The 115,483-nt window shown below is 41.5% G+C and overlaps 2 protein-coding genes and 1 long non-coding RNA gene across 4 annotated transcripts; all 3 read left to right on the forward strand.

Annotated features, from left to right (window-relative positions):
• Nucleotides 1–1,858: 1,858 nt before the first annotated feature.
• On the forward strand, nucleotides 1,859–7,162 carry LOC139370702 (uncharacterized). The gene is made up of 4 exons (XR_011627163.1): nucleotides 1,859–2,062; nucleotides 3,073–3,223; nucleotides 3,421–3,510; nucleotides 4,902–7,162. It is a non-coding gene; the product is annotated as an uncharacterized lncRNA (long non-coding RNA).
• A 2,942-nt stretch (nucleotides 7,163–10,104) lies between these two features.
• LOC139370703 (RNA binding motif protein 12) lies at nucleotides 10,105–24,962 on the forward strand. Its single transcript, XM_071110340.1, has 2 exons — nucleotides 10,105–10,180; nucleotides 21,457–24,962. Exon 2 carries the CDS (start codon nucleotides 21,482–21,484, stop codon nucleotides 24,089–24,091), a length of 2,610 nt encoding a protein of 869 aa, XP_070966441.1. The 5' UTR covers nucleotides 10,105–10,180; nucleotides 21,457–21,481; the 3' UTR covers nucleotides 24,092–24,962.
• A 6,781-nt stretch (nucleotides 24,963–31,743) lies between these two features.
• On the forward strand, nucleotides 31,744–72,803 carry LOC139370704 (copine-3-like). Of its 2 annotated transcripts, none has more exons than XM_071110343.1 (16): nucleotides 31,744–32,093; nucleotides 35,241–35,372; nucleotides 51,097–51,276; nucleotides 51,431–51,505; nucleotides 51,622–51,693; nucleotides 51,826–51,909; nucleotides 56,185–56,274; nucleotides 56,485–56,580; nucleotides 57,111–57,197; nucleotides 58,021–58,080; nucleotides 58,577–58,710; nucleotides 59,181–59,235; nucleotides 59,331–59,382; nucleotides 62,538–62,671; nucleotides 68,378–68,614; nucleotides 68,871–72,803. In XM_071110343.1, exons 2-16 carry the CDS (start codon nucleotides 35,241–35,243, stop codon nucleotides 68,982–68,984), a joined length of 1,602 nt encoding a protein of 533 aa, XP_070966444.1. In that variant the 5' UTR covers nucleotides 31,744–32,093; the 3' UTR covers nucleotides 68,985–72,803. The 2 variants fall into 2 exon arrangements, with proteins under 2 accessions (XP_070966444.1, XP_070966443.1); XM_071110342.1 differs by lacking the exon at nucleotides 56,485–56,580 and adding an exon at nucleotides 56,647–56,745 and having other exon boundaries at nucleotides 31,802–32,093.
• The last annotated feature ends 42,680 nt before the right edge of the window (nucleotides 72,804–115,483 follow it).

A 115,483-nucleotide genomic window follows, 5' to 3' on the forward strand; every position in this document is an offset into this window, starting at 1 on the left:
CTGAGTGTTTGAATGTGCTTCTGGCTATCTGTAAATTCAAAAAACAAGAATCTTTCCTTCTGGTTTGCTTAATCTAAGGAATTTCAATTGATTTACCCTTAAACGTTTATGTTTGTTACTTAAGTATATTTTGACCAATTACATTTGCTTTTGCTACTTAAGTATATTTAAAACCAAACACTTTTAGACATTTACTCAAGTAGTATTTTACTGGGTCACTATCACTTTTACTTCAGTAATTTTCTATTAACGCATCTTTACTTGTAGTCAAGGAAAACAATTGGGTACTTTTCCCACCACTGGGTATATCTATTGTATGGTCTGGCAAAAAGATTCTTCAACCATTTCTCCAATGTCCGGCATACTATTCATAATGTTAAGTTGACCTGTCAATGTTGACACTATTGTTAATTTTATAGTCCAGTTGCATATTCATGACTAAATTCGCCTATGTGTTCATGTTATAAATGTTGTAGGCTATGAAGAGATAATTATGAAGCATTATTGATTTCCGTTCAAGCATGCCGTCTCAATCGTGACTTGCTAAAAGGTACCTAAAGGACTCTCAGACCATGAGAAACAAGATTCTCTCGGCTGATAAAACCAAGACTGAACTCTTTGGCCTGAATGCCAAGCGTCACGTCTGGAGGAAACCTGGCACCAGTGAATCATGGTGATGGCAGCATCATGCTGTTGGGATATTTTTCAGCGGCAGGGATTGGGAGACTAATATCCTTGAGTGGCCTAGCCAGAGCCCGGACTTGAACCCCCTCAAACATCTCGAACGACCTGAAAATAGCTGTGCAGCAACGCTCCCATCCAACCTGACAGAGCTTGACAGGATTTTCAGAGAAGAATGGGAGAAACTCAACAAATACAGGTGTGCCAAACTTGTAGCGTCATACCCAAGAAGACTCGAGGCTGCCAAAGGCGCTGCCGCCAAAGGCGCTTCAACAAAGTACTGAGTAAAGGGTCTGAGTCATTATGTAAGTAGATTTTTATTATACATTTGCAAACATTTCTAAAATATTTTTCTTTGTCAATATGGGGTATTGTGTGTACATTGATGGGGGGGGGGGGGGGGGGGGGAGACATGTAATCAATTTGAGTACGGCTGTAATGTAACACAATGTGGGAAAAGTCAAGGGATCTGAAATACTTTCCGAATGCACTGTATGTACAGAAGCAGCTGCAGTGTTACAACTAAAAAGTTTGGACACGTGGCAATTGTTTGTCAAATGAATAAATACGTAGTAGTTGAAGAGTCTGATGAAGCATGTTGTAATTGTGTGATGGGAATGTAATGTAAGGAGGTTGCGGTAGCTAGGATCAGGGCTATTCAGCACATGCAATGTGCCGGCAGTGAAAATAGCTGGAGTGAGTAGAGATTATATGGTTGTGGATGTCCCACAGTCTGCAGTGAATGCCAGGCAGGAGAAGGACCCCAACACACTAACTGTGAAGGTGGACTTTGTTGCATTTATAGCGCAAGTGATAAATTGCACTGTGAAGGCGACAAATAGATTTCTGGATCTCCAGGACTTTACAGCCTAAATGTTACAGGGAGTACTGAATGAAGACGTTTCCCCCTCACAGGTTCCTGAGCCTGTCTGTTTAAATCTGTCTGATGTACAGATTTTTTTGTTTGAAATTCAGGGTAGTAGTGTATGTCCCACCCTGCATTGGCCTGATATTTTCAGCGGCATTATTAACCCGCATCCAACGTTGTTTTAGAGAATTTGGCAGAACGTTAGCGTTTTTGGTAATTAGTATGAGTTTGTTCATCCACAACAGATTTTGTTTTGGGGGTATTTTTCACTACCCTGTACAGTAGATGGCGGTAAAACACCGTATGAGTGTAGTCTGCCAATAAACCTCAAAGAGGAAGGCGCTTGAATTTCCTGTCTGCGAATCCTGTTTGTCACTGGTTGAGGTTAGTTAGCTAGGTTATATAAACGTTACGTGAAGATGATGAGCAAGGCTGTTACGACGAAGTTTCTGAAATCCGTGCGAGGGTTCCCAAGCCACCGAATGAACTACGCTCAAAGTACTATCGAGAGAGGTAGCTGCGACGTTACACACAATGTTTCATTAGCTACTTATCTTGTAGCGAGCGAATGATTGTCATTCGATGACGCAGCAAGCTTAGCCAGTTCCCTAGTTATTCAAATATCACCTAGTCAGACCTGTTCCAGCTGGCTGATATGAGTTATTAGATAGCTAGTTAGGTACTGTTAAAGCGTCTGTTACGCCCGTACATACCCTGTAATGGCTAATGATCTGCTAACGTTAGCACCTGTTCCCCAACTTTTCTGCTCTGAATACTTGCTGGACCCTAATAACTAATGTCAATATTATGGTGTTTTTACATAATGTATGGAACAGGAGAAAGATGAGATGCGACTTCTACATGGATTTTCAAGCAACACCAATGGTATTCTATCCACCAGCCTCTCCTACGATAGTTATAGAAAACTGGCGCCATGAAATCTGTAAATCATTGGGTGTTATTAATTTGATTAAATAAATGTTTGAGTATTGCAATTACCACAGAACCTTCAACTCAATAGATTTTATTTCATGACTCTAGGAAACAAGAGTGAATTATTACGGTAACCCTTACTCCAGAACACATGCATATGGCTGGGAAAGTGCAATGGAAAAAGCTAGAAAGTTATTTGAATGACAATTCATCGACCAGCTTTTGCATCATATCATCAAATGATGACAGAGGCTAACATATCTTCATTTGATGGATCCTTACAGCAAGTGGCACACTTGATTGCTACAGATCCTCATGAAATCGTTTTCACAAGTGGTGCCACTGAATCCAATATGTCAGTCACTCTTGTACTGCTTTAGTCAGATTAAGAGCAAGGTTGGCCTCTGGCAGGATTTGGGAGAGTGAATAATATATGCCAATAACTGCCTTCTGATGAAAAGATTAATACATAAGGAGTTAAGGTCGATCAACTGTTCTGTTGTGTAACTCATTTGTAAATGAAGATACCGTGACTTAAGGAAAAGGAACAGTGTCTGTTTTTGTTTCTTCCCACAATGCTTTCCATCTAGGGTGTGGTTGGTTTTACAAGGCCAAGAAGAAGCACGTTATCACCACTCAGACGGAGCATAAGTGTGCTTGGACTCCTGTCGAGTCTTGGAGGCAGAGGGCTTTGACATAACCCATCTTCCTGTGAAGACTAATGGCCAGGTTGACCTACAGGCAAGCTTAATTGTTTGGTTGTGTAATATAAACATTTGTTTGATGTGCAATGTTTTATAGAGCCTCATTGTATAAATCCACTACTGCTTGTACCAATAATAAGCTCAATTGTTCAAGTAACTTTTTAATATGTTCAATATGTTTGCATGTCCTAAATACCCCACATGCTGATCTTAACGTTGACATTTGTTTTATAGCTACTGGAGGAAACAATTCATCCAGACACAAGTTGTGTCTGATGACGGTGAACAATGAGATTGCTGTAAGGCAGCCTGTCGAAGACATAGGTAACCTTTTAACCTAAATATAGTGAACAAAAATATAAACGCAACATGTAAAGTGTTGGTCCCATGTTTCATGAGCTGAAATAAAAGATACACGAAAAGCTTATTTCTCTAAAATGTTCACAAATGAGTTTATCTCTGTTAGTGAGCATTTCTCCTTTGCCACGATAATCGTTCCACCTGACAGGTGTGGCATATCAAAAAGCAGATTAAACAGCGCGATCATTACATAGGTGCACTTTGTGCTGGGGACAAAAAAGGACCACTACAAAATGTGCAGTTTTGTCACACAACACAAAGCCAAAGCTGTCTCAGGTTTTGAGGGAGTGTGTAATTGGCATTCTGACTTCAGGAATATCCACCGGAGCTGTTGCCAGAGAATTGAATGTTCATTTCTCTACCGTAACCCGCATCCAATGTTGTTTTTGAGAATTTGGCAGTATGTCAAATACACAACGCAGATCAGGTGTAACCACGCCAGCCTAGGACCTCCACATCCGGCTTCTTCACCTGCGGGATTGTCTGAGGCCAGCCACCCGGACAGCTGATGAAACTCTGGGTCTGCACAACCAAAGAATTTCTGCACGAACTGTCAGAAACCGTCTCGGGAATCTGCATGCTCGTCATCACCAGGGTCTTGACCTGACTTCAGTTTGACATCGTAACCGACTAAAGAGGGCAAATGCTCACCTTTGCTGTCCATTTGCACGCTGGAGAAGTGTGCTCTTCACGCAGGCAGATGGCAGACAGCGTGTATGGTGTTGTGTGGGCGAGTAGTTTAGTTTGCTGTTATAAGCTACAGACAACGAACACAATTGCATTTTATCGATTGCAATTTGAATGCACAGAAATACTATGATGAGATCCTGCGGCCCATTGTCATGCCATTCATCTGCAGCCATCGCATGTTTCAACATGATAATGTACATGTCACAAGGATCTGTAAACAATTCCTGGAAGCTGAAAATGTCCCAGTTCTTCCATGGCCTGAATACTCACCAGACATGTCACCCATTGAGCATGTTTGGGATACACTGTCGTACGTCGATTCAGAGTGTTCCAGTTCTCACCAATATCCAGCAACTTCGCACAGCCATTGAAGAGTGGGACAACATTCCACTGGCTACAATCAACAGCCTGATCAACTCTGCAAAGGAGAGGCAAATGGTGTTCACACCAGATACTGTCTGGTTTTCTGATCCAGGCCCCTACTTTTGTGCGGGGGTCTGGATGTGGGAGTTCCGTGGGTGGCTTTTGACCTTCTCTTTGGATTCCTCATTCCCATCCCAGAGCTAATGGAATATAATATATTATCCTTTTATTTTGCAACATTATCAATGCACTCTAACAGTTCTCAATGTCTTCATTGTTCTCCAACTTCTTTTTCTCTTCAGCCCCTTGTGGGAGATGATGCAAGAAGGGATCGATATAAAGAGCATTAAGTGGACTCAGCACTAGAGAGAGCCTTCAGGAAACATACCTAAGAGCATTGTGAATACTGAACTTGCTCAGTTTCGCGCCTAAAATGCCACTCTTGGGATGACTGGAAATAATTTATACTGTTTAGAAACGCAGAACTTCCTGACTTATGTTAGTGTAGGCCTACAAGTATATTTTGTATTGGCAGACCTGAATAATTTTGTTCCTTTTGTATTTGACAAAGTATTATTATTGACAGAAATGATGTGCTCTTGAAGCAGGAATCCGCTACCCTGCTTGTGTTGTACACACGGTTTTTAGTATTACTGTTCGCCCCAGCAATTGTATTGTTTTTGTTTCACCATAGTGCTGGGTCGGACAGTAATACTAATAACCGAGCACACAACACAAGCAGTGGGGCTGTAGCAGATTCCTGACTTTAAGTAGTTCAACAGCATTGACCATTGGATTCCATGACTGTGAGCAAGTTACAAAATGGTTAGTTTATGTAGTGCAGTTGAAGTCAGAAGTTTACTTACACTTAGGTTGGAGTCATTTAAAACTCGTTTTTCAACAACTCCACAATTTACTTGTTAACAAACTATAGTTTTGGCAATTCGGTGAGGATATCTACTATGTGCATAACACAAGTAATTTTTCCAACAATTGTTTACAGACAGATTATTTCACTTATGTATCACAATTCCAGTGGGTCAAAAGTTTACATACACTAAGTTGACTGGGCCTTTAAACAGCTTGGAAAATTCCAGAAAATTATGTCATGGCTTTGGAAGCTTCTGAAAGGCTAATTGACATAATTTGAGTCAATTGGGAGTGTACCTGTGGATGTATTTCAAGGCCTACCTTCAAACTCAGTGCCTCTTTGCTTGACATCGGAAAATCAAAAGAAATCAGCCAAGACCTCAGAAAAAAATTGTAGACCTCCACAAGTCTGGATCATCGTTGGGAGCAATTTCCAAACGCCTGAAGGTACCACGTTCATCTGTACAAACAATAGTACGCAAGTATAAACACCATGGGACCACGCAGCCATCATACCACTTAGGAATGACGCGTTCTGTCTCCTAGAGATGAAGTACTTTGCTGCTGTTCTGGGATTGATTGACACTTTTTGCAAGAAGATGCTGAAGATGCTGGCGGAAATGGGTACAAAAGTATCTATATCCACAGTAAAACGAGTCCTATATCGACATAACCTGAAACGCCGCTCAGCAAGGAAGAAGCCACTGCTCCAAAACCGCCATAAAAAGAGCCAGACTACGGTGTGCAACTGCACACGGGGACAAAGATTGTACTTTTTGGAGAAATGTCCTCTGGTCTGATGAAACAAAAATAGAACTGTTTGGCCATAATGACCATCGGTATGTTTGGAGGCAATGTGGGGGGCTTGCAAGTCGAAGAACACCATCCCAACCGTGAAGCACAGGGGTGGCAGGATCATGTTGTGGGGTTGCTTTGCTGCAGGAGGGACTGGTGCACTTCACAAAATAGATGGCATCATGAGAATGGAAAATTATGTGTATATATTGAAGCAACATCTCAAGACATCAGTTAAAGCTCGGTCGCAAATGGGTCTTCCAAATGGACAATGACCCCAAGCATACTTCCAAAGTTGTGGCAAAATGGCTTAAGGACAACAAAGTCAAGGTATTGGAGTGGCCATCACAAAGCCCTGACCTCAATCCTATAGAAAATGTGTGCGCAGAACTGAAAAAGCGTGTGCGAGCAAGGAGGCCTACAAACCTGACTCAGTTACACCAGCTCTGTCAAGAGGAATTGGCCAAAATTCACCCAACCTATTGTGGGAAGCTTGTGGAAGGCTAGCCAAAACGTTTGACCCAAGTTAAACAATTTACAGGCAATGCTACCAAATTGAGTGTATGTAAACTTCTGACCCACTGGGAATGTGATTAAATAAAAGCTGATTTTATTTCATTCTCTCTACTATTATTCTGACATTTCACATTCTTAAAATAAAGTGGTGCTCCTAACTGACCTAAAAAAGGGAATTTTTACTAGGATTAAATGTCAGGAATTGTGAATGGAGTTTACATTGATTTGGCTAAGGTGTATGTAAACTTCTGACTGCAACTGTATGTGTTACATTCCATTTAGTTAATGGATCATTATTCACTATATGTTGACAACATGCAGCATGCTAATGAGGTTGACAGTAACACTGGTTTCATGTCACATTAAAGGAGAAAATGGAGAATTTGTGTTTGCCTCATCTCAATGTGTGAATTTGAATCCCAACCTTGTGGAGCAATATTTGTATATCATTTGTTTTTTATTAGGGAGAGAAATACTGACATTTTACTAGCTAGACACACAAGCAGAAGTTGTTATTTTCTTTCTATATTTCTACATGGCATTTGATACCATTGAACATCAATTCCTTTTTCTTACTTGAAAACTGTCAATAAGGACATTTAAGTTCAGTAATTTTACAATCAAACACTATATCAAACGTGGGGTTCGCCAGTTATGCGGAATTTCACCTTTTCTGGTTTTAAATTTGGAATTATTATCTCCAAGTATCCTTAATGACGTCTATCAATATTTGGGAGAGGTTATGATCTCACAGTTTGCTGACAATATTCCTGGAAAGCAAATATCAAATTGCCAAAGCACTTGACACCTATTGATTTGTTTTCTGTTATAGGATGGAACGTCTCAGTGTGATCTGTGTTTATATGATAATGTAGAAACTACAATATGTAATATTCATGTTAGACAGTGTTGGTGTCTGGGTATTCATATTACCAAAAACCACATTGTCAGACAGCTGATGAATTTCTCATCCAGACTTTTAAGATGGCGATTCTCCTTTTCAATAATTGGTTACAAAGAGACCTGTCTATACTAGACGAGAGTTATTTTGGTGAAAGCAGAAGGATTGTCTTGTTTCATATACCCTGCTTGTTTCATTATTTGTCCATGGAACTACTTGCAAACACATTAACAAAGCCTTTTGTGGATTTCTTCTGGAAGAATAAGCATAAAAATCTTAAGGATGCAGTTAAAGCTGGGGAGAAAGCAGGAGGGTTTGATATGTTAGACTTTTTGGATGGAAATGATAACTTTAAAAAGGTAACTGGATGAAGAGGTGTATCGTTGCACCTGACTCCATTTGGTACTTCGTTCCACAATATCTTTGAGAAGATTGTTGGTTAGAATTTGTTAACATGTGACTACATCTAAATTGCCCATAATACTATCAAAACGTTATGAACAACATCTGTTAGTGTGGAAGTTGAGCTTCGTACACAACTTTTCCCTTTATCAAACCAATATCTTGAATAATGAGTTACTTCATTATAATTTGGTGCTGTGATCAATGCGATCCCAAATGGCCTTATTCACCTAATGAGGTCATATAGGATCTGAGACTTAACCATAAATGCTTAGTTGGAGGAATGGATATTTATAATAAATAATGATCCAAGATGTGGTAACAAACGAGGTGTTTCATTGTCAAAAGAGAGTCACCCCAAGATAAAGTTTTATTGGAACTCAGTATTCAAGACCCAGATTGGAAAAAAGCATGGTTAATGCCTTGCATGTTTTGTATACCAAACAAGGCTAGAGAGGTCCATTAGAAGGTGCTACATTATTTACACTGCACAAAACATTAGGAACACCTACTCTTTCCATGACATAGACTGACCATGTGAAAGCTATGATCCCTTATTGATGTCACCTGTTAAATCCACAGTGTAGATGAAGGGGGAGGACACAGGTTAAATAAGGGTTTTTAAGTCTTAATAGATTGATATATAGATCCGTTGTATTTGTTTTTAAGGGTAGCACATGCTAAATTAAGCGCACAAACGTTGTGGTACATTAAGGAAATACACAGATGGTTCAAAGGATGCAGTCAGTGATATGGTAGGGTGGGGGCAGGGGTGTATATCCCAGATTTCAATGTAAGAGTGTGTAAGTGGTTAACTGATTGTGTCGGTGTGTCGACAAATCTGTCGTTCTGCCCCTGAACAGTTAACCCACTGTTCCTAGGCCGTCATTGAAAATAAGAATTTGTTCTTAACTGACTTGCCTAGTTAAATAAAGGTAAAATAAAAGTTAAAGGAGAGGTGGGGAGTATGGGATGTAGGAGAGGAAGCTGTGTAGAGTAGACTACGGTTTGGGCACACAGGTTTGAATGCCACATTGGGAGACATGAAACAGGTCTGTGTGAGTGTTTAGTGGAGGAATGGAGAGATTGCGTGAAAGGGTTAGAGAGGCTGGATGGGGTTTGGGTGGTGTAGTGGGGGCAGGAAAGTGTTGTCCAGGGCTCTATTTTACTTTCTTAGAGGAACCGGACTAATGAAGGTAGGCCGTGACTGGCCTCACAATCCAGTACAGTAGTTGGCAGTGTATGCACTTTAAAAGTTGGATGCTGTCCTCCAACCCAATCTAGCAGAAGACCTAGATTGTGTATGTGTGCAATTCAGAGGGTGAATGGGCAAGACAAAATATTTAAGTGTCTTTGAATGGGGTATGGTGGTAGGTGCCAGGCACAACGGTTTGTGTGTCAAGAACTGCTAGATTTTTCACGCTGGACAGTTTACTGTGTGTATCAAGAATGGTCCACCACCCAAAGGACGTCCAGCCAACTTCACACAACTGTGGGAAGCATTGGAGTCAACATGGAATGCTTTCGACACCTTGTTTTAGTCCATGCCCAACGAATTGAGGCGTTTGAGGGCAAAAGGGGTGTAACTCAATATTAGGAAATTGTTCTTAATGTTTTGTACACTCCGTGTATATCCAACAAACGCCTCTATTTAGAAGTTGTTTTTTTATCAATATAATATCCAAATTCTGGGATATTATATATTTCTCAAATAAGTCTGTTTAAATCTTACCTTGAGCAACACATTTTTTATTTTTAAACATTGATAAGAAGCTAGATTTTATTGTTAATTTCAATACTAAGTAAATTCAAGATATGTACATTTCCCAAGAACCCAGATTTCAAGCCTTCCCCTATGAATTTATAGCTTTTAAATTACTTCTGTTACTATGTAATTTGTAGAATATTATAATGCAATATTTTATGTATGATGTGATGTCTTATTTTATTTAAAATTGTGTACGGTGATTTTTGATGTCTTTTTGCCTGAATTGAGTATTGTCTATTGTTACAAAAAAGAAAAACTACACAAGCAGAGAGAGAAGAGCAAGAGAGGAGGACGCACCATAAAATAAAGATCTGTTAACAGATATTTCGGTAAGGACCAAATAAAAACACAGCGGACAAATGCAATTACAGAGATAGTAATAATGAAATGGTTGTTACAGATTCGTGAAAATATACGCCTGCAGTTAGACATTGGGTGAATATAGCGTTAGCTAGAAGGGCTAGCTAGCTACTAGATATTTGGCGGGGGCATGTGAGATGTTCGGCCTGCCCAAATGGGGTAACGTTAACTAGCTATGTGTTTAGCGAACAACAAGCTATATCACTCATGTATTACGTTATGCTTTTCGTGAGCTTTAGAAATGTGGGAACTAGCTAGCTAAACGTTTGATGTTCTCGTGTTTCGCTAGGTAGCTACTAGTATGAATAAGTACGTTGAAGGGCAATTGTTCTGTCTTTAGCCAATGATGCTAGCTAGCTACCCATCTTGCTAATTAACTAGCTAGCTTCTAGGTCGGAGAAGGGGTTTTCATTGCAGGACCTGCTCTTAATATCAATCCAACTAACGTTAGCTAGCTTGCACGGCGCCCTTTCTCGAGTAATGTGGTACACATTCAAATGTTGAAATGGCTAGATATAATTGGTCTGTGGTCTCTTCCTGTAGCCTTGCAGAATTTGCTGTCTTTTTGCAGCCCTTCACATTTGGAAACCGCTTTAGTACTGTGACAGACTGAGCTTTTAGCTACGTTATTGGCAAATGTGTTTTACAATGAAGTCTCGTTCATGTTGACAGCGTTTTCGTGCCCATGCAATTCATTTGCTATTTCATCAACTTCCCCCAGTATGTGCTATTTGTCGTGACCAGAGATTGGGCAGTCCAGGGGTGTATTCATTACGCCTTGCAGCGGAAACCGTTCACCGTTTAAGAACCAAACGAAATGGGGAGGGACCTACCTGAATTTGTCCAATAGAAACTCGTTTTCGTTGGAAACGGTTTCTGTTTGGAGGGAACGATTTCTGTTGCAAAAGTTTTACAACGGTATACCCAGCAGGGGTGTAACCATTCGTCCAAACATGGTTGAAATGCACAAATTGAATCATTGAATTTATATTTCATGATTTGAAACTGAATTGAAAATTGCGTTCAGTTTTAAAATGTGATTTCAAATTGAATATTTATATATTCAGTTTGAATATGGTAGATTGCATTCATTGTCTGTATCAAGTTTACAAACTATAATTTAAAGTTGATCAAAGTTTCATAATTTCAGATAAGGAGCATGTATCGAATCAAACGGTCTATGGTAAACAAAAGCTTCTGGTGGTTTCTGAAGCCAATCTGGCATGATGACCACAGGCCTCGCCAGGATATATTATAGAAGGGAGTGGCACAAAAAAAAACATGGATAAACTTTTCACTCCATATTTAATCTTGTGACTGACTGGGTTCAAACCAGGTCTCCTGCATGTTACAAGACTGTGTTGACCCACTTGGCTAAAGCCTATAGGGATAACTTCAGGAAGTTAATGTTCTTATTGAGTACCATTTCCCCCCGATTCAGCTCATATCGAGACTCGGAACTCAGGACCTCTGCCTCGCAAACACATGTGACTGCCCTCTTGAGTTCCAACCCCCCGCGCTGTTGAAAAAGTCCTTCAATTGCGCAAGGGGCGACACTTCAGACTGATGAGTGAGTTGTAGATCTGAGTCCAGTGGCACCATTGTATATGAAGATGGCGCCGACAGACATGGCAGCTCTGCTTCTAGCTCCTAAGCAACTTTCCAGTATTTTGTTTTTGTTGTTGTGATTTCTTACATTATTAGCCCAGAACGGTTTTTGTGTTATTACGTACAGCCAGAAATAACTTTTGGATATCAGAGCGGCGGTAACTCACCAACATTACAACCAGAAATATGACTTTCCCAAATTGGATCCTTTGTTCGTACCCTCCAGGGCAACTGAACTTATACCAGAGGCTGCTCCAAGACGCTGCTGGTGGAGAAGAGGTATTCTGAGTGGACTTGTAGTCCGACTCAGGAGGCGTGCACACCATCCGCCACTTCCGGGTATATATTCGCTAATGTGCAGTTCAGCTAATTTTCAAGTAGACGAGCTCAGGGCGAGGATCTCCTTCCAGAGAGACATCAGGATTGCAACATACTGTTTCATAAAATCATGGCGCTCTCCAGATATACTGTCCCCGTTCATACAGCCAGCTGGGTTCTCAATACATCGCTCAGACCGGAATAAAGAATTCTCCGGGAAGAAGAAAGTTGGTGTTTGTTTCATGATTAACAACTCATAATGTGATTGTGATAGCGTACAGGAACTCAAGTCCTTTTGTTCCCTCAACCTAGAATGCCTCACGATCAAATGCCGACCATATTACCTCCCAAGAGAATTCTCTTTGGTTATAGTCACAGCCGTGTTTATTCCCCCTCAAGCCGATACCACGATGGCCCTCAAGGAATTACACTGGACTTTGTGCTAACTGGAAACCACCTATCCTGAGGCTACAGTTATGTAGCTGGGTATTTTAACTAAGCAAATTTGACACATCAAAACATTGCCTTTAGTACTCGCACATCAGACTGGGATATGTTCCGGGTAGCCTATGAGAATAACATTGGCGTATACAGTGACTGAGTTCATCAGGAAGTGTATAGGGGATGTGGTTCCCACTGTGACTATTAAAATCGACCCAAACCAAAAACGGTGGACAGATGACAGCATTCGCACAAAACTTAAAGCGCAAACCACCGCATTTAACCACAGCAAGGTGACTGGGAATATGGTTGAATACAAACTGTAGTTGTGCCCTACGTAAGGCAAGCAAACAGGCAAAATGTCAGTACAGAGACAGTGGAGTAGCAATTCAATGGCTCAGACACGATACGTATATGGCAGATTACTAATGGAAAACCAGCCAAGACACTGACACCGGCATCTTGCTCCCGGAAAAGCTAAACACCTTCGCCCGCTTTGAGGACAACACAGTGCCACCAACACGGCCCACTCCCAAGGACTGTGGGCTCTCGTTCTCCGTGGCCAATGTGAGTAAGACATTTAAGCGTGTTAACCCCCGCAAGGCTACCGGCCCAGACGGCATCCCTAGCCGAGTCCTCAGAGCATGCGCAGACCAGCTGGCAGGAGTGTTTACGGACATTTTCAATCTCTCCCTATCCCAGTCTGCTGTTCCAACTTGCTTAAAGATGTCCACCATTGTTCCTGTACCCAAGAAAGCAAAGGTAACTGAACTAAATGACTATAGCTAAGCCTTCAACACAGTAGTACCCTCCAAGCTCATCTTTAAGCTCGGGGCCCTGGGTCTGAACCCTGCCCTGTGCAACTGGGTCCTGGATTTCCTGATGGGCTGACCCCAGGTGGTGAAGGTAGGAAACAACACCTCCACTGCTAATCCTAAACACAGGGGTCCTACAAGGGTGAGTGCTCAGCCCACTCATGTACCTCCCTGTGTACTCCCACTTAATGATGGGGGCCTACCACGTGTTTAAAGCGCAACTGAAGGCAATAAACAACTTATATCGATGCCACTTATCTGATCGAAAAGTCAAACATTTATTCAGTCTCATCCAAAACAGTTTATTTTTAAAGTGAGTTTGTCATGACTTGAGGGTTTGGTTTTGATTTCAACAAGGCTAACTTGCCCACTAACACGGGATACACACTGCTGCGCACTATCCAATCATACCGCAGAACACATATACAGTGAGACAGACCTGCCCAGCAGTGCAACAGATCAGAGTTTGTTTACATAAGACATGTCACACCTTGGATAGAAGTAAAATTGCGCGACTAAAACTTCCTCTGCAAAAACGTCAACTCAAGAAATCTGAAATTTTTTAAATCTTAGATTGACTATTTTGAGTAAATGATACTGGCATTGTATGGCCTCAAGTTATGCTGAAAACTATGATTTTGATATCTTGGTTGGCCAGTCATTGCATCAATAGCCATCTATGAATTTGAAAGTGGTTACATTTCTCCAGGCCTTTTCCTCAGTTTTTACCCAAAATAGAGGCGAGGTGCCGCTTTGTTATTGTTTCAACTGCGGATTGCCACTTTAAGATGGCTAGGTGGGACAACCACAGTTGATGACCTCACTTATTGTCCATTGTTGCAGATGTGGACCATGTTAGGTGCTTTCACAGGAGTGACCGTTGTCCCCTGTATGTTTTGTGGAAAGATTCCCACACAATTGAGATATTGTAGTGTGCTGAAGCTTTGAGTTCACACACATGCAGGTGGTTGTTTTTTCTCTAGCATTTTCCATACAAAATAAGGAATATGCGAGGCTACATTTTAGTGTAGGCCCAGGCTTAAATCTTTCATGGGGCAGGGTCTGAATACAATCCTCAGTGTGAGACTGATGACGCAGCAGACCTGATTTTAGGTTTGTCCGTAGTATGTTCAGGTATTGGGCTTCAGAGTCTCTTGATAACCATGATCAGATTATGTGTTTGGTGGGAGATGAGAAGCAGTCTTCCAACTGACCGGTCCATTACCATATTATTATACCTTATTTGCATATGTAGGCCATATAGTTGACATCATTTTACATAGAACACTTTAAGGATAAGCTATCGAGGGAAACTTGAGCAATGAAATACAAGTTTTCAATGACATGGATGTTTATTTCACTCTTATGGATTTCTGTGATGAATTTAATTTATTTTCATGCTTGATGTCAACATGAGAAATTACGAGATGCATAATCTTTGTGAAATATATTAGTGTATGGCTTTTTGGCGCGGCAGCCATTTGAAGGAGTTTGTGCTCTAATTGTTGAAGCCAATTTACTGCATTTCTCCTGATGCAAAACAAAAGCTGATATGGGGTTGAATCAAGAGTGTTTTGTACATGCTGTTCACTAAGGATGCCTACATTTGCCTGCCTTTTGCTCATGTTTTTGCTTCCATTTCCTATTGTTTTGTTAATCAAGAATTGATTTAAATAGCTTGCTGTCAGGATTGGCTTGGATATCCTGTGCCACAGTTTTAACGAAGCACCATTATTACAGGTAAGCTTGTGAATATGTCCTGAACAGGCTTGGACTTCCAGTCCAACCCCCACAACCTTCTGTCTGCTCGTCATGGTTTTTACCAGTAATTATTAGCTTTGTTAGGCTATATTCATTGACCTTATTGATTCCCTTTTTGACTAGTGTCCCTTTTGGGATAGTGTACTCTATTGTGGAAACCTCTGAAGTTGAGCAGAGCTAAGCATGACCTACCAAGGTATGAGTGGTATAGAGGAAGAGCATGGTATGTTGGTGGCTTTCTTTGACAAGATACCACATTATCCACAAGCCCCAAGTAAATGTCTCCACTTCATGAACTGATCTCCTTCTGTTGACCACATTTTCTACTTGCTTTTTACTAGGTTGTTTTTTGCCAACACCTGCTCTGAACAATGCTTGAGACTTGAGCCTACACATAGGCTAATTGTCTTGCACCTTTAGTGTTTTAATGTTGTTATGCATTTATGCGATAACACATGGCCTAATTTGTCTGATCCTCCGAATTTGAAACAATTAATCAAATAAATTTTTATTTGTCATGTGCCGAATACAACAAGTGTAGGTAGACCTGAGTGAAATGTTCACTTACAAGTCCTTAACCAACAATGCAGTTAAGAAAAATAAGTGTAAAGTAAAGAATAAAAATAACATGGTTAAAGAGCAGCAGTAAAATAATAGTAGCGAGGCTATATCCAGGGGTTACCGGTACAGAGTCAATGTGCGGGGGCATAGGTTAATTGAGGTAATATGTACATGTAGGTAGAGTTAGTGACTATGCATAGATAATAACCAGAGTACCAGCAGTGTAAAAGAGGGGGTGGGGGAACAATACAAATAGTCTGGGTAGACAATTGAAATAGCTGTTCAGGAGTCTTATGGTTTGGGGGTAGAAGCTGTTAAGAAGTCTCTTGGACCTAGACTTGGCGCTCCGGTACCACTTGCCGTGCAGTAGCAGAGAGGACAGTCTATGACTAGGGTGGCTAGAGTCTGACAATTTAGGGCCCTATGAAATCCATTTAGTTTTTTCCCAAATTCCATTTTTTTCTATTTTTATTTGTCTGAATTCTGTGTTTTACAATTTATGCTAATTTTATCATCAGAAAGAGTGTCTAATAATGTGAATGAATAAAATGTCAACAATTTAATTAGATAACAGTACATTTGTGATGATGCAATACAACATTGCACTATTTTTTTTATCTAGTCAAGTGCTTCAATACAGTTCTAAGTGTTTCATTATAAATGAAAATAAGTAATGCAGGAATCTAGGCAACAATGCAGCAAGCAATAGTCAAAACCTAGAGTTATACTTATGTAAAAAAAAACAACAACATTGCATTCATTGTTTTTTGTCAAATAAAGTGCTTCGAAGTGTTTCATTGTAAATGAAAAAAAAAAGGATTCAGGCAATAATGCAGCAATAGGCAAAACCTATGGAACTACCTTATGAGCTCCTATGTCTGTCTGTCCATTGTAAGTTTTCCATCTATCACAGACATCTCCATTGAAGTACATGATTGTCAGCCTATTTGTGTTGAGCTCAGTGAGTGCCTCGCTTGTCTTTGAGTAGAGTCTTGTATTTGAACACCCTAGCCAGCCGGTAGACCTCTGTGTCAAATCCAGCCACAATCTTTTGTGAAGGGGCCTTTTTCGAACATTTGCTAAAAACCTGTATGCTACCCAGCCAGCATAGATGTACATGTCCTCGGAGTACACGTCCTCGGAGTACACGTCCTGGTAATCCGTCTGGCCCCGCGGCCTGAATGTTGACCTGTTTAAATGTCTTTGGCTAAGGAGAGCATGGTCACACAGTCGTCCGGAACAGCTGATGCTCTCATGCATTCTTCAGTGTTGCTTTCCTTGAAGCGAGCATAGAAGTAATTTAGCTTGTCTGGTAAGCTTGTTTCACTGGGCAGCTCGCGGCTGTGCTTCCCTTTTGTAGTCTGTAATAGTTTGCCAGCCTTGCCACATCCGACGAGCGTCTGAGCTGGTGTAGTATGATTCAATAATAGTCCTGTATTGACACTCTACCCTTTAGCTCAATGCGGATGTTGCCTGTAATCCATGGCTTCTGGTTTTGGTATGTACTGTACTGTACTGGTTTTGGTAGGTCACTGTGGGGGCGACGTCATCGATGCACTTATTGTGCACTTATTGGCTTATTGGTGAAGCCAGTGTGGTGTACTCCTCAATGTCATCGGAAGAATCCCGGAACATATTCCAGTGTGCTAGCAAAACAGTCCTGCAGCTTAGCATCTGCTTCATCCGACCACTTTTTTATTGACCGAGTCACTGGTGCTTCCTGCTTTAGATTTAGCTTGTAAGCAGGAATCAGGAGGATATAATTATGGTCAAATTTGCTAAATGGAGGGTGAGAGAGCTTTGTACGCATCTCTGTGTGTGGAGTAATGGTGGTCTAGAGTTTTTTTTCCCCCTCTGGTTGCACATTTAACATGCTGGTAGAAATTAGGTCAAACGGATATAAGTTTCCTTGCATTCAAGTCCCCGGCCACTAGGAGCGCCACCTGTTTGCTTATGGCCTTATACATTTCATAGATGGTTTGTGGTGGTAAATAGACAGCTATGAAAAATAGATGAAAACTCTCTTGGTAAATAGTGTGGTCTACAGCTTATCATGAGAAATGCATTTGATTGTGTTTACCAGTTGCTACTGAAATGAGTGTTAGGGATACTGCATTGCAATTATATCAAATTGGCACGTTTATATTTTAAAGGTTGAGTAAGTAAGATTTTCATCAAATGTACCCACATTTATATTGTCAATTGTTTATAATTAGTGAATGCCAGAATGTAGTTATTTTGTTAGATACTTCTCCTTATTAGCTGAGATCAGATTTTCTCAGCCATTTTAGCTGTCATGCTAAATGTTTGGGAACAAACAATCTAGCATAGAACCATGCGAAATTGTAACACTATGCAGATTTTGCCTCCCAAACCTCCGTGACTTATCTTGGCAGCCCCTCCCCCTAACCCTTAATAAACCCCTAACCCTTAATAAACCACAACTTAATTGCTGGTGGTCTAGATGGTCTAGTCAGATAAATCATTGAAAGTCGACATCAAAATGTGGTTTAGTTTTAGGAATTGCATCTGTTGTTGGTAAGTAATGCACCCTGTAAGTTTCTAAAACGACTTACTCAACCTTTTAAATTCATGCCCCTTCTTCCACCTGAAATGTATTGGACATGGGCCTAATTATGCATCAGATTGATCAATTGGAAGTTGAGCTATACAGTGCATTCGGAAAGTATTTAGAATCCTTGACTTTTTCCCCAAAAAATTGTTACGGCCTTATTCTAAAATGTATTAAATTGTATTTTTTCCTCCTCAGTCTGCACACAATACCTCATAACGAAGCAAAAACAGTTTTTTAGCGAAAGTATAATACATAAAATACTTATCACAGACCCTTAACTCTGTACTTTGTTGAAGCACCTTTGGTAGTGATTACAGCCTCGAGTCTTCTTGGGGTATGACGCTACAAGCTTGGCACACCTGAATTTGGGGGGTTTCTCCCATTCTTCTTCTCTGCAGGTCCTCTCAAGCTCTGTCAGGTTGGATGGGGAGCGTCGCTGCACAGCTATTTCCAGGTCTTACCAGAGATGTTACATCGGGTTAAAGTCCGTGCTCTGGCTGGGCCACTCAAGAACATTCAGAGCCTTGTCCCAAAGCCACTCCTACTTTGTCTTGGCTGTGTGCTTAGGGTCATTGTCCTGTTGGAAGGTGAACCTTCAACCCAGTCTGAGGTCCTGAGCGCTCTGGAGCAGGTTTTCATCAAGGCTCTCTCTGTACTTTGCTCCGTTCATCTTTCCCTCAATCCTGACTAGTCTCCCAGTCCCTGTCACTGAAAAACATCCCCACAGTATGATGCTGCCGCCACGCTTTACCATAAGGATGGTGCCAGGTTTCCTCCAGACTTGACGCTTGGCATTTAGGCCAAAGAGTTCAATCTTGGTTTCATCAGACCAGAGAATCTTGTTTCGCATGGGCTGAGTCCTTTAGGTGCCTTTTGGAAAACTCCAAGCGGGGGGCGGGGAGGGCATTTACTAAGGAGTGGTTTCCGTCTGGCCATTCTACCACAAAGGTCTGATTGGTGGAGTGCTGCAGAGATGGTTGTTTTTCTGGAAGGTTCTCCCATCTCCACAGAGGAACTCTGGAGATCTGTCAGTGACCATCGGGTTCTTGGTCACCTCCCTGACCAAGGACTTCTCCCCCGATTGCGCAGTTTGGCCGGTCGGCCAGCTCTAGGAAGAGTCTTGGTTGCTCTAAACTTCTTCCATTTAAGCATGATGGAGGCCACTGCTCTGACATGCATTGTCAACCTTGGGACCTTACAGTTGAAGTCGGAAGTTTACATAAACCTCAGCCAAATACATTTAAACTCAGTTTCACAATTCCTTACATTTAATCCTAGTAAAAATTATCTGTCTTAGGTCAGTGAGGATCACCACTTTATTTTAAGAATGTGAAATGTCAGAATAATAGTGATTTAAATGGTTTAACTTGGGTCAAACGTTTCCGGTAGCCTTCCACAAGCTTCGCACAATAAGTTGGTGGCCATCACAAAGCCCTGACCTCAATCCCATAGAACATTTGTGGGCAGAACTGAAAAAGCGTGTGCGAGCAAGGAGGCCTACAAACCTGATTCTATTACACCAGCTCTGTCAGGAGGAATGGGCCAGAATTCACCCAATTTATTGTGGGAAGCTTGTGGAAGCCTACCCAAAACGTTTGACCCAAGTTAAACAATTTAAAGGCAATGCTATCAAATACTAATTGAGAATGTAAACTTCTGACCCACTGGGAATGTGACAAAATAAATAAAAGCTGAAATAAATAAATTATTCGGACGATCCTAACTGACCTAAGACAGGGAATTTTTACTAGGAATAAATGTCAGGAGTTGTGAAAAACTGAGTTTAAATTCATTTGGCTATGGTGTATGTAAACTTCTGACTTCAACTGTATCTAGAAAGGTGTGTGCCTTTCCAAATCATGTCCAATCAATTGAAACAGGATGCACCCGAGCTCATCATTTGAGTCTCATCACAAAGGGTCTGCAGATTGATGAGGGGAAACATTTATTTAATCCACAAAATGTGTAAAAAGGGAAGGAGTCTGAATACTTTCTGATTGCACTGTAGGTTTATACAATTAATTAATTGCATTAGGCTTGGGCTGTATCCAGATTGTCATACCTTTTTATACCGACCTTGTACCACACAAGGGGCGCTATTTTCAAACCCCACTGAGCAATGCTAACAAGTAAATGTAAAATCCCATCTAAATGCTAACATTTTATAAAGTCTCTGACCTAAAGTATTTGCAAGACAGACATCCCAACTCAAAGTTATACAAGGAACAAAAAAATGCTATAGTTTGCTGCATGCACTAAACAAATATTAGACATCAAGGCTTTTGATCCAGTAGGGAATTGTCTGCTGTTTCCAAGCAAGCAAAGCTTAATTTTGGGAGAAGCTAACCACTTAGTGAGATGGCTAACTAGCTACTAAATTAGCAAAACAAATGCACAACTGCAGAGCATTTACAACATTTTAGACCGTTAACTTAGTATTTATACAATATCTAGCTTGCAAACATTTAGATGTGAATTCCATACAGTAAGTAGATCACCCGGTGCGTGCTTAGCAACAGTGAGTGACTCAAGGCTCTGGTCTCTCATCGTTGTGCTTGTAAACAAACACCACGTGACTTGGGACTACCAACAAGCTTCATAATGAAAAATTATGTGACGGGTGAAATGAGGGTTCGCAATCTTCATCTCCTAACGTATTACACAAGTTGACTGCAGGTAAACTAGCTACAAATATTCTAATTCATTAAAAAAGTCAAATAAATTGTTTTGACGGTAATGAAAAACCATCCTGTGGTTATTTCCAAATACCCCGCTGTTCGGTATACCGCCCAAGCCTAAATTTAATTGAAATGTGTGGTACTATAATTATGAGCAAGATTTAGGCCTACGAGTAACATTTCTACATTCAAGATTTGCTTTTTAGACCTAGGGTCTACATAATGTCCTTGAGCCAAGGCTGATGTATGTGGTGAATGAAGCAATGTGTGGATGGCTGTCTAAGAGTGGTGATGAGTGGACAAACCGCCTAATACTTGTACATATACTTGTACATACATTTTGAATTTCTCTGATGCATTGGGCTCTCATCGAATATATACAAACGTAAGCCATCTTGTAAATCATGGTTTCTCTCCTGCTCTTTGTTTCTTGTGTGTTCATTGCTCTTTCCTCTAGTCTTACGGTGGTTGCCTTTTTTCACCTGCAGGTGTGTGTTGTTTCGCCTCAGCAGCATGGCTGTGGTCATCCGCATGCAGGGTCTCCCGATAGTGGCGGGGACCATGGACATACGCCATTTCTTCTCTGGATTGACCATCCCAGATGGTGGGGTGCATATTGTAGGGGGTGAACATGGTGAGGCTTTTATTGTTTTCGCCACAGATGAAGATGCCAGGCTTGGCATGATGCGTAACGGGGGAGCAATCAAAGGTTCAAAAGTGTCACTTTTGCTGAGCAGCAAGACCGAGATGCAGAATATGATTGAGCTTAGCCGCAGGCGTTTTAAAACGGGCAATGTAGAGGGAGCAGCAGGAAATGGTAGAAGGCCAGGTCCCCCCGTCAACACATGTGGGAGGGGCAGTCTACCCAACACTTTACAAGGGTTCAGCAACACCACACCAGCCACCGTCACCACAGCTGCCTCTGCACATGAAACCATAAGCAACAAAAATGTGTCCACGTTTGCCACCACTGGCATGGGAAACATGCCCCCCAGTTTCAGCAACAACTTCAGCAGCCCAAATCTCACCATGGGATCCAGTATGAGAACAGCCATGTCCTCCCGCAACTCTGTACCACCACCTATTCACCCTTTGACAACCATGCCATCTTTGCCACCCATGCCTTCCATACCCCCCATGCCACTTCCACCACCAGTGTCCTCTGTGCCTCCTGTTCCCACTGTGTCACCTTTAACCCAAGGCCCCCCTGTCCTTCCCATGAGTCTGTCCCACATGGGCTCAATGCCACCATTCAACCCAGGTGTCCCACCCCCTAGTGGACTGGCCCCAAATCACATGTTTGTTGGCCATATGAACCCTCTGTTAAATCTCCAGGCACACATGAAGGCAGCAATAGGTAATTCAGACGAGTTATATGTTCACCTTCAAGGCCTGCCCTTCTCAGCTACTGAAATGGATATTGGGGAGTTTTTCTGTGGGTTAGGGGTGGACTCCATCCGACTGGTCAGGGACAACATTGGCCGGAGTAGCGGCAGGGCCCTGGCCAAGTTCTTTTCCCCTCAGGACACTTTTGAGGCGCTCAAAAGAAGCAGCAGAATGTTAAGGCAGAGGTACGTGGACATCTCTCCGGCCACAGAGAGCCAGTGGATGAGTGTCAGCAGTGGTGGCAACGGGGTTGGAGGGCAAGCCCATTCAAAATCCAGTAATGTGCCCCAAGACCAGCACCACCGCAGCAACATGAATTCAGCATCTCCTTCAACCAGAGATCATGCAAGGTCTCGCTCCCCTCACAACAAGGAGTTCTGTGTCTACCTAAAAGGCCTGCCCTACGAAGCAGTAAATAAACAGATCTGTGAGTTCTTCAAAAAGCTGGACATTATGGAAGACCGCATTTACATTGCTTATGGACCCACTGGCCGAGCTACAGGTGAGGGCTTTGTCCAGTTGAAAAATGAAATGGATTACAAGGTTGCCCTCAGCTGTCACATGCAGTATATGGGAAGCCGATTCATACAAGTTCACCCCATCAGTAAGAAAGCTATGTTTGAAAAGATTGATTCCATTCGTCAAAGGATGCAGGGTGTTGATAAGAAAAACAACTCTGAGTCCGGCAAGAGCCCTAGAAACTGTGCACACATCTCAAATATTCCATATAATGTGTCAAAGAAAGATGTCCGTCTGTTTCTGGAAGGCATTGCAGTATTTGAAGAAAGTCTTAAAGTTCTGGTTGACAGCAGTGGTAACGGTCTAGGTCAGGCTGTGGTGCAGTTCAGGGTAGAGGAGGATGCGCTAAATGCTGAGAGACTACACAGGCAGAAGTTAAATGGCAGAGATGCCTTTGTGCATTTGGTCACCTTTGAGCAGATGAAGGAAATCGAGAGAAACCCACCACCACAGGTTAAGAGAGGCCAGAAATTTGAAGGGAACTCTCAAGGCCAGGCACACGGCCATGCTCAGGCACAGAATCCTATTCAAGCCCAAGCTCACCCCTTTGCCAGTATAACAGGAGAAGAGTTCAACTTCCTCAGAAACACTGTTGGCAATTTAGGCAATGGTCCTTTTGCTCAATTTACTGTCCCAGGTAATGGAATAGTGGGCCCTCCTCCTCTACCCCCATTTTCAGCAAGTCTAGAGAATGTAGCCCTTAGCATTCCCCCACCCATGGTTGCTGGTCACTTGCCTGGAGCAGTTCTGGCACCCCCAAGCTTCCGACCAGGTAGCAACAATGGCCCACCTGGCTTTGGACCAGAGGGCATGAGGGACAGGCCACCTTTTGACAACGGCTCTAGAAAGAGCGGAGGCCATAACAACCGAGGAAGTGGCCAAGGGCGTTTAGAAGTGCGCCCTCAGTCTGCCTTGGGCCGTGGCCCTGGCTCTGACCCTCTGAGAGAGCAGTCACTCGGAGGCCCTGGTAACCCTTGTGGACCAACCATTGTAAAGATCCAAAACATGCCTTTCACCGTAACAGTCGATGAGATCCTAGATTTCTTTTATGGGTATCAAGTGCTGCCTGGTTCAGTCTGTCAACAGTTCAGTGAAAAGGGCCTGCCCACTGGTGAGGCAATGGTTGCCTTTGAGTCACACGAGGAGGCATCATCTGCTGTCATGGATTTAAATGATAGGCCTATTGGGGCTAGGAAAGTGAAGATAACTCTAGGATAAGACTCCAATGTTCCTCTCTACCAATAATGATTAAGTGAAACATCCGGTTTCATTAATGCAAAGGTAAGAACTTGCATTTAGGATTTAAGCTCCCAACTATCTTTAGCTCCTTTACAAAAGTTATCAAGTTGCTAGTAGCGTAAGAATCAAATGGAACGCTGCTATATTGATTTGATGTATAATATAGCTAAAGTGGGATGTTTGGATTTTCCAAATGGCAAAAAGCCAACTGTTGATGTAGCTTGAGTCCAATCATATTTAGAGTAAGAGCCTTGGATTATATGGTTGGATTAAGAGGATAGTCTTATTTCTGTGCTGAGATGTCACTTTCACTTGGAAGCATGTGTTATTTTCAAATGCCCTGACACATTTTGTGTTCTTGTATTTCTTCCATAGATTTAACATTCTCTTTGTGATGATTTTCTAAAGGGGGTACTTGCCAAATGCTGCCATGCATGGTGTTAGTACAGAGAACACTCATTGTGTCATGGTTAAAGCGTTTGCTTATTTGCTCTATGCTGTTTTTCACTGTTAATAAATGCAAATGTCAATGTTGCTAGCTATGTTGTATGATAAATTGTACTGCTTGTTTCTGAGAAAAAGATGTTGAACATTGCATTTGGTTTAATGGTCTGCAGAGCTCTTCAGAACTTTTTGTATCTGCCAACCCTCCCACTGCGATATACTCTTTTGAAAATGAGCTGTTTTGCAAAGATGTAAATACTATTTGGAATGTTTTAGTTTTGTAGTGTTGTCTAACAAGAGACACTTAAGTTTTATATTTTTGGGGACGTTCCAGCTTATTTCACAAGTGTGTATATACTGTTTAGCTTACACTTTTGTCAATAAAATGACATTCCTGACAGATTTACAAGCCATTCTATTTTTCTCATTTTTCACTTGCTTGATGATTTTCTATATGAACAATAAAATGGTTTTGGGAAGGCACCCAGATTTTACCAAACGGTCCAGGTAATTAATTAATTTTTATTAAGGCCCAATGTAGCAGTTTTCAAATCATTTCTGGGTAACAATTAAGTACCTTACAGTGATTGTTTTAAATTAAAATGGTCAAAAATAAACAAAATATCTTCAAAGAGCAGGCCAAAACCCCATCCCACCAAAACAGGTTGAATTGTCTGGCAGCCTTTTGAAACTGCTCTTACGGGGGAAAGGGGCATTATCATTTTCAGTGTTATTCCAACCTCATTTTAGAGAGCTTGACTGCACTGGGCCTTTTAAGTTAGGCCTACATTTAGCTGTTTAAACTACTTAAAAAGGGTAATATAGGCTCTATCGAGGTTTTGCAAGTGACCATATAGGGTTGAATGGGACATTTGATAGGGTTTGCCAAGAAACCCATACAGTAGGCTGGTTTTCCAGACCCAGATTAAGCCTAGTCCTGGACTAAAATGCCCTTTCAATGGCAATTCTCTGTTAAGAATTATTTTTAGAACAGGACCAGGCTTAATCTGTGTCTGGGAAACCTGCCTTTAACAACCTCTTAGAGCTACCCCCTACTTTTTAAAATTTCCATCTGAAGACATACCCAAATCTAACAGTCTGTAGCTCAGGCACAGAACCAAGGATATGCATATTATTGGTACCATTTGAAAGAAAACACTGAAGTTTGTGTAAATGTGAATTGAATATTGGAGAATATAACACAATAGATCTGGTTTAGATAATACAATGAAAAAAAAACATGTTTTTTTTCTTTTTATTGTTGTATTATTTTTTAAATTAACAAGATAAAACAAACATTCAGATAGGATGATGGGGACAATTTCAGTGAAAAACATAAGAGGGCAACAGTACTTGTGCAAAGTTTCAGAATGATAACTTCCAAAATGAGTGTGCTACATGACATTTATCATAAAGTGACCCAGGTGTCCCACACAAGTAGCCCAAATGTACCCAAGTGGACAAATTGGTGAAGTTATACATTTTGAATGGAATAACTATATACAAAATACCAAAATGGTATTCTAACACACCCCCCACCCCCCCAAAAAAATGGAGAAAAAACATGAAAAAAATATATACATTTACAAAATAACACTTTCAATATTTGGAAGACCCTCAGTCCTCTACACAATATTATGCTGCTGATGCCAGGTGCCATAGCACATCCATGCCTGCAGAAATACATTTGGGCAGATGAACACCACTTGTGGCAGCAGCAGCTTCAGTGGGGGATGGACACCTTGGCACTGGGGGCTCCCATTCGGAGTCAGTCACTGTGAAAGAAAATGTTCAGTTAGAATAGTTTCACATATGAACCCTGTATCAACAGGTATAATAAACAGATATATATATATATAGAGTACAGGGAACACAATATATTCAACCTTATTATAGACCTGCTAGATCTACTGTCTCATTTATATTATGACATTTCAGCTAGATCTACTGTCTCTATTATATTATGACAGACCAGCTAGATCTACTGTCTTTATTATATTACAACAGACCAGCTGTAACTACTGTCTCCATTTCACTTTGGCCATTGTTGTGGGCCTGCACTCCCCTCAACAGCCTCAAATAGGCTATTTAATTTCACAAATAATATTTTATATTATTAATTTCAAACAATGGCATTAGCATGAGAAGAACTTACCAGTCCAATACGATGTCCTCTCCGTTAAAAAAATATTCCTCCATTTGGGAATCGCTAAATGAATCGCCCTCGATCAATTTCTTCTAAAATTGTGTGCACATCTGTATATCTAGACTTAGATTTAGCTTTCCCTGACTTAGTCGCCATACTGATTGATATATAAACAGCTGAATATGCGCTTTACCAAAACAACGCTGTGTGCAACATGCGTTGCTCCTTCCGGTATGAAACTTCAATGGCAAATGACCCTCTTTACGTCGGAGTTTACTACATGGGTTGGTCTTCCAACACATAAACATTACATATTGCCGTTTACCTCAGCTCATTGGCTATCTACCCAGCTAGATTTCAAGACGATCAGTGGTCATTGGGTTAAAATACAGTCAATCAACGAAACAGCGGGCAAATCATTGGTGCACAATGATGACTTGTTGTCTTCAAATCGGTTTCTTTCAGTCAATATGTCCCGCGAAATGACCCATCAGGTTTGGTTTCATTGCAATCAACTGGTTGTGTTACAAACAAACCAGTTGATTGCAATGAAACCAAACATGACTGGAAAAGTCACGTTCTGTGTGTGTATTTACCTCGAGTGTGTCGTCGAAAATGGAATGAGACGGAATTCACGACACAAGCGGTTCACAAAATGTTGTGTTAGGCTATAAAAATGGATTTTATCAAACAATAGACCATTCATTGTGTAACAATGAGCATTGGGATTACAAACAGAGGAAGATCGTCAAAGGTAAACTATTTATTTTATTGCAGTTTGTGATTTTGTTACGCCTGTGCTGGTTGAAATAGTTGGTTTTTATGGGGCTCTATCCTCATAATCGCATCGTATTCTTTCGCAGTAAATCCTTTTTTAAATCTGACAACGCAGTTGGATTAGCAAGATTCTAGGCTTTCGAAACATGTGAGACACTTGTATTTTCATGAATGTTTAATATGACTATTTATGTAGCGATCACTGTATGTTGTCGAATTTCATCCCGCTACCGGGTTCTGTGCGCAGAGAGGTTAAAGCACCTCAAACGCCAGTCCTTGAGGGCCAAGTTCTGCGGGTTTTCACTTGTACTTGATTGATGAATTAAGGTAATTGATTAGCTAAAACTCCCCCTTACCTGGTTGTCTAGATCTTAATTGCAAACAAATTGAAAGGAAAGAACAAAACTCAGCAGACACATGGCCCTCCAGGAACTGAGTTGTCCACCCCTGCCTTTTAAAAGGGAAATTTTTAAACATTTTTTTCAACTTCATATTCATCATCTCCAGCACCTCCCCAACATATGTGAAAATGGCACATTTCTATGTTTTGTAGTAAAAAAGAGAGGATAAGTGTTTCAAATTACATTATTGGAGTGCATTGTGTGATTTTAACCAATTATGTGTAGGCCTTGCCTACTAATTCCCTACTAATTGGTTAATGTCATTGCAAAACGCTTATCTTTTTTACTACAAAACATACATTTGCCATTTCCACATGTTGATACTGGGGTGGTGCTGGAGATGAATATGAAGTTGCCATTTTTTTTTCTTCCCCTTTAAGGATCACTTTACTCAATGTTTTTGTATTTTGTTCAGTAGTCTACTGTTGATATGGTCTCACATTTTTATTTCAGCACAAACAGTTTACAGATGGAGCACTGTATATAATTATGTTCATAAATTGTGTGTGTTTTAAGAGAGTTATTCCACTGTCACAAGGCCCACTTTCAATTCCACTGTAGATGCTAGTGGCAAACATGCCTAGTAGAAGGCTAAGATAACATCTGTTTCTTGTCTTACAAGCTAGCCTAGCGCTAAACCTAAATGTACCTTGCTTTTATCATGCGGTTTAATGGAACATTTTTGACTGATTCATATAAGTTCTCTGAACATTCACTTTTATTTGAAGTGTTGTAAAACATATACATACTTTTTTTTATATAGGCTACTCATCAATTAAGTTGTTTATTTCATAATGTTTTAAAGAGTGAAATGCTGGGTGTTCTTTGATATTTGGGATATCTGCATGTCTCACTTTGTCCTAATGAGCCCACAGATTGAGAAAGGCCTAGTATACGGCACTGGGGTGAAATGGTAGGCTGTTTTGTGGACATACATGACAACCTAGGGCTTGCTTTGAACATGCTGATGAACGTAAAGCATATTTAGAAACTAATATGGCCTGGAAGATGCCTTTTTCACTTTTAGAGAGAGCCCATGGAAAGAGCTGCTGAGTTGCAATGCAAAGCAAGTTTGGACTTAACTGTCATTCAGTATTCATACATGCCTATTTTGGTTTGCTTCCTTCAAATGTCACAGTGTGCTTCTGGATTTTACTTGTTAAATATTATGCATTACACTACTTTTTGGGTACCAAACTGTCAGGTATAAGGCAATGAGAGCCACTTGCAGAGCCAATTGGTTTACTGTTGGATTTGCATGCAAAGGTAAGTACTAGTTATATTTATGAATTGTGCGAGGTGACATGGTGTATAATAGATTAAGTATTTGTGGAATTATGCTTCCAATATCTAGGCAAAGTTTTGCTGGACATGATATATTATGGTTAGACTTCACAATATTCCTTATTTTCCCCATCTGATCTCACACTTTTGAAATCAAGCCGTTAACCGGATTGTAATCTAAAGCAGTAGGCTATATCAGAAATTGCCATATAGCTGGTCTTTGATATAATAGAGGACCACACAATCCCAAATCCGTAGTGAATCTGACATGGGATGCAAGCACAGCCTTGTGCAGAATAAGCCACAGTTTCATCACTTCCAATTGACACTGGATTTCATTGTGATGCATATTTTTGTTCAGTAAAAAGTGTATCCGATTGATTTGCCTAATTTGTGTCGTTCCCAATTAGTCAATCAACTTTACAAATGGCTATTTATTGAGTGCAGTTGATAGGCCTACAAAACTAGAAGATCGAATGTATTGGGTTGTAAATGGCTACATTATCATACAGAAAAAAACATTTCAGTGATGCAGTGAACAGCTAAGACTAGTGTTGCTGGCTATTAACTAACTTAATTGCTTTACTTATTTTTTACTAATTGATGCCTACATAGGAAATAGAGCCTTGGTATTTGCTGTATACAGAAAGGGTTGTGTGACCTTTGTGTGTGGTAGCCTAATTAATATACAAATAACTTCAGTTAGTGGTGTTAATGTTACTTAATTGTTTACATTTAAACCAGTACAAAGCATAAGTGGATTATAACAAAACTGATTTGAATGAGAACATGTATATTTTGATGTTGAATTTTACTGCAGACGTCCATATTTTAAATTAGGTGCTTGGCAAAAAATGCACCAGTTTCAAGCTCTGCTCTCTGTCATATGTAAGAATATTTTTGATCAGGACATGGTTACCTATTAATTTGCAAATTCGCAAGGCACGAGAGATCTGGGCTGCGTTTCAAACTGATAAAAAACACACCTTCGTCAATTTACCATCGCCTTATGCCCTTAGGGAAATTGCCGCGCCCAATCTTGTCGTTGGTCCAGATGAAGACGACTGCCAAGCAATGGCAGTTAGCAATGTTAGCCACTCAGCCCTCGTTTTTAATAGCGTTTGCGGATGTACTATTATGTTCACGTCGGGCCTGAAACGCCCCATAATTCAATTCGCGATGATTGTACATCTGCTAAGAAAAGTCTGCCAAAACTTAAAACCTCAACATCAATATGGATATGTCATCATACAAGTGTAGGTATAAACAAATGTAAATAAGTTATAAATTGTGCTACTAATTCACAAACACGTCTAGTAAAAGTGATGTTTTTGGAAATTGTAGAAATAAAACATTTTCCTTCTTCAGAAGTTCCAGGGCAGGCTAACGTTAGTTAGCTAATTAATTAGCTAGCTATTATACAGTAGGCGTATATTAATAATGATATATTTAATGTAAGTAGACAATCAATCATATTTGACTGTAGCGCATATAAAGCACCAACAAGCTACCGGTGGATGAAAACATGTGACGAATTTCCGGGCAAGGGCGGTCGGTTTAAAAATAATTCCTTCCTTCCTCACCCCGCAAGTGTATACTCGTCAGACGTCATGAAACGTTATCAGAAGTGTCCACTTAATTTGAGGGCTGGGGGGAAAGGATGTGTCTGTTAAGTGTTTGGAATACAGCGCTAGTGACACTAGAATAGATATTGTACAAGCAAATTCTAATAATATAAAATGATTAACAAATGTACGTGTATCGCTTGGTTTAGTTAGCTCCGTTTCCAACGGTGGTTAATGGCTGGCTTTTTATTGAACGGAGTTTATACGTTAACATTGCACATCGGATGGATAGGCTAATTATAAATGGCTACATCTTTTATATCTGTAGGGTTATTTTTTTCTGTCTCAGTGGGTGCAGCTTCAACCAGGGATATGCGTTCGTCACTAATTACCACAGCCACAAATGTATTTTTATTTTTATTTTACCTTTATTTAACTAGGCAAGTCAGTTAAGAACAAATTCTTATTTTCAATGACGGCCTAGGAACAGTGGGTTAACTGCCTTGTTCAGGGGCAGAACGACAGATTTGTACCTTGTCAGCTCGGGGGTTTGAACTTGCAACACTAACCACTAGGCTACCCTGCCGCCCCAATGCGCCCCAAATGGCTAAGCCCCGCCTATTTCTACCATTTCTAAACCTAACCATAAAGTTAACCCTAAGCACACTGCTGACATTATGACTAACCTTAATCTTAAATTATGACCGAAAAGCACTTTTTTTTTTTTTACTATACAGGCAATTTGTGGCTGTGGTAACTAGTAACCACTAGGCTACCCTGCCGCCCCAATGCGCCCCAAATGGCTAAACCCCGCCTATTTCTACCATTTCTAAACCTAACCATAAAGTTAACCCTAAGCACACTGCTGACATTATGACTAACCTTAATCTTAAATTAAGACCAAAAAGCACTTTTTTTTTTTACTATACAGGCAATTTGTGGCTATGGTAACTAGTGACAACCGGGATATGTGTGTAGTCACTTCCTGCACGGTCAGTACTATCTGGGATTCTTAGGACGTCCCCTACCTAACCATAACCTCAAATATACAAATATTTGCCTTAACCATGTTAAACTTCAACGGCTTGCATGGGGTAGGGACGTCCCAAGGAATTCGGCTAGCACGGACGGACCCTTCCCCCTGCACTGCGGGCACCACAAGTGACGTTGTCTCTTGTCCAATAAGAACGTTTTTATGGTGGCTGATCATCCAATGTTGAGCTCACTTGACCATCTGCCACACCTTTTTTAGGAAATATTTCCTCGACTCCACATTCATTTCGTGTTACGGCAGTGTGCTGTTCAGTTGCAAGACAATTACAACTGTTTCAAAAGAGACCTGATATTCCGTTTCGTGCGACAAGGTAATATTTGTAGCTTACCTATTTTTTATAAAGTAGCCTCTGCTAGTTTAGAGATCGAGGTGAGCAGGCAAATCCGTGTATTGTTATTTTATGGGCGTAATAGGCCCTGGCCTTGGGGTTCTTGTCAGGCTTCTTTTTTTAATGGTTGAGTTAACTTTATAGGAAGTTCTCTCTCCATGTCGAGTCTCTACTATAGAATAAGCGTCTGGTAGTTTTCAGGGTGTCTGATTTACATCTGAACTTTTGCTGTTAACTAGGAAGTATGTAGTTTATTGTAAATAAACAGTACCAGTGTGTTGTGAGCCAGGGTTTCTAGCATGACGACTACTCAAAACCCGCCCAAAAGGCCTGAAAACTAGCCCAACATTTTTTTCACAGCAAAAGAGTTGACATTTATACAAACCTTTTAACGTAATAACGTTGAGGCAATTAAGAAATATCGTAGTAATTTTTACAACGTTAGATGCAATATCCGGTTTAACTCTAAATAATAATTATTGCGAGCTATGACTTAAAGGAATTTGAATATGTCTCAAGAGAAGATAATTAGCTCGTATTAAACTCCCAAGATAAATCCACATCCATTGATGGAAAATTAACTCGTTTGACTGTTATGATTACTCAATAAGGCACAAGGGGGTGTGGTATGTGGCCAATACACCAGGGCTAACGCTTCGAGTACACCGATAGTATGGTTGCGCAATCTAGTGTGCAGCATCATCTGGGTATGTATGCAACAAAAGTAAAACATTCACCTTCTGCTACCGTTTCTGTCAAGCCGAACGCATACAGTTTGACGCATACGTTCGATAAATATGCAACACACCGAACGCCCTCCAACTGCCTCTGCAACGCAATGCTGCAAAGCAAACGCAGCGTTTCATTGGAAATGAATGTCATTCTGGTGTATCAAAATGCAATGAAGCTGTCGGTGTGATCGAAACGTAAGGGCTGTTCTTATGCTTGACTCAACACGGAGTGCCTGGATACAGCAACATATACCACAAACCCCGCAGGGTGCCTTATTGATATTATAAACTGGTTAAGTGAAGTGCCTTTCTTGTAAACTCAAAACCCAGCAATCAATAATAATAATAGGAAATATGAAATGCACATTAAAGCAAGCATACTATATACAGGAAATATTTAAAGTCAGATCCAATACCATATTTACATGTGCAGGGAATTCTTATTTTCAATTACTGCCTAGGAACAGTGGTTTAACTGCCTTGTTCAGGAGCAGAACGACAGAATTTACCTTGTCAGCTCGGGGTTCGATTTTGCAACCTTTTGGTTACTAGTCCAATGCTCTAACCACTAGGCTACCTAGCGCCCCATACTGGAGTGATGGCGTTAGATATGTATAGGGGGAAGGGGACTAAGCAACAGGATATGACAAACAGTAGCAGCAGCTCATATGTGAGCAGGTGTGTAGAGTCTAGGGCTGAGCGGTAATACTGTATTTTACTATATACCGGTATTGATGCACGGACTGGTTTGCGTTTTTACTTTACCTTCTATAACAGTATTTGAATGTTTGGTTTGTTAAATGTGATACGACGCGTGTAACGTCAATTCTTATAGTTTACACCGCTACTTGAGTCATCCCACCACTCTTTCTCCATGCTGCTTTCCACACAGACCTAGTCCCACCCCCTGTCACTCAAGGAGCGCATTTGTTGTTGCTTTGACCACGAGACACTTTCGTTCGTCTGCATGGTCTATTTTTTTATTTCACCTTTATTTAACCAGGTAGGCAAGTTGAGAACAAGTTCTCATTTTCAATTGCGACCTGGCCAAGATAAAGCAAAGCAGTTCGACAGGTACAACAACACAGTTACACACGGAGTAAAACAAACATACAGTCAATAATACAGTCTAAAAATAAGTATATATACAATTATGAGCAAATGAGGTGAGATAAGGGAGGTAAAGGCAAAAAAGGCCATAAAAGGCCATGGTCGCCAAGTAAATACACAGTCAATTTAGTGTATGTAAACTTCTGACCCATTGGAATTGTGATACTGTGAAATAATCTGTCTGTAAACAATTGTTGGAAAAATTACTCTTGTCATGCACAAATTAGATGTCATAACCAAATTGCCAAAAATATTGTTTGTTAGTGGTTGGATAAATTAGTTTTAATGACTCCAACCTAAATGTATGCAACCTTCTGACTTTGTGTGTGTGTGTGTGTGTGTGTGTGTGTGTGTGTGTGTACACACACACACACACACTGGGCCCTTTTTAATTATGTCACTTTCTTGAGCTGACCTAGGCATTGAACTGGGCACCTTGCTCACGCCCGGAAGGCAGTCTGCATTAGAACCAATCAACTTTCTCCTGGTGCACAACACACCTACCGAGTGCCTTGGCCAGATTAACCGAATCCCCTCAATGAGAGAAAAGATTTGAAATTGACAAGATGGCGGTGTGCCTGTTGTTGAATTACTTCCTGGAGCAAAACAAGTATTTAATAACATCACATTTTCTGAATTCAAACAAAACCCCCTGCAACTGGACATGGATGTTTAGAATACATTTGATTGCCTTCCAAATCGGAAATTGAGGAAAAATCGCCGTTCTCTGCTACACCAAACAGTATCTAACGTGACTGCTAATGGAGCTTCGCATCCCAGCCCATTACAATCTGCTAGCTAAGAACCTGTCTCATTTTTTTTATTTCCTCTATGCCGACCTGGTTGACTCACTCATTCTCAAAATTGCCATTTTTACTGAGCAGTGTACATTAAAGCAAAGCCTGGGATATGGGAAGCGGTTAATGGTCATTTAAATTCTTTATATTATTTATTACTGAAGAATATAATTTATAAATGCCTCATGGGCTGTTTTTCTTTATCATAACCCAACATATAAGGGATCGTTACTTGATTGTTTATAAACAACAAGAATGTAAACGGCTTCAAATATTTAAAAAATAAAATAAATGTAATGGACTGTCGGTCCCTGCATCTGGAGCGTTATCTATGAATTTGAGAGGATTTTAATTTCCCTGGCACATTTCCTTAGCGTCATACCAACGCAAGTGGCAGGGACCCCGTTGTTATTGTTTTTAACTGGAGACTTTAGCTTTTAATATAGTCACATTTGATCTGAAATCTTGTTTTTTCTTCCTGTCTTTTTCAGATGGCTTCGCAATGTGTGTCAAAAGTAGAACTCTCCATCTCGTGCAGTAATCTCCTCGACAAAGACGTTGGATCTAAGTCTGACCCACTCTGCGTGCTGCTGCAGAGCATTGGGGATGACAAGTGGACCGAGGTAGGGAGAAAGTCTAACTAATCGACACATTTTAAAAATTGGCAACGTTCAGTGAGGTCCAAAGGTATATTGACACTGATACATTGTGTGTTATGCCCCGGTATTCCAGCACTTTGGATTTGAAATGATACAATGACTGAGGTTAATGTGCAGACTGTCAGCTTTTGTTTCAGGCTATTTTCATCCATTATCGGGTGATTCGTTCAGAAATGACTGCACTTTTTGTCCACATTTTAGGGAACCAAAAAATATTTGGACAAATCCACCTATTAGTCAGAAGTTTTGTATTTGGTCCCATATTCCTAGCACGCAATGTCTACAACAGAGGTGAGACTAAGTCAATATTATTTGAGTCACAATGTTCGAGTCTCAAGTCTTTTCAAGTAAAAAAAAAAATATATATATATATATATATATATATATATATATATATATAATATATATATATATATATATAATATACTGCTCAAAAAAATAAAGGGAACACTAAAATAACACATCCTAGATCTGAATGAACAAAATATTCTTATTAAATACTTATTTATTTACATAGTTGAATGTGCTGACAACAAAATCACACAAATTATCAATGGAAATCAAATTTATCAACCCATGGAGGTCTGGATTTGGAGTCACAATCAAAATTAAAGTGGAAAACCACACTACAGGCTCAAATCAAATTTTATTTGTCACATACACATGGTTAGCAGATGTTAATGCGAGTGTAGCGAAATGCTTGTGCTTCTAGTTCCGACAATGCAGTAATAACCAACAAGTAATCTAACTAACAATTCCAAAACTACTGTCTTATACACAGTGTAAGGGGATAAAGAATATGTACATAAAGATATATGAATGAGTGATGGTACAGAGCAGCATAGGCAAGATACAGTAGATGGTATCGGGTACAGTATATACATATGAGATGAGTATGCAAACAAAGTGGCATAGTTAAAGTGGCTAGTGATACATGTATTACATAAGGATGCAGTAGATGATATAGAGTACAGTATATACGTATACATATGAGATGAATAATGTAGGGTATGTAAACATTATATTAGGTAGCATTGTTTAAAGTGGCTAGTGATATATTTTACATAATTTCCCATCAATTCCCATTATTAAAGTGGCTGGAGTTGAGTCAGTGTGTTGGCAGCAGCCACTCAATGTTAGTGGTGGCTGTTTAACAGTCTGATGGCCTTGAGAGAGAAGCTGTTTTTCAGTCTCTCGGTCCCAGCTTTGATGCACCTGTACTGACCTCGCCTTCTGGATGATAGCGGGGTGAACAGGCAGTGGCTCGGGTGGTTGTTGTCCTTGATGATCTTTATGGCCTTCCTGTAACATCGGGTGGTGTAGGTGTCCTGGAGGGCAGGTAGTTTGCCCCCGGTGATGCGTTGTGCAGACCTCACTACCCTCTGGAGAGCCTTACGGTTGTGGGCGGAGCAGTTGCCGTACCAGGCGGTGATACAGCCCGCCAGGATGCTCTCGATTGTGCATCTGTAGAAGTTTGTGAGTGCTTTTGGTGACAAGCCGAATTTCTTCAGCCTCCTGAGGTTGAAGAGGCGCTGCTGCGCCTTCTTCACGATGCTGTCTGTGTGGGTGGACCAATTCAGTTTGTCTGTGATGTGTATGCCGAGGAACTTAACTTACTACCCTCTCCACTACTGTTCCATCGATGTGGATAGGGGGGTGTTCCCTCTGCTGTTTCCTGAAGTCCACAATCATCTCCTTAGTTTTGTTGACGTTGCGTGTGAGGTTATTTTTCTGACACCACACTCCGAGGGCCCTCACCTCCTCCCTGTAGGCCGTCTCGTCGTTGTTGGTAATCAAGCCTACCACTGTTGTGTCGTCCGCAAACTTGATGATCGAGTTGGAGGCGTGCGTGGCCACGCAGTCGTGGGTGAACAGGGAGTACAGGAGAGGGCTCAGAACGCACCCTTGTGGGGCCCCAGTGTTGAGGATCAGCGGGGTGGAGATGTTGTTGCCTACCCTCACCACCTGGGGGCGGCCCGTCAGGAAGTCCAGTACCCAGTTGCACAGGGCGGGGTCGAGACCCAGGGTCTCGAGCTTGATGACGAGCTTGGAGGGTACTATGGTGTTGAATGCCGAGCTGTAGTCAATGAACAGCATTCTCACGTAGGTATTCCTCTTGTCCAGATGGGTTAGGCCAGTGTGCAGTGTGGTTGAGATTGCATCGCCTGTGGACCTATTTGGGCGGTAAGCAAATTGGAGTGGGTCTAGGGTGTCAGGTAGGGTGGAGGTGGTATGGTCCTTGACTAGTCTCTCAAAGCACTTCATGATGACGGAAGTGAGTGCTACGGGGCGGTAGTCGTTTAGCTCAGTTACCTTAGCTTTCTTGGGAACAGGAACAATGGTGGCCCTCTTGAAGCATGTGGGAACAGCAGACTGGTATAGGGATTGATTGAATATGTCCATAAACACTCCGGCCAGCTGGTCTGCGCATGCTCTGAGGGCGCGGCTGGGGATGCCGTCTGGGCCTGCAGCCTTGTGAGGGTTAACACGTTTAAATGTTTTACTCGCCTCGGCTGCAGTGGAGGAGAGTCCGCATGTTTTCGTTGCAGGCCGTGTCAGTGGCACTGTATTGTCCTCAAAGCGGGCAAAAAGGTTATTTAGTCTGCCTGGGAGCAAGACATCCTTAAAATCCCCAGCTACAATGAATGCAGCCTCAGGATGTATGGATTCCAGTTTGCAAAGAGTCAAATAAAGTTCGTTCAGAGCCATCTGCTTGGGGGGGAATATATACAGCTGTGATTATAATCGAAGAGAATTCTCTTGGTAGATAATGCGGTCGACATTTGATTGTGAGGAATTCTAAATCAGGTGAACAGAAGGATTTGAGTTCCTGTATGTTTCTGTGATCACACCACGTCTCGTTAGCCATAAGGCATACGCCCCCGCCCCTCTTCTTACCATAAAGATATTTGTTTCTGTCGGCACGATGCGTGGAGAAACCCGCTGGCTGCACCGCCTCCGATAGCGTCTCTCCAGTGAGCCATGTTTCCGTGAAGCAAAGAGTGTTAGTCTCTGATGTTTTTTGGGTCGCCGGCTGGGATCCATTCCGTTGTCCTGGTTGAAAGGCAGAACACAGGATCTGCTTCGCGAAAATCATATTCTTGGTTGTACTGATGGTGAGTTGACGCTGATCTTATATTCAGTAGTTCTTCTCGACTGTATGTAATGAAACCTAAGATGACCTGGGGTACTAATGTAAGAAATAACACGTAAAAAAAACAAAAAACTGCATAGTTTCCTAGGAACGCGAAGCGAGCCGGCCATCGCTGTCGGCGCCGGAAGTACAAACAGGAGATCGGCTGATCCAACTTTGATGTAATGTCCTTAAAACAAGTCAAAATGAGGCTCAGTCGTGTGTGTGTGTGTGTGTGTGTGTGTGTGTGTGTGTGTGTGTGTGTGTGGCCTCCACGTGCCTGTATGACCTCCCTACAACGCCTGGGCATGCTCCTGATGAGGTGGCGGATGGTCTCCTGAGGGATCTCCTCCCAGACCTGGACTAAAGCATCCGCCAACTCCTGGACAGTGTGGTGTTGGTGGATGGAGCGAGACATGATGTCCCAGATGTGCTCAATTGGATTCAGGTCTGGGGAACGGGCGGGCCAGTCCATATCATCAATGCCTTCCTCTTGCAGGAACTGCTGACACTCCAGCCACATGAGGTCTAGCATTGTCTTGCATTAGGAGGAACCCAGGGTCAACCGCACCAGCATATGGTCTCACAAGGGGTCTGAGGATCTCATCTCGGTACCTAATGGCAGTCAGGCTACCTCTGGCGAGCACATGGAGGGCTGTGCGGCCCCCAAAGAAATGCCACCCCACACCATGACTGACTCACTGCCAAACGGGTCATGCTGGAGGATGTTGCAGGCAGCAGAACATTCTCCACGGTGTCTCCAGACTCTGTCACGTGTTCAGTGTGAACCTGCTTTCATCTGTGAAGAGCACAGGGCGCCAGTGGCGAATTTGCCAATCTTGGTGTTCTCTGGCAAATGCCAAACGTCCTGCACGGTGTTGGGCTGTAATCACAACCTCCACCTGTGGACGTCGGGCCTTCATACCACCCTCATGGAGTCTGTTTCTGACCGTTTGAGCAGACACATGCACATTTGTGGCCTGCTGGAGGTCATTTTGCAGAGCTCTGGCAGTGCTCCTCCTGCTCCTCCTTGCACAAAGGCGGAGTTAGCGGTCCTGCTGCTGGGTTGTTGCCCTCCTACGCCCTCCTCCATGTCTCCTGATGTACTGGCCTGTCTCCTGGTAGCGCCTCCATGCTCTGAACACTACGCTGACAGACACAGCAAACCTTCTTGCCACAGCTCGCATTGATGTGCCATCCTGGATGAGCTGCACTACCTGAGCCACTTGTGTGGGTTGTAGACTCCGTCTCATGCTACCACTAGAGTGAAAGCACCGCCAGCATTCAAAAGTGACCAAAACATCAGCCAGGAAGCATAGGAACTGAGAAGTGGTCTGTGGTCACCACCTGCAGAACCACTCCTTTATTCGGGGAGTCTTGCTAATTGCCTATAATTTCCACCTGTTGTCAATTCCATTTGCACAACAGAATGTGAAATGTATTGTCAATCAGTGTTGCTTCCTAAGTGGACAGTTTGATTTCACAGAAGTGTGATTGACTTGGAGTTACATTGTGTTGTTTAAGTGTTCCCTTTTTTTTTTTTTTTTTTGCTGTGTGTGTGTGTGTGTGTGTGTGTGTGTGTGTGTGTGTATATATATATACACACACACACACAGTGGGGAAAAATCCAGAAAATCACATTGTAGGATTTGTAATTAATTTATTTGCAAATTATGGTGAAAAATAAGTATTTGGTCACCTACAAACAAGCAAGATTTCTGGCTCTCACAGACCTGTAACTGTTCTTTAAGAGGCTCCTCTGTCCTCCACTTGTTACCTGTATTAATGGCACCTGTTTGAACTTGTTATTAGTATAAAAGACACCTGTCCACAACCTCAAACAGTCACACTCCAAACTCCACTATGGCCAAGACCAAAGAGCTGTCAAAGGACACCAGAAACAAAATTGTAAACCTGCACCAGGCTGGGAAGACTGAATCTGCAATAGGTAAGCAGCTTGGTTTGAAGAAATCAGAGAGGGAGCAGCAATTATTAGGAAATGGAAGACATACAAGACCACTGATAATCTCCCTCGATCTGGGGCTCCATGCAAGATCTCACCCTGTCGGGTCAAAATGATCACAAGAACGGTGAGCAAAAATCCCAGAGGGACCTAGTGAATGACCTGCAGAGAGCTGGGACTGAAGTAACAAAGCCTACCATCAGTAACACACTACGCCTCCAGGGACTCAAATCCTGCAGTGCCAGACGTGTCCCCCTGCTTAAGCCAGTACATGTCCAGGCCCGTCTGAAGTTTGCTAGAGAGCATTTGGATGATCCAGAAGAAGATTGGGAGAATGTCATATGATGAAACCAAAATATTACTTTTTGGTAAAAACTCAACTTGTTGTGTTTGGAGGACAAAGAATGCTGAGTTGCAGCCAAAGAACACCAGACCTACTGTGAAGCATGGGGGTGTTTTTCTGCAAAGGGACCAGGACTACTGATCTGTGTAAAGGAAAGAATGAATGGGGCCATGTATCGTGAGATTTTGAGGGCATTGAAGATGAAACGTGGCTGGGTCTTTCAGCATGACAATGATCCCAAACACACCGCCCGGGCAACGAAGGAGTGGCTTCGTAAGAAGCATTTCAAGGTCCTGGAGTGGCCTAGCCGGTCTCCAGATCTCAACCCCATAGAAAATCTTTGGAGGGAGTTGAAAGTCCGTGTTGCATAGCAACAGCCCCAAAACATCACTGCTCTAGAGGAGATCTGCATGGAGGAATGGGCCAAAATACCAGCAACAGTGTGTGAAAACCTTGTGAAGACTTACAGAAAACGTTTAACCTCTGTCATTGCCAACAAAGGGTATATAAAAGTATTGAGAGAAAGTTTTGTTATTGACCAAATACTTATTTTCCACCATAATTTGCAAATAAATTAATAAAAAATCCTACAATGTGATTTTCTCATTTTGTCTGTCATAGTTGAAGTGTACCTAAGATGAAAATTACAGGCCTCTCTTCTCTTTAAGTGGGAGAACTTGCACAATTGGTGGCTGACTAAATACTTTTTTGCCCGTGTGTGTGTGTGTGTCAGTATGTGTGTGTGTGTATGTATGTATGTGTGTATATATATATATATATATATATATATATATATATATATATATATATATATATATACTGCTAAAAAAATGCATGCATGCAATGACTTGTTCAACTACCAATCTTTGTCTATTTATTGAGCTGTTCTCATTATTTTGTCTTAAAAATATTGATTATGTAAAAATTAATTTGAACATATTCCAAATGCAATTTTGACATGCTAAAAGACCATATGCCTGTGCTAGTAAATGTTGCTTTATGCCTCAATACTGGTGTGCTTGCAAAGTAAACGGTTAATATTTTTGCTCACCCATTTATTAAAACATTGTGAACTGCATATTTCCTTATTACAATATTCCTCACTCCCAAAAACAGTGTTTTAAAACCTCTTAAGGATCTGCTTAAAATGACATATCTAACTGCCTGTAGCTCAGACCCTGAAGCAAGGATATGCATATTTTTGGTACCATATGAAAGGAAACACTTTGAAGTTTGTGGAAATGTGAAAGGAATGTGGGAGAATATAACACAATAGATCTGGTAAAAGATAATACCATTTTTTATTTTGTCTCATCTTTGAAATGCAAGAGAAAGGCCATAATGTATTATTACAGCCCAGGTGCAATGATATTTTGGACACTAGACGGCAGCAGTATATGTGCAAAGTTTTAGACTGATCCAATGAATCATTGTATTTTTGTTTTAAAATTGTGTATCAAGACTGCAAATGTGCCTAATTTGTTATTAATAACTTTTCATTTTCAAAAATGTGCACTCTCCTCAAACAATAGCATTGTATTCTTTCACTGTAATAGCTACTGTAAATTGGAATAGAGCAGTTAGATTTAACAAGAATTTAAGCTTTCTGCCAATATCAGATATGTCTATGTCCCGGTAAATTTTCTTTTTACTTACAACCTCATGCTAATCGCATTAGCCTACGTTAGCTTAACCGTCCCATGGACGGGACACCAATCCCGAATAATTTTAAAGCTTAAGCTGAAAGTCATTCATGTTAGTAGTATACAGTGCCCCTTGACTTTTTCCACATTTTGTTACATTAGTCTTATTCTAAAATGGATTAAATAACAGTAAATTACATTTTTGCAAATATAATACAAACATAAGTACTTACGTATTCAGACCATTTGCTATGAGACTCGAAATTGAGCTCCGGTGCATCCTGTTTCCATTGATCATTCTTGACATGTTTCTACAACTTGATTGGCGTCCACCCTTGGTTGACAAAGTACAGAGATATTCTTGATGAAAACCTGCAGAGCACTCAACCTCAGACTGGGGTGATGGTTCACCTTCCAACAGGACAACGACACTAAGCACACAGCCAAGGCAACGCAGGAGTGGCTTCTGGACAACTCTCAATGTCCTTGAGTGGCCCGGACTTGAGCCCGATTGAACATCTCTGAAGAGACTTGAAAATAGCTGTGCAGTGACACTCCCCATCCAACCTGACAGAGCTTGAGGATCTGCGGAGTGAATTGGAGAAACTCCCCAAATACAGGTGTGCCAAGCTTGTAGCGTCAAGACTCAAGGCTGTAATCGCTGCCAAAGGTGCTTCAACAAAGTACTGAGTAAAGAGTCTGAATAATTATGTAAAAGTATTATTTTTTTTAAATTTACAAAAATTACTAAATGTGTTTTTGCGTTGTCATTATGTGGTATTTGTGTAGATTGGGGGGGGGGGGGGGAATAAACATTTAATCATTTTTAGAATAACGTAGCAAAGTCGGAAATACTTTTGTGTGTATATAAAGTGCATTCGGAAAGTATGTGGACACCCCTTCAAATTAGTGGATTCAGCAATTTCAGCCACAGCTGTTGCTGACCGGTGTATAAAATCAAGCACACAGCCATGCAATCTCTATAGACAAACATTGGCAGTAGAATGGTCTTACCGAAGAGCTCAGTGACTTTCAACGTGGCACTGTCATAGGATGCCACCTTTCCATCAAGTCAGTTCGTCAAATGTCTGTGCTGCTAGAGCTGCCCACGGTCAACTGTAAGCCTTACAAGCTCACAGAACAGAGGACTGCTGAAGTGCGTAGCGTGTAAATATCGTCAGAACTCACTACTGAGCTCCAAACTGCCTCTGGAAGCAACGTCAGCACAATAACTGTTCTTTGGGAGCTTCATGAAATGGGTTTCCATGGTTGAGCAGGCCCACACAAGCCCAAGATCAACATGCGCGATGCCAAGCGTCTGCTGGAGTGGCGTAAAGCTAGTTCCAGTGAAGGGGAAATCTTCACTCTAAAGCTAACTGATGTTCTAGATGATTCTGTCCATCCAACTTTGTGGCAACTGTTTGGGGAAGTCCCCCGTGCACAAAGCGATGTCCATACAGAAATGGTTTGTCGACATTGGTGTGGAAGTACTTGCCTGGCCTGCATAGAGCCCTGACCTCAACCCCCATTGAACACCTTTGGGATGAATTGGAACGCAGACTGCAAGCCAAGCTTAATTGCCCAGCGTCAGTGCACCACCTCACTAATGCTCTTGTGGCTGAATAGAAGCAAGTCCCTGCAGCAATGTTCCAACTAGAGGTCGACTGATTATGATTTTTCAACCCCGATACCGATTATTGGAGGAACAAAAGCCAATAAGCGGCCGTTTATTAAAAAAATAATAATAAAAAAAAAAAAAACATTTATTGTTATTTGTAATAATGACAATTACAACAATACTGAACACTTATTTTAACTTAATATAATACATCAATAAAAATCAATTTAGCCTCAAATAAATAATGAAACATGTTCAATTTGGTTTAAATAATGCAAAAACAAAGTGTTGGAGAAGTAAAAGTGCAATATGTGCCATGTAAAAAAAGCTAACGTTTGAGATCCTTGCTCAGAACATGAGAACATATGAAAGTTGGTGGTTCCTTTTAACATGAGACTTCAATATTCCAAGGTAAGAGGTTTTAGGTTGTAGCTAATATAGTATTTATAGGACTATTTCTCTATCATTTGTATTTCATATACCTTTGACTATTGGATGTTCTTATAGGCACTATAGTATTGCCAGTGTAACAGTATAGCTTCTGTCCCTCTCCTCGCCCCTACCTGGGCTCAAACCAGGAACAACACATCGACAACAGCCACACCCGAAGCAGCGTTACCCATCGCTCAACAAAAGCCGCGGAATAACTACGCCCAAGTCTCAGAGCGAGTGAGGTTTGAAACGCTATTAGTGCATACCCAGCTAACTAGCTAGCCATTTCACATCGGTTACACCAGCGCCATTAGGCTGATAGGCTTGAAGCCATAAACAGCGCTGTGCTTGCGAAGAGCTGCTGGCAAACCGCACAAAAGTGCAGTTTGAATGAATGCTTACGAGCCTGCTGCTGCCTACCATCACTCAGTCAGACTGCTCTATCAAATCATATAATTAAGTCTAACATAACAAACAAAAATACGAGCCTTAGGTCATTAATATGGTCGAATCCGGAAACTATCATTTCGAAAACAAAACGTCTATTTCAGTGAAATACGGAACCGTTCGGTATTTTATCTAACGGGTGGCATCCCTAAGTCTAAATATTCTTGTCACATTGCACAACCTTCAATGTTATGTCATAATTATGTACAATTCTGGCAAATTATTGGGCCGCAATGAGCCAGGCGGCCCAAACTGTTTCATATACCCTGACTTCGTGAAATGACACAATTTCACCTGGTTAATATTGCCTGCTTACCTGTATTTCTTTTAGCTAAATATGCAGGTTTACAAATATATACTTCTGTGTATTGATTTTAAGAAAGGCATTGGTGTTTATGGTAAGGTACAGTCGTCCAACGATTGTGCTTTGTTCGCAAATGCGCTTTTGTTAAATCATCCCCCAGCGTTGCATCGATTATATGTAACACAGGACACGCTAGTTAAACGAGTAATATCATCAACCATGTGTAGTTATAACTAGTGATTATGATTGATTGTTTTTTCTAAGATAAGTTTAATGCTGGCTATCAACTTACCTTGGCTTCTACTGCATTTGCGTAACAGGCAGGCTCCTCGTGGAGTGCAATGAGAGGCAGGTGGTTAGAGCGTTGGACTAGTTAGCCTCTCTGGGATATGTGGGATGCTAGCGTCCCACCTGGCCAACATCCAGTGAGATTGCAGAGCGCCAAATTGAAATACAGAAATTCTCATACAAATTCAGAAAAGATACAACTATTTTACATAGGTTTAAAGATTCACTTCTTGTGAATCCAACCACTGTGTCAGATTTCAAAAATGCTTTACGGTGAAAGCATACCTTACGATTATTTGAGAACATAGCCCAGTTGACAAATCATTACAAACAGTAACCAGCCAAGTAGAAGAGTTACACAAGTCAGAAATAGAGCGAATTAATCACTTACCTTTGATCTTCATATGATTGCACTCAGAAGACATTCATTCAATAAATGTTCCTTTTGTTCGATAAAGTCTCTATCCGAAAACCTCAGTTTTGTTCGCGTTTTCTTCAGTAATCCACAGGCTCAAACGCAGTCACAACAGGCAGATGACAAATCCAAATTGTATCCGTAAAGTTCATAGAAACATGTCAAATGATGTTTATATTCAATCCTCGGGTTGTTTTTAGCCTAAATTATCTATAATGTTTCAACCGAACAATAACGTCTTCAATATAAAAGGTAAACAAGAAAGGCACTCTCTCGGTCGCGCGAATGAAAAAGCTCTGACACGGCAAGATCCACTCATTCAGACTGCTCTTACTCCTTCATTTTTCAGAGTACAAGCCTGAAACAATTTCTAAAGACTTGACATCTAGTGGAAGGCATAGAAACTGCAATTTGAGTCCTAAGTAAATGGATACTGTAATGGCATTGAATAGAAAACTACACACACAAAGATCCTACTTCCTGAAAGGATTTTTCTCAGGTTTTCACCTGCCAAATCATTTCTGTTATACTCAGACATTATTTTACATTTTTTTAGAAACTTTAGAGTTTTCTATCCAAATCTACTAATTATATGCATATCCTATCTTCTGTGCCTGAGTAGAAAGCAGTTTAATTTGGGCATGCTTTTCATCCAAAATTCCAAATGCTGACCCCCCCCCCCCCCCCCCCCCTACCCTAGAGAAGTTAATCGGCCATTCCGCCTTCTCAGAAGAGTGGAGGCTGTTATAGCAGCAAAGGGGGGACCAAATCCATATTAATGCCCATGATTTTAGAATGAGATGTTCATTGGGCAGGTGTCCACGTTCGTTTGGTCATGAATGTATGTGGTAAGGGGTAAAGTGACTAGGCAACAGGATCGACAGTAGCAGCAGTGTATGTGATAATTGTGTGTGTGTGTGGCGAATGTGTGCCGTGCTCGTCCGGCCTTTTCTGTAGTCTACGTTGAGGGAGAAGTTGTTGTCCTGGTACTCTGCCATGTCTAACCTTCCTATAGGCGGTATCATCGTCGTTGGTGATCAGGCCCACCAAGCGCTGTGGCGGTCATGAAAATTTTATCCGACGGTTATTGTCATGCATAAGACTGACGGTATCACGGTAATTGATTTTAATTAACAAACATATATTTAGCATCTCCAGGCCACTGACTTGTGCTTTTGGAACATTCAAATTTCCATTCACCAGGTTCAATGTAACAGCGATAGGTTTAGGCTAATACTTGATACTCAAATTTTCCATATACCCATCATGAGATTGCTGCAAGCTAGCCTATGAAAAATGTTCAACGTAGATGCACAAAGGTTGAGGAGAGAAATGAGGTGACACTATCTGGTTCGAATCCAGGCTGCATCACATCCATCCATGATTAGGAGTCCCATAGAGCGGCGCAAAATTGGCCCTGCGTCGTCCGGGTTTGGCCGGGGTAGGCGGTCATTGTAAATAAGAATTTGTTCCTAACTGACTTGCCTAGATAAATAAATAAGAAATCACTGCACAACACATCAGCTGTATGTGACCAGGTAACAATTACTTTCCAGGCCAAACCATATCGTAACTGCTAAGCACCGCCTCCAGCGACGTCACCATATTAGCTAAAGTAACGTCATAGTCAGCATAGCTAATAGAACTAACGCCTTAGTAAACCCGATACAACGGGTTGTTAAACTTTTTCACCCTCGGACCCAAATTAGATATTCAGTTATTCCTGGGACCCAAGCTTATGAAAACATGCAACTATTCGTAAACATCAGTACATTTCATTGCCCTTATGCCAGCCTAAAACAAATGCAATGTAGACAAATAAATGAAATGTAATAATATAAATAGCTATTCATGTTTTATTTTTCCCCATTTTAAAAACACTTACATCAGTTAGGTTAGGTTGGAACTGTTGCTGATACAATACATTTGTATACTGAATTGGAATAAACTGACCGATCACATCTCACAGAAAAACCCCACACAGTCCTAATGAGAGGTGTGTGTGTGTGTGGCTGGTTGAAGTTTTCAACAAGCGTGTCTATTCTGGGCTCAGTTTTTAACACTGCACCGCTGAGGTTGTGCTCACCATTGAGTCTGTTTCCGTACTTGTACTTAAAAAAACACCCGAGTTGAGAGCCCTGACTCACACAGGTATGTATGTGGTGCCATCAGAACATTACTGCTTTCTCAGTCAGGCAGGAGACCGCTTCTTGCTGTAAATGCGGAACCCAGAACTGTGTGCGTGGTTTGCCTCAAAAAGCATCTTGCTTCAATAGATAGAGCTGTAAGAAGACTGATGGTAAAACAAGTAGAACTACCAGAGACGAAAGAGGATGAACAGAAGGAAAAAGAAGCCTGGCTAGCCCTTCTCCGAGCGGAACCCTTTCATGGGGCCCCCTGGTATCCACCACTGCCGAATCCTCCACCAGCAGACGAAGTTGGTGGAGTCCCAGCCCTTCACAACCAATTTGGGGGTGGCCAGGTGTCTGGTGGAGGAGTGGGAGATTTAGGAGCTGGAATGGAAGATAGACTACCAGCAAAACAAATGGAGCAGAAGAGGGAGGGTGAAGAAGAAGCACTAGAGGACCTCAAGAGAACTGGAGAAATGTTACAAAAGAGAAGAGAAAGTAGAAATACAAGAAGCACATTTAGGAGCGCAAGCAGCAGGAAGGATGTCTGTGAAGAAGAAAGTAGCCAAGATGAAATGAGCAGCAGGGAGGCTGTCCGTGAAGAAGAAAGTAGCCAAGATGAAACGAGCAGCAGGGAGGATGTCCGTGAAGAAGAAAGTACGAAACGTTCTTGCGGCTTCAAGTTCGGTAGCAATACCCGCGCGATCAGGTTGCGCGTATGGTTTCAAATTGAGTAGGCTATACATGAGCCTCCATTGTAAAATAAGAATTTGTTCTTAACTGACTTGCCTAGTTAAATAAAGGTGGGAAAAAGTTCAATAATTGGAGGAGAAGTACGGGGCAGTTATTTTTCCAAGGAAATGTATTTCCTAAATAGGCCTATGATTAGGCTACAGTTTACAATATTGCCTAGAAAGGCCTAAATATTGATCACCCATATTTCTCCGTCTGTAATTCTTCCCACTCCTAAAAGGTAGGCTATAAAAATAGCTCAAGAGAAAGTGCAATTGCAACTCTGCTCTCTTCAAACTACATTTAGCATATTGGCTGATCTAGCCGAGTGAAGGATGTAAGTGCTATGCAATAACGAGGCTGGTCAACTAAATACTCTTGACTGTTGGGTTGAGCCCCGACACAAAGAATACCAAGATATTTTATATGGCATAGATGCACCCCCTTAGTCTACATGACAAACAGATGTGCGGAATGGATCACTTGATATGACAAAGGAGTATTCCCCCAGCCAGATAGCATTTGCTATGAAATAAATGAATAATTCACAGCGGACAGTATCTGTTGTGAAGACTTCTCATTGTAAGGAATCCAGGGTTTGGCCCCGAAAACGAAGTTCCTCTCAACCCGAGCCATCTCTCCCTGTTACCTTCCAGTCAGGCCGGAGCAATCTCCCTCGCATGGATGGAATGTGGCTTGTTAGGTTTATCACCTAAGTCATCTTAAATGTACTGTCAGTGTTAACACAGACACATGAGAGTTCTAAGAACCCTATTCTATTACATAAAACAACCATTTGATGCAATAACAGTATTATAACAATCTTGATTTTGGTAGCAGCAAACCTATTTACATCTCTTATGACTAAAAAGAGCTTCTGGATATCAGAACAGCGATTACTCACCTCGAACTGGATGAATATTTTTTTCCTTTAATGAGTCTGACGCAAAGTATATACTGCTTCTCCGAGACCAAATCCCCATCATTCGCATGAAGAAAAGACAAATACAGGGGGCGGAGATCAGGCTGCCTTGTGAGAATTCTTCGGCGAGTGGGTAACCCACCTCTACCACCCGTTCTATTTTCACTGGAAAATAAAATGGATGATCTCCGTTCAAGGTTATCCTACCAACATTAAGAGTTATAATATCTTATTTTTGGCAGAACGACAACACGGATCATATAGAGATGGCTGGGTTTTCCGTGCGTCAGCAGGACAGAACAGCTACGTCTGGTAAGACGAGGGGTGGGGGTGTGTCTTTGTCAATAACAGCTGGTGCGCAATGTCTAATATGAAAGAAGTCTCAAGGTATTGCTTGCCTGAGGTAGAGTACCTCGTGATAAGCTGTATACCACACTATTTGCATTATTTGTACTTTAGACCACCTATAATCCACACAGAGACAAATACAAAGCTCTCCCTCCATTTGGAAAATCTGACCATAATTCTTGCTTTTAAAAGCAAAAATTAAAGCAGGAAGTACCAGTGACTCACTCAATACGGAAGTGGTCCGATGACACGGATGCTACGCTACAGGACTGTTTTGCTAGTATAGACTAGACAATTTTCCGGGATTCATTCAATGGCATGGAGGAGTATACCACCTCAGTCACCGGGCTTCATCAATAAGTGGATTGGCGACATCGTCCCCACAATGACTGTGCGTACATATCCCAACCAGAAGCCATGGATTACAGGCAACATCCACACCGAGCTAAAGGCTAGAGCTGCCGCTTTCAAGGAGCTGGACACTAAACCCGGATGCTTATAAGAAATCACGCTATGCCCTCAGACGAACCATCACACAGGCAATGCATAAACACAGGACTAATATTCAATCCTACTACACCGGCTCTGACGCTCGTCAGATGTGGCAGGGGTTGCAAACTATTACTTACTACAAAGGGAAAGCCAGCCGCGTGCTGCCCAGTGGCGTGATCCTACCAGACGAGCTAAATGCCTTTTTATGCTCGCTTCGAGGCAAGCAACACTGAATAGCCACTTTACCCCTACGTACAACTTACCTCTACTAACCTGTATCCCCGCACATTGACTCTGTACCGGTAACCCCTGTATATAGCCTCGTTATTGTTACTTTTTATTTGAATTTTTACTTTAGTTTTAGTAAATATTTTCTTATCTCTATTTCTTGAATTGCATTGTTGGTTAAGGGCTTTTTCCGTATTTTCTCAAATGGCCTATTGTTTGTTCATGAAGATGTTTTCTGTTTCACTATACAGTTGGACCGCACAGAGCAGGTGAAAAACTGCCAGGACCCCGAGTTCTCCAAGAAGCTGCTCCTGGACTACCACTTTGAGAAGGTGCAGAAGTTGAAGCTGGGTGTCTATGACATAGACAACAAGTCTGTCGATCTGAAGGATGATGACTTCCTGGGGGGGTTTGAGTGCACGCTGGGACAGGTGAGGATCTAAGAATGTGTGGACCAATTAGTCCGCATCCTTATTATACATTGTGTAATTTTTTTTTTCTTAAGTGTAAACTTAACCCAATGTTGTTATAGAATTTCTAACACGAATGATGGTGTCTCCAACAACCAACCATTTTGCCTTTCAGATTGTGTCCAGCAAGAAGATTACCAGACCTCTACAACTGAAGAAGGGGAAGCCTGCAGGCAAAGGCACCATTACTGTAAGTATTTAACTGGCTGTGTAAATGTTGTGATAACAAACATAAGGCTAATGCAAACATTGTCTTGAGATATTCAAATGAATTCTCTCATTTGTGTTAAATTGTGTGTTTTATAGATTACTGCTGAGGAGATAAAGGATAACAGGGCCATAGTGCTGGAGGTGGAGGCTAAAGGCCTGGATAAGAAGGTACAATCGAGGCACTTCAGTGCAGTCTTTTCAAATGGAAAGTGGCCTACTTTATTAAGATGTAATAAACAGTTCTGAATTCTCTCCCGCCCATTATTTATTCCCCAGTGCTCATGGTTGTCTCTATTGCAGGACTTGTTTGGGAAATCTGATCCATTCCTAGAATTCTTTAAGCAAGGAGATGATGGCAAGTGGCAGCTGGTTCACAGAACAGAGGTACTTATCACCATATTTCTTTGGGGTAGCTGCAACCCAATATGTGGAACAGAGACTGGGTATGTCAAAAAGAAAGTAGGCTTATTGAAAGCGCACATGTAATTGGTTTCTGTCAGTTCTTGCCAGCGAGTGCAGAGATTCGGGCAGACAAGGCTGTAGAGAGGAAGGATCATCAAAGTTGGTGAAACTCAGAATGAACGTCGTAAAATCACTCATACATTGGAAAAACATTGCATGTATCTTAACATCTTAATGTGTTGTGAACATTTGACATCTATCGTGTTTAATTGCGGTTGTGTGGGCTACCGAGGGCAAGGTGAAATATTAAACTTGTCGATGTCCAGTTTCTAAACCCCAATAGCAAGCGTGCTCAAGGGCCGACTTAAGCGTTTGCCTGCCCGGCTACACGTTTGTTAACGAGCTGGTGACAACCAATTTACGAAGTGAGCAGGCAGAAATGGCCTACAGCAGGATTTTTCAATTCCGCTACTGGAGGGCCGAAACACTTTTTTTTGTTTCTACCTGATCGTTAATTGCACTTAACTGGTGTCCCAGGTCTGAGTCAGTCCCTTATTAGGAGTGTATGAAAACCCAGTACGTGTTTTGGCCCCCCCGGACTGTCATAGAACACCCCTGGCCTTCCTTCATACCAGTCTTATACCAACACATATCAGCAAAGTCAAATGAGGATACACACTGGTTGCAGATCTTCATGTTGTCACAAATGCTTTTTTTTTGTTGCTCTGTGTATGGGAACTCAACTGCTTTAATAGTCATGCATTTCCTCAAGGAAAATGACTACGAGACTGAATACTCATTGGGTGTTTATGATGCAGAATACTGGTAATAAATTGTCATGTTTTGCTTTCATAAAAAGGTTTAGTTGTGTATGTGATTAAATACTGATTTAGTAGTTATCCTCCATGAATTTCCTCAAGGACACAGAACAAAATAGGCTACTTCACGCGCATTTCGCCACCCATGTTTCTTTAAAAAGGTTCCGCTTCTTTGCACAAGCCCACCACTACTCTGAGACCAGTCCAGAATACAGCTACCTCATTTTTTATAATTCATTCTGTCTGTTGAAGTTGTTTTCACCAGAACAGCATGTTTGAAACTTTCTCTAATAAAGTAGTATTTGTTTAATGGAGAGCGTATCGTGCCTGACCTTATTTGTCTGTATTGTTATTTTGGCATGGTTGCAATTGTAATTTTTATTTGTTGTGACTTGTTGCTCTCAGCCATTTGTGACCCATTTCAGGAAACTAGGTGTATGTCACTACTTCACAAAGCTGTTTGAACATAAACATTTTTCTTTTTTATTATCACAATTTGTTTTTGGCAGAAAAACGTGAACTTTCATGTATCTTAATAACAAACTTGTATTCCATCTGTAAATACGAATACAATTGTTCAATTACGAGTCTAGTTGGTTTAGCCAAAGAAAAAGTCAGCAACCTTCCCACTAGCCATGAGTGAGCTGGACATGCCGAGAGATGATTTTGGATTGGTTTGCCATATAGCGCGCCTCTGAGCTAGTCAGAATGTCTAGGTAATCCTGTCTAAACGCATCTTTTTTTATTCAGTTACCAATTGAATTTTAATTAAATGAGTTGACTCTTCACATGGGATGATTTCACTGAACAACGAAAGAAAGGGAATATTGAGTGATCCCCCAATTATCCATCGCATCTCCCAAAAACATTTTCAATATACATCTGTAAAATGATAGAGGAAGACAACCAAAGCTTCAGTTTCTAGACTCAGGCTTCAATGTCTTCTCCCTGGAGATCCTCAATGTCCACCTCTTGAACATCAGACTGAGGCCTCATCTTCACTGTCACTTTCCAACCTTTTTGAGCCTGACAGCGAGACATCCTCAACAAGCCTAAAATTTGCCCGGGTGGAAACCAATTTTTCAACCCTTGTATTGGTCAGCCTGTTGCGTGCTTTGGTGTATGTGTGTTCCCAAACAAGGACCAGTTGCGCTCTGAGGTTGCTGATGTTGGTGGGATTTGAAGGATGATTGAGGCAACAGGGGAAATAATCTCAGATCCACTAAGTTCCTTCCACCAGGTAGCAGATGAGATATGTTGGCACGACTGCCATATTGCATCTCCATCCCAAAGCCCTTGCTTGGACGTGTACTTCGCCAGACTGCCAAGAACCTTGCCCTTATCCAGGCCATGGTGGCGAGACACGGTAGTGATAACACCATAGGCCTTGTTAATCTCTGCACCAGACAGGATGCTCTTGCCTGCATACTTGGGGTCCAACATGTACGCTGAGGCGTGTATGAGCTTCAGGCAGAAGTCTTCCCGCTTTTTGATATATTTCAGAACTGCAGTTTACTCTGCTTGGAGCAACAGTGAAGTGGGCAGGGCAGTAGGATTTCTTCTCTTACATCTGCTAGCAGAGTCTGAACATCAGACCGGATGGCATTGTCTCCCTCAAGCCGTGTAATGGCTACTGCTATAGGTTTCAGGCTGCTTACCACTCTCCCAAAATACATCATCCAGAAGGATCCTCTTGATGGGGCTGTCCAAATCGTCAGACTGTGATATGGCCATTTCTTGCAGAGACTCCTTCCCCTCCAGGAGACTGTCAAAGATGATGACAACACCACCACAACGGGTGTTGCTGGGCAGCTTCAATGTGGTGGTCGTCTTCTCACTTTGCTTGGGGAGGTAGTTTGCTGCTAACTTGATGACCCTTCACATACCTAACCATTTCCATGGTTCTCTTGTAGAGTGCATCCATTGTTTTCAGTGCCATGATGTACTTGAGGAGCATATTCAATGCATGAGCAGCACAATCAATGGGTGTGATGTGATGGTAGGACTCCTCCACTTTAGACCAAGCAGCCTTCATGTTTGCAGCATTGTCTGTCACCAGTGCAAATACCTTCTGTGGTCCAAGGTCATTGACTGCCTTCAGCTCATCTGCAATGTAGAGACCGGTGTGTCTGTCCCGTGTCTGTGCTCTTGTAGAATACTGGTTGAGGGGTGGAGTTGATGTAGTTCATTATTCCTTGCCCACGAACATTCAACCACCCATCAGAGATGATTGCAATACAGTCTGCTTTCTCTATGATTTGCTTGACCTTCACTTGAACTCTGCATCCAGCAAATGAGCATACACCCCTCTGGTTGGAGGGGTGTATGCTGGGCGAAGAACATTCAGAAATCTCTTCCAATACACATTGCCTGTGAGCATCAAAGGTGAACCAGTTGCATACACAGTTTGAGCAAGACATTCATCAGCCTTTCTCTGACTACGTCCCTCCGTTGAGTCAAAACAACTTCGAATTCCAGGAGTACCATGAGCTGTTGCTATCTAAGGTGTATTCATCATTTTTCCCTCGACTAGAAGTAGAGGGACTTTTGTCAGAGGTTGCTTGTGAGCACCGAGGGAATTTATGGCACTTGGCCAGATGATTCTGCATCTTTGTTGCATTCTTCACATGCTTTGGCACATTCTCAAATGTACACAGCTTTTCATTCTACATTCGCTGCAGTGAAATGTCTCCACATCAGATTGTGCCCGTGGCATTTTCCTGTAAAGATTAGAAAACAATGAGTTAAAAAAAAAAACAAATACAATTCCATGTACAGATAAATAGTTAAGCAGTTAGATTTAAACAGCTCTTTTGTAAGGTAAATGTTTTAAAATGAAACTTGTATGGAAACAGGTGAATTTAACACTCCTCAGTTAGCAGGCTCAAGCAAGCTAAAACCCACATGGTAGCAAAAACTAACTAGCAGAAAGTGTTAAGTTAGAAACGATTTAAACACTTTTCTGTAGGCTACTCTTTACTAGTTAACAAAAATATATGTATGTCATGAAATATATACATCCCACCCATTATTGTAATCAAAACTTACCAGAAAGCATGTAGTCCTTGGCTCAGACAGGGTAGTGTGGGCTTAAAGCATCTCATTAGTGTGCAAGATCTTGAGAATCAGCTGTACATGTGATGGAAGAGTGCACTGCACATGTGATGGAAGAATGCACTGTGCATGCAGAGGGTTGCAATTCCATTGAATTGGGGATGGTTTAACTAAAATATGCCACAAGACCTAGAATAGCCTTATGTGTGTCCCACAAAAAAGGTTCACTGTTTAAGCTAACTTTTGACGAATTTAAACAAAATTTCCGGAAAGTTTTCCCACTCATTGCAACCCAAGTCTCTTATATCCAATGTAAAAATAAATATAACTAAACATTCGGTCACATTTGAATTTTTTTACATTCTCTTTGTATTTATTTTTTTAGGTTGTCAAGAATAATCTGAGTCCGTCATGGAAGAAATTCACTGTGGCTCTGCAAACATTCTGCAACTGTGACATGAGCAAACCAATCAAGGTATGAATAGCTGAAAGACCATGGCATTTGACAGACCTGCACTAGCATGTAGAGAACTTTCAGAGCTTATGGTGTCCTATAGAACCTGTTGAATTAGATATTGTGACTACAAAAAAGTTGTTTTGTCTTGATATAACCTACAGCTCTATTGTTATGGTATCTCTGACCTACTGTAGCCCCAGGGCTTACCTATGTGTCTGTTACTGGCAGGTCACTTGTTACGATAAGGACGAAGACACCAGTTCAGATATGATAGGCGAGTTTACTTGCACTACCCGCCAGCTTTTGGATGCTAAAGACCGTGCGGTGAGCCAAAGAGAACACCTCTGTCCTTTTGTCTCAAACTCCCTCTCTCCTGTCCCCCTTCCCCAGGTCCACTGCTCTGATTATGATAGTGATGGCTCGCATGACCTTATCGGTGTTTTCCAAACTAATGTGTCTGAGCTGCAGAAAGCTGCCCATGGTTCACCGGTGAGACCATGTATTTTTCTTCTAGCACTTTTACTTTTTGCTTACCTTACCATTAAGCTTCTGTCTCTCTATTGGTCCCACTTGACATTAAATTGTAAAGATACCATGTTGCATGAATTTAAAGTTTTGTGTAATTAATTGTATCCCACTACACAGTAACTTCACTAATTACTCATGTTTTTTTTGCTAGTTTCTGATTACAATTGAATCATTGTTCTGTGCCTTTACAGTATAGATACACATGTAGTTAATATATAATGTATATGGTAAGAGTTGAGCAGCTTAATGTAAATTGTTTCTGCCTATCTAATCATGGTGATAGTTTTGTATTTGAGGAAGTTGTGTATATTGTCCATTGTGATCAGGTGGAGTTTGACTGTATCCATCCAGAGAAGAAGAAGAAGAAGAAGAGTTACAAAAACTCTGGAGTAATCAGTGTCAAGAGCTGCCAGGTAGGTTATAATTAATTATACAGAACAAAAATATAAAATGCAACAATTTCAACGATTTTACTGAGTTACAGTTCATAAATGGAAATCAGTCCATTTTAAATAAATTAATTAGACCTTAATCTATAGATTTCACATGGGTGGTCCTTCTCCCAAGTGGGTGGGTCTATGCCCACCCATGTGAAAACCATAGATTACGGACTAATTAATTTATTTCAATTGACTGGTTTCCACCCACTGGGGTGCCAGCCTCAGCCAATTAGACCATCCCGCAAGTGAGGCCAGATGTGGAGGTTGTGGGCTGGCGTGGTTGCACGTGGTCTGCGGTTGGACATACTGCCAAATTTTCTAAAACAACAGATATGGCTTATGATAAAAAAAATGAACATTCAATTCTCTGACAACAGCTCTGGTGGACATTCCTGTAATCAGCATGCCCAACTGTGCGCTCCCTCAACTTGAGACATCTGCAGCATTGTCTTGTGACACAACTGCACATTTTAGTGTCCTTTTATTATCCCCAGCACAAGGTGCACCTGTGTAATGATCATGCTGTTTAACCAGCATCTTGATTGGCAAAGGAGAATCTCACTAAAGGGGATATAAACACATTTGTGCACAAAATTTAAGAGAAATATGCTTCTTTTTTTGCATATGGAACATTTCTGGGATCTTATTTCAGCTCATGAAACATGGGACCAACACTTTAAATGTTGAGTTTATATTTTTGTTCAGTACAATTGCACAGTAGCTTATCATTATCCCTTAGATTTTACCCTATTTTTAAAAGTTGATACTTCTAAAGCAAATTGTAATTTCCCCCTAGATACAGGCACAGTACACATTCCTGGACTATGTCATGGGAGGTTGCCAAATAAATTTTACGGTAAGTGCAGGCTCTTCAGATACAATCAGAAGTAAGGGGTTGAAGTTTTGTTTATTAGCGCATGTCTAAAACTCAAGCAATATCTTTGATGGATTGAAAATGTGTGATGTGGTTATCCCACCTAGCTATCTTAAGATGAATGCACTAACTAAATCGCTCTGAAATAAGAGTCTGCTAAATTACTTTAAATGTCAAATTGTAAATGGCTGAGGGATGGGGCTGGAGAAATGTAACCACACTCAAAATAGACAGTACAGATTTTACAGCAATTACAAACAATTGAGTAAAACAAGCTTATATTTGCAGTTCTGATGTGGCACGGCAAATAGACTAAGCTCATGAGGCATTTACAAGTTCTTTTAAGAATCAATGGCTAGATCTATAAAATTCCAACATTTGATGTACCATTCCCGGAATGCTTCTTTTAAATGAGTCTTTTATTCAAGCTTTTTGTACCAATATGGACCATCACTCATGGTTCCTATATTTTTCTAAGGTGGGCATTGACTTCACTGGGTCAAACGGCGACCCTCGCTCTCCACAGTCCCTGCATTACCTGAGTCCTGACGGTCTGAACCAGTACCTGTCGGCCACCTGGTCAGTGGGCCTTGTTGTCCAGGACTATGACACGTAAGAACTTTCTGCTCAGTAGAACGCTGAAGAGGGAGAGACCATGAGTAGATGTCTCCCCCCCCCCCCCCACCTCATTTTTAAAATAAATTATCTGGTTTAACGAATATGGTGGGTACGCTCTCCAGCCCATGCTGACACCAGTTCAATGCTGTTAAATTTATGAGAGGAAGATGGAACTGCACATTTTAGGGGGAGAGGCAAAGGGAATCCGAATACAGCAACTGAGATGAATAAGAGCACATGTCTTGACTTCCTGGTTGGGCAGATTTAGGTCATGGAAATGTTTAGCCTTAATGATCCTTACCAAATTGTTATTTCTATAAAGGCGTGGACCTAAATGGACTAACATGGCAGGTTTGGTCTATTACTCTGTGATTCTCTTGTATTGAGACGTGGACAACATCCCTCCATTGTTTTCATGGTAATTGTGATAGTCTACTCAAATCAAGTTTTATGCGCTTCCTCAGTGACAAACTCTTCCCTGCCTTTGGATTTGGAGCTCAAGTGCCCCCAGACTTCAAGGTTAGATAAAACATTTTTTTTAAAGCATCATGGGTAAATATTTCAGGAAAACACGTTTTATAAGTTAGTAAATTGTTGTGTTATTAACCCTGCAGGTATCCCATGAATTTGCACTGAACTTCAACCCAAGTAATCCTTACTGTCAAGGTAAATATTTCCTTTCTGTGAAGTGTGTATGTTAATATAATCCACGTCCATCAGCATGACTATCACCTCATGTTTATTAATCCAACCTGTTTAGATTAAATGAAACCATACTCTGCCTGTTGTTGGCCTAAATGTACAATGATTTATTCATTCATTTATTTGCCATTTTAAACATATAAACCTACAGCGGCCATACTCAACACGGACCGAATAACACGGACTGTATTTTCAACTCAGTCAACCTAATGTGACGATTTAGTTCTTAGAACCGTGGTTATGTGTGTAACCTCCAATATCAAATTGTATTTGTCACATGCGCCGACTACAACAGGTAGACCTTACTGTGAAATGCTTGCTTACATGCCCTTAACCAACAATGCAGTTTTAAGAAAAATACCTAAAGAAAACAAAGAGCAGCAGTAAAATAACAATAGCAAGGCTATGTACAGGGGTACCGGTACAGAGTCAATGTGCTGGGGCACCGGTTAGTCGAGGTAATATGTACATGTAGGTAGAGTTATTAACGTGACTGCATAGATGATAAACAGAGCGGGCGGGGGCACACAATGCAAATAGTCTAGGTAGCCATAGTCTGGGTAGCCATTTGATTAGATGTTCAGGAGTCTTATGGCTTTGTGGTAGAAGCTGTTTATAGAAGCCTCTTAGACCTAGACTTGGTGCTCCGGTGCCGCTTGCCATGCGTTAGCAGAGAGAACAGCCTATGACTAGGGTGGCTGGAGTCTTTGACAATTTCTAGGGCCTTCATCTGACACTGCCTGTTTCGTGGAAATGTCCTGTATTTACCAAATCATGAGAGCAAACCACATACAAGTCAGAGTTATCACAAAGTCCATTTTTAATTATATGAGCTCCATCACAACCCTGTGACTCTCAGATCAATTCAGTGTCTATAAATGAATTCTCTGAGAGTCCCTTACACATTGCAACTGAGATCCTTTTATAGCAAAGACACACACAGCCAGACAGCATTGGCCATAATTTATCATTCAGCTTTGTCTCCTAAACTATGTTATTTTCTCAAACTCAGAACCTAAACAAATCCTCACATCAACAGGCATATATCAAATCCATCCTATCTTGACAAGATCACAGAGACACATTGACTGGCACACAGACATTGTGGAGCCAAGAGATACACGCTTGACCTCTCCCCTCTCTCCGGCCCAAGTAACTTAGTCTTGACAGAGAACAGATACTGCAGCCCCGCCACAGTATTATTACAAAAATAAACATTCTGATGAGAAGTAACTTACAAACATATGATGAATATAAAACATCTTACCTATGTTACCAACTAATTTGGATTATTCCCCAACACCTGGTATAGAGGTCCTGGATGGCAGGAAGCTTGGCCCCAGTGATGTACTGGGCCGTACGCACTACCCTCTGTGGTGCCTTGCGGTCGGAGGCCGAGCAGTTGACATACTAGGCAGTGATGCAACCCATCAGGATGCTCTCAATTTTGCAGATGTAGAACCTTTTGAGGATCTGAGGACCCATGCCAAATCTTTTCAGTCTCTTGAGGGGGAATGTTTTTTTTGTGCCCTTTTCACGACTGTCTTGGTGTACTTTGACCATGTTAGTTTGTTGGTGATGTTGACACAAGGAACTCTTAACCTGCTCCACCACAGCCCTGTCGATGAGAATGGGGGCGTGCTCGGTCCTCCTTTTCCTGTAGTCCGCAATCATCTCCTTTTGTCTTGATAACGTTGAGGGAGAGGTTGTTTACCTGGCACCACATGGCCAGGTCTCTGACCTCCTCCCTATAGGCTCTCATCGTTATTGGTGATCAAGCCTACCACTGTTGTGTCAGGTTTCTGACCTGGCTGTCTCGTCGTTGTCAGTGATCAGTCCTACCACTTGTCATCTGCAAATGTAATGATGGTGTTGGAGTCGTGCCTGGCCGTCCAGTCATGAGTGAACAGGGAGTACAGGAGGGAACTGAGCACGCACCCCTGAGGGGCCCCCGTGTTGAGGATCAGCCTGGCGGATGTGTTGTTACCTACCCTTACCACCTGGGGGTGGCCCGTCAGGAAGTCCAGGGTCCAGTTGCAGAGGGAGGTGTTTAGTCCCAGGGTCCTTAGATAGTGATGAGCTTTGAGGGCACTATGGTGTTGAACGCTGAGCTGTAGTCAATGAATAGTATTCTCACATAGGTGTTCCTTTTGACCAGGTGTGAAAGGGCAATTTGGCGTGCAATAGAGATTGCATCATCGATAGATCTGTTGGGGCGGTATGCAAATTGGAGTGGGTCTAGGGTTTTGGGGATAATGGTGTTAATGTGAGCCATGTCCAGCCTTTCAAAGCACTTCATGGCTACAGACGTGAGTGCTACGGGTCGGTAGTCATTTAGGCAGGTTCTTGGGCACAGGAACTAGGGTGGCGTTATGACATTGCCCTCTGGGTACAGCGAGCACTACCCTCCCTCTGCACCAGCCCTTTTCTATGCACAATCCCCCTACCCCCTGTCTCCTACACCCAGGCTGCTGTGGTCAGAGAGGTTGTAAATTCTTGGAGGAGATTATCTCCTCATGGCCACAGTATAGAGATTTTGGACTGTTTAACCTCTCTAGGGTATGTGGCCAACATGAGATTGCAGAGCGCCAAATTCAAATACAGAAATACTCATTGTAAAAATTCAGAAAACAAAACATTTGACATCGGTTTAAAGATTAACGATGGTGTAAAATACTTGTATGGTTGAGGAATTTTAATTGAGATTTCTGTTGTTTTGAATTTGGCGCCCTGCTATTTCACTGGCTGTTGGCGAGGTGGGACGCTAGCGTCCCAAACGATCCCAGAGAGGTTAATAATTAATGTTGTACTAAAATCGCAGTAGCCTAATGTACAAATTCCTGCACTGTAAGGCACATTTTCAAAATCAAAATAGTTTTGTTTTTAATTAATTGAAATATTTAATTAGTCTCATTTGATGCATTGACCAGTATTCCTCAACATTTTATGCAAAAACATGTAACCCAAGTCATAAAATGTTCGATAAATTACAATATCCATCCAGACTGTTGCCGCCTAGGAAATGTGTGATTGAACTTTCCCCAATAGTATTTGAGTATCACTGACCTACCTACACCAGTTCAAGCTCAAACTGGCCCTGTGTGTTTAATATGTTGCAGGAGTCCAGGGGATTGTGGAGGCCTACCGCATGGCCCTACCTCAGGTGAAGCTCTACGGTCCCACCAACTTCTCCCCCATAATCAACCATGTGGCAGGCATCGCGTCAGGGGCGGCACAGCAGAACAACGCATCGGTGAGTCTAGACCACATGCATCACCTCTTCCCCTCCATCTCATTAAAGGTTATCTTCACTTTTTCAGCTTACCTTTAAAATAGACCATAACAATATAAAACATGAGACTTGTATAGCGCTTTTCAAGGACCCAAAGTTGCTTTGCAATTGTACAAATTAAACAAGAAAACACCAGACTAAACAAAAACATGAATAAAGATGGGTGGGCTCCAGGAAGGGAATGTGAGGCTGCCTGAGAGTCCGGCCCATTCATCATCCACAAAGGATACGACAGCTGGCTCTGGTTCATTGGGCCCCACCGCCCTTCGATCCTTGAGGGGTTTGCAAAACCAGTCAAGGCGACAGAATGGCCGGACCTCCTCCGCCATTGCACCAGCTGTTGTCATTGGCAGCTCTATTGGCCCACGAGTGTGAAAGATTCAGCAGGCTACTGGCATTACACACTTGGCTAAAAGATTACTGTAGCTCTGTTGAAATCACTCTTTATAGATAACTTTGACACCTGGAAACAGAAGATGCTCTACAGCAGTGGTTCCCAAACTTTTTATAGTACCGTACCCCTTCAAACATTCAACCTCCAGTTGCGTACCCCCTCTATAGCACCAGGGTCCGCACACTCTCTCAAATGTTTTTTTTTGCCATCATTGTAAGTCTGCCACATACACTATATACAATGCATTTATTAAACATAAGAATTAGTTTTGTCACAACCTGGCTCGTGGGAAGTGACAAAGAGCTCTTATAGGACCAGGGCACTAATAATAATCAATAATTTTGCTCTTATTTAACCATCTTAAGTATATAACCTTATTTGTTAATCGAAAATTGTGAATAACTCACCACAGGTTAATGAGAAGGGTGTGCTTGAAAAGATGCACATAACTGCAATGTTGTATTGGAGAGAGTCTGTCTTAAATCATTTTCCACACAGTCTGTGCCTGTATTTAGTTTTCATGCTAGTGATGGCTGAGGTTCCACACTCGCATAGGTACGTGGTTGCAAAGGGCCTTGCCACGGGAGGATACTCTGAGCGCAGCCCAATCAAGAAATCTGGCAGTGGCTTCTGATTTCAATTACATTTTCACAAAACCGCTTGTTGCAATTTCGATGAGGCTCTCTGGTTCAGATATTGGTAAGTGGACTGGAGGCAGGGCATGAAAGGGATAACAAATCCAGTTGTTTGTCATCCGTTTCGGGGAAAGTACCTGCATAATTGCGCACCCAACTCAAGTGCTTCGCTATTTCACATTTGACATTGTCTGTAAGCTTGTTCATTTGGACACAAAAAATCATACAATGATGGAAAGACCTGTGTTTTGTCCTTGTTAACTTCTTGATGCACCCATCCCGTTTAGCGGGATCATATGTCAACATCCGCTGAATTGCAGAGCGCCAAATTAAATTACTAATAATATTTACATTTCATGAAATCACAAGTGCAATGTAGCAAAACACAGCTTAGCTTGATGTTAATCCACCTGGCGTGTCAGATTTCAAAAAAGGTTTTTGGCGAAAGCATACCAAGCATTTATGTAAGGACATCTCTCTCAGCAGACAAAACATTACAAACAGCTAGCAGCAAAGTAGATTGGTCACGAAAAGCAATAAAATGAATCGCTTACCTCTTTGATCTTCGGATGTTTACACTCACGAGACTCCCAGTTACACAATAAATGTTCCTTTTGTATCATAAAGATTATTTTTATATCCAAAATACCTCCATTTGGTTGGCGCGTTTTGTTCAGAAATCCACAGGCTCGAGCGGTCACGACCGGGCAGACAAATTCCAAATAGTATCCATAAAGTTCGTAGAAACATGTCAAATGTTTTTTTATAATTAATCCTCGGGTTGTTTTTACAATATATAATCGATAATATTTCAACCGGACTGTACCTTCTTCAATAGGAGAGAGAGAGAAAATGTCTGCTCCAAGCTGTTGCACATGCAAAACGCTGCTGGCACCCAGCCATACAATGACACGATGTGATCTTTCTCGCTCATTTTTTTAAATAAAGCCTGAAACTATGTCTAAAGACTGTTCACAACATGTGGAAGCCATAGGAAAAGGAATCTGGTTGATATCCCTTTAAATGGAGCAAAGGCAAGCAATGGAACAGAGAGCTTTCAGGAAAAACAGCACTTCCGGGTTGAATTTTCCTCGGGTTTTCACCTGCACTATCAGTTCTGTTATACTCACAGACAATATTTTGATAGATTTGGAAACTTTATTGTTTTCTATCCTAATCTGACAATTATATGGATATTCTGGGCCTGAGAAATAGGCCGTTTTTCATCCAAACATCAAAATACTGCCCCCTTCACTCAACAGGTTAATGAATACATCAAAACTATGAAATAACACAGTAACCAAAAAAGTGTTAAACAAATCAAATACATTTGAGATTCATCAAATTGCCACCCTTTGCCTTGATGACAGCTTGGCATTCTCTCAACCAGAGGTAGTCACCTGGAATGCATTTTAATTAAAAGGTGTGCCTTAACTTAATTTGTGGAATTTCTTTCCTTATTAATGTGTGTGATCCAATCACTTGTATTGTGACATGGTAAGGTTGGTATACAGAAAATAGCACTATTTGGTGAAAGACCAAATCCATATTATGGCAAAAACAGCTCACATTTTTATTTAACCTTTATTTAACTAGGAAATTAATAAAAAAATCCTATTTACAATGAAGGGTTACACAGGGCCAAACCTGGACGACGCTGGGTCAATTGTGCGCTGCCGTATGGGACTCCCAATCACGGCCAGTTGTGGTCGAACCAGGGTGTCTCTAGCGCTGAGATGCAGTGCCTTAGACTGCTGCGCCACTCGGGAGACGACACATAAGAAAAGAGAAATGACAGTCCATTACTTTTAACCTCTCTCTAAGGTACGTGGGACGGTAGCGTCCCACCTTGTCAACAGCCAGTGAAACTGCAGGGCGCCAAATTCAACACAACAGAAATCCCATTATTAAATATCCTCAAACATACATGTATTTTACACCATTTCAAAAAGGCTTGACAACTAAAGCAAACCAAACGATTGTTAGGTGAGTGCCTATTCACAGAATAACACAGCCATTTTTCCAGAGAGATGATTCACAAAAAGCAGAAATATAGATCAAATTAATCACTAACCTTTGATCTTCATCAGATGACACTCATAGGACTTCATGTTACACAATGCATGCATGTTTTGTTCGGTAAAGTTCATATTTATATCCAAAAATCGGAGTTTACATTGGCGCATTGTGGTCAGAAATGCATTGTCTCAAACATCCGGTGAAAGTGCAGAGAGCCACATAAAAGGACAGAAATACTCAAACATTGATAAACTATACAAGTATTTTAATGGAAATATAGATAAACTTCTCCTCAATGCAACCGCCGTGTCAGATTTCAAAAATGCTTTACGGCGAAAGCACACTTTGCGATTTATGTTAGCTAGCCAGAGAAACGCATACAGCCATTTTCCAGCCAAGGAGTCAGAAATAGCATTAAAATTAATCACATACCTTTTGATGATCTTCATCTGGTGGCACTCAGGTCTCAATGTTAGACAATACATTTTTGTTTGTTTGATAATGTCCCTCTTTATGAGCAAAATCCTCCTTTTTGTTCGCGTTTTGTCCAGTAATCCGAATTCAGAAGGCGCGGGCGGGCACTAATTCCAGGACGAAAAGTTTTTTTTTTTAAAGTACAATAAAAGTTAGTAGAAACATGCCAAACGTTGTTTAAAATCCATCCTCCGGTTGTTTTTGTCATAAATAATGAATAATATTTCAACCGGACAAAAGCTTTGTCAATAGGAAAGAAGAAACAAGAAAGGCGCATTCACAATCAGGGCGCATGGCTGATGAATGGAAATTTCCACTGGTCACTGATTGAAAAATGAGGGAGATTCAGGCTTTTACTCTGAAAGTGCTGTAACAATGGTCACATGTAGAGGAAGGCACAGAGCCCGTGAACTGGGTCTTAAGTCTTTGTATGGTGGATAGGCTTTCAATGGAAAAACAGCCTTTCAAAATAATAGTACTTCCTGGTTGGATTTTCCTCGGGTTTTTGCCTGACATATCAGTTCTGTTATACTCAGACATTATTTAACAGTTTTGGAAAGTTTAGAGTCTTTTCTATCCAAATCTACTAATTATATGCATATCCTATATTCTGGGACTGAGTAGCAGACAGTTTAATTTGGGCATGCATTTCATCCAAAATTCCGAATGCTGCCCCCTACCCTAGTGAAGTTAAGACATGAAGGTCAGTCGATCTAAAAAATGAATGTTTCTTCAAGTGCAGTTGCAAAAACCATCAGGCACTGATGAAACTGGCTCTCATGAGGACCGCCACAGGAAAGGAAGACCGAGTTACCTTTGCTGCAAAGGATGTTAATTAGAGTTACCAGCCTCAGAAATGGGCAATTAACTGCACCTCAGGTTGCAGCCCAAATAAATGCTTCAGAGTTCAAGTAACAGACATCTCAACATCAATTGTTCAGAGGAGACTGCATGAATCAGGCCTTCATGGTCAAATTGCTGCAAAGAAACCATTACTATAGGACACAAATGAGAAGACTTGATTGGGCAAAGAAACACAAGCAATGGACATTAGACTGGTGGAAATCTGTCCTTAAGTCTGAGTCCAAATGTGAGATTTTTAGTTCCAACCAACGTGTCTTTGTGAGACGCAGAGTAAGTGAACAGATCTCCTTGTGTGGTTCCCACCGTGAAGCATGGAGGAGGTGTGACGGTGTGGGGGTGCTTTGCTGGTGACACTGTCTGTGATTTTATTTTGAATTCAAGGCACACTTAACCAGCATGGCTAACACAGCATTCTGCACTGATACGCCATCCCATCTGGTTTGTGCTTCGTCCCACTATCATTTGTTTTTCAACAGGGCAATGACCCAAAATACACCTCCAGGCTGTGTAAGGGCTATTTCACCAAGGAGAGTGATGTAGTGCTGCGTCAGATGACCTGGCCTTCACAATCACCCGACCTCAACCCAATTGAGATGGTTTGGGATGAGTTGGACCTCCAAGTGAAGGAAAAGTAACCAAGTGCTCAGCATATGTGGTAACTCCTTCAAGACTGTTGGAAAAGCATTCCTCATGAAGCTGGTTGAGAGAAGGCCCAAAGTGTGCAAAGCTGTCATCAAGGCAAAAGATGGCTACTTTGAAGAATCTCAAATATATGAAATATATTTTCATTTAACACTTTGATTCCATATGTGTTATTTCATAGTTTAGATGTCTTCACTATTATTCTATAATGTAGAAAATAGTTTTAGAAAATAAAGGAAAACCCTTGAATGAATTGGTGTCAGCTTTTGACTAGTACTGTATGTAAATGTGATATTTTTTAAAGTTTGAAAAAATGTCTAAAGCTGTTTTTGCTTTGTCATTATGGGGTATTGTGTGTAGATTGATGAGAAAAAAAAACACAATTTAATCCATTATAGAATAAGGCTGTAACAAAATGTGGAAAAAGTCCAGGGGTCTGAATACTTTCCGAATGCACTGTGTACAAACATGATGCAAATCAGACATTTACAATACAAGCCTACTCAACAGTTATGAAAGTGTCTTTGTCAGAATGAACACAGTGGAAAGCAGGAAGATTTGCCATGTCTAGCGCATGTGTGTTCATTTCAAACTAAATCAAATTTAACAAACTGTTCTGTCCTCTTTAACTTCCCTCAGCAATACTTTGTCCTGCTAATCATCACCGATGGCGAGATCACGGACTTGGACCAGACCCGGGATGCCATCGTCAAGGCCTCACGGCTGCCCATGTCCATCATCATCATCGGGGTGGGCGAAGCAGACTTCAAGGCCATGGAGCTGCTAGATGGAGACGACGGCGTACTCAAGTCCCTGAGTGGCGAGCCCGTGACCAGGGATATTGTGCAGTTTGTGCCCCTCAGACAGTTTGCCAATGTATGTTTATTTTAATCTGCATTTGTCATTGTGAAGTGTATTGTCAGTACCAGTACCACACCAGTTTGGCGAGGAATTGAGAAGATTCACAAGTGTACATCAGTAATAGTATCAGTGGGTAGTGTGGCACCATTCCATAACACTTTGGCGAGATATTGACAGGTTTTACGTACTTTTCTGTCTTGAATTTATTTGTATGTTTTGTTGCACTGCTATTGGAGCACTTTCTTTCTCACTGTCCTTCCGCCCTCTGCAGGCCCCTAAGGAAGCCCTCGCCCAGAGTGTCTTGGCTGAAGTGCCCAATCAACTTGTGTCCTACTTCAAGTTGCTGAAACTGGATCCGGTCAACATTCCTACCCCCAAAGCTTAGTGGAGCAAGTAGAAATGCAGCACTTTGCATTCCTAGCCACATGAGGGAGCCACCACACAGGGTTTTGAGTATGCCCACTATCGGATGTGAAAATACTGAAATTATTTCTGTCAATGCTCATTTTGCCTTTTGATGCCACTTATGACAATTCTGACATATATATATATATTCTTTTTTCTACAGTCATAGATATTTCTCATTCTTTGCTGCTTCAGATATTCTTCTTTCATTCCTCTGGAAGTAACAAGGAGTTCAAGAAGGGTGATGTTGAAAAATAGTGGAAAGGAGAGCTTTAAATAAAGCCAAAATAATCATGCATTTCATGTAATGCAGCTTCAAACATTTGATTAAATAAAGTAGGCTACTCGCGTAACACAAAAGTTTGAACTCCTCGATCAGACCAAGAGCGTAATTGCGTTTTGGTACACAAACTCTGTGTTGCAGAAGCAGTGCGTTCTGTGTGGCGCATACATGGATTTATCCAAAGTATGCATTAAATTGTATTTGTAGACTTGACGGAAATAGTAACAAAAGGTGAATGTTGAACTTTTGTTTCACACATCCAGTAAAACGATTGTATTATGTAATGAAAAAAGTTTGACCACCAGAATTGATTTTGCAGCATTGCTGCAATGATGCTGTAGGTCTGATCAAGGTGTTACATCTTCAATATAATAATAATAATGGCTACAAATGCTTAGCTTGCACCGCACGTTACATGTTTCTAAAGGCTTCTGTGTGCTTTGGTTCGGCTGGCACCTAGCAGAAATTGGCTCGGTGAACCGAACGAGTGTGCTTGCATACTCCCTTAAAAGACCTTCGCTCTAGGGGGAAAAAAAAGCAGTGATAGTACTGTTTGTCCAACTTGAGACTCTGTAGCCAGTATACACTTCCTCAAAATAGTCAGAAATAATCTAAGATAACTGAAGAAATCTGTCATAAATGTTTACTTTGTTGAATGACGGAGCGTAGCCTAGTGGTTAAAGCATTGGACTAGTAACGGAAAGGTTGCAAGATTGAATCCCCGAGCTGACAAGGTACAAATCTATCATTCTGCCCCTGAACAAGTCAGTTAACCCACTGTTCCTAGGCCGTCATTGAAAATAAGAATTTGTTCTTAACTGACTTGCCTGGTTAAATAAAGGAAAAATAAAATAAAAAATATATGAACAAACTATGCCAAACTGTTTCGGATAGGAAGCATGCGGACGCCTTTTGTCTCGTGTGGCCAGCCTTTCAAATCCCGTATTGGAAGTCTGGCCATCTTCAGATTTTGATTTTTGAGTTTGAAGTGGCTGCATTTGTTTTGTATCTTGTACATGTTCATGTGTTGCAAGTCAGAATCTCTTTGGAACTATACCAAACTCCAATTTAGAACCTCAGACTTTAACTCAATGTGTTTCTTAGCAGTATTTGTTGGGCAGTGGCAGTGTGTTTGTAGCCTACTTTTTTTTTTTCTTCGGGGATACTTCACTTTATTTCATCTTTATTTTCATTGCAAAGACGCTTCCTCCGTTATAGAGGTTAGGCAGGGTGATTCTACGTTATCAGTGCAAACATCTTAATTTCCTAATTGTGTTTATTACATCTTGGCCATTATCATTCCACCACTCAAACTTGAATACTTGTGCATGGCCTTTTGCACTGCTTATTAACCTTTATGCAATGTAGTTTTTTTACGATAGTGTATGTCACATTATGAGAGCTGGTATTATACACCACCGTGCACTTAATATGCTTAAAGTGTATGTCACAAATGTCAAAATGTAAACCTAACTGGAGACAAGTCATTTTTGGAGGCATGACGCTACAGTATAGGTAGTAATAGGATTGGTAGCTAGCTAACTCTAAATCAATCTATAAAACTCTAGCGAGCTAACTGAAACAAACTGATGTGGCTCCAGTAATGTTCACATTTTGACGTTTGTAACGTATCCAATTTAGAATGGTATTCTCATGCTGGAGATTAATTAGAAATGTATGCTAAATCATATTAATCTGCTGCAATATAATGTATGCTATGGATTGCTAAAGTTTTGTACCAAAGATAAATAAAATGTGCCTTAATTAGAGTAGTGCTGTAGAACTTCTCACATTGTTTACTACCCCCATTTGAACACCATATTATTATCAGGAAATTGCTATTGATCCAGATGTTAGATGCTTTCGCCTATTCTATTTTCTCCCTAAAACAATGGAAACTAAAATGATAGATTTGAGAATGTAATGTTTATGTATTTACATTTATAGGGTCGTCCCACATGTCCATATCTTGGTCATTGATTCAGACAAAGTGTTGATTTTGATGCAATTTGAAAGCATACAAACAGGGTTGTCATTTTTACACCTTTTTGACGTCAATTAACAAACCATGTTTATCTTGTGTTATGCTGTAGTTTATACCCTATTTCACATCAAATTAGGTGTTTGTTATGCCCACCATACTCTTTAAATACAGTACAATATTAAAATGTAACATTTCAACTCCAAATGGTACCATAAAAATTGTTACAGGTCCACCCATCAGAGAATGTTGACTTGAATGGGAATATCCATTGTTTTAAATAATATTGTCAATCTTCTATAGCAGGGGTATTCAACTCACCCTACGAGGTCCGGAGCCTACTGGTTTTCTGTTATACCTCATAATGAATTCCACACACCTGCTGTCTGTCCCAGGTCTAAATCAATCACTGATTAGAGGAGAACAGTGAAAAAAATACAGTGGAACTGGCTTTGAGATCCAGAGTTGAGTTTGAGGGTTCTATAGGAAACGTGTTGAAATCGTAGAAATATAGATGATCGAATAGACCCCTCAAACGAGACTCCAGGTGTGTGTGAAATAAATTCCGGTAGAACAAAGAACCAGCAGGTGTCGGACCTCGTAGGGTATGAGTTGAGTACCGCTGGAATAGACCGTCCCATTCAACGGTGAGAGGACCGGCAGCCATCTTTGTGGTTAGTAGTTGGACTTTAAAATGTCAATACTATTTAATACCTATGGCGTACCAGCTAAATTGTAGTGGTCTGATTGAAATTACACTCCCTGTTATCAAGTGTGCTGATGGTGGGGACAACGAACACCACAGATTTTGTAAAATAGGGTCTCCGCTACAATATGTGAATATGAAAAACTGAGTTAGTGAGTTTAGATAATTGACTATTATTGATTAACTTTATTTTAAACAACCTTATACAGTGAGACGATGGCTGTTTTTCAAAGGGGTCTCTGTATTTCCGAAATGTGGTGTGCAATTATAATTAAGACAAATGTTCTATTATATTTTTATTTTATTATTTACGAAAATGAGTTCTCTGTGCCATGAATCTGGTTAGCTTTAGGAATGTGCTTTTGAGGCCAAAGTGGATTTGGGTGTAATCTACACATTTGAACAGAATCTTAATTTTTTTGTTCTTGCCCCACATTGTTTGGGTTACACAGGGCCATGGGATTGATTTTGTGTTCGTTATACAGCAAGACTGATGGCAGCATTTGTGCAATTTAGATCAGAAAAAAACACACTTTCTAACTTAATGCCAAACAGTTGTGTTATGAGATTTAATTGAACTAAATTAAGGAGCCAACACAAATTATATAAAAATGAAATATCATTGTAATTGTAACCAAGAGACACCTGGACTAACTGTGACAGATATTTCTGAGCCAGGCCTTTGTTTATTTTCTTTTCCTTATCTAAGCCTAGCCATACTTACATTCAGCCAATTATATATAGAATGCTTTCGTTTTCACCCTTTCTGAAATATAGCTTTTTGCAACATGTCTTTTGCATTCTGAAATAAATACATATTTCAAAATGACTTGCCTGGTTGCGGTTTTATTTATTTTTTACCCCCTTTTTTTCTCTCCAATTGGTAGTTAGTCTTGTCTCATCGCTGCAACTCCCGTACGGACTCGAGAGGCGAAGGCAGAGAGCCGTGCGTCCTCCGAAACACAACCCAGCCGCCCTGCTTCTTGACACAATGCCCACTTAACCTGGAAGCCAGCAGCACCAATGTGTCGGAGGAAATACCGTACATCTGGCGACAGTGTCAGCGTGCACTGCGCCCGACCCGCCACACGAGTCACTAGTGCACGATGGGACAAGGACATCCCTGCCGGCCAAACCCTCCCCTAACCCGGACGATGCTGGGCCAAATGTGTGCCGCCCTGTGGGTCTCTCAGTCACGACCGGCTGCAACAAAGCCTGGACTCGAACCCAGAATCTAGCTAGCACTGTGCCACTCGGGAGGCCACTGCTTCCATTTTTTGTAATTAGTTAATGCTGTAGGTAGGACTACTCTTTCCTATTTATGAACTCAAACTCCATAGTCCCTGAACCTGATTTAGCTTTTTTGTAAATGTCTTTAACACTAGATAACCATGCACCTTTCAAAACATCAGTTGAAAGTAGATTGAATGCCTGGTTCACTCCTGAATTATCTGGTCATTCGTAAGAAATGTTGCCAAGAACATAGGCCTGGATTGGCGATCGTTTAGGCATCTGAGGAATCAATGTATGACTAAATAGAAAGGCTGATTATTATGTAAGCACTCTTTCTGATGGTGTCGTGGAGGATCGTTACAAAATATAACACTTACAAGAACTTGTGAATTCAATATAGGCTTTTAATACAAACATATCAGAAGCCTAGATGGTCTGCGGAACACACACTTCTCCAGAGCTCTGGCTCTGTTTTTATACACATACAATATATGAGTCCATCCCACATGCAAATGAAGTTACTTCCCTCAGTCCATCTGCCACCATTACATCCCAATCTGTGCATCCTGCTTGTTCACGCACGATAACGCCCATATCTGCTTTCTGTTAAGTTATAATGGTGACAGGACCTCTTCATGTCCCAAAAATAATACATGCCCATCTTATCCTATGGGCCCCTTAAGTTCAGCTTGGTGTGTTCTTTGATATGTCTGTCCTTATTAGGACTAGTAGACTGTCTCTTCTCTTCATGTCCTAAAAATATATGCCCTAAGTCTGTAGTCCATCCGTTGGTCATTTGGCTGACCCCCTCCTTTGTGTGTCCCTCTGACCTTGGTATGTCCAGCTGTCCTATGCTCTCATGGCCTTACTTTGGTTTCCTGTCCTATACAATAGACAATGCTTTTTACCCGAATGGCAAATGCACTCTAAGTGTATCTTTCTCTTGTGGTACAGTATTATGTTTCTCCCTATATGTACATCTTGCTCCCACAATGGTAAGGGGAATCCGGCCAAATTCTGGAAAACTGTCAAATCTCTGAAGGATTGTGCTTCTTCCTCTCTGCTCCAACAAATTAATTCAGACTCAGGCCCCAGTACGGACAAAAATGCCATCAATGATGTATTTAATCGTTTTACTTTTCGAAAGAGCCTCTTGCTCTACTCTCTGAGCTGAATGCTGATTTGGAATTTTGCAGATTGATTCAGAAAATGGTATAAGTTTTAGCATTTTGGCAATTCACAAAGTTGCCAAAGAAATCCACAGGGGCTGACCAATTGGAACCGGGTATACTCAAGTGTGCTGGCTCAGTAGGCCATATCTTAACAATGTTATGTTTAACAGGAAATATTCCAAAAGCAGGGAAAACGGCATATGTACTGCCATTCCAAGGGCGGGGATAGTATTGTACTTGATAATTAACATCCCATCTCCAGGCTTCCATGTCTAGCTAAGATTCGAGTCTTTGGTATATAAGCAATAAACTCTGAGCATGGTTTATTGAATATGAATCAATCTGGGTTTAGGCCAGAGCACAGCAACCACATTAGTTAATGCTTTAGAAACTTAAATGAATTGGGCTGCCTTGTTTTTGGACTTGTCAAAAGTGTTTGATACTGTCGGTCATGCTGTTCGATTGGCATGGGCTCTGATGCCTGCTCATGGCTTCATGATTATCTTAGTGACAGAACTCAGGACATTGTGATTGAGGTTAAGTTCGAATTTCTTGAGGTACATAAAAGGTGTTCTGCAGGTGTCACTACTAGGACCTGTTCTTTTCACCATTTATATTAATGCTACTGGTCAATATGTAAAAAATTGTACATTTCATCTATATACGGATGATACTATTATGTACGCAATTGCCCCGACTGCTGACCTGGATATGACAAGACTACAGTCCGATTTTGCAGCTGTACACAAAGCCCTAACTGATTTAAAACTTGTGCTTAATACATGTTTTCATGTTCTGTTAAGAGAACATCTTCACTCATCAGATGGTTCTATAATTGAACAAGACCCTGCATACAAATACTTTGGTATTTGGATTGACAATGATTTAATGTTTAAAAAGCATACTAAGAAGCTAAGATTTAAAGAGGCAGTGGGAGAACCTATTCAAGTAATTAAATCAATTTTTGTGTAAAAAGAAACATTATCTGGCTACAGTAGACCACTTTGTAGGCTAACGTTACACACTGTTTAGCCAAGTGAATGAAATGCCATCAGCTAGCTAACTTTATTAGCTACCTATCCAAATTCATTTGTAGATTTGAAATTGCCGCTCCAGCTGTCAGTAAAGGGAGAATGTAGGCTACTGGATAGGGCAGGTCATTTTGTGGGAAGACATTATGAAAAGATTCTCCAGTTCCAATCCCTAGAGGGGAAAACTTTGAGAGATACTAGCAACATAATATTCAGTGCTGTCTAATGAGTATAATGAAGCCTATTTGTTTTCTATCCTCAGATATGGAAAGCTGTGAAAGCTTGTTTGCAAATGAAAAGGTCTCATTGAATGCCACGAGACTAAGAGTATATCCTATATGCCATATCTATAGGGCTACCTATGTTAGCAAATGATGTATACAAAATACAGTTAAACATCACAAGTGGCAATGTTGATTAATCACATTACAATCCTGCAATAAAGAGGGGAAGGGGGTTCTGTCTGTCTCTGTTTTATTCTTAAATTAACATTTCCTTTTTGTCTCGTAAGATCTCAATCTAATCATAGATAAAATGTGGCCCTGCTGAAAGGTCAATTCCAATCTTTGAGAATTCAGGGATGTATTTGTGACTTGACACAATGACAAAAGAATCATCATTAATTCAATACACCAGTGTGTTGATGTTAGCATTCTATTAGCGTAATCATACTTTGTGAAGTCATTTGAGTATGTAGTATGCTTATTGGTCTTAAGATACAAATGATTTGTTTTGAACTAATTATGACTTTTGTTGGTTGCGCTACCCTTATGAATCGAACTTGCTAGTATATTGACTTCACGTCATGCTTGGCTAAATGGCATAGTCGTTGTGCTTTCTCAATGGAAATTGTTAAATGGGGTGCTTTATAAATTCGCTCTGGCTATTTTGTTCGGATTTCAGAGCACTGGTTTGAATGTACCAGAGCGCAGAATTCGACGGGTTGAATTTATCCTTGTCAGTAAATGTTAGGGAAATAACGTAATTTGAATTATTGCCAGCAGCACAGGGTAGTCACCAACTTTTGAATAACATGAAAAAAGCCTAACCAGCATTGCTAGATGAGTAGAATGGAGAGTGAGGATGTATTCTCTTGTTTGTTTCTAGAAGTAGCATTAAGTTAGCCAACTTTAGCCAGTTAGCTTGGGTGTGAGACAAAAGTATTATATTTTGTGAGGTCAGAGAGCTTGGATCAACCCTGCTTCTTGGCAGACTTTGGGGTTGTATAATCCTTGTGAGAATCAGACAGTGGATATTGGGTAACATTACATTTAGCAGTATATATGGGCAAGAGCACGATTGATGTTACGAATCGTCAAACTTTGTTTTACGCAGCATTTTAACAATCGCTAAAGGGTGTAGATTTGAGGGTTCTGTGTTGATATATGTAGTGACTATTGGCATAACCTGTGAACAGAAGTTGTTTGTTTTGAAAATAACTTAACTATTGCCATGTTTGTTCTTAGATATAGCAGCTAGTGTTTGTTTTAAGATGCAAACTGAACATTTTAACTCCTTGCTTAGTTCAAATACACAGTAAAAAGTGTTAATTTAACTCCTTTTGAGTTGAATTCAACACTGTTTCAGGTAACATTTGGTCCCAGTCTACACTGTCACATTTTCAGAGTTAATTTGACTCAAAATGGTGTTAAAATTCACACGTGTAATAATATTTAACACTGGTTTAGTTACACTCCAGTGTTATTTAATCACTCATTTCAGAGTTAAGTATACTCAAAGTTGTCTTAAAATGTACACTTATGTGTAATCATATTCGACAATGGTTTAGTTGCACTCTACAGTGTTATTTAATCACGCTTTTCAGAGTCAAGTATACTCAAAGTTGTGTTAAAATTGACACTTGTTTTTTTTCTCTAGTGTTATCCAGAAAGCTCCACTGCACAGTAGTATTACCCAATTACTTAACTTGGTGTCAATGTGAATAAACACAATTACACATGATAAAAGTAATCCATTTCAATGTTAATGCACATCAACCCACCCCTCACCTTGCCTTTAATCAATGTAACCATTTACACTGTCAACATCGCAAGTGACATGCTCACCAGAGAAAGCAATATGGGACAACAAATAGAGATCTAATTCCTTCCATACGACATGTGTATATCAAATGTTCAATGATTATGCAGGTTGTCGGACATGAAAGAAAACAAAAACATGTTTTGACTTGGTTACTTTGTACACATTGAAATGTTCTTGAAAAGCTAGAGTAATTAAAGGCACTGTGAGCAGCAACACTTTTCCATTTGATAAAACGGAGGCATTTCAAATTCAATTTTACAACAGATAACATGCTTGGGCGGTAAACAAAGCCATGGTATTTAGCCCAGTCCACTTTCATAACCTGAGTGCTAATGGGCACTTGCATTGCCATAGCAATCATAGAACCAGCTTTTACCATATTCAAAGGCACCATTTCACAGGACCAATGAAATAAAAAGTGTAGAGGATTGGCAATTATACACCATATAGTTTTTATTTTTTTAAGATTGTAGTTTCAAAAAAACATGCTTACCTTCATACTGCATACACCAACTATGAATTACAGGTCCAATTTTCTAGATGCAGCGGGGATAATGGATTAGAAAATGGTGCTTTGGTAAAAGTTCTCTCTGGGAAAACAACTGTTTAAATAAACACAGAGACCCTCTGTTAACATAGGAGAAAATATTGTGTTAACTATTTGAAGTAATGAAATGAGTAGGCCCCAGTGCTGTTCAGTAGAAGTTACCAAATCCCCCAAAATAAGAGGAGCGTTTCTCAGTAGGCACTGTGACTGAATTGCATTAAGCCCCAAATCATTCGATCCTTCTCATAAATTCATAGCCACTGGTTTGTTTCTTTCCATTAATCCATAATCAAAACTTTGTATTCTTAAATCTAATTCTGCTGATGTTACGTGTTTTTTCTTCAGATAAATAACTTCAACTCGTACTGGGCCCCACCCTCTAACACATCATGCATCACATCAACTGAGAATTTCTCAGTTCTGTGATAATACTCAGAGTTTAATAAACACGAATGCGTCACACCAAAAACGTAAGGAAGAGATGGATTCCTATTCATTTCCGCGACAGTGAGCAGTGTGCATTTCTTTAGTTCACAACACTATCTTGGGACAATCTTCAGAGAATTCTGTCTGAGTCATATTTTTCTGCAAGACAGAGCCTACAGCAATACCTTGCGCTGAAAGACTCCACCAGGCCAAACAAACTATGTAGACCCAGATTATCGCCAGTAACCTGAACCACACTGCCATGAACACAACCACTGTATAAAGGAACCACAATGCCATCACTATAACACTTTAATGTCTCGAACAATAGGAGCAAGGACTGCCCTTAATCCATAACATTTAAGATCTTGAGCATGAAATAAGGCACACAGGTATATGTTAGCCCAACAAGAATTCCATTTAGGAGAGAAGTTCCTTAAAGTAAAATATATAGCACCCAATTTATGAAATCCTCGCTTGAAACCCACAGGGTTTGCAACCTTAAAATAATCCTAGAACAATTGAATCTGTATGACGTGTCTTTCTGCTGAGAAAAGAGGGTGACTCCTAATAAAAGATCCATCACACAAGTCTTGTGTCACTAGGATCGCAAAACATCTCTGAAACATGTTTACATTTGAATATTGACTGCAAGGTAGACAATATTGGAACATACATGAATTTGTCTTGAACTACAATCTGGTCATATGTTCCAGTCTTTTTGTTTCGTCTTGTGTCAAATCTTGAGCCAATGAAATGTTCAACTGGTTCTACAGTTTCACTTCTCTGAAAAATGTGGACATCTTGTATTCAGAATTTATCACAGTGAAATGATTCTCTAACCCTTCAAAAGATGCGTCCTTTCTTGGATATTTCAGTTTGTCCTTCATCACATAGAACATGCTTAACGACAGTTTCTTCAGCTCGCTGTTGGATATCATGAACTCTCTCTTCCATGGAATTCACAACAGAATTAACTGTACTTTGACCTACACCTGCTGCCTTTAGATCAGCAATTACAGACGCACAACTATTTACAATGTCTGGGGAAGACGTTGCTGACTCACTCTACATTTTCAGTCAACACTTCTCCAACATCACTACCTTTACAAGTGTTAAAGGTGCTTTGAGAGTTTGAAAAATCCACACCACCGACTGAACCAAATAAACTGCTAATGTGGCAATTACTTAAATGCTTTCTAAAACCAGAAAAGCTACCAAAGGAACGTGAACATCCCACTTGATCACATTTTAGATAAAGTAATTAATGGACTTTGTCCAGGGAGAACTCTTTAAGGTGCTTGACAATTATTATTATTATACAATCATCATTTTCTGATTGACACTTGAAGCTGAATTTGTATGCTCAGTCTTGCATAGAAAACACTTCATAATTTCACCTTAGCAGATCTTCACTAACGCAACATTCTTGCTCTCAACTCAGCAACTTGGGGAGTCTCCTTTGTTTCCCCCATATCAATGTTATAGATGGTTGTTTGCACAAAAGTGAAGAAGTTACTCAGGCAAGAACTGTATGATGTACCAACGACGAAGTGAGTCTTAAAGAGTTCGTCAAAGGTTCCTACTGAGGCCATTGCCTTGCATGCTTGTCGATCACAACAAAGTAGGAGTGAATGCTGCTCTTTGTGGATCCCAAGGCAAGAAGGTAGGGCTGACCGCTTTGGGTGATGCTATCCAGATGCTGCTGCACACTGGTTACAACCTAAAACACAAGAGATATTGGTAGGAGCATTTAGTGACTAACTTCTTTCAAAGGTTATAGGAACATCAGATCACTTCACACTATGCATGGGAGCTTGAGGTAGGGACAGATTATTAAACTTGAGCCATTTCTGGTGTCTGGTGTACACATTTTAGACAACTTTTCAACACACCTTTTGAAATCTGATGAGCTGATCTACCCCTTGACATGCAGACATCTGTCCTGGCTTCTTACGACCTTGCACAGCTGATGGTAGCAGATGTAGCAGCAGCAAGATAGCAGCCATGTCACTGTCCCAGCCTGTTGATCAGTAAATCAATGTCAAATGTACATTTGCATTCAATTCTGGTTGTCACAAACTTACATTGCTACCAAAATGTATATTGTGCACCTGCACAAAAACAATAATGGCAAGATAAAACATTGCTTTGCTCATACCATTCTCATTTTCAACAGCTGACTCAGCATTGCGCATCAATTCCAAGAGTTCTGTGGTGGGTGTAAGTCCATGACTGTCCATCACTTTTCCCTTGAAAGTGGTTGGCCACTTCTCCAAGAACTTGTTGGCTGTGGCCTCACCAAACAGAAGCCTGAAGTCTTCTATCTGCAATGAAACAAACACAAAAATAATAAAAACATAATTTTCTGATTGACACTTGAAGCGGTATTTGGTATTTTGGTGGTGTAGTGATTTAACATGTCATACCAGTCCTGGTATATCCAATACCCTGGGGAAGACATCTGCTGATTTGTCTGCATCATTAACCATTGCTTGGCAATGAGGGAAGGCAGTCTTCATCTTCTCCCGGACAGAGTCTTCATCAGCAGAGTATCTCAAAACAGCAATGGCTGCCTCGATGTCTTCGTTAGTTGGCACTTCGTCACGGGTGAAGGGCTGTCGACCATGGCCTGGCCCACCAACTGGAGACAAAGTCAATTTGAGAGCCTGCCTGATTCACAACTCATTAAATCATTGTTATATTAACCTATAATATGTATGTCAACCTACCTTTGGGAGATGTGCTTTTATTTTGTATGGTCTTCAATCGACATGCCATGTATCCAGACCCACTCTCTTGATCATAGTAATGTTCCTACATAAAACATACATATAAATGCATAACGTATACATTTCAAAGACTGATCATGTACGTAATGTTCCAGAGACACTTTTACTTTACTTACATATACAGTGCCTTGCGAAAGTATTCGGCCCCCTTGAACTTTGCGACCTTTTGCCACATTTCAGGCTTCAAACATAAAGATATAAAACTGTATTTTTTTGTGAAGAATCAACAACAAGTGGGACACAATCATGAAGTGGAACGACATTTATTGGATATTTCAAACTTTTTTAACAAATCAAAAACTGAGAAATTGGGCGTGCAAAATTATTCAGCCCCTTTCCTTTCAGTGCAGCAAACTCTCTCCAGAAGTTCAGTGAGGATCTCTGAATGATCCAATGTTGACCTAAATGACTAATGATGATAAATACAATCCACCTGTGTGTAATCAAGTCTCCGTATAAATGCACCTGCACTGTGATAGTCTCAGAGGTCCGTTAAAAGCGCAGAGAGCATCATGAAGAACAAGGAACACACCAGGCAGGTCCGAGATACTGTTGTGAAGAAGTTTAAAGCCGGATTTGGATACAAAAATATTTCCCAAGCTTTAAACATCCCAAGGAGCACTGTGCAAGCGATAATATTGAAATGGAAGGAGTATCAGACCACTGCAAATCTACCAAGACCTGGCCGTCCCTCTAAACTTTCAGCTCATACAAGGAGAAGACTGATCAGAGATGCAGCCAAGAGGCCCATGATCACTCTGGATGAACTGCAGAGATCTACAGCTGAGGTGGGAGACTCTGTCCATAGGACAACAATCAGTCGTATAAATCTTTTTTTTTTTTTGCACAAATCTGGCCTTTATGGAAGAGTGGCAAGAAGAAAGCCATTTCTTAAAGATATCCATAAAAAGTGTCGTTTAAAGTTTGCCACAAGCCACCTGGGAGACACACCAAACATGTGGAAGAAGGTGCTCTGGTCAGATGAAACCAAAATTGAACTTTTTGGCAACAATGCAAAACGTTATGTTTGGCGTAAAAGCAACACAGCTGAACACACCATCCCCACTGTCAAACATGGTGGTGGCAGCATCATGGTTTGGGCCTGCTTTTCTTCAGCAGGGACAGGGAAGATGGTTAAAATTGATGGGAAGATGGATGGAGCCAAATACAGGACCATTCTGGAAGAAAACTTGATGGAGTCTGCAAAAGACCTGAGACTGGGATGGAGATTTGTCTTCGAACAAGACAATGATCCAAAACATAAAGCAAAATCTACAATGGAATGGTTCAAAAATAAACATATCCAGGTGTTAGAATGGCCAAGTCAAAGTCCAGACCTGAATCCAATCGAGAATCTGTGGAAAGAACTGAAAACTGCTGTTCACAAATGCTCTCCATCCAACCTCACTGAGCTCGAGCTGTTTTGCAAGGAGGAATGGGAAAAAATTTCAGTCTCTCGATGTGCAAAACTGATAGAGACATACCCCAAGCGACTTACAGCTGTAATCACAGCAAGAGGTGGCGCTACAAAGTATTAACTTAAGGGGGCTGAATAATTTTGCACGCCCAATTTTTCAGTTTTTGATTTGTTAAAAAAGTTTGAAATATCCAATATATGTCGTTCCACTTCATGATTGTGTCCCACTTGTTGTTGATTCTTCACAAAAAATATACAGTTTTATATCTTTATGTTTGAAGCCTGAAATGTGGCAAAAGGTCGCAAAGTTCAAGGGGGCCGAATACTTTCGCAAAGCACTGTACATTTTTTGAAAAGGAGTCTTCGAGATAAGGAAACAATGCAACAATTCCCTGTGCATACATCATCCTGACATCTGCCTTCTGGTGGCATCTGTCAGAGTCTTGGTTTTTCCATACTCTTGTATGATGCGTTCACCACCAGGTTTTGATGTTCAGATTCTTTCAATCAACTTTAAACAAAATAAAGAAATTAGGTGCTCTTGGTGAGTAAATTAAACTTTAAGATTTTAAAAATAGTAAAGAATCAGCTCAAGAACACTCCCCAATCCCATAATATGAAACAAACATACAGATTACACTAAACAGTAGTTTCTACCACATACCGTTTTAGCCTCAGTTTATCCGGCACTGTCTTTTGGGTTGGCTCCCTTCACCAGTGGCTGCTTCTTCATGATGGTCATACACAGTGAAATTCAGAATTAGTGTCATCAGATCTTACAGAGGATGACAATGATGATTGAAAAGCTTTAAAATAGGAGAGCAAAAAATGTAAAAGCCATGTGAATATGTGAACATTTAGTATTTTGAATTGTGTCATACTTGCTATAAATCAACCTTTCAGCTTAACATTAAACTGTGAAGAGTCTGAATGAATAAATACTACAAATCATTTCACACAGTGATGACCCACCAAGTCCTTCATCGCCTAGAGTGGTCCAGAAGGTGCCAGGTGACTCCTTTGCAATCTCTACAAACACCTCTGAGTCAATTTCTGTGTGAGACTGGTCATACACTTTGAGGTCAGACTGTCTTTCCTCTGGTATGCTGAATTTGATGAAAACTGAAGAAGACAAAAAACACAGACATTGTGTGTCCAGGTGAAATAGTAGGGGACTAGTGTCAATATGAAGAAAAATACAAGTTAACTAACTAAAGGCACCATCAAACCTAAGGTAACGCACACATGCCTTCTTTCAAGAAAGAATCAAATGTCAGCTCAGACAGTTTCACATATTTTTGCTCTGCCACGTATACCTGGTTTTAAACAGAAATCCCAAATCTTCACATGTGCAATCAAACCAGCTAACTCAAATGTTTCTCAGTCCTTCTCCGACCCAGCACAGTACTGGACAATATAGGCGTCTCTCTGACATAGTTCAGTCTTCATGAGTTGAAACAGATGTGTTAGATGAGCGAGACATTGTTCAGTACTCTGGGGTCCGGCAGCATTAACACACTGACCTAGTCTAGTATAACCCACTGAAAAATGTTTTATTTATCTTAATTTGCTGAGTCTAAGTTAATCATAACATGCTGACCAGACCGGGCACGTCGCGTGCCCAAGCGTTGCAAAATAAATTTAGAAATCCATGTTATTCAATTATTGCACCCACTGCTCGCGAGCGTCTGTGACGCCAAGGGCTACAATAGAAGTCATTCCTATTTCTGACACAGATTGCACTGATGTCCTGCCTCTCCCATCTCCTCATTGGTTTATCAGGTACTCAGGTGTCATCTCCTCATTGGTTATACCCACGTGTGTGACTGAAAGACGAACTGCAAGGTACACACTCCAGTCCAGTTGGTGGCGGAATGCACCTTAAATTGGTTGCTAACCGCCATATCAAGTCTGGAAGTTCCGCCTCTCATCAACTCATTGGTTCTCACAACAAACATACGTCCGTCCCCTACTTTCTGTTAACAAAAGCCAACGTGGGTCCTTGAAAGATGGACGAGGAGAGATTTTTAGTTGAAGTAGAGAAGTACTCACTTTTATATGACCCGTCTTCAAAATTCTACAAGGATCCAACTAAAAAGATGCGTTATGGAGAGAGATTGCAAAGACCATGCACATTTCAGGTAAAGTATAACAACCCAATGTTCATCCTCGGTATAAAACGAACTAGCTAGCGTTAACTGAATGTAAATGCCATGTGTGCTGTATGCTTTTATTAATACAGAAATCCTCTGAAGCCAACAGTCGTGAGATTTTTGTGTTGTTGAAAATTACAAGTATTTCAATTTTTCAAATGTTCATGTAAATGTTTTGTTCGTTGAAATAATGGTAGAATTGTACAATCGTTTTAAAGTGTAGAGTGAATACACAAAACAAATGAAGATGTCAAAGTTGAACTTACTATCCCGAGTTGATAAACTGCACACACACACTCTCACACAGTGCATCTAAGTAGGCCGAGCTACAACCATTCTGTCCTGGAAGTCAATTTTGCCTTCCACAGAGGTGAAATACTTAGTAAACTTTTGTCTGACAGAAACTGCCTCCTGACCTGCTCTGTTGGCCTGGATGGCTATGCCTCTCATGCCTTGCCTCAGCCCTGCCCCACCCTGCTGTAGCCACATCTCCACATCACAAGGCTTTGTGAGGAAGTTGTGGAGGATGTACATTGCAACCACTAGGATATCAACCTCGCTTGGCAGTAGGTTTATTTTTTGGTAGAGGATCCTCCATCTGGCCGCAAGGATCCTGAATGCCTTCTCCACTGTCATTCGACAGAGACGATAGTTGAAGATTTCTTTCTCGTAGCTGATGTTATGCCCGGCATATGGCCTCATCAGGTAGGGCTTTAGTGGGAAGGCAGCGTGCACCACCAATGTGTATGGTATCTTTCCTAAATCTTCACCCCCAGGCAGAAAGGCACCTGCAGTGTTTTTGATGCCATTGCCCTTCCAAGTGGGGAGTTGGCATAGACTCCTCCATCACTGTTTCTCCCAAAATCCCCCACTTGAATAGCTGTGAAGTGGTAATTGGCATCCACAAGGGCGAGTAACACCACAGAGAAGGTTCCTTTCTCCCTGAGTTTGGTGGTTTGGTGATCATAATATGTTTTCCATCAACAGATCCCAAACAATTGGGAAAGTCCCATTTTTCATGAAACTCTTGAAGTTTGTCTCCAGGTTTCCTCAGTGGGTCGTGGCAGATGGATCGCCAGCATCTCCTCTCTATGGCCTCACAGGTCTCCATAATGCACTGCGACACTGTCTCGAATCCAAGACGATAGTTGAAGGCCAGGCTGCAAATAGTCTCCAGATGCCAAATACCTGTAATGACAAAATAAACGTTTTGTTATTGGATAACAATCTAAATTGTATTTACTCTTCACAGAAGTTGAATTGTGCAAAACCAGATGGAAGTCCCTCCGTGACACTTTTGTAAGGAACCTACGGAAGGCCCAGCCCAGTGGTTCTGGGGGAACCAATCAGAAAGAATGGAAATACATGAAAATATTATCATTGATACCTTACGTCCAGCAAAGAAGGTAAGTTATAATATACATTTGAATTTATTGCACAGAATTTTAAATCTCAACAAATTGCAGTATTGCTGCCTTTATTTTCTACCTGCTAAGTCACTACGTGATTGGTTCATGTCAGCTGATATCCCATTTCTGAATGAGTGATTATATAGGCCTATAGATTATGAATCAGTCTCTTATTACAGAGGAATGATGAAAACCAGCAGTATTAGACATTGTGGCCTAGATTTTAGAAATATGATTAATTGAGCCTGAGCTGAGGTTTCTAAAGTTTACTTAAAACACATTTAACTTTTCATTTATGTTGACCTTTTTTCAGCTCAAGAGGCAACCTCAGCTTTGAAAATGCTGATTCGCCTCAGCCACAACCTATGGAACCCGATGACGCTGAAGACGACGTGGTGTCCCTGAGCCATGACCCTGTGCTTCAGATGCCTGAACAACAGTCAAGACCAACCACTACAGCAGTCCTTCTAAAATAGTGGGGAGTGCCCCCCTGGGGGGGCTCAGAGCGATGCCGGGGGGGGGGGGGGGGGGGGGGGGGCGGGGCGCATGTGACCCCAGGGAACATGCTTTTTTTGCCGCAGGGAGTAGGGTTTTTTGCACCGAACAAGAGCAGATAACAAACCCTTAGTTTGTGCAGATAACAACCCCTTAACTACTAGCGACTAGCAATCCCGTATCCGGGAGCGTAATCATAGCCTCAAGCGCATTACCATAACGCAACGTTTCCTATTCATGAAAATCGCAAATGAAATGAAATAAATATATTCAAACACAAGCTTAGCCTTTTGTTAACAACACTGTCATCTCAGATTTTTAAAATATGCGTTACAGCAAGCAACATTTTCACGAAAATAAGAAAAGCAACCAAATTAAATCATTTACCACTTGCGTTGTTTGTTCTGTTTTGTTTGATAAATTCACCAGATTGGGTCTGCTTTGTTTAAAAAAAATATTGTTTCAATAGAATGTGTTGTTACTCTCTTTGACATTTGTTTTAGAAATTTGCATTAAGAATATTGGTAGTAGTAATAATTTGTCATACAGTAGATCATTTGTTTGGATTTCTTGAATGCTTGTCTGGATTTCCTGAATAAGAGATGCACTGAACTGAATTCTTGTTTTGTTCTGTCCTTTCTCGTGATTATGGATTGTGACTACAGATGGTATCTAGATGCCTGGAAGGAAATTTTACCAAGCAGGGTGTGGTCAACCCCCTCTAACCGGCTGAAGAAATGGCGTTCACTACGGCCCTGTGCTGCACCACTTCTATCGAGAGACCTGAGTCCCAACCAGCAACCGGTGTACAGTATCCAGTTGTTATCAACTGCCTTTTCTTTCAGGAGTGCAACAGAAGTCCATGTGGAGTGAGCATGGAGAGAGATCCTTTCCAAAACTTCAGTCATATTGCTGGTATACTGGTTGGCAAACGGATGGGACATAATGAGTTTTGGTGGTGATCAGGTGAGACATTAAAATTGTCATAAGCTATCTGAAGACAATGAAGAAGATTCCAGAAGATTGAGTGCTGGGAAAGGGAGGGGGTTGGTCAACTGTGCCTGTAATTTATTTAGACTTGTCTGAAATTGTTATTTGGGGTATCAGGTTGATGGGGGAGGTCTACACTGTTGAATTTATAGTGATTTCGGGCTAAGAATGCATTGAGATACTGATCTGTAATTATGACCCTGATGAGAGAGTTAATTGGGTTAATTATAAAGGTGAATATATTGTATGTTAATATGGATGTACATTCTGCCAGTGTTGATGTATGTTAAATTGGGGGGGGGGTAATTTTGAGTGATAGAACCTATGTGAATCACTGAGCAATGTCATTCAAAATGTTGGTTGGATAATTAATTGGGTTTTGAATTATGATTTGGAAACTGAATGATTTTTAAAACTGACTGACTATGTTAAAAACTATATGAGTGGAGCAATGAATGTATTTTTTATTTCACCTTTATTTAATCAGGTAGGCATGTTGAGAAGAAGTTCTCACTTACAACAAAAGAGCAAAAAAGTAAATAAAAACAATATGGGGATTTGGTAGGTAGTTGGATGGGCTATTTACAGATGGGCTGCAGCGATCGGTAAGCTGCTCAGATAGCTGATGCTTAAAGTTAACTTCTTGTAGATTTGTCACGAAAAGCAATAAAAGGAATCGCTTACTTTTGATCTTTGGATGTTTGCACTCACGAGACTCCCAGTTACACAATACATACATCCTTTTGTTCCATAAAGATTATTTTTATATCCAAAATACCTCCATTTGGTTGGCGCGTTATGTTCAGAAATCCACAGGCTCGAGCAGTCACAACGGGGCAGAAAAATTCCAAATAGTATCCGTAAAGTTTGTAGAAACATGTCAAACATTTTTAATAATCAATTCTCAGGTTGTTTTTACAATAAATAATAAATAATATTTCAACCGGACCGTAGCTTTTTCAATGTCTGCTTTCGAGCTGCTCGAGCATGCAAAACTCTGCTGGCACCCAGCCATCCACTGACGCAAGTGATCTTTCTCGCTAATTTTTCAGAATAAAAGGCTGAAACTATGTCTAAAGACTGTTCAGATGTGGAAGCCATAGGGAAAGGAATCTGGTTGATATCCCTTTAAATGGAGGGAAGGCATGCAATGGAACAGGGAGCTTTCAAAATAGAAGGCACTTCCTTTCCTCAAGTTTTCGCCTGCAATATCAGTTATGTTATACTCACAGACAATATTTTGACCGTTTTTTTGTGTGTTTTCTATCCTAATCTGACAATTTTATGCATATTCTAGATTCTGGGCTGGAGAAATAGGCAGTTTCATTTGGGTACGTTTTTCATCCAAACAGCAAAATACTGCCCCCTACACTCAAGAGGTTTTAAAGTTAAACTTCTGAGATTTTTGCAATTCGTTCCAGTCATTGGCAGCAGAGAACTGGAAGGAAAGGTGGCCAAAGGAGGTGTTGGCTTTGGGGAGGACCAGTGAGATATACCTGCTGGAGCGCGTGCTACGGGTGGGTGCTGCTATGGTTACCAGTGAGGTGAGATAAGGCGGGGCTTTACCTAGCAAAGACTTATAGATGACCTGGAACCAGTGGGTCTGGCGAGGGCCAGCCGACAAGAACATACAGGTCGCAGTGGTGGGTGGTATATGGGGCTTTGGTGACAAAACGGATGGCACTGTGATGGACTGCATCCAGTTTGCTGAGCAGAGTGTTGGAGGCTATTTCGAAGTCGAACATCGGTAGGATAGTCAGTTTTACGAGGGTATGTTTGGCAGCATGAGTGGAGGCTTTGTTGTGATAAAGGAAGCCAATTCTAGATTTAATTTTGGATTGCAGATGATTGATATGAGTCTGGAAGGAGAGTTTACAGTCAGACACCAAGGTATTTGTAGTTGTCCACATATTCTAAGTCAGAACCTTCCAAAGTAGTGATGCTAGTCGGGCGGGCGGGTGCGGGCAGCAATCGGTTGAAGAGCATGCTAGTTTTACTAGCGTTTAAGAGCAATTGGAGGCCACGGAAGGAGTGTTGCATGGCATTGAAGCTTGTTTGGAGGTTTGTTAACACAGTGTCCAAAGAAGGGCCAGATGTATACAGAATGGTGTCGTCTGCGTAGAGGTGGATCAAGGAATCACCCGCAGCAAGAGCGGCATCGTTGATATATACAAAGAAAAGAGTCGGCCCGAGAATTGAGCCCTGTGTTACCCCCATAGAGACTGCCAGAGGTCCGGACAACAGGCCCTCCGATTTGACACACTGAACTCTGAGAAGTAGTTGGTGAACCAGGAGTCTGCCAATAAGAATACAGTGATTGACAGAGTCGAAAGCCTTGGCCAGGTCGATGAAGACGGCTGCACAGTAATGTCTTTAATCGATGGCGGTTATGATATCGTTTAGTACCTTGAGCGTGGCTGTGGTGCTCCCGTGACCAGCTCGGAAACTGGAATGCACAGCGGAGAAGGTACGGTGGGATTCAAAATGGTCAGTGATCTGTTTGTTAACTTGGAGACTTTAGAAAGGCAGGGCAGAATGGATATAGGTCTGTAACAGTTTAGGTCTAGAGTTTCACCCCCTTTGAAAGAGGGTGATGCCCGCGGCAGCTTTCCAATCTTTCGGAATCTCAGACGATACGAAAAAGATGTTGAACAGACTAGTAATAGGGGGTGCAACAATGGCGGCGAATAATTTTAGAAAGAGAGGGTCCAGATTGTCTAGCCCAGCTGATTTGTGCGGGTCCAGGTTTTGCAGCTCTTTCAGATCATCTACTATCTGGATTTGGGTGAAGGAGAAGCTGGGGAGGCTTGGGCAAGTAGCTGTGGGGGGTGCAGAGCTGTTAGCCAGGGTTGGGGTAGCCAGGAGGAAAGCATGGCCAGTCGCAGAGAAATGCTTATTGAAATTCTTGATTATCGTGGATTATCGGTGGTGACAGTGTTTCCTAGCCTCAGTGCAGTGGGCAGCTGCTCTTATTCTCCATGGACTATACAGTGTCCCAGAACTTTTTGGAGTTAGAGCTACAGGATGCAAATTTCTGTTTAAAAAAGCTAGCCTTTGCTTTTCTAACTGACTGTGTGTATTCGTTCCTGACTTCCCTGAAAAGCTGCATATCACGGGGACTATTCAATACTAGTGCAGTACGCCACAGGATGTTTTTGTGCTGGTCTGGAGTGAACCAAGGGCTATATCTGTTCTTAGTTCTACATTTTTTGAAAGGGGCATGCTTATTTAAGATGGTGAGGAAATTACTTTTAAAGAACAACCAGGCATCTTCTACTGACGGAATGAGGTCAATATCCTTCCAGGTTAGGTCGATTAGAAAGGCCTGCTCGCAAAAGGGTTTTAGGGAGCGTTTCACAGCGATGAGGGGTGGTCGTTTGACCGCGGACCCATAACGTATGCTGGCAATGAGGCAGTGATTTCTTAGATCCTGATTGAAAACAGCAGATCTGTATTTGGAGGGCAAGTTGGTCAGGATAATATCTATGAGAGTGCCCATGTTTATGGATTTAGGTTTGCACCTGGTGTATTCCTTGATTTGTGATGCTAATATATTATTATTAGTATTGGATAGAAAACACTCTGAAGTTTCTAAAACTGTTTGAATGATGTCTGTGAGAATAACAGAACTCATATGGCAGGCGAAAACCTGAGAAAAATCCAACTAGGAAGTGGGACATCTGAGGTTTGTTGTTTTTCAAATCTTGGCCTACCGAATACACTGTGAGATATGGATAAAGTTGCACTTCCTACGGTTTCCACTAGATGTCAACTGTCTTTAGAAACTTGAATGAGGATTCTACTCTAAAGGAGGGGCTCATGAGACCTCTTTGAGTCAGTAGTCTGGCAGAGTGTCTCAGTCTCATGACGCGCGCTCCCGACAGAGTTACCTCTCGTTCCAGTGCTTTTCTTCAGACAAAGGAATTCTCTGGTTGGAACATTATTGATGTTTTATGTTAAAAACTTTTTTTTGATTCCATACATCGTTTGACATGTTTCTAAAGAGAATGTAACGGAACTTTTCGAGTTTTTGTCTGGATGAATTGCCTGTGCCTTATGAAGATGGATTACTGGGCTGAACACGCTAACAGCAAGTGGCTATTTGGATATAAATGATGGAACTTTATGGAACAAATCAGTAATTTATTGTCGAACTGGGATTCCTGGGAGTGCCTTCTGATGAAGATCCTCAAAGGTAAGTGAATATTTATGGTGTTATTTCCAGCTTCTGTTGACTCAAATGGTGGATATTCCTCTGGCTGTTTTGGGTTCTGAGCTGACAATTAAATAACATGCAGTATGACACAACTTTTAAAGGAGGAACCACTGTATAAAGCACCCACAAGTACCGGTGGCTGAAAACACAATCATCGTGGGATGAACGAATGACAAAATTCAGGGCAAGGGCAGTCTATTTAAAATCATTCCTTCCTCCCTCGGCCCTTGCCCTGCAAGTGTGTACTCGCCATGATATGTCATGTTATTGGAAAACATATTATTAGATATACTGAAGGCCTACCATAGGTGAAAAACCATGTCGAGATTTGCGTTTGGTGTGGGGGGGCCAAAATCAATTTGCGCGCGTCCGGTTTGGGCATGGCGTTAGGCTTTTTTCAAACAACTTCCCCCCCTCTCCACCCCAGCGCCATTTCTCAACAAGCCTAGCGTGACTCCCCCTTTCATTCTGAAACGTGTGGATTTGTTTACACCGGCATAGCTAGCTAGCAAGCCATTTCATACAGCTACAGCAGCAGTCTACTAGCAAACCACTGGACACATAATATCGAGTGATGAGATGAAATATAACGTTAAACTCCAAAAAGTATTTGCATTGTAATCCTATATGGCAACGTTGTGCAAGTTTTCGTGATGTGTTCTATCGGTTCCCTTGCTAACTTTTGCTAAACCAAAACTAGTTTGACACAATTGCAACTACAGCTAGCTGCAATTGTTTCAAAGTTGTGAAATTGTTTTGTAATAGCCAATGTATGTAAGAAAGTATTTCACATAGCAGTGTCTTGTTTTTCACACTTTGTACAAAATAATTAAATGCAGTACTACAGGATATTTCTTAACGTAGCTCTTTATTAGCTAACTATAACTGGCATGTTCACGTATTGCCAACCAGGATCAAACTGACCATGACCTTACCATTTGGGTGGTCTTAACAGTATGATATGGCGGTAAAATGCATCCAATTACAATTCAGTATGTTTACACATGAATATTACAAGCAGAACATACAATATCTAACTAACGTCATTCATTGTATGCGCAGGTTGCTTCGGACAATGTTGTGGACGGCAGTCCGACTAGCAGGGCTTGAGGGAGAGTCAGGGGCAGAGAACGGGCAGGCAGCAGGGAGACAGAAATTAGGAAGAGGAGAGGCTTTAAGCCCCCCTGACGTGATAGAATGGCTGCCACAAAGGTATGTATTTTGTTGAAAATGCCTATATATTTAACAAAAATGTGTTCATTTCTGAATAGAATAATTGGTGGCTAAATACATTTTGGTTTTTGGTATTTTTCCACACATGCTACTTCAATACAAACATGATCTAGTTTCATAAATGTGCAATAGAAAGTAGTTTGAATTGGCTTTGAATGAATCGTAGACCTTGACCATACATATGAAAAATACCTTTGGTGTGGAGAGTAATATCACATTATGCCTTACTGATAATAGGCTGTGTGTGCATCTGTTCATTCAGGAATTCTTCATCGGGGAGCTGGATGATGCAGACAACAGGTAGGTGGTGAGGCTGATGTTTCAGTGAGAGCCAGGGTTGGTTATTGATGTCCTAGAGATTTTTACCGGCGGCAGAATGGTGGGCCACCATCTGCACATGTACCACCTTGGTGCACCTGTGGCAACTGCAGGGAGATGCCTACAGACAGAGAGAGGAAGTGTTACGGTCAGGGACCAGACCTCTGCATAAGCCAGCTGCCACATTTTGCCCATTACTGCCTAGACAATGGATATTTACGTTTGCACAGGCGGCATAGGGTTGACGTGTTGGCAATGGCTGATGCAGCAGAGCCTGGAGATGATGCCCGGGAGTACAAGCATGCTGCCTACACACAGTTTGTGCCCTTGGTGCAGGAAACTGAGTTGTCATCCCCAGTTGCTGTGTTTGGAGACTCAGGGACACTTTCCCTGATCCCCATTCACAGTACAATGGGTTCCACCCTGGGCGCTAGGATTCTCAAAGCATTTGGCATGATGACATTAGTATGTATGTCCAAAGAGTGTCTGTTGCCAGACACTTATTGGCATGACATTAGGATGGCATCATGTCACTTGCTGTGAACAGAACACAACCTCTCCCTCAGTTTGCATTCTCCAAAAATCTTCTTACCGGGCACACCATGTCAAATCAAAGATTTTAAAGGTTTTATACATCTGAAAGTGTGCTTGAATAAATAACCATTTGAAATTTGTTTGTTTTGCAAATTTGTTTTTTACTTCATATAAAGTTTCAAACACACAGTTCTACACATTTGAGATGTTTGTCTATATTGAAAATTGGTTACCATTGACATAACTCTACGGTTACGGCTCTACTTGTGCCAGGCCTATGCACTTTAAGCCTTGCTATTCAAGGAGACATGGGATGTCCAGTGAAAAAGACAAGACAGGCGTGAAATTATTAGTTTATGGTACCGATATTCCAGAGGAGTTTTCAACTGGGATATGAAACACATAACTACCCCTGGACAAATGAACTCCATTACATATTTAAAGTGGTAATCAGAGAGTCGTCCATGTCCCCAGGCTTTCCCCCGCTTCTTGTGTTGTTTATATATACACAATCTATGGTTGTGGGAGAGCGCATAGATTAGGTAGATAGGGTAGGCCATCATTGTAAATAAAAATGTGTTCTTAACTGACTTGCCTAGTTGGGCATGAGGGAGCTGAAATGTAAACAGCAGAGTCAGCTGCTAGCTAGTTGTAGATAAACAGTTGTGGTAGCAGGGACATGGTTTTTAAGAAATGTTTGACTGAACAAGCATCCTCATCAACTCGACCCAAAAAGAAAAGTGAGAAAAATAGGTGTATTGGGTTTTGTTACAAATTAAATAACAAAACAAGTGCATTCTGAGGGTCGCAGACAACTCACTGATTCCAGCTTTAAGGAGTTAAGATGCAATGTAAACAAACTGAACAAGTTCCACAGACATGTGACTAAAAGATAGAATAATGTGTCTCTGAACAAAGGGGGGGGCAAAATCAAAAGTAACAGTCAGTACCTGGTGTGGCCACCAGCTGCATTAACTACTGTAGTGCATCTCCTCATGGACTGCACCAGAATTGCCAGTTATTGCTGTGAGATGTTACCCCACTCTTCCACCAATGCACCTGCACGTTCCTGGACATTTCTGGGGGGAATGGCCCTAGCCCTCACCCTCCGATCCAACAGGTCCCAGACGTGCTCAATGGGATTGAGATCCGGGCTCTTCGCTGGCCATGGCAGGACATTGACATTCCTGTTTTGCAGGAAATCACGCACAAAACGACCAGTATGGCTGGTGGCATTGTCATGCTGGAGGGTCATGTCAGGATGAGCCTGCAGGAAGGGTACCACATGAGGGGGGAGGATGTCTTCCCTGTAACGCACAGCGTTGAGATTGTCTACAATGACAACAAGCTCAGTCCGATGATGCTGTGACACACCGCCCCAGACCATGACCCACCCTCCACCTCCAAATTGATCCCACTCCAGAGTACAGGCTTCAGTTTAACACTCATTCCTTCGACGATAAACTCGAATCCGACCATCACCCCTGATGAGACAAAACCGCAACACTTCAGTGATGAGCACTTTTTGCCAGTCCTGTCTGGTCCAGCGACGGTGGGTTTGTGCCCACAGTCCACCCTCTCTCAGCCTATTGCGGACAGTCTGAGCACTGAAGGAGGGATTGTGCGTTCCTGGTGTAATTCAGCTAGTTGTAGCTGCCATCCTGTACCTGTCCCGCACGTGTGATGTTCGGATGTACTGATCCTGTGCAGGTGTTGTTACACTTGGTCTGCCACTGCAAGGACGATCAGCTGTCCGTCCCGTCTCCCTGTAGCGCTGTCTTAGGCGTCTCACAGTACGGACTGGCCCTGGCCTGGCCACATCTGCAGTCTCATGCCTCCTTGCAGCATGCCTAAGGCACGTTCACGCAGATGAGCAGGGACCCTGGGCATCTTTCTTTTGGCATTCTTCAGAGTCAGTAGAAAGGCCTCTTTAGTGTCCTAAGTTTTCATAACCGTGACTTTAATTGCCTACCGTCTGTAAGCTATTAGTGTCTTAATGGCCGTTCCACAGGTGCATGTTCATTAATTGTTTATGGTTCATTGAACAAGCACGGGAAACAGTGTTTAAACTGTTTACAATGAAGATCTGTGAAGTTATTTGGATTTTTATGAATTATCTTTGAAAGACAGGGTCCTGAAAAAAGGGGCGCTTCTTTTTTTGCTGAGTTTATGATCTAGAACCTTGTGTCACTTGTCACCTAACAAGAAATTAAATTTGTGTCAGCCCAGACTATTATATACACCCCTAGAGGCAGGAAGAGCCCCATGAACACAGGGATGGGAGGATTTAGGAGGGTAAAGAGGTCAACAATGTATTTTAATAGAGCTATGGCTGACAAGTGGTTCAGGTAAGACATAGCAGCATAGGTGGATCAATGGATTTAGCTGTGTAAAGACCTGTATAGATTTAATCTGAACTAACTGCTTAAAGGCCCACTGTCATCACATGATCTCCCCATTCAAATCACCTCACATGTACACAACCAAACACATTCTAAATCAAAATAAGGTTCAGGTGTCTGCTCTGTGTTTCAATAGGCAAAAATGACGTTGTCACTCTTATTTTGTCTTCTAAACCAATAAAAAAAAATGCAAGTTGGGATGTGTGATGTCACTTTGCTCGTTGTGTGATTTCTTCTCTCATCTACACACTCTCCTCCTCTCACCTTTTCCCTTCGCTTGTTGTCTTCAGTGCACAACACAACAGCTGTCTGTCACTAGGCGAAAAATACTTTCCAAGCCAAACCTTCAGCTACCCCTACATTGTTGTCACCATATTAGCCAATGTCATAGTCACCATAGCTACTAGAACTAACACGCTAGTAAATCTGCCTTAATCACGTCGTATAGTGTACAGCAAGTAGATGAGCAGTTACACAACCAACGAATTATAAAAACGAATAAAACCGAAAGCTTACCTTGACTTGGAAGAGTTCCAGTGTTGGATAGCCTTAGCCAGCATTCTTCCTTGTTTGAGCCGGATGTATAAGTAGGCTAAATTAGCTAGTTAAGTAAGTCAAAGTGAAAGTGGAAAAAATACAACACTTCTCCTTAATTTTTGAAAAAATATATTTGTTAACTGTTCAACTATTGTCTTTCTCGCTCTGAGTCAACTACACACCACATTTTATGCACTGCAGTGTTAGCTTTGCTTTCAGTACTAGATTCATTATCTGATCCTCTGATTCGGTGGACAACATGTCTTTTCATGCTGCAAAAGATCTGATAGGTTGGAGGACGTCCTCCAGAAGTTGTCATAATTACGATAAGTCGATGGAAAGGGGTGAGATGGTGCTACACCAGAGAGTTCTGTTGAGGCTACTGTAGACCTTCATTGCAAAACAGTGTGTTTTACTCAGTTATTTGGTCACCTGAATATATTTACTATAGTTTTATCTATTGTTATATAAATATTCATACACATAGCTCATATAAACAAAGACATTCCGTCGTAAGAACACATACACCCAGCCATAAGACTGACCCCCTCTTCCTTATATAAACACACATCTCATCTCCCTCTAACTGGCCGGTCCCAAGAGCAAAGAACTTTTGCTGTGCACCAATGGGGCCCGCTCTGGCTAGAGCAAGGCCCGCCTCCAACCCTCCGACCAGTCAAGAAGACCGAAACGACAAGACTCCACCTACTTTATTCTATGTATAAAAATGTATGTAACCATTGTATAGGCCTCTTTTTCACCTGGCTCCTTGCCGAGTTATGTGAACTAGGTCCGTGCACGTAAAACGGCGGGACAAGATATCTCTGACTCATTAAAACTGTCTTTCGTTACAACTGAAATACACTCTGTCCAGCGTCCGTGATTTGGTCTCAACTCTCCAGTATTTGAACACTAACAGAATTGGTAGCAGAGTTTGGTTGTTCTTGAATTCGATCTATTATAAGTTAGTGTGAGAGGACGAGACTGATCACGGCTAAAAAATCAGACGGAAGAGTGACTTCCCCAGCCATTCATCTTGCCTCAGGAAATCTGATCGGAGCGCTCTATATAAAGGTGAGCAGAGCCCGTTATATCGAAATCTGCATATTGTATTATAGCCTAAACCAAATTTTGATCAGAAAGTACTGGGCGTGAGTATGAATCGGTGCCCAAATTTTTTACATAAGAACCTAAGACATTGATCGGGGAGATCTTGTTTTGCTCGTTTTTATTTTTTATTTGTATTTTTATTTTTTATCAATTGGCCTATTATTAGAAGTGTAGTATGTAAAAGCATGTAAAAGTTCCTATTAAATAAGTGCTTACTGTTTAATTGGTTTTGTTTAGAAGTGTAGTATGCACGTAAAAGTTCCTATTGAATAAGTTCTAAACTGTTTAATTGGTTGTGTTTAGAGATTTAGTTAATTAATAGATCGACTGAATCTGCATGTAAAAGATCCTATTGAATGAGTTGTAAACTGTTTAATTGGTTATGTTAGAGGTGTAGTCGAATAGATATAGGATATGTAAGTTTGGCCTTCCACTAGACAGAGATCGGGAATGATGTGGCTATTGCACATCAAACAATAAACATAAGATGAACCAGAGTTGACATTCCATGATTTGGAGATGGGGGAAATTAAATTGAAAGAAACGTTTGTCGCGGAGTAGGTTGGGATACGTAACTGGGCTATTATGCACACGTGCTGGTAGACAAAGCCACCTTAGTATCGAATGGAATACTGATTTTCGTTTTTTTCATTCCTGTTGATATTGCCTAAAGTTTAAAATTATTCTGACAATTGCTATAGAATCGCTGGAATTTACTGATATAAGTTCATAAAGGAACTTACTGAATTGTTTCTAGAAAGTATTTAAATAAGCCGCCGAGCTTAGTACAGACTTTGTTTGACAGACGCTAAAAGCTACACACTGATTTTTGGGTTTTTCTATTCTATCCATATTTCCTAAAGATATGTAATTATTCTGACAATTGCTATAGAATCGCTCGAATTTACTGATATAAGTTCATAAAGGAATTTACTGAATTGTTTACAGAAAGTATTTAAATAATTCACTGAACAACTCTTGGTTGTCTAGACATTCTATCTATATTTCCTAAAGAGCTAGAATTACTCTGAAAATTGTTATAGAACCGCATATATTCACTGATATATTGTTCCAAAAGGAAATCGCATAATCATTTATAGAAAATACCTAAACGAATCGCTGAACAAATTCAAATAAAATACCGGTGAAATACACACGTGGCGGGCGTCACATACTGATAACCCCCTTTGTCTCGACCAGGGACAGGCTACGCATACAACGATAGAAATAAACACCACATAGTAAGGATTGAATATACCTAAATAACGCAGTATACACATTATCAGACGAACTAGATAAAATGTCTGCAGCTACCACGCCCAAACTAAAATTCAATGAATATTTAGATCAGAGTATGATTGATAGAGCGGGAGGTAAAAAACAGTATGGGAAAGTGGAGAAAGTGTGGAAAGGATTACGGATAAGATGGACACAAGCAGGTTATTTTAGCGGAGGACCACCTACAGGGGGGAAACTCCAAGATATGCAGACAGAATTAGAGGACGCAGTAGAGCATGCAAAAGCGAGTGAGGCGGAGAGAAACAACATACACAGGTTCAAAAAAGTAGGTACAAGAGAGAGAGAGAGAGCAGAGGGGGAGCTCAAGATAGGTACATGGGCCATACAGGAGAGTAGGAGGGTGCTGCCCAAAAACACACCAGACATGATGGGCGTGGCTATTGTGGCGTCGGGGGATGTTAAAGCTCCGCCTGAGAACTTGCCCACGGCTCCCCCTGTGGCCGTTTCTCCCTCACTATATCCACAATTGACAATGGAGGCAGTTCAGCCCCAGCCATACTCAAAGGGACAAAATCACCGGAGCCCGTCACACAACCCATTCCTACCCAGGGCACCTCCCACAATACAGGCTCCAGTTCTGAGAATAGACCAAGGGGAGTTAAAAGGGGAAATTACCCTGGGGATAACGGCTGGCCATATGGTATGTGAACAGTTCGAAACTGGGATTCCAGGAGCAGGAGACCTCCCCCAGGAACGGAGGCCGCAATGCTCCTCTGTGAACTCTCTCACCTCTGAAACCAGAGGACACTTACAAACAAGATTAGATTCAAACCACTTCTATCAGACGGATAGGGAGGACTGTCATCAGAACATGGATATCGAAAACGAAGAAGAAATTGACATGGTGCTCACCCCAGCTCCGATGGGAGCTCCAAACGTGACTAAGATGCAGGAGCTGCTGAAATCATCAATAGCTCGAGCTAAGGAACTCAGGGAGCTAATAGCTAACCAAGATAACAACAGAGAGGGAGCCTACCGTGTGGAAGGCATAATGAGAGGAACAGTAACCAAAGTTACCGAATCAATGGGGTCCGAAACACTCCGTCGGTCCTCCAGAATTGCTGATAAAAGAGAGCGAGAGCAGGAGATGGCAGGACAGTACCCCCTGCGACCGACACCAAGTGATGCACACACTGTGGAGTACCAGCCCTGGAAAATGACTGATTTAACAACACTGATGGGACAGATGCCTAGCCTACATGGAGGAGCTTCAGCGTGGCTACTTCAACTGCAGACACTTACGTCAGGCCTGCAACTCTGCCTAGGAGACATGAAAGCACTTCTAGCAAGAGCCACCGACCACGGAACCATGGAGGCCCTCATGACAGCAGCTGACCTTGGATGGCGGGCCCCAACACTGCCCATAGACCACTTCCGTACCAGATTATGGGAAGTTCTACGGAGAGCATACCCTACAGAAAGAAACCATGCCACCTTATCCTCCTTTACAATCAACCCAGGTGAGCAACCTGCAGCATACCTGGACAGGGCTAAGACCACATGGAGATCGGTCCACGAAGAACCATTCGATCACACTGATACCACACTCAGCATGTGGAAGGAAATGGTGGTCAACGGGTGTCCCGGAGATGTTAAAACCAAACTCAGAGGAACGGTAGGGTTGTTTGCACTTCCTCTGACCCAATTCAACACTCATGTGCACCACCATGTGACCCAGCACAACAAGGAAAGAGGGGGTGCTGAGAGCCAGGTGCAGTCCCTCCAGGTACAACTCCTGAAACTCCAATTGAAGGAAGCACAACAAGGAGAAAAACCTAAGAAACAGATGGTGGCGGAAGAAACGAAGGAGACGGGCACCAAAACAGACATCTCTCAAATAGTGGCCCAGACTATCTCCCAGATGATTCAACAGCAGGCCGGTCCTCAACCAGCCAACCCGGGGCCTTGGTATCCCCCGCAACCACAATTTGCATACCAGCCGCAATGGATACCAGGCCATCCAAAAAGAGGGGTTTGTTTCAACTGTAGAACTCCAGGGCACTACTCACGAGAGTGTCCATACCCACTCACACCACAACAACGCCAGTGGAACTCTACGAGAGGTCCATATGGGAAGGAAAGGGGTGGAAATAGACCTCAACAGTACGAACATCAGCAACCAGGACCCACACCCATGCATCAGCAACCCGCATACAACCAACCGCAGTTCCAGGGAATGACTGGGAGCACCATCCCCTGGTCATAGAAATGCCAACCACCCACGGCAGAAGAAGGAAACAGCAACTCCCAGACGGTTCACATGTCACCCTTCAATCAGCCATCAACCCTCAACCAGCATCGGCCAAATTAGCTGAAATCATCGGATTGACGCAGGTCCTCATCAGAGGAAAAGGAGAGACTGAATATCTATACAGACTCAGCCCATGCCCATGAAGCAGGCCACACTGATGGACCCAGAACTTTTATGAGAAACACATGGCCCCACACACGAAGGCAAACTAAAGACCCTCCAAAAAGGCCTCGCACATCTGGTGGCACCCTCACATAAAAAATATGACTGACTTATTTTATGACGATGATTTATTTTGTGACGAATGCAATGGTTGTGACAGACACAACCCAAAGAAACCATATCAAACACCAATGGGCTCATACGTAATTCCTAATGCATGTTTTCAGGATATTAGGATAGACTACACCGACATGGGCCCCGAAAATTTATCTAAAGGCAAACTCTATCTCCTAGTCATAGTAGATAGGTTCTCCAAATGGGTAGAGGCAATACTAACAAAAGGGGAGGATGCTAGGTCAGTCTTTAAGTGGCTACAAACCAAACTAATACCCAGGTATGGCATCTCAAGACAAATCAAATTTGACAAATGGCTCACATTTAACAAACACCTGAGACAGGTGGAAGAAAGATTTGGCATAACCCACAGATTTGGATCTGTGTACAGGCCCCAATCCCAAAATCTGGTGGAACGTCAAACCAAAAGCTAAGATAGCTTTGGGATAATGACTGGTAGAGTCATGCATGGTCCACCAAGGGAGGGAGGTCATATGCCCGCCCTTGATGTACAACAAATTGTAATGTCTAATTATGTGAAAAAACTGACGGTTCTCTCTGCAGCACTCTCTACCCAGGTTCACAAGGTCCAGGAGGGGGAGCTGCCGGGGGACACGACACTACTGAAGGTAAAGGTTGGTGACGGGGTGAGGGTTACAGTCCACAAGAGAAAGTGGCTGGAACCCAGGTGGACTGGACCGTACGAAGTGAAGGAGGTTACTTCACACTCAGTCCAGGTCAAAGGTAAATCAGGCACACCTTGACACCGCCTTACACATTGCACCCCAGCCCCAATTCCTTCTAGAACACTGACTGAAGTCAGAGCTGATTTGAGCGGCCTAAATTCGATTCCAAATGAAGACACTCCTTCCTCAGGTGATGCGGCATCAAACTCCGCCTCCCCTGAGAAGGGAACCTCGCCCAGTTAGAGGGAAATTTCTCCCTCTCTGGGTGAGGCTGGGGATATCTGGTCCCTTATTTGTGATATTCCTACTGATATTTGGAGTAACCCTAGGACTTTCACATGGTTAATTGAACAACTATTTCACCCTGCCACATCACATACACCAACCCCTACACATGTCCCTAACTCCTTTCCTGATATCACTCCCTCCAATCACTCCCGTCCCAAACGTAGCACTACACCTACAGACCCACCATGCAAACCAGACAAGGTTAGGAGCACCACCTTATGTATACCCACGATTGCAACCGCCACCTTTCTGCTATAGTTTTCACGTCTAATAGACGTGAAGAGGGGGATTTGTTATATAAATATTCATACACATAGCTCATATAAACAAAGACATTCCGTCGTAAGAACACATACACCCAGCCATAAGACTGACCCCCTCTTCCTTATATAAACACACATCTCATCTCCCTCTAACTGGCCGGTCCCAAGAGCAAAGAACTTTTGCTGTGCACCAATGGGGCCCGCTCTGGCTAGAGCAAGGCCCGCCTCCAACCCTCCGACCAGTCAAGAAGACCGAAACGACAAGACTCCACCTACTTTATTCTATGTATAAAAATGTATGTAACCATTGTATAGGCCTCTTTTTCACCTGGCTCCTTGCCGAGTTATGTGAACTAGGTCCGTGCACGTAAAACGGCGGGACAAGATATCTCTGACTCATTAAAACTGTCTTTCGTTACAACTGAAATACACTCTGTCCAGCGTCCGTGATTTGGTCTCAACTCTCCAGTATTTGAACACTAACACTATAAAGGATCACATTTTTAATGTTTCACTATTTTTATTTTTATGAAATTCACTGAGTAGGATCGTCCTCCCCTTCCCCCTCTGAGGAACCTCCACTGGCTCACACAAACTCACACATAGACACACTTCACATATGCTGCTGCTACACTGTTTATTATATATCCTGATTGCCTAGTCAGTTTCACCCCTACCCACATGTACATACTGTATTACCTAAACTACCTCGTACCCCTGCACATTTATTCGGACTGGTACACCTTGTATATAGGCTTGGTTTTGTTTTTGTGTTATTATTTCCTTTTTTATTTAGCAAATATTTGTCTTACTTTTTCACACTGCATTGTTGGGAATGGGCTCCAAATTGATCCCACTCCAGAGTACAGGCTTCAGTTTAATACAATTTGATTATTTAAACAGAAACAAAAGAGCAGACCCAATCCTGTAGCTATGCATGACTGACCAGCCTGTACAACACAGAATGTATGAGTGAATGCAAGTAAGAAGTCCCTTCATAAACACTGATCACTAATAGTCTACCCCTCCAATGGTTAAAGTCAGTGCCAATTGCAAGCAGCTGAGTTAATTGTAGCGCCTTTTGTTCACTATTATATCAATTTAGCTGTTGCCCAAAGACTTTGAAATGAACACAGTGAAGAAGGCACACCACCGAAACGGATTTGTGGAGGGTAATCTGATGCTAGATCTGTGTCTGAGAACTTCTACCTGTAACACAGATTCCTTAACACCAATCAGCATCGTCTTCCTCCAGCACAACCAATATCTTGCCCTTGTTGAAGGTGAGCTCATCATTGGTGGTCATCTCACAGTCGTAGATGGCTTGGACGCGCCTCATTTTTAGCTTGGGCTGGAGAGAGAAACACCACATCACTATTGAATGAAAAACACCAGTAAGGAAAGAAAAACATTACATCATCCCTAAAGGTGACTAAGCCAAACCTGTGCTTAACCAAAATAACATATTTGCTCTGAGGAGGAAAACCCCCATATCATTGAAGAAAAATAGGTGTATGCCCAACAGTAATGAGTCAGGGAAAATGTCAAAAGACATATTTTGCTATCATCAGATTAACTAAAGATCTCTGAGGTTAGGTGAACCAATCCTGCTGTGGTGACTAAGAGTTTCCAACTGTTTGCCTCCTATAGATGGCTCTATTGTCAACTTGGAGTATCCAAGGGTAGCTTGTCCAAAAAAACACAGATAAAAATGCCCGGCCTTTGGATGTAGAAACAACTACACTATATATGCAAACGTATGTGGACACCCCTTCAAATGAGTGGATTTGACTATTTCAGCCACACCCGTTGCTAACAGGTGTATAAAATTGAGCACACACCATGCAATCTTCATAGACAAACATTGGCAGTAGAATGGCCTTACTGAAGTGCTCAGTGACTTTCAACGTGGCACTGATGAAGGATTTTGAGGCTGATTCCCTGACCTGTCAATGTTTTTAATTTGCTGTTTTATACTCTTGTGAATTCAATGGTTTTTACTAGATTACTTGTAGTTTTTCATGTTGTCTGTCTGTAATTTTTTTGTAATGACTTGGTGCTGCCTATCTGGGCCAGGGCGCTCTTGAAAAAGAGATTTTAATCTCAATGAGCCCTTCCTGGTTAAATAAAGGTTAAATAAAATAAAAACTGTCAATAGGATGCCACCTTTCCAATAAGTTAATTTGTCACATTTCTACCCTGCTAGAGCTGCCCCGGTCAACTGTAAGTGCTGTTATTGTGAAGTGGAAACACTCTAGGAGCAACAATGGCTCAGCCAAGAAGTGGTAGGCCACACAAGCTCAGAGAACGGGACCGCCAAGTGCTGAAGAGCATAGTGCGTAAACATCGTCTGTCCTCGGTTGCAACATTCACTACCGAGTTCCAAACTGCCTGTGGAAGCAACGTCAGCAGAAGAACTGTTCGTCGGGAGCTTCATGAAATGGGTTTCCATGGCCGAGCAGCCGCACACAAGCCTAAAATCACCATATTTAACGCCAAGCGTCGGCTGGAGTAGTGTAAAGCTCGCCGCCATTGGACTCTGGAGCAGTGGAAATGCGTTCTCTGGAGTGATGAATCACGCTCCACCGTCTGGCAGTCTGACGGACAAATCTGGGTTTGGTGGATGCCAGGAGAACGCTACCTTCCTCAGTGCCAACTGTAAAGTTTGGTGGAGGAATAATGGTCTGGGTCTGTTTTTCATGGTTCGGGCTAGGCCCCTTAGTTTCAGTGAAGGGAAATCTTAATGCTACAGCATACAATGACATTCTAGACGATTCTGTGCTTGCAACTTTGTGGCAACAATTTGGGGAAGGCCCTTTCCTGTTTCAGCATGACAATCCCCCGTGCACAAAGCGAGGTCCATACAGGATGGTTTGTCAAGATTGGTGTGGAAAAACTTGACTGGAACACAGCCCTGACCTCAACCCCATCGAACACCTTTGGGATGAATTGGAACGCTGACTGTGAGCCAGGCCTAATCTCCCACCATCAGTGCCTGACCTCACTAATGTTATTGTGGCTGAATGGAAGCAAGTCCCAGTAGCAATATTCCAACATCAAGTGGAAAAGCCTTCACAGAAGAGTGGAGGCTATATAGCAGCACTATGCCCATGATTTTGGAATGAGATGTTCGACGAGCATGTTGTCCACATACTTTTGGTCATGTAGTGTATATACAGTAATTCTAAAACTGAATTATAGCCTGCTAGCCTTGGCCTCTACTAAATTGAACTACCAAACATATCAAACTATAGATTATGAAAATACACTACTTTGAGGTGGAAAATTACTGTGAACAAAAAATAACATTTTCTGAGGAAATGTGCCAATCTGCCAACTCTCACCAGTGCTCTCCTGGGCAGAGGGTGCAGGGCGTTGCCATAGTGGGAGAAGGCCCCATTGGACTCCAGGATGAAGGTGTGAGGAGATGTGGGGAGGGTTTCTGCTGATGGGTTGAGACATCTGATAGAGAAAGTGGGACGAGTTGCTCGCTCCATCTGCGCAGAATCCTGGGTGACACAACAGGGAGAGAGAGCAATAAAGACATTATGCCTGTGAAGTAAATGTAGTTGAATTCTATAGCATCTAGAGAGCATACTATATGTGGTTTTTCCACTTCAAGAAAGAGGTGTGCTTTCACGTGTGATACAACAGAGTAAAATCGATTACATTTGTAAAATATAGATAGAATAGTTTACCTCTCTCTGGCAGTTCAGATAGGGAGTTGAGGGCAGTGACATAGTATTTTGGAGACCCTGTGCTGAAATAGATGGGGCAAGACAATGGGCTAGATTCAATCTGGACTGCGGAAGATCCGCGTTATAACGCGATTTAAATTTAAAGGTAATTTCTGACTGAGCTGATATATGCAGTGTTTAACGTGAATGCAGTCTCCACGAACGTGGGAACATTGCCTTTAAACATCAATTACACTATAGCGCAGAACTTCCGCGATCTGGATTGATTCTAGGCCAATATAGAGTTGGCCCAGTGTTATGACAGAATAAAAGGATTTATCTGGTGATAGTACTACATATCAGATCTGGTGATTGAAACATCACTGCTGGGTCATGTATTGCAATACCCATAATTAATGTACTATTCATTGAAAACTCCCTTCAAAACCAATTTCAGGTAGTTAATCCTCTAAGCAAACGAGGTCAGTATTACCACAGTATGCCAAAATAAATTTGTCATAGAAGTAACACACAGTTCTGAAAGGATGACCCTGGACCACCATAGCCTCTATTATGGTACACCATAATCTACACAGACGATTAACAGATCACAGTCAACACTAAGTCAGAGACTACCGTTCAGTCCCCACAGGTCCCTGCCCCAGAGATACAAAACAAACTGAGGTCAATGGACATGTTGCTGCCTAAAATTAACAAAGTATTTCAAGACTAGTGCAGTTAAAAAAAAAAAAATATTATCATGTACAGATAAACTGTTTCTATCATTCAGAAGTGGGCATACTGTTTCTACATAATGGAAGCTGCTGCTGTGATGTGACATACCTCCGTGGCTCTGTCGGGAGAAATGGTGGCTGTAGGGCATCTATGGGTGGGCTCTAATTAGGTGCGCTTGTGGTGGATAACCAGAGGCGGAGGGGGGGTCCTCTTCTTGCTGCTGCTACTGGTGGTGGGGATGATGGCATCACATCAGCCCTCAGGTGGGCTGACTGGGTAGGAGGGGGAGGGACGTTTGGACCTGGAAAACACAAGTTACATCTTTATAATATATAACATGGTTTAACATTGGCCATCCGTAAAAGACAGAGACCATCTGGATATAAGTTAAGAAAACTGCACAAGACAGTGTCCCATTTGTCTATGCCCTTGTGACTGTCCAATAATATTGCTGTCAAGGAGTGTCTGTCAACTAAGCACATTGGTGTACTGTCTAGATCACGGGTGGGCAAGTAAGGCCCGTGAGCCGAATAAATGTGGTCTGTGGTGGCTTGATATATTTATATTTTCTGGGCTACAATTGAACTTCTAAAACCAGATAAAAGTATGAAGACATGCTAATGGACCAATAATAACAACCCTTTTTCCGGCTGGCGAACTAATCGGTCCAAAAAATGTATTTGTGCGGACCTCCGTCCGATTTATTTAATTATTGCCCATCCCAGGTCTAGATCTATTTTCTTTTTATGCATCTCAATGGTATAGACAGTCAGTTCCTAAATCCTAGAAAACTGCAGTCTGGGTTGAAGGAGAGAAGACTGATTGTGACTCACCTTTGACTCTGGGAGGGAAAGGGGGAGCAGGTGAGGGTGAAGGTGACAGGGAGCTGTCCATGCTGCATGTGTGAGCGATGGGAATGGTGTAAACCTCACGCTTCTGATCACGGACCAGGGCCAGCCTGGTCCGTGAACTGAAGAGTCCATCTCCTCCTCCTGCTAGTCCTCGGTCCAGGCTGGAGGAGCTGGTGTGGGTCTGGTACAGACTGAAGGGCCGGATCCGTCCTTCTTCACCGGACCCGTCTAAGAGAGTCACAAACAAACACACTCTAAACAGCAGACATAACAAACAATATATTTCTGATCAACTAACACCTCCCAATCAGGATCTCACCAGATACCATAGAGTTGTGAACGACTGGGTTGCGTTGATTATTAGAGCATGCAACAGAAAACATTGTTAAATGTTTTGTAACAAGAAAAAAAGTGTTTCTTATTGGACAAGTTCAAATAGTTCCTCCCTGTTTAATCGGTGTTCTTCCATTTGGTGCCTAATGAACAAGATCAAGATGTAACATAATGTTGCTGACCTTGTCGTCCAGGTCGTCATCACTCTCGTACAGATCATCCTGATGCAGCTGTACTCCACGTGCATGTTGAACTGGGACTGGTTGATCTGGTACACAACACACAACAGGAGAATTGTAGTGTGTCAATCATCATATATCATACAATACAGGGAAAGGAGGATACCTAGTCAGTTGCACAACTGAATGCATTCAACTGAAATGTGTCTTCCGCATTTAACCCAACCCCTCTGAATCAGAGAGGTGCGGGGGGCTGCCATAATCGACATCCACGTCTTCGGCGCCCGGGGAACAGTGGGTTAACTGCCTTTTTCCAGGGGCAGAACAACAGATTTTTACCTTGTCAGCTCGGGGATTCGATCCAGCAACCTTTCGGTTATTGGCCCAATGCTCTTAACACTAGGTTACCTACCGCCCTAAACACAGAAACGTATAGAAACACAGACAGTGCATACTATATATCATAGTTGATAGCATGAACTGGGACTGGAACCTTCACTGCTTCTGAACTGAGCACTTTTCATTTTTTGTCTACGCTATGGAAATCTATTTATCATTACAAAATAAATCTGCTTAGTTCGGTGTCCACAGACGAGGGAGCAAAAAATATATACTGACAAGGAGGTGCTGCTGGCTATGAATGACAAGTGAATTGGTTTAGTTGATTACTTTAATTGTCCAGTCCTAGAACAGTGTAGCTGTGAGAGAATGACATCCAGCTGTAGGCGGGTGTGTTGTCAGGTGAGTGTTATTTAATCTCCAAGCTATATTCAGCCCTGTCTTGCCCACCTCGTCTCTGAGAGAGAAACAAAAACAAAACAGCAGGCACTAATGTCTGGAAAACAAACTTCACACATGCGGAGCCACAATATGAAGCTCTCACGATCACACTGTGGCACAATACATTACAACACTTGCTTAATTGGTCCATTTGCACAGATATTCTTAATTATTTGCTAGATTTACGTTTATTGGGATGAGTCTTGTCCTTGAGGCAGAACTGAGGGATTTCTGCAAGATGAGCCAGCTGCAAAAAATCATGACATTTTTTAAAATTTAAGTTTAGAGTTAAAGGCGCCTGCAGACTAGGTTCTTGGGGCCCGATTCAGATTTAAGAAATGTATGCCTTTGCTACGCACGCCTTTCCAACGCACATCTCAGCAGTTGGTATTCAGACTTACCTTATTCAGGTGCGCACCAGGCTTTGCAAGCGTGGTTCTCTTGCACGCGTTGAATAAATTGAATTAAAGCGCTGAAATACTATGATCTTGTAAATTATTTAGGCACATTTCTGGGTTAGGAAATCTGTGAATCATTTAAAAAAAAAACTAGTTTGGAGAGTTTTACGCACAAAATATATTGATTAATAATAAAAATACGTTTGAGGTTTGATTCATCCTAAAAGTTGTCATATTCAAGTACAATTCATGAAATATTGGAAGGCGGAAAAAACATAGTCCTATAAATCTACCCTAATCCTCACTAATCATGGAACTGACAATGGTCCAGTCGTTGCGAACCGTGCGCCAGGCTCAAGGTTTAGCCTAGTATGTGAGTTCCATAATGAAGGCTACATGTCCTAAATTATTGCACAACGTTAGCCTAATATGATCCATTAATGCTAACAACCTTCAGGAACAAGTATACGGACATGACAGTTTAAAGAAAGGTAAAAGGAATGGAATAATGCAAATTGAAAGAAACAAACACTAAAGTGACAGTTCTATATGGGTATTACTGATGGCGGCTCCCGACATATCTAGACATAACTGATATGGGCGGAAAGCTTACATTCTTGTTAGTCTAACTGCACTGTCCCATTTACAGTAGCTATTACAGTGAATATCATGCTATTGTTTGAGGAGTGCACAGTTATGAACTTGAAAATGTATCAATAATCCAACTAGGCACATTTGGGCAGACTTGATACAACATTTTGAACAGAAATACAATGGTTCAATGGATCAGTCTAAAACTTTGCACATAACCTGCTTCCATCTAGTGGCCCAAATCGAAATTGCACCTAACCTGGAATAATACATTCAAATCAAATTGGACTTTTCGCACATGTGAATACAACAAGTGTAGACCTTACAGTGAAACGCTTACTTAAGAGACCCTAACAAACAATGCAGTTTAAAAAAATACGGATAAGAATAACAAATAAAAGTAACAAGTAATTAAAAAGCAGCAGTAAAATAACAATAGCGTGACGATAGATAGGGGGATACTGGTACAGAGTCAATGTGCTGGGGCACCGGTTGGTTGAGGTTATATGTACATGTAGGTAGAGTTATTAAAGTAACTATGCATAGATAACAACCGAGAGTAGCAGCGGTGTAAAAGAGGAGGGGGGGGGGGGGGTTGGGACAATGCAAATAGTCTGGGTAACCATTTGATTAGATGTTCAGGAGTCTTATGGCTTGGGGGTAGAAGCTGTTAGAAGCCTCTTGGACCTAGACTTGGCGCTCCGGTACCACTTGCCGTGCAGTAGCAGAGAAAACAGTTGTGTCCTCTTCACGACTGTCTTGGTGTGCTTAGACCATGTTAGTTTGTTGGTGATGTGGACACCAAGGAACTTGAAGCTCTCAACCTGCTCCATTACAGCCCTGTTGATGAGAATGGGTGTGTGCTCTGTCCTCCTTTTCCTGTAGTCCACAATCATCACCTTTGTCTTGATCACCTTGAGTTGTCCTGGCACCACATGGCCAGGTCTCTGACTTCCACCCTATAGGCTGTCTCATTGTTGTCGGTGATCAGACCTATCACTTTTGTGTCATCTGCAAACTTAATGATGGTGTTGGAGTCATGCCTGGCCGTGCAGTCATGAGTAAACAGGGAGCACAGGAGGGGACTGAGCACGCACCCCTGAGGGGCCCATGTGTTGAGGATCAGCATGGCGGATGTGTTGTTACCTACCCTTACTACCTGTAGGCGGCCCGTCAGGAAGTCCAGAATTCAGTTGCAGATGGAGGTGTTTAATCCCAGGGTCCTTAGCTTATTGATGAGCTTTGAGGGCACTATGGTGTTGAACGCTGAGCTGTAGTCAATGAATAACATTCTCACATTGGTGTTCCTTTTGTCCAGGCGGGAAACGGCAGTGTGGAGTGTAATAGAGATTGCATCATCTGTGGATATGTTGGGGCGGTATGCAGATTGGACTGGGTCTAGGGTTTCTGGGATAATGGTGTTGATGTGAGCCATGTCCATCCTTTCAAAGCACTTCATGGCTACAGACGTGAGTACTAAGGGTTGGTAGTCATTTAGGCATGTTATCTTATTGTTCTTAAGCACAGGGACTATGGTGGTCTGCTTAAAACATGTTGGTATTACAGACTCGGACAGGGAGAAGTTGAAGATGTCAGTGAAGACACTTGGCAGTTGGTCAGCGCATGCTCGCAGTACACGTCCTGGTAATTCATCTGGCCCTGCAGTCTTGTGAATGTTGACCTGTTTAAAAGGTCTTACTCACATCAGCTGCGGAGAGTATGATCACATAGTCTTCCGGAACAACTGGTGCTCTCATGCATGTTTCAGTATTATTTGCCTCGAAGCAAGCATAGAAGTAGTTTAGCTCATCTGGTAGGCTCGTGTCACTGGGCAGCTCTCGACTCTGCTTCCCTTTATAATCTGTAATGGTTTGCAAGCTGTGCCACATCCGACGAGCATCAGAGCTGGTGTAGTACAATTCGATCTTAGTCCTGTATTGACACTTTGCCTGTTTGATGGTCCTTCGGGGGGCATAGCAGGATTTGAAAGTGGCAGCTCTAGCCTGTAGTGCAGTGCGGATGTTGCCTGTAATCCATAGCTTCTGGTTGGGGTATGTACGTGCGGTCACTGTGGGGGCGACGTCATCGATGCACTTACGTATTGATGAAGCCAATGTGGTGTACTCCTCAATGCCATCGGAGGAAGCCAGGAACATATTCCAGTCTGTGCTAGCAAAACAGTCCTGTAGCTTAGCATCTGCTTTAACTGACCACTTTTTTATTGATCTAGTTGCTGGTGCTTCCTGCTTTAATTTTTGCTTGTAAGCAGGAATCAGGAGGATATAATTATGGTCAGATTTGCCTAATGGAGGGCGAGGGAGAGCTTTGTATGCGTCTCTGTGTGTGGAGTAAAGGTGGTCCAGAGTTTTTTTTCTTCTGGTTGCACAATAGCCCACCCAATTTACCTACCTCATCCCCATACTGTTTTTATTTATTTACTTTTCTGCTCTTTTGCACACCAGTATCTCTACCTGCACATGACCATCTGATCATTTATCACTCGTGTTAATCTGCAAAATTGTAATTATTCACCTACCTACCTATCATACCTTTTGCACACAATGTATAGAGTCTTTTTTTCTTTTTTTCTACTGTGTTATTGACTTGTTTATTGTTTACTCCATGTGTAACTCTGTGTTGTTGTCTGTTCACACTGCCATGCTTTATCTTGGCCAGGTCGCAGTTGTAAATGAGAACTTGTTCTCAACTAGCCTACCTGGTTAAATAACGATGAAATAAAAATAACATTTAACATGCTGATAGAAATTTGGTCAAATGGATTTAAGTTTCCTTGCATTAAGGTCCCCGGCTACTTAGAGTGCTGCCTCTGGGTGAGCATTTTCTTGTTTGCTTATGGCGGAATACAGCTCATCCTATGCGGTCTTAGTGCTAGCCTCTGTCTGTGGTGGTATGTAAAACAGCTACGAAAAATACAGATGAAAACTCTCTAGGTAGATAGTGTAGTCTACAGCTTATCATGAGATACTCTACCTCAGGCAAGCAATAGCTTAAGACTTCCTTAAATATTGTGCACCAGCTGATATTTACAAAAATAAATAGTTTGCCGCACCTTGTCTCACCTGATGCCGCTGTTCTATCCTGCCGGTGCAACGTATAACCAGCCAGCTGTATGTTGATAGTGTCGTCATTCAGCCATGTCTCGTGAAGCATAAGATACAGTTTTGAATGTCGCGTTGGTAGTTTAATCTTCTTTAATCTTCATCTATTTTATTTTCCAAAGATTGTATGTTTGCTAGTAGAATGGAAGGAAGTGCGTGTTTATTCGATTGTCTACAAATTCTCAGAAGGCAGCCCGTCCTTTGGCCCCTTTTTCTCCATGCAAATCACGGGAATCTGGGCCTGTTCCCGGGAGAGCAGTATATCATTCACGTCGTGCTCGTCAGACTCGTTAAAGGAAAAAAAGTATTCTGCCAGTCCGGGTTGAGTAATCGCAGTCCTGATGTCCAGAAGTGATTTATTTTTCGGTCATAAGAGACGGTAGCGGCAACATTATGTACAAAAATTATGAAACAAACAAAAAAATCACATTTGGTTGGGGACACATAAAACATCAGCTGTCTTCTCCGGCGCCATCATTACATTGTGACCATTCCTTGCATTTCAAAAATTATTAAAAAAAATTATTAAAAAATCATGTTTTTTTTCTTTGTATTATCTTTTACCAGCTCTAATGTGTTATATTCTCCTACATTAATTTCACATTTCCACAAACTTAAAAGTGTTTCCTTTCAAATGGTATCAAGAATATGCATATCCTTGCTTCAGGTCCTGACCTACAGGCAGTTAGATTTGGGTATGTCATTTTAGGCAATTATTTTTTATTTTAAAGGGTCAGATCCTTAAGAGGTTTTAAGAGAAATAAATAATAAGGGGGTCAATATAAATTGTCCAGGTAGCCATTTGAATAACTCTTCAGCAGTCTTATGGCTTGGGGGTAGAAGCTGTTCAGGTGCCTTTTGGTCCCAGACTTGGCACTCCGGTACCGCTTGCCATGCGGTTAACTAATCCCAGGGTTAACTAGTCAACATGCCCCATTACAGAGCCAGGGGGGTCAATGTTGTTTCGAAACCAACACGCTGTCACAGCTGTACCAAACACTGGGACCTTAAAGACTTTTACTGTTGTTACATCCAGAATCATAATTTATTGTCTCTTTGTCAAAATCCAAATGGTCTCCAACTAATGTGATTTACAGTAAATGTGATGGCCCACGGGAATTCCTGTTCAAAATCATAAGTTTTCTTTTCCTGTTAGCTTGAGTATCTGCGTAATAATTAACAGAATAATATCCTGATTGAGTTAGGAGATGGCCATCCAAAATAGAAACTTGTCAGTTTGCGAAACAAGGCGAATGGTTCATGCAGCAGTCTGGACAGCGGGACAGCTGGAATTGGTTCCGACCAGACCTTGGGCTAGATTCAGGGCTTCATTAAATCTGGATCACAGAAGTTCAGTGTTATAGTGCGATTGAAATGTAAAGGTAATTTATGATTAAGCCGACAAATGCAGCGTTTACCATGAATGCAGTCTCTTCTAATGCCGTAACATTGCCTTTAAATTTCTATTGCGCTATAACGCTGAACTTGGTTTATGAATGTAAAATGTGGTCCCGGTGATTCACTATAGGAAGATAAAAAATGTGCACCCGTAATATGGGTCTTTCACTCCATACATTTTCCTTGACACCCAAAAGTACTTGTTACATTTTGAATGCTTAGCAGGACAGGAAAATAGTACAATTCAAGCAGTTATCAACCGAACATCCTGGTCCTCCCTACTGCCTCTGATCTGGCGGACTCACTAAACACGCATGCTTTGTTTGT

Source organism: Oncorhynchus clarkii, chromosome 17 (genome assembly GCF_045791955.1).
Source record: "Oncorhynchus clarkii lewisi isolate Uvic-CL-2024 chromosome 17, UVic_Ocla_1.0, whole genome shotgun sequence".
Lineage (NCBI taxonomy): Eukaryota > Metazoa > Chordata > Actinopteri > Salmoniformes > Salmonidae > Oncorhynchus > Oncorhynchus clarkii.

Excerpts from the sequence above, each read along its gene's own strand:
- LOC139370703 (XM_071110340.1), top strand. The coding sequence starts at position 21,482 with ATGGCTGTGGTCATCCGCATGCAGGGTCTCCCGATAGTGGCGGGGACC.
- LOC139370704 (XM_071110342.1), top strand. The coding sequence starts at position 35,241 with ATGGCTTCGCAATGTGTGTCAAAAGTAGAACTCTCCATCTCGTGCAGT. Across the intron at positions 56,275-56,646 it reads ACATGAGCAAACCAATCAAG|GTCCACTGCTCTGATTATGA; the intron begins GTATGAATAGCT and ends CCCCTTCCCCAG. Across the intron at positions 58,081-58,576 it reads GTTGCCAAATAAATTTTACG|GTGGGCATTGACTTCACTGG; the intron begins GTAAGTGCAGGC and ends TATTTTTCTAAG.